At 41.0% G+C, this 144,179-nt stretch overlaps 3 protein-coding genes and 2 pseudogenes across 10 annotated transcripts; 3 read left to right on the top strand and 2 right to left on the bottom strand.

Annotated features, from left to right (window-relative positions):
- Positions 1-45,214: 45,214 nt before the first annotated feature.
- CBX3 (chromobox 3) lies at positions 45,215-54,848 on the bottom strand. 4 transcript variants are annotated; one of them, XM_061197849.1, is made up of 6 exons: positions 54,733-54,848; positions 53,225-53,276; positions 50,160-50,302; positions 48,571-48,733; positions 45,955-46,049; positions 45,215-45,599 (listed from the first exon to the last, which is right to left on the bottom strand). In XM_061197849.1, exons 2-6 carry the CDS (start codon positions 53,246-53,248, stop codon positions 45,473-45,475), a joined length of 552 nt encoding a protein of 183 aa, XP_061053832.1. In that variant the 5' UTR covers positions 53,249-53,276; positions 54,733-54,848; the 3' UTR covers positions 45,215-45,472. The 4 variants fall into 4 exon arrangements, with proteins under 4 accessions (XP_061053832.1, XP_061053831.1, XP_061053833.1 ...); XM_061197848.1 differs by lacking the exon at positions 54,733-54,848 and adding an exon at positions 54,456-54,581; XM_061197850.1 differs by lacking the exon at positions 54,733-54,848 and adding an exon at positions 53,779-53,846.
- Positions 54,849-55,479: 631 nt separating this feature from the next.
- On the top strand, positions 55,480-65,688 carry HNRNPA2B1 (heterogeneous nuclear ribonucleoprotein A2/B1). 5 transcript variants are annotated; one of them, XR_009701838.1, is made up of 14 exons: positions 55,482-55,713; positions 58,474-58,509; positions 58,607-58,717; positions 58,885-59,031; positions 59,345-59,555; positions 59,710-59,811; positions 59,886-59,966; positions 60,673-60,735; positions 62,014-62,133; positions 62,388-62,510; positions 63,190-63,272; positions 63,429-64,360; positions 64,655-64,790; positions 65,346-65,688. XR_009701838.1 is itself a non-coding variant. In XM_061198604.1 (12 exons), exons 1-11 carry the CDS (start codon positions 55,708-55,710, stop codon positions 63,249-63,251), a joined length of 1,062 nt encoding a protein of 353 aa, XP_061054587.1. In that variant the 5' UTR covers positions 55,480-55,707; the 3' UTR covers positions 63,252-63,272; positions 65,346-65,688. The 5 variants fall into 5 exon arrangements, 1 of the variants encoding a protein (XP_061054587.1); XR_009701839.1 differs by lacking the exon at positions 63,429-64,360 and having other exon boundaries at positions 55,480-55,713; XR_009701841.1 differs by lacking the exon at positions 62,014-62,133 and having other exon boundaries at positions 55,481-55,713.
- A 4,065-nt stretch (positions 65,689-69,753) lies between these two features.
- NFE2L3 (NFE2 like bZIP transcription factor 3) lies at positions 69,754-106,292 on the bottom strand. Its single transcript, XM_061197846.1, has 4 exons — positions 105,459-106,292; positions 77,292-77,459; positions 72,152-72,235; positions 69,754-71,424 (listed from the first exon to the last, which is right to left on the bottom strand). The coding sequence occupies exons 1-4, from the start codon at positions 106,032-106,034 to the stop codon at positions 70,162-70,164; spliced, it is 2,091 nt and encodes a 696-aa protein (XP_061053829.1). The 5' UTR covers positions 106,035-106,292; the 3' UTR covers positions 69,754-70,161.
- A 667-nt stretch (positions 106,293-106,959) lies between these two features.
- Positions 106,960-113,025, top strand: LOC133096619 (thymosin beta-4-like; annotated as a pseudogene).
- Positions 113,026-136,721: 23,696 nt separating this feature from the next.
- LOC133096300 (ribulose-phosphate 3-epimerase-like) lies at positions 136,722-137,372 on the top strand (annotated as a pseudogene).
- Positions 137,373-144,179: the final 6,807 nt, after the last annotated feature.

Below are 144,179 nucleotides of genomic sequence, written 5' to 3'. Positions count from 1 at the left end.
TTTATAAGTAACCCATATTAATGTCACTCTATAAATTCAGGTGTGCAAGAAACAGCTTGACTTTCTTTATATCAACCACCTGGCTCTGGTTCCCCATTTCACTTGACCTGTGAGAAATTCAGTCTTAGTTATTCTTGGGGCTACCTCTGCTGTGGTTGGGCAAATGTCTTGGGGTCTTACACAGTGCCAAGGGACCAAGGAGGCCTTGGGTCATCAGATAACAAGCTATGCTAGTTACCATCAAGTCACCCACAGTTTTAGAGCCCAGGCTCTGCCTCTTTCATGCCTGGCAGGAGGAAAGGATCTTCGGTAAAACCCAGAGGTCATTTGTCAGAGGTCAGACTTCTAAAGGTACCACCAAGCCCATAGGCCTCCCAGGGCCCTGGACCTGCCAGAAACTGAAATGCAGCTACCCAGTCCTTCCAGGCAGGTTTCAGAAAGAGGCATTGTGTGTAATTAAGACAAACTACCCAGCCTGCAGTCTGGAAGAGGGTCTAGGACCCAAATATAAACTCATGTAAAGATTTTAGGCTGGGGCACCCTTGCAGGAGGGCCTCCAGTTTTTTCTACCAGGCAGAACAAACTTTTGGTGGTCCTTCTTGGAGGACTCACATACCTTCCATCCAGGGAATCTTTCCATCACGTGACATCTCAAAGGCACCTCCTTCTTTCAATCTCTCTGGGACACCTTGAAAAACGTCTCCGTCAATGATCTCATAATGGGTAGACCAACACCTTGTCAGGGTGGTAGGGAGAGTAACATATGAGTAAATCTAGCTAAAGTTCTGACATGTTGTCATTCCCCTTCCCTTAAGATTCTGGAAGGGTGATAAGTTTGGGAAAAAAAAAAACCATGAAAAAAAATGTTCAAGACAGAACAATACACTGAAGATAGTATCTAGAAGGGTAGAAGGCAGTTATAAATCTGCCAGCCTCGGCTGAACACGGTGGCCATATGGACACAGTACTGTGGGACAGAACCACAAGAAGCAAGGGAATAGGATCCTGTTAAGGCTGAGGTTAATTTCTACCAGTCACTGAAGGAGCAGCTTTTAAAAGAGGAAGTTCAGGCACCGAATGCAGGCAACCGTAAGGTTAATCCTGAGAGAGAAACACAAGAGGCCAAGATAGTGTAAGGAAGAAGAGTAGGCTGTGTAATTTCTCCCCAGAAAGTATCACTCTCCTTGTGACTCTAAGTAGTCTCTTTCCACACTCCAATATCCGGTCAGATTTCTCTCCACATCAGTTTAAACCCAACATGTATGGTCAGGGAAACAAATTACCTACTTAGGTTGTTCTCAGACTTTTTCAGAATTGTTTTGAATTCTTGATGTTCTAGTCAGTTCTCAGGTCTCTACCTGAGAGTGGGACAGAGAACTGCAAGGGACAAGAGGACTACACACTGAGGTGAGAGCTGGGCCTGGGGTGTTAACCTAGATGCAGGCCTGGCCTCCACACACTAAGCTTTAGCCATCATGAACCACTGTGGCAGGATAATATTTTAAAGATATTATCTCATATTCTTCCTTCTCCTCTCCCCACCTCTTGCTCATCCACAGTGTTTTCCTTTTTTTTTTCTCTCCATTCAAGCAAAAACCAGAAATATCATTAAGTCTCCTGGCTGGTTTCCAAAATCCTAACCCCACTGAGATTAACCTAAGTGTCCCTGCGTGACACATCAAGAAAAATCAGTATGACTATTAAGAATGCATTTAATCCAACAAACAGTGGTTTAATAAAGAGGAGTTTCTTTTTTCCTTATACAACAGATAGTCCTGAGGTAGGGCTTTGCTCTTTGGGTTCAGAAACTCTTCCATACCAGAGTTCTGGGTCCGCATCTCTTGAGTTCTATCTACCTTCCCATCATGGCTGCAAGATGGCTGCAGTGGCTCTCACAACCATTTCAACAGGGCAAGCAAGGTGTGTGTAGCAGATGCGATCACCCCATATTCCTATGGCCTGCTCCATTTTCAGGGGTGCTGGCCCAGCTTCCAACTGCCAGCATCCCACCACCCTACTTCCAACTGCCAGCATCCCTCACCCTGCTGAGGTCTCTCTCTGGCCATCCAAACCTCCTTGAGCAGCACTCAAGCAATAGTTGATGAGAGTTGGTGAGTAAATCCTGCTCCTTCACCCCTGGAAGGGGGGATCACATTAAAGTTATGTTCTACATTGCTCCCTCCCAGGGGGAATATGTCTCAGTTAGCCACACTGGGTGACTTGCCTTGATAACTCATCTTTTATTGGCTTCTTGACCTTCCTGGTCTCTCTTCCCCACTTCCCTACCAATGTTTCCTGGCAACATCTTCCAAATAAACCACTGATGCTCAAATCCTTGCTTCAGAGTTTGCTTATAAGGGGACAGGAAGTGAGTGACAGCAGCGCCAGAAGCCCTATTGCCCTGGTGCTCTCCCCTCTGGGGGGAGGGGGAATTTCCCAGAAGCCCTCTGGGGACGCCTCTTACAGCCTATTGGTCAAACTGGGTCACGTGGGCTCCCTCAGCTGTTGAGAGGCTGGGAGAGCCGCTCTGGTGGAAGATGGAGGAGAGAGCAGGGTTTGGTCATGGCGCTTGAGTTGGCCAGTATATTAGTTAGGATAAAGCTCAGGGATAAGGGACGGAAAACCCCAAACAAGAGAGACTTAAACAAGATAGAAGTGTATTTCTAACATAAGAACTGAGAGGCCGGTACACATTGGTTAGGGAATACGCTTTTACTTTGTTGCTCCACAACGCCTGGCTTCGACCCCAAGTTCACCATGTGTTCTGGAAGTTTTCCTACGTGACAGGTACTGTTCTAAACCTCTCATATGCATTACTGCATGTAATCCTCTTAACTTTATGACGTAACTGCTATTATTACGGAGATACGGAGGGCTTAAGTAACTTGCCTGCTGCAAAGTGGCAAAGCCAAAGGCAATCTGCATCCAGAGTTTATGCTCTTGAGACGCGTTTTAAAGATAATATCTTCCTGTCCAGGAACATGGATATATCTGCGTTTAGCTGTTCTTTAATGTCTTGTATACTTTTACTAAATTTATTACCAAGTCCAGGACCTGGGTTCTTGGACTCTTTAATCAATAGAAATTGATAAGAGGCCGGATGAGGAATTCAGGCAAGGCTTTATTGGGACTGGTGGAGCAGGAGTGAGTGGGAGAGAGAACAAGTAACAGGTGCCCTTGCTTGTTCCCTGGAGGGGGAGGCGGGGGTGGGGAGCTGGTCCTTTAAATGCAAAGAGGGTTGGGGGCGGACCTGTGGGTTGGGCAGGAGGGGTGGCTTAGGTGGTCTGCCCACCCCCCTTGGTGGTGGTGTGTGCAGGGATCACGTGGTAGTACCTTGCTTTTGCTCCCTGCACCTCAGAAGTGGCAGTTGGGTTTTGGCCTTTGTGTATCTTTCATAATGTGCCCCAACTGTGCATGCCTGCAGTTATTTTTAGTCTCTTATAGTTTCTTTGTATTCTTCTGCTGGCGTGTGTCCAGGTGCAAGCATGGCACTAAAGGGCCCCAGGTCCCAGCCTGTCTCATTACTAGGGTCTTTATTTTAATATTGTTAATGGTATTTTGGAAATTATGTTATCTTTGTGGCTGGTGAATCTAAATATAACGGATTTTTTGTATATTGGCTTTATATCTGGCCATCTTACTAAATTTATTAATTTGTCTGAATAATCTTGGGTTTTCTGTGTAGATATTTATCATCTGTGAATAAAACCAATTTTGTTTCTTCATTTCTGACCCTAATGTTTGCCTGCCTTTCTTCCCTCCTTCCTTCCTACCTTCCCTTCCTCCCTCCTTCTTCCCTCTTTCCCTTCCTTCCTTAATGCACTGGCTAAAACTCTAGTACAGTGTAGAATAGAAGTGATAATAGTGAGCATCTTTTTCTTGTTCTTGGTTTTTAAGGAGAAAGTTTCTAATGTTTTATTACTAAGAATTATTTTGATTGTAGGTTTTTTGTAGATACTCTTTATCTGGCTAAAGAAATTTCACTCTATTTCCTGGTTTGCCAAGGTTTTTTCCACAAATGCTTTCTCAACAACTATTGAGAATATAGGGTTTTTCTTCTTTAATCTATTAATGCAATGAATTGCATTTACAAAGCTTTTAATGCTAGATTAGACTTGTATTCCAGGAATACAGTGAATTTGGTATAGGTGTATTATCTTTTCTGCACATTGCTGGGTTCAGTTTACTGATATTTTGTTTAGGGTTTCTCAACTATGTTCATGCATGAGATAGGTCTGTAATTTCCCCTTCTTCCAGAATGAATTAAGGAGTGTTTCTTCCTTTTGTTTTTTTGTTTTGGTTTGGTTTGGTTTGGTTTCTGGCCACACCTCTCAGCTTGTGGTATCTTAGTTCCCTGACCAGGTACCGAACCCGTGCCCCCTGCAGTAGAAGTGCAGATTCTTAACCACTGGACCGCTAGGAAAGTCCCCCTTTTGTATTCTTTGGAAGGCGTTTATTAAATTGGAAATGGTCTATTCCTTGAAAGCTCAGCAGAATTTTCTTGTAGGCATGGTGATTTGTTTTATTTTTCCAACATTGTCTTAATGTTTTGTTTTTAGATAATTTCAGCTTACTGAAAAGTTGCCAGTACACTACAAAGAATTCCCGTATATCCTTTACCCAGATTCCCCCAATTGTTAACATTTGATCATATTTGCCTTATTTTTATCTTTATGTTGCGTATGTATTTTTCTGAGAGATTTAAGAATAAGTTGCAGACATGAAGTTTTATTACCTCTTAATTCCTCAGGGTGTATTTCCTAAAAACAAAAATGCTCTTCTACATAACCGCATACAACCAACAAAATTAACATAGATATTATATGTCCATCTATCCACAGACCCTATTCAGATTTCACTGTTAGTTCCAATAATGTCCTTTAAGGTCTGAGATCCAGTCCAAGGTCAAAATTGCACTTATTGTTATGCTTCTGTAGTCTTTTCATTCTGGAACAGTTTGTCTTTTTTTTTTTTTTAATTTTTATTTATTTATTTATTTATTTATTTATCCTTGGCTGTGTTGGGTCTTCGTTTCTGTGCGAGGGCTTTCTCTAGTTGCGGCAAGCGGGGGCCACTCTTCATCGTGGTGCGGGGGTCTCTCACTATCGTGACCTCTCTTGTTGTGGAGCACAGGCTCCAGACGCGCAGGCTCAGTAGTTGTGGCTCACGGGCCTAGTTGCTCCGCGGCATGTGGGATCTTCCCAGACCAGGGCTCGAACCCTTGTCTCCTGCATTGGCAGGCAGATTCTCAACCACTGTGCCACCAGGGAAGCCCTGGAACAGTTTGTCTTTCATGTCTTTCATGACCTTCACATATTTTAAAAGAACAGTTCAGTTACTTTGTAGATCGCACTGAAATTTGGGTTTGCCCGATGATTCCTCGTGATTATGTTCAAGCTATGCACTGTTGGCAAAAAAACACACACAAGTGATGCTGTGTTCTTCTCAGTGTAACATATTAGAAGGCACATCATGTCTATTCCACTACTGGTGATGTTAACTCTTATCACTTGGTTAAGTTAATGTCTCCCATGTTTTCCCACTGTAAAGTTAATTAGTAAGTATTTTGTACTATTAATAAGTAATCAATGACTATTTCTGTAAAGAGATACTTTATATAAATATCCTGTTTCTCATCCAGCTTTCAACCATAAACTTTAGGATATATTGATGATTCTTTAGGATTTATTGATGATTCATTTATTACTATTACAGTGGTTGCCAATTGGTGTTTTTCTAATTTTGTCATTCCTTCTACATTTATTTGTTGGCATATTACTAAAAGGTAGAAATTTACTTTCTCCTCTTGTTTATCCATTCATTTATTTTTGTGACAACCGACTCAAGGATTCCTATTTTATTCAATAGGTTATAATCTGATGCAATGGCTATATTAATCAAAATTACTTTTATAGCACAAATTATTACATATTGCACAGTGGGAGCCCCTCAATACTGGTTTTATGTCCTTTTGACATGCCCCCATAATTCTTTGAGCACTTCCTTACATTTCAGCACAATAAGACGTTCCAGGACCATTTGTAGTTTCTCTGCCCTGGCCCTGAATCAGTCATTTCTCAAGGAACATTGATTCCTTTTCAGGGAGAATGATGTTTAGTTAATTTAGAAATGAAGACCTGGGTGCTCGGTGTGCTCATTGCTTCTGGTATGTCTTGCTTCTTGTCCCTCTCAATGGACAGCACTGGGGAATGTAAGTATGTATACACATATACACACTTATATCTATCTCAATTTCTAACATATGTATATGTATTCAAAATCATGAGATATATCAATGCCTCCAATTCGATACCACAAGGTTTATTCTTGTCTGCCTGCCTTTCCCAAGGGAAATCAGAGAGGTTTAAAATAACTCACAAGGTATTGGGCATCTGGGAGATTCCCAAGAGACTTACAACTCGAGGCTTGATTAGGACTATTAGGGCAATAAATAGTAAGTGCTCAATAGCATATATTCTACAACATATATAATACCTGCTCAAGCAGTGGTCATGGATATTAATATACGCAGGGTTGAGGATGGGATAGTAGGAATTTGTCTTCCATCTGTTATTAGTCCCAGTAGCATGGTCTAACTGTCTTATGCATTTCTTGTAGGTGAAATAGGCAATTCTGGCCCTAGTTCCAAACAGCTGGCTGATAAATGAACTATTAGAAAATAGCCTCTTCATAAGTTCAAGGCTGCTGGTGCTTTTTTACTTGTTATTGTCAATTTTGATTACCAGATACCTCAAATTTCAAGTGTATGTATAGTTCAGATTGGTGAGAAATTGGAATTTTCTCTTCATTTTATAGCCAGAAACAGAATATAATTGTTCCTTTGTTAGCTCACCAGCAAATAAGAATGACTGGAAGAGGACTTTGCTTCTCAATGACTGCCTACTCTTCAGAGCCGTGCTCCATAAGGTGCATCCCAGAACCAAAAGAAGCCAATAGTAATTAAGCAGAATTTCAAAGAGATTGTGTCTTTGCATGACCAAGATATCATTCCCTTTTCACTCTAAGGCAGGTGCAAATAAGACTTGTTACTGGGGCTTCCCTGGTGGCGCAGTGGTTGAGAATCTGCCTGCCAATGCAGGGGACACGGGTTCGAGCCCTGGTCTGGGAAGATCCCACATGCCGCGGAGCAACTAGGCCCGTGAGCCACAACTACTGAGCCTGCGCGTCTGGAGCCTGTGCTCCGCAACAAGAAAAAGGTCGCGATAGTGAGAGGCCCGCGCACCGCAATGAAGAGTGGCCCCCACTTGCCACAACTAGAGAAAGCCCTCGCACAGAAACGAAGACCCAACACAGCAAAAATAAATAAATAAATAAATAAATAAATAAATAAATAAATAAAGCGCCCCCCCCAAAAATTAAAAAAAAAAAAAAAAGACTTGTTACTGTAGATTGAGTTAAGCTGCCTTTAAATCCTCTGTACTGGATTTTAAATGACCTGAAGCCAGACTGGAGCTACCAACCTAAGCAGTGCTGTTTCTTCATAACAAAAACAACAATAATAAGTAATATGTAATATATAATATGTGATAAATCGCAACAATAGTGATATAATATGTATATTGTAAATGTAAAAGTAGTAAAATGTCATCTGTCAAGCCTTTTCACAGGTGCCCTAATACTCTTAAAATACAAACTAATTCTTCTGGACAGATTTTTAAAAAGACACCTCTCTGAGTTTCAGATGTCTCTTCTTTAAAATGGGAATCGGGGCTTCCCTGGTGGCGCAGTGGTTAAGAATCCGCCTGCCAATGCAGGGGACATGGGTTTGAGCCCTGGTCGGGGAAGATCCCACATGCCGTGGAGCAACTAAGCCCATGTGCCACGACTACTGAGCCTGTGCTCTAGAGCCCACGGGCCGCAACTACTGAGCCCACATGCCACAACTACTGAAGCCCGTGCGCCTAGAGCCCATGCTCCGCAACAAGAGAAGCCACCGCAATGAGAAGCCCGTGCACTGAAACGAAGAGTAGCCCCCTCTCGCAGCGACTAGAGAAAGCCCGCGCACGGCAACGAAGACCCAACGCAGCCAAAATTAAATAAATAAATTTATAAAAAATAATAAAAAATAAAATGGGAATCAGAAGTCCTTATCTGCCCATTGCAAAGGTTTGTTTAAAGAACCAAATGAAATCATGCATGCGGAAGAAGTTTGTGAATAGTAACAGTCGTACAGATATAAAGCTTTGGTTTTGACTTGAGAAATATTTCCAGATCCAACAGCATTCATCTCTATAGCCATGATGAGCTCCCACCAGCTATTTGTGTCGAGCCAAAAATTAATGTTTTGGTTATAATAAGAATTATAATGACTTAAATTGAGAATAATAACAACAACAAACACTACATACAGACATTATTTTGAGTGCTTTGTATATATTAACTTATTTAATTTTTATAAAACTTTATAAGGTAGTACCATTATTTTCCCCATTTTATTAATGAGAATTTTGAATCATAGAGTGTTTAAGTAACTTGCTCAAGGTGACACAGCTAGACCCTTGTGTAAACAGAATTAAAATAAGGGGATCTTCTGATGTGATGCAATCAGAAATACACAATATCACCTATGCAGTGTTCTTGCTAAAGGATTATGAACAAAGTATTGCCTTTCTTTATTTTCTCTAAATCAATCTAATTATTATCGAGTCTTCATCCCACCACACTGGTGAGAAATTCAATCTCAGTCATTATTGGGGCTTCCTTACCTTCCACACAAGAGACTGCAGGGCTCCAGGGCATCTAGAAAACAACAGAGGACCTCAGATTTCTAGGTCATATGCATTCCACCAGTCACCACTCATATAATCATTTCCAAGCCACATGGTCCCTGTTAAGTCTGGCCACCCTGCGAAGTGGGAGTGGGGGACCAGGAATCCCTGCAGAGGCTAGGATCCCTTTGTCTGGGTCTAGCTTGCCTGCCCCCTGCTGGGGACACTACCAAGTTTGGGGCCTGTTGCCCACCTCTCCCGGAATCTATTCCTGATCCATTGTCCTCCATGCCCACTCCTGGATTCCTAGCATAATCTCTTCACAAAAGGCAGGAATAGCCATTTTCAAGAAGTTTCTTTCTTCAAGTCCTGTAAAAAAGACATAAGAAGACAAGGACATTTAAAGAGCCTAACTACCTCCTTGGAGTGCAGAAATCAAGGAGAACAAAGCATAGAAAGTATCCAATCGTAAATCTAAGTGTTCCCACTGATATCTGAAGACCAGATCCTTGCTGGTCCTAACAGAACAGTGGTGAAATTCCCTGTAAGGTGATGCATCGTCCCTATCTGCTTATGTGGAGCAGATCCAGCCACAGCCACGCCATATAACGTAAGCACCAAATCTAAAAGATGATACTGCATATAAAATCTTGATTGATTTATTTTCTGACTTGAAAGAACAACTAAGTAGAGGGCTTCTAAATGTGACACCAACTAACCAAGTTCTCACAAAACCCCTTTGGAGGACCAGTGAGAAAAGGATAATTCTACTGCATTTTTTCCCCTTAAAGATCCTCCTCTGATGGCAATCCTTCTGATGGAAATCCTAGTTTCCCACTACAGAGTAAAAGCCAAAGTCCTTTCAGTGATCTACAAGGTTCTACATGTTCTACCCCCTCTACCCCCAGTAATGTTAACTTTAAAACTTATCATCAAGGGACTTCCTTGGTGGCACAGTGGTTAAGACTCCACGCTCCCAATGTAGGGGGTCCGGGTTCAGTCCCTGGTCCGGGAACTAGATCCTGTATGCATGCTGCAACTAAGAGTTTGCATGCTACAACTAAGGAGCTGGTGAGCCGCAACTAAGGAGCCTGCCTGCTGCAACTAAGACCCAATGCAACCAAATAAATAAATAAATATTTAAAAAAAAAGACAACTGGAGTCATATCTGACTTAAAACAAACAAACAAACAAACTTATCATCGAAAGCATAAGGCCCCACCTGTGATGACCAGTGCCTTAATGTTGTCACAGCATTTTGGGGTCTCATGCACAGATTTGTGGCTCTAGAAATTTGCTTTTGTCCATAAGCCAGAGTTAAGCAGACAGACTTAGGTTAACCATACCATGTCTATTTGTTAATTTTACAATGAAGAGCACAGAAGTATCCAGTGAAGGGAATAGGCATGTCCTCTATCAACTGTATTCCTCTTCTGCTCAGGGGGCAGAATTACTGACCAAAAGGCTCCCTGGAAGCACGGAATCAGTGTATGGATTTCTGGAGGTGAGGGTGGGGACGGTCAGACAGAGGTATATTTACCTGGAACCACAAGGGTTTGAACTGTGCTGTCTACTTATACCAGATTTTTTTTTCCACTAAATACCTACTATAGTTCTACATGATCCACATTTCTTTGAATCCCAGGATGCAGAACCACTTATATAGGGGGCCGACTGTAAAGTTATATGTGGATTTTGACTTCGTAGAAGTTGGCACCCCTAACCTCCGAGTTGTTCAAGAGTCAACTGTATTTAATCCACGAAGTGGATGCTCTCATACACTTTGATGGCAATGCAGATTGGTGTACCTTGGGGGGGCAATTAAGTACAATCTATTAAACTTTAAAATGCATATACCTTTTGGTATAATGATTTCACAACTAGGAATATAGTGTGGCTTTCACTTATGGAAAGGACTTCTACCCAAAGATATTCATTGCGGCATTGTTTAGAAACAATCTAAATATCTATTACCAGAGGATTGGTTAAATAAGGAAATGGAATATCAGCTGATAAAAAAGAATAAGGTAGTTATGGATTGAAAACTAATAATGTCCAAGGTGAATTTGTAACCACTTTGTTAAAAGTTATATAGAGACACTATCCCTATACTTATATAACCCAGGAAGGACAGATGAGAAATGGTAATAATGTGCAGCTATGGACAAACCACTTGGGTCCACCCCTACCAGTCAGGGGGCCACACCATCTCTGAAGTCAGGTAGATGAAATCTGCTTAGCATCCCTGTGATAGGAAATAATGTAAAGCCCTTTTAGTGGCCCTTGTCTCTTTGTGTCATTTCTGGACACAAATGTCCATCCCTCTATCTTGAAAAGAACTTTGGGCAGTGTGATTAGATTAAGCAAACAGGCTGTGAAGCCAGACCATCTGGATTTGAATTCCAGCTCCGCTGCTCATAAATCCTGCGACCTTGCTCAAGTTACTGAACTCTCTGTGATACAGTGTTCTCAGCTGAAAAATGAGATCATAAACTGAACATATTCTGAGAGTTGGGGGGGTGTTGAATGAGTTAATATATGTAGGAAGTTTAGTTTCTGGCACGTAGTAACCACTAAAAAAAATGTGAGCTATTATCATTACTATACCTAGAGAGGGAAGGAAAGCAGTGTCTAACTCTGGCAATCTGAAGACAAGGACACTTGCTTTTTGCTGTATAAATATTAGTAATGTTTGATTTTTTTTCCCTTGTGAGCATGATTTCCTTCAGGAGAAAAAAATTATTCTGCTAAATAGAAAAATAAATCCAGGTCATGGTAGGTTTGAATGAACTATCTAGCTCTACCCCCAGGATACACTGGGGCAGGTCATTTATTCATTCATGAGCATTAGGGTCAGGTTCCCTCTCCCCTCCATACAACTGGCTAAATGCACCCAAATTTGTCATGCATATCATCCTCTTTTTGTTAATTCTTTCTTAAAGGACAATATAAATGATTCAGTTTGATCTTTCTTAGTCATAACCACATCAGTCCACACTGTCCTGATATGTCATCCAGATGATTTTAATTGGATTTTGACTACCCTGAAGCGCCAATCCCACCTTCACAGCCAGCTTCACACCTCAGTACTTCACATCAGGTCTCCCTGCCTCTAGGCCTCCTCCTGAAACTCCAGCCCTCACATTGATGAGCAAAGTCCTTCCTTCCCTGCTCAGAAGTTTCATTGGCTCTCTCAACTGCATATAGAAATAAGTACTAATTAAAACCAAAATAGAATAGCAAGCTGAGGTTTTTATTTTGTTTGTTTGACTATCTGGTTGGCAAAAATTAAGAAGACAAGGAGTGCCCATTTTGGTAAAGATGTTGAGAAACAAGAATTCTCATACCCTATTGGTGAGGTTAACCATCTCTTGGGATAAATCTGGGAGTATGTATTAACATTTTTTTTAAAAAATATTTATTTATTTATTTATTTATTTTTGGCTGTGTTGGGTCTTCGTTTCTGTGCGAGGGCTTTCTCTAGTTGCGGCAAGTGGGGGCCACTCTTCATCACAGTGCGTGGGCCTCTCACTGTCGCGGCCTCTCTTATTGCGGAGCACAGGCTCCAGACGCGCAGGCTCAGTAGTTGTGGCTCACAGGCCCAGTTGCTCCGTGGCATGTGGGATCTTCCCAGACCAGGGCTCGAACCCGTGTCCCCTGCATTGGCAGACAGATTCTCAACCACTGCGCCACCAGGGAAGCCCTGTATTAACATTTTTAATGTGCATGTCCATTGCCTCTGCATTTCCCTTTCTGGAAATTTAATTTAAGAAAATAATCCAAAAATACAAAGGTGGTTGTACAAGAATTAAATGTAGCTTTAAATGATAATAGTAGAGAATTTGTTAATTACTTATGGTGTATTATAGCATGGAATATTATGTACCCATTGAAATGATTATACAGATTTATATTTATTGACATGGAAAAGTAGTATAGAAAACAATGTTTTATATACTATTGTAGATATTCAGTAATATTTATTAGATGAATCCATTTATAATATATTAGGTTTAAAAAGTTATAAAACAATATGTATGTTTCTATTTTTTGTTTTTTAAAAACATATATATCTCTGTGTTACATTATATTGTATATATTTTTTATGTCTCTGTCTCTCTGTCTCTGTCTCTCTGGCCCCCACCCCCTTTCTCTATCTATCATCTATCTATCTCTACCTTACTATCTGAAAAAATCCTGGAAAGATATTGATAAAGCAGTGGAGAGTAGAGTTGGGAGAAGCAGGGTTTTCACTTTCTGCTGATTGGTCTTTGGCACTGCTTAATTTTTTAAATTAACATATATTAATTTTATGATTTATTTCAGTTCTGAGAGATCAAAACCATATTGTGTGGAATGTACAAATAAATAGAAATTCATATTATGATGGAAGGGTAAATTCCTACAGTCAAGGATAATTTGACATTTTGTTTCAAAATCCTTAAACATTAGCATATCACATGATGCAGCAATCTCAGTTGAAGGAATTTGTGCTAAGGAAGCAAATAAAACTCCCCCTAAAATATCTAATAATAGAAGGTAGTTAAATAAATTATAATATCCATATGAGGGAATAAGTTGCAGTTGAACAAAATGTAATTATGTTTTGGGGAGATTAAGAAAGGATCCCCCACATTTCCTAGAACCATTTGCTCTCTCCCCGTTCAATATGTGGTAGTCATCATCTCAGTGGAAGAGATGAAGATTTTTAAGATTCAAAAGTTGAAGAAGCCAGTGTAGATAGATGAAAATGAGCTCAGACCTGGCATTAGCCTTCTCTTCCCTCCCCCCAACCTTGGGCGGAGAACGGGGAGGGATATTAAATCTACTGAGAGTCAATTTCTACTCCTAGATGGAAGGGGGCTTGAAAAAAATATTAAGTTCATTTATATAGAAGAGTTTCAAAAGTTACAGTCCTTGCACAGCTGAGTTTATATCTAATATGATTCTAAGATTTTTTAAAGTATGCATGAAAAAGATTGAAGAATATATATTAAAATACTCACATAGTGAATTTTTCTCAATTTTAGCATTTCTTTTTTAGAATGAATAAGAATTACCTTTGGAATTGAAAAATAAAACAATGCTATTAGAAATGCTTCTAAGCACAACTTCTCCTGCTTTGCCTTTAATAATATACTGTAAATACTCAGCTTCCACTTTGCTCTTACCATCAAGGTGTTTTACTAATAGTTCTTGCTTTGCCAAGCTTGCCTTTTTTACTTTGTATTAAATCCAGTTTTCTGGGGATTTCTCTCTCAATTATGCTTGTGTTTTTCCATGTTCCCATGGTGAAGGCAGAAGTAGGCACTGGAAGCTGTTGTCATGGATATAGATGACACCATGTTGGCTTAGAAGTATGTGATGACATGGAAGCAACGTAAATGCCCATCGACAGATGAATGGATAAAGAAGATGTGGTACATATATACAATGGATTATTAGTCAGCCATAAAAAGGAACAAAATTGAGTCATTTGTTGAGATGTGCATGGATCTAGAGACTGTCATACAGAGTGAAGTTAGAAATAGAAAAACAAATATCGTATGTTAATGCATATATGTGGAACCTAGAAAAATGGAACAGATGAACCGGTTTGCAGGGCAGAAATAGAGACAGATGTAGAGGACAAACGTATGGTCACCAAGGGGGGAAAGCCGCGGCGGGGTGGTGGTGTGATGAACTGGGAGATTGGGATTGACATGTATTCACTGATGTGTATAAAATGGATAACTAATAAAAACCTGCTGTATAAAAAAATAAATAAAATAAAATTCAAAAAAAAAAAAAGAAAAGATGGTGAGCGTAGAAAGTGATTGACTTTTAGGTAAATCCAAACAAATATTTCCTTACAAAAAGAATACTGTTTAGGGACAAGGGTACTACTTCTTCGTAGCTTTTTCAGTTTCATCACTGGAGATAAGAGATCAGGGAGCTGTATATATTTTCTGTCAACCACACCTCCCACACCAGAATGTATGCTCCATGAGAATAGGGTCTCTGTCTGGTTTGTTCACTGCTTATGTCCAGTGCCCAGAACAGTGCCTGGCACATAGAAGGACTCAATAAGCATGGATCAACTAGATGAATTAAAAAAAAAAAAAGTATGTGATGACAAGATAACAAAAAGTAATTATGTAGTCTCTGAGACAAAATAGTCCTCTTTTAAAAAAAATTGTCAGTGAAAGAAAATTTGACAGTGGTTTCCCTAGAGTATTTTATGCTTTCATTGTTCTTTTTAAATTATATGGCTATGAAGAGAGATGTCTGGTGGTGTGAAGGTCAAACCTGGACATGACACAAAGCTGATCTTACTTCCGTCACTAATCCACTGTATTCAAGGTCCTCTGAGCCCATTTCCAAAAGTGTTTAAAACAATGACCTGGGAAAGCCTCCCAGTGTTCAGAATAGTGCCCTAGCTCCAGCTTTCAAAATCTTTTTGCATGCAGATTCTTGTGCCTTTCTCTGCACATTATATATTCTGAAAACAATAAGGTATTTAATTTACAGATGATGAAATTGCGAAAGAGATAGATTAAAAGTTGACCGAGGTCGCTCGGCTGGGTTGGGAGACAACAGAGATCCAAACCCAGGACTTCAGCCCCTGGAACACTAATCACTACAGGAAAAATACACAAGCAACAAACGTTTGTGAAGTGCATCCCGTGAGCAGGCACCACAACAGGACTCACTCATGGTGCTTTAAATTTCCCCACAGCCACGAAGGCCGTGGGAGAATTATCATTCCCATTAAACAGATGAGGAATGGGAGGCACAAAAAGCACTTGTGACTTCCCCATAGGAAAGGGCAGATCTCAGGCATGAACCCAGGACTTCAGGTTCCATGTCAAATGACCTTGAATGGATTTTTGAATAACCTTTTCCCCGCGGCTTGTGGAATCTTAGTTCCCTGACCAGGGACTGAAACTGGACCCTCAGCAGTGAGAGCACAGAGTCCCTGGACTGCCAGGAAATTCCTGACCAGCCTTTAAACATTAACATTATGGTTAAAATGAAGGTCAGATTACCTCTGGGGTGGGGGTGAGGATTGACTGGAAATGACCGTGAATGAACTCTGTGGGAAGAAGGAAACGTTCTCTACCTTGATCTGGGTGATTGTCCAATAGTTGTATACCTATGAAAAAAGTCATTGAGCTGTGAACTTAAGATTTAGGCATTTTATTGTATGTAAATTATGTCTCAATAAAATACTGTAAAAATATTACTCACTGTTCTACTGCAACACCTGTTTTATATCAGTGTCATCAGTGTGTGCAAGGATGTGATGTTTTCTTTTTCACTTATTTTGAAAACATTTTCCCACGTTGTTTCATAATGTCCATATTTGTCATTTTGAAATGATGATGTTGACATGTTTAGAAATATTTTCCTATTCTTTCACTTGATTCTTAAAAGTGTTTTTTTTTTTTAACTTTTGGGTTTATTTATTTATTTATTTATTCATTTATGGCTGTGTTGGGTCTTCGTTTCTGTGCGAGGGCTTTCTCTAGTTGCGGCAAGTGGGGGCCACTCTTCATCTCGGTGCGCGGGCCTCTCACTGTCGTGGCCTCTCCTGTTGCGGAGCACAGGCTCCAGACGCGCAGGCTCAGTAAATTGTGGCTCACGGGCCCAGTAGCTCCGCGGCATGTGGGATCCTCCCAGACCAGGGCTGCATGTGGGATCCTCCCAGACCAGGGCTCGAACCCGTGTCCCCTGCATTGGCAGGCAGACTCTCAACCACTGCGCCACCAGGGAAGCCCTCACTTGATTCTTAAAGCCCCTCTGCAAGATAGGAGAGACCGGCATTATTTTCTCATTTGGTAAACAGAGAAATAAGACTCAGGGAATTTATTTTCAATCTGCTTTCAAAAAATATTAGAAGTGGCAGTTAAGGGACTTGACCAAAGCGCTGAAGAAGTAGGGGTAGAACTAAGACTAACTCTGGGATTGCTACTCATTCCCCTGGACCACAGGTTCCCATAGCTGCTCCCATCTGTGCATCTGACAGGGGTGTGTACTAGGGCTCAACGCAACTGTCCACATGCCACCTGGACATAAAACTGGCCTCTGATTGTTTCAGGCAAGAAGATAAGAAAGAATATGCAGCACAGTTGTATGCCTAAATTTCTCCCCCTTTTTAAAATTACATAAGCTGTACATTTTAATTGTAGAAGAATTGGAAATCCAGATTAGGCAAAAATTCAAATAATCACCGAAACAGCAATGCTCAGACATAGCCACTGTTAATATTTCGGCCTGCATCCTTTCAAACTTTGTGTTGGTATATGCATAGCTGTATTCTCTTTAGGTTAGCATCATATCAGCAACATTTATCCATATTTATAAACATAAATCTGCATCATCTCAATAACTAGACAGGTCTCAGGATGTAACCACACAGTTCTCTTGATGTAACTGACCCTATTTTTAGCAGCATAGGTTACTTCTAATATTTCTCTATTATAAATAATGCTTATTTTGAATAATCTTAAATGTATATTTTTTCTGTTTTATTTTTTTAGACTACATTTCTAGAAATAGAATTGCTGAGTCAAATTTCTAGGTTTAAAAATATGAATATATTTTAAAATTACTTACACAAGCATATTTTATCAATAAAGGCAATTCATGAAATAAAGTCATTTTAATTCTACCACCTGAACAAACTTTTCTGATTTTTTTGTTTTTCTTTTTATTTATTTATTTTTAACTTAAAAAAAAAATTATTTTATTTATTTATTTATTTTTGACAGCATTGGGTCTTCGTTGCTGTGCGCGGGCTTTCTCTAGTTGCTGCGAGCGGGGGCTACTCTTCATTTCGGTGCGCGGGCTTCTCATTGTGGTGGCTTATCTTGTTGCGGAGCATGAGCTCTAGGCGTGCGGGCTTCAGTAGTTGTGACGTGCGGGCTCAGTAGTTGTGGCTCGTGGGCTCTAGAGTGCAGGCTCAGTAGTTGTGGCATACGGGCTTAGTTGCTCTGCGGCATGTGGGATCTTCCCAGACCAGGGCTCAAACCCGTGTCCCCTGCATTGGCAGGTGGATTCTTAACCACTGAGCCACCAGGGAAACCCTGTTTTTCCTTTTAAGCCTTGTCCATAAGCATAAATGATTTATATAGTTACAGTTTACTTACTTTTCTGTCTTTTTTTTATTATAACTTTACTATAACTTATTAGCACCTACTCTTTCTAATTTTCATTTTTAATGACTGTATACTAGTTTATCAGCTTGAAACACTATCTTTATTTAACAGTCCCTTATTGTTGGACATTCAGATTGTTTTCAAACTTTCAATTTGATGCTACTTTCATTGCTGTGGATGCAGGCCTAATAACATTTTGGCTAGTTTTTGAAGTCCAGGATTAGCCTAAAAGGCATGTTCTTGGGTTAGTCCAGTGACCAACCACAGCTTCATGATGACATGGGACATAACAGATGACCTTGCAAAGCAGGGCCCTTAACATCTGGAGCTATAGCTAGTCCCAGTATCAGCACAATTAGGAGAGGCTAGCAAGGGCCTAGGTTGGGCTCACGCAGTCCCTGAATCTCTTGATTTACCTCTGCGTCAAGAAATGGTCTTAAAACCCACTGCCTCTAAGACCCTCTCTAAAGACTCCCCATCATGTAGAGATACCTATTAATATCACCAACCCCAGCCCTACCCCACCATGCTTGGTTGTACAGATTCTGCTCTGCACAACCCTAGGGGGTGCAATACAATGGGATACTCCCATTCTTACCACAAATCCAATCCCAAACTAAAATATATAGTTATGAACTCAACTGTTAAATTATCTGTGTGGCCCCTACCTTGCAAGGAAATTAAAATCACTTAGAAATTTTTTAAAATGCAGTCATGAGTAGGGGTTATGTAATAGGTGTTATGTATTTACTAATACAGACAGTCCCCGACTTAACGATGGTTTGACTTATAATTCTTCAAGATGGTGCAAAAGTGATACGATTCAGTAGAAACCATACTTTGAATTTTTTTTATTGAAGTTGATTTACAGTGTTGTGTTAATTACTGCTGTACAGCAAAGTGATTCAGTTATACATATACATATATATTATACATTCTATTTTTTTTAAGTTACTGAATTTTTTTTAAATTTATTTATTTAATTTATTTATTTTTGGCTGTGTTAGGTCTTTGTTGCTGTGTGTGGGCTTTCTCTAGTTGTGGCGAGCAGGGGCTACTCTTCATTGCGGTGCGCGGGCTTCTCATTGCAGTGGCTTCTCTTGTTGAAGAGCACGGGCTCTAGGTGCGCGGGCTTCAGTAGTTGTGGCACGTCGGGCTCTAGAGCGCAGGCTCAGTAGTTGTGGCGTGTGGACTTAGTTGCTCCGCGGCATGTGGGATCTTCCCGGACCAGGGCTCGAACCCGTGTCCCCTGCATTGGCAGGCAGATTCTTTACCACTGCACCACCAGGGAAGCCCTAAATGCATTTTTGACTTAAGATATTTTCAATTTATGATAGATTTATTAGGACATAACCCCATAAGTTGAAGATCGGTACTTTATATTATATCTTTGGTGTGTCACAGACATCTTTCTGTCAGTTATCTGTGGTTTGCCATGGTGATAGTTTAGTGGGCAAGGAAAGGTGTCTTATTTTTTATTTTGTTTCTTTTTATTATGAAAATGATATGTGTCATGCAGAAAACACAGCGAAGAGAATATGGTTGTTAACTTGTTGCTTGTTTAATATATAACATGCCCTTGTGCTAAATACATTACCTGTATTTTTTCATTTAATCTTCACATCAATCTTATGAAGTAGGCACTGACATTATTAACATTATCCCCATTTCATAGATTAGGAAACTGCAGCATAGAGAGGTAAAGATTAACTAGCAGGCCAAAAGTTATATAGTTGTTAAGTGGCACAGCTAGAATTTTTAACTCCCGACCTACTGGTTATGTTATCCTATGAGGAAACACCTCCTGCTCTACCTGCCCTACCAAAAAATTCTCCTATAATCTCACTCCCAGTGACAATCACAATTAAAATTTCATGCATACCCCTTTTCTTCTTTAATGTATATTGCTTAGTATAACATTATGTATTCTCTCTATATATAGTGTAATACTCTATAGGTATAGTTCTATATTAGCAGTATATCCATAACATTTCTCAATTTCAATGTTCTTCATCGAAATTCTTTCAAATGGTTCCATTAAAAGTCCATAATATATCTGTGTCATAATTTACCATTCCTCTGGTGTTTGACATTTTGCTCTTCATGTGCCATTTGAATTTCATTTTTATACCTCATTTAATAGTTTTATAGAAGTAGAAGTTCAATGTACAATTATTGAGTGAGTCGCCAACCCCCTGAAGACAAATGAGGGGAAGTACATAAGTGTTTTCTCTCTCCTTTGTCTCAGCAGACATGCTCAACCTAGCATAGTTTCATGGGTATAATGAAAATTTTTTGAAGATTATACAGGTGTTAATACTTCATTAATAAGGAATAAACACTATAGGAGCCATCTAATGAGGTACTATTCCTCCTTAAAGGATTATTCACTTGCTTGATTTTTTGTCCTAGGTTTATTTATTTTTTCCCATGCTGGTGTTCTGCTAGATTAGCAAAACTAACTTCATCCAGTTTTCTTAGAGTTCTCTCTGTGAAAGACAAGGAAGTCATCTGTATTAGTTATCTATTGCTGCATAACTTAGCAGTGTAAAACAGCAATCATTTACTATCTCATACTAGTTTCTGAGAGTCAAGGATCTGGGAGTGGCTTAGCACAGTGGATCTGAGAGTATCTCCAGAAGGTTGCAGTAAAGGTGTTGGCTGGAGCTGCGTTTACCTCCAGGCTCATCTGTCCAGTCAGAGAATCTGCTTCCAAGCTCACTCACGAGGTTGTTGGCAGCCCTCAATTCCTCACTGGCTGTCGGCTAGAAGCTTCAGCTCCTGGCCAGGAGGACCACTCCGTAGGACTGCTCACCACAGAGCAAGTGATCTGAGGTGTGGAGGGAGAGGGGTAATTTGAGAGCACCCAGACAGAAGCTGCAATCTTTTATAACCTAATCTTGGAGGTGGCATACCATCTTTGCTGTATGCTCTTGGTCGCACAGACCAAGGCTGGTACTGTTTGGGAGAGAACTACCTAAGGGTGTGAATGCCAGGAGGCAGAGTCCTTGGGGGCCATCTTGGAGGCTGGCTACCACAGCACCTAACCAACGCTTCCTGTCTCTGCAACCTGCCTATTCCTCATGAAGATCAGTAGAAACAGGGGAATATAATTTCACTTTTAAACAATGAGCTTCCTACTCAGTCACCCTGGGAATTGTAAGCTTACCCATGGTTCACCAAGCCCTTTCTGGTTTGTAGAGGCATATGTTGCTGGGAGTGGAAATTTCCTTGCTCTCTTGGTGGTATTTAATTGACATTTTGTGCTTATCTGACACCCGGACGTTGTATACAATGTACTGTTGGTATTTGTTATTTTATCGTAGGTCTCTATTTCCCTACTGAAGAAACTAGCTTTATATAACATTCTATCAGCTCTTTACTTATAAGATTACTGGTTTGTTGTTTTTTTTTTAACATTAAATGCTTTTTCTCCCAGAAGTTTTCCACCTTTATTTTAATAATTATGACATCTTTTCATAGAGTCTTTGTTTTACTGTGAGCTCAAATTCACATATTCCAGCATGTTTTAGAAAAGAAACACACATACCATTGTGGACATTGTGGGCATGCCGCTATATAATTTACTCTTAAAGTTTCCTATACCTAAATAAAAGCTTCTATTAGTTAATCTACAATTTAACTTAACAATCTGTGGATGAGGACTTCCCTGGTGGCGCAGTGGTTAAGAATCCGCCTGCCAATGCAGGGGACACGGGTTCGAGCCCTGGTCCGGGAAGATCCCACATGCCGCGGAGCAACTAAACCTGTGTGCCACAACTACTGAGCCTACGCTCTAGAGCCTGCGAGCCACAACTACTGAGCCCACATGCCCCAACTACTGAAGCCTGCGTGCCTAGAGCCCGTGCTCCACAACAAGAGAAGCCACTGCAATGAGAAGCCTGCGCACCGCAACAAAGAGTAGCCCCCGCTCACCGCAACTAGAGAAAGCCCGCACGCAGCAACGAAGACCCAACGCAGCCATAAATAAATTAATTAATTAATGTTTTAAAAAATCTGTGGATGAAAGGTATTTACAACTAATATTCTACAAAAAGGGATGAGAGATCATGGAAAAAATACTAATACTTTTGCTTTCTCCTTGTGTCATAGGGTAATAGGCATTCTGTTTCTCAATAAAGGATACAAATGCCCAATAAAGTATATTAACTGTGATGGTAATGGTGTAATCTTAGGTAAGTGCTCTTTACAGTTAAAAAGGAATTATAGATAGAAACCCACATTTTATTTGTTTTATGGCTTAGTTTTCTTTTGCTTACTAGATTTTTGCACAATTCAAGTATTTCTGCACACTGTTCAAGGAAGTACACCCACTGTTGCAGGACTGAGGGGATTCCTTTCTGGGCCGTTACGCAAATTGGAGAAATGACGACTTCTGACTTCTTTTCAAACAATCAGCTGTCCTCATTCCGGAGTTCTGTCTCACAGCTAGGAGTGTGCTGCTTTCTGCACTGGGGCGCCGAGTAAGGTAGTCCACTCCGCAGAAGCAGCCACACTCATCACTGACTTCTGGCCTTTCTGCCACTCTCCCATTCCTACTTTCCGCAATAACATTACCAACTTCATCGCCCCTCTGCTCCACCAAATCCTCCAGCTGGGGGTGCCTGCTTTGGTCTTTTGCTTTGGTCTCCTTCATCCTCCACGTCCAGTCTCAGCAGGCCCCACCATCCTAACCCACCTGAGTCTAACTCGGATCTTCATTCCCTCTTCCCAAAGCCTCCATTGAAATGCAACTGCCTGCAATAGTGTTCTCACCATATAACGTTCCTCTGACTCCAAACTCAGTCTGGCCCCTCATTATGGCACAGCTGACACAGTTCATGTCTGTCTTCCTGCCACCACAGCGCTCATGTCCTCACTTACTATGATGGACACACAGCTTGGTGCTGTGTTTCTTGTATGTCCTCTCCCGTAAACTAAACCAGTCTCTTCAAAGCAAGAAGCGTTAGGGAATAATGGTGGCCAGGGGCTGTGGCAGACACTTTATATAACACCAGTGATCCTCAACCAGGGGTTGTTTGCCCCCCCCTAGGGGAGAATTGACAACATCTGGAGACATTTTTGGCTGTCATAGCAGGAGGGGGTGTTACTGGCATCTAGTGGGTAGAGGCAAGGGATGTTATTTAACATCCTACAATGCATGAACAGCACCCACAAGAAGAATTATCCAGCCCCAAATGTCAGTAGTGGCAAGGTTGAGAAACCGTGCTATACACTGTCTCGTTTAGTCCTCACAGAAGCCCCGCAAGGATATTATCCTCTTCTTCCAGATAAGGAGGTTTTCCGTTCCTCAGTTTCCTTTTCCAAGAAACTGAGGCTGAGAAGTTTTTGCCCTAGTTTCACCCTGTGGTGGGAGGAGAATTTGCATTCACGTCTTAGAAAAGCTATGGTCTTTTTTCTACTACCTCCTGCCTGGAGCAGGGCTCTCCTGACTGCCAGTCAGGAACAGCTGGGCAGGACTGAGCATGATCTATGGCAGCGTTGTTCAAACTGCAGGTTCCCATCTATTAGTGGGTTGTACATGAAATTAGTGGTGGTCTGGGACCAGCAAAATAATAATTATCATAATAATAATAAAAATTAGAAAATGTAGTACTGTTTTGTGAAACTTTAATTTCAGGTATGTGTGTGGGTGGGTGTGTATACTTATGCTCATGTGAAATTTATATCTTACTAAGATTTACCATCAAAATGTTTGAGAAACCTGCTCCATATAGTTGCTGAGTTGTGGGTGTAACCCATTAAGGAATCCTTAGCTGTGATCCCTGAGGATCATGAAGCCAATTTGATCTAATCCATGGAGGATAGGAAGGGAAAGGTAAAGTTGGGTTAATTACATACTGGAGACGCTATCTCCCCAGTAATCATTTGTTCATCAAATATTTACTAAGCATCTGCTCTACGTGGGCTTATTCTAGGTGGTAAAGGTACAGTGGAGAACAAAACAGTTATGCTCTAACAGAGCTTACCTTCTGGCGGGGGAAGGCAGGCAACAGTCAGGTAGACAAAAAGTAGAAATGACCCACCTAGTACAGACTGCAGTCACTTTCAGAGCTGCTATCTTCCTGGGAACTTCCCCCCCAACTCTCCAGTCAGCCATTCCATTCACAAGCTCTACCCTGGTTTCTAGTGATTCCAGTTCCTATCTCCCTTCAGAATCAATGCAGTGATCAGCCTCAGCACACACAGAATTTAGAGACAGGAAAAATTAAAGAAAGAAAAGGGCTGAAAATGAGTGAGAGATCAGATAGTGTAATCCCCAAACCTTATTATTTACTATAGCTTTTAAAATACTGTTAGGATGCTTCAGAATTGCCATCAGGAGATGACAATAAATTGTAGAGCTTTTAGCCCTCTAGTTAAAAATATTATAAATTCAAGCAATTTGTCCTCCCTCCCAATTTGTTTTTTGAAAAGTGGATTTCTTTACAGCTTTTTGGGCATCTATTTCATGCTTATAGATAATGAACAATGGATTCTGTCATAGGAGCAAATGAGCTATGAATTATTGATATGGAGTCAATAAATAATCAGACTAGTGCTTCCTTTGTTGCTGTGATACAGTAACACTGTGTGATATAGATGTACTGTTACAATATGTTAGACGTATTTGGAATTTTACCAGATGTGTACATACATGAACTGCATCTGTCTAGGGCTGGAAGTGTCTGGTTTGTGAAGTGAGTTGAATTGTTTTGGTCAAAAGCCGGTAAGGACATTATGAAGAATAAACCTGTAAGTTTAGATGGAAATGGTCTTTAGACTCTGGGAACACGTGGGTGTGTGTGGTGCTTGAACAGGTAACTGGTTGAGATTTTATTCACATCTTTGTCAAATGGTTAATAAGAACCAGTTGTGTGTGTGCTAGACAGAGGCTCGAACAGTGACCAGGACATAGTCCCTGTCGCCTAGGAGCTTGTCATAGGAAAACAGGCAAATGAACTAGCAATTACAATACCATGAGAGGTAAGAGGTGTGATGGGGTAGAGACAGGAAGCTCATGGCAAGAAGTCTAACTCATAAATTTCTTTTTAGGGGAAAAATGTAAATTAGTAGGTAGAGGGTAACTGAAGGCAGAAAGAATTTGGTAAGAAATGGAGGAGGTTAGTAAAAGAAGGGAGAGATCACAGAATGGCAGGGCATGTCTAAGTCTACATGAGCATTCGAAGGGGCACTTTGAGTCCTCTAGCCTACCAGTAATTCCAACTTTGTGTTTGGGTATCGTTTTTATGACACTGTTAAAGTGCACACATATTTAAAGGATGAGGAAGGAGGGCCAAAGTGTTTCCTTAGTTTGCCTAAATACTGTGGAAAAACAGTATTTTTGGAGGAGGGGAGTGGGGAATATATAACTCTTTTTAACATAGTAATTAAATTCCACCACAGAAGACAGTGCAAGATTCTTTCCCTCTTTTCCATTTAACAAATACAATTGAATAAAAATACTTTCTTTTGCAAGGAGACTTCCTTTCTTCCTTCTACGGATTTCACGGAAGCCCCCTGCGGCCACTCTGATGTAGCTGCCACATCCACTGCTCCAGCTCCAGCTGTGTCCATATCCTCCCACACAAACCACCTTTCCCCTTTATGGAGAGGGCTGCATCTCATTTAACATGCCCTCAAATATTACTTAGATATGGTTCTGAAAGATAGGAAACAGGATCTGTGGGTTTGCAAAATGCTGCAGAAAAGAACTAAAACAGTAGTCTTGAACCAACTTTTGGTTGTAGAATTATTTGAGAATATGTTCCAATCATGGGCCATTTCCCCAGACACACACACGTGTGCACGCACCCACACACACACAGACACAGTTTTGCATTAAATTCATGGGGTCTCTGGCATCGGGTTAAAAAGGCCCAGCTTAAAGCACAGGTGTGGATAGTCCCCAGTGGAGGAGACCCGGGGCAGCTGTGGAGGAACCAGAGAAGGCAAGGGGGATCTTGGGAAGTGAGGAGGAGGGACTCAAATAGAAATCTCACGATTTTCCAGACATTGGCCCTGGAAGGTAATAGTGTACGATGATTAAAAAAAAGCTATGCCACGCTGATAATGTAGGGTAAAGATTCTTAACCATTCTTTTAGAGAGAAGGTTTATCCACACACTTAATGCTGTAGAACAGGCATTGGCAAACTACAGCCTTCAGGCCAAATCCGCCCATTTTTCTGTGACCCAAAAGCAAAGAATGGGTTTTACATTTTTAAATGGTTGGGAAAAGATCAACAAAAGTATTTTATGACTTGTGAAAAATATATGAAATTCAAATTTCAGTGTCAATAAAGCGTTTTATTGGAACACAGCCACCCTCGTTCATCTATGGCTGCTTTCCTGCTACAGTGGCAGAGTTGGTAGTTACCACAGAAATCATATGGCCCACAAAAGCCTGAACTATGTACTATGTGGTCCTTGATAGACAAAGTTTGCCATCCTCTGCTTTAAATAAAGCTAGTAGGCATCGGAAGACCTAAGCGATGATGTGAATTATTTGGGGCTAACATCAATGAAATAATTATTCTCATAAAAACAGATCATTGCATTTCTTATACACCAGTTGGACTAGAGAGATATTTTACAAAGATCTTTCTCATGTACTCACATTCATATTAATCCTTAGGGAACATATCACTAAAGCTAAGACAATTTAAAATATGCAATAAATCTACATATGAACTATTAATCTAGGGTGATTCCTTATTTAAAATATAGGGGAAAATCAAGGGATATAAAATCAAAGTATAATTTTAGAGTTAACTCACTTCACCTTCTACCCCCTTACTGGAATTGTCTGTTTACTGATTGGTATGGATAGCCATTCTGCCAGACTTCAGTGCAGTCATATTTATTTTAGCATCTCTAGCATCTTTCTATGCTACAAATACAAGTACTATGACAATCACAACTTAAAAAAAAATTCTTCTAAAATTTAGTTGACCACTTTAGTACGGGAATCCTTTCAATGAGCATGAAATGTGACTCCTCTCAGGAAAATTTCAGTCAAGGTCTAAGGACTCTTCTATGATTTGCAAACTTCTAGAGCCTTTATCCTAAAGAGATTTATTTCTTGTGTTTGAGAATTAAACTCCTGGCTTATTGCTGCATAGGAACAAATTGGTAATAATAGTTAACTTGACACATTAAGAGAAATTATTCCAAAAATTCACCAGCTTTTTTTAGTACTTTATTGTAGGGTTTTTCTTTGGGTTACTTTAGAAATTGTTTTGCATGTTGATTTTGGAATTTGGTTGGGGGGGGTGTCAAGGAGAAATCAGTAAAAATCAATCGGTAAACAAACAGTAAAAAATGGGTTATTTTTTAACTTTCTGTTGAAAACCTGCCAAAGTTCAAGAATTGTCAAGCCTACCTCAGCCTTTTCTTTAAAAAAAAAAAAAACTATTGAGATATAATTTATATACCATAAGGTTCACCTGCTTAAATTGTACAATTCAATGGCTTTGAATATATCCAACTGGAGGCGTGACTCTTAAATGTGGCATATTCTTTCTTTTGGCTGGCTGAACATGGTGTCACAATTGCATGTCTTTTATTCAATGCTTTATTTTCAGGCCAACCTGATTGGGTATTCTCACCAGTGTTCATCTTAAAATGTAAATGCCAGCAGGAAGAGAAGTATGTCTGTCTAAAATAGACCTGGGTCCAACACCTAGGACAGTACCAAGCAAGAACAGAGCAAATGGACAACACTTATTTCATAATAATTATACCATTTTTAACTGGAACCTGTTTGTTGGAAGGGATGATAGTGATTTCTGTGGTGTGCTCCAAGGACAAAGAACAAGATAAACTCAAAGGGCCGGAACAAAGAGTTACAGGACTCCTATCGCTCTGTCACAATGAGACCACTGCAATGTCCCAGAGCCCTCCCAAGCAGCATGCCTTGCTCCTTTCCCATCCCATATAAAGAAAGGTATTCATCCCACTGGAAACATGCAGACCCTACCCAATCGGCAGGTGACTCATAAGTCCCTTTGTTCCCTGGCTATAAAAACAGACAAGCAACCCATGCTCATCATCAACTTTCCCTGGCTACCAGGAAGGTGGCCCGCTGTTCTTGCAGCGACCGTTCTCTTTGATAAACTCTATCTTCCTTACATTCTGCCTTGTGTCTGGAAATTCTTTTCCAACCTGCGCTCAGACCACGACAGTTTCCACCATAGATTTAATTCATCCATGAAAATGAACATGTACTCACAATCTCTAAGTTCTTCTCACTTCTCCTCCTTCCTCTTACTTCTTTCAGGTCAAAATAGAAAAATAGGACGATTTGAGTCCACTTTTCTTGGAATATATATGCTGAATGGGGAATGCATATTTGCTACTGAAGACAAATACGCTTTAGTTAGACAAATGAGAAGTAATAGAAGGAGAAATTATCAACAGTTTAAAAACACTGATAAGCACAAGGGAGGCCATTACAAATTACGTGGGGGTAAATTAAAGTAGGCTTCATGATTCTGAAAAAAAAAAGAGTGAACATTCCCAGATGTATTTTATTAATTCAGGCACTTGACTCACCCAAACTACAGCACTTTAAATTTTAAAATATATAATTTTGCCCTTTCCAGCCTTCATATGAGGTCCGTGTACTGAGCTTGCTCTATTTTAGGGATTTACTTTTTTTTTGCCTTTTTAAAATTTATTTATTTTTGGCTGCGTTGGGTCTTCGTTGCTGCGTGCGGGCTTTCTCTAGTTGCGGCGAGCGGGGGCTACTCTTCGTTGCGGTGCGCGGGCTTCTCATTGCGGTGGCTTCTCCTGTTGAGGAGCACCGGCTCTAGGCACGCGGGCTTCAGTAGTTGTGGCGCATGGGCTTCAGCAGTTGTGGCTCGCGGGCTCTAGAGCGCGGGCTCAGAAGTTGTGGTGCACGGGCTTAGTTGCTCCGTGGTGTGTGGGATCTTCCCAGACCAGGGCTCGAACCTGTGTCCCCTGCATTGGCAGGTGGATTCTTTTTTTTTTTTTTTTTTTTTTGGCAGGTGGATTCTTAACCACTGCGCCACCAGGGAAGTCCCTGCCTTTTTAAAATTAAATTAAATTAAATTTTTTTACTGAAGTATAGTTGATTCACAATGTTGTGCTAATTTTTTGCTGTACAGCAAAGTGACTCAGTTATACACATACATACATTCTTTTTTTATATTCTTTTCCATTATGGTTTATCCCAGGAGATTGGGTATAGTTCCCTATGCTATACAGTAGGACCTTGTGGTTTATCCATTCTAAATGTAATAGTTTGCATCTCCTAACCCAAACTCCCAGTCCATCCCTCTCCCTCCCCTGCCTCCCACTTGGCAACCACAAGTCTGTTCTCTACATTTGTGAGTCTGTTTCTGTTTCATAGATAGGTTCATTTGTGCCATATTGTAGATTCCATATATAAGTGATATCATATGGTATTTGTCTTTCTCTTTCTGACTTCACTTAGTATGGTAATCTCTAGTTGCATCCATGCTGCTGCAAATGGCATTATTTCATTATTTTTTATGGCTGAGTAGTATTCCATTGTATATATGTACGGCATCTTCTTTATCCATTCATCTGTCAATGGACATTTAGGTTGCTTCCATGTCTTGGCTATTGTGAATAGTGCTGCTATGAACATAGGGGTGCATGTATCTTTTTGAATTATAATTTTGTCTGGGTATATGCCAGATTGCTGGATCATATGGTAGTTCTATTTTTAGTTTTCTGAGGAACCTCCATACTGTTTTCCATGCTGGCTGCACCAACTTACATTCCCACCAACAGTGTAGGAGGGTTCCTTTTTCTCCACACCTAGTTTAGGGGTTTACTCTTTTGGCAGATCCATTTTGAGTTTTTGAATGGTAGAAACACTATATTACAAGCCCAAATTTAAATCCAGGGCCCTCTCTCTCTCCATCACTCCCTTCCTCAAATTGATGCCAGGCCCTCTTGTAGGTACTAGGCACACTACAGTGAAAAAAAAAAACAAGTACTTGCTCCCATAGCACTTACATTCTAGAAGGGAGAAAGTAAAAGTTCAGAGTCCTCCTCTGCCCTCAGTTGCATAACACCCACCTGTAGAGAGATCAATATTCTATTTATCTATGATAATATGAGAGAAGTGTAATTTAAGAATCCTCTCCTATTAGGTGTAACGTTCTGGTGCTAGAAGGTTGCTGAGAGTGGCTTTCTCTGGAGAACAACTGAGATTTCAGAGTAAAACTGAGTTTTTCATTGTGTTGCCACTCTGTATAGCAAACTGCAAGAAAGCTACAGCATTCGCTCTGCAAAATTTACAAACACTTATCCCTTTCAGCACATCAGAGATAAGTTTCTAGTACTCCGAAAGTTTTCCTGGTGCAGAGGAATCAGATATCCATGAAAGCTAAATAAAGAGACCATAGGAGTGAGAAGGTGTAATAGGAGCCTCATTGTGACACTATTTGCTAGAAAGATGAATTCACTTTAAAGTGAGTCCACCTTGGGATCTATCCAAAGGTATTCAGTTTCTGAAATACCAAAAAAGCCTTGTTAAGTGCTAGCCTGGATCCTGAATGTAATATGAATCTTCTTTGGCTTACTAATCTCATTCTCAAACTTCTCCATGCCCATTCTCACCTAGATTTTTCCCTTGGATATCTGCCCCTCGTTTCTCTTCCCACTTGATTCTCTCCTACGGCTCATCAAAATGGCTAAGAGCTTTGAGATACTAAAAGTAACCTTGGAGCTCTAAAAATATAAGCTTAACTTATACAACAACCACTTCAGGACATTGTTTTAGGGTGTTATCAGTATCCAATAAAGGCATCAGGGGAAGAGGTAGGTAGGAGTTGGTGGATACCAATGAGCTTGATCTGTATAGTCACACTGAAATATCACGATAATGAAAAAGGTTGCTATGCAAGGTCACTTAATATTAGTTTCAGTGTCATTATTTTCTCCTTTAAGAAGGTGAAATGAAGGACTTCTGAATAAGGATAAAAGGTTGAATGTATGGTTTTATTTTTAAAAAGTGAGGAATGACGTCACCAAGATGGCAGAATAGGTCATTCCTGACTTTGGTCCCCTTCACGAGAAGAACGACTAACAACTATTCAAGACATCACGGAGAGAATCCTAGAACATAAGAGTGAGGCCCCTGCACCAGAGGGCCATGCTGAGAGGTCTCCCTTGAACCTCTAGTTCCTGCAGTGGAAAAAAAGAACCCAGGGAGCTAGTGGAGGGAGCTAACCCCTCTAGCCTTGGGTTGTTTTGTGGGACCCCCAACTCTGATTTCACTCCACGAGGAGTGCTCAACCACTGTGAAGCTCAACCACTGGGAATCTGTGATGGAGAAGAGGGAAGGGCTTGCAATAACCAGTGCACAGATCTTGGCAGACCAAGTTCAAACCTGCAGTGCCCAAGTAGTAATCCCAACCAGCAGCTTTGCTCATATGCAGAACCAAGTCTAGGGTGCACTCTGACCAGGGAACTCAGCAGGGTGCAGCTCTGCCTGATTTGGATCCTCAAATGAGGAGTTTTGCTGGCCATAGAGCCTGGTTTGCCCATGCCCAGGCAAAGAGCCTCACGCACTGTGAAGAGAGTCTTTCAGCTGCATCTGACCAGAGGGGCTGGTGACATTTCCCGGAAACTGTGTCCCAGTGCTGTTGGAGCTGAGAGGTGGGGGAGCACAGTCAATTGCCTCCAGAGCAAAAGCCAGTACAGGGAGGGTTCCCATGCTATGAGTAGGCAGGGAGATTAATCTATAGCCAAGGCTAAGGGTAGCTCCTGGCCCCTCCCAACCAGAGAGCTGGTTTGGGAAATTGAGAATAGCCTGGAGCAACCCCTCCCCCTCACACCCAGGAAAGGAAGCTGAGACATAGTCCCACTCGCTGTGGAGAGTGTCTTCTGGCCCCCTGACCAGAAGGGCTGGTGACAACTCCTGGAAGCTGTGTGACCCAGCAGTGCTTGAGCCCAGAGGAGGGCAGGCAGAACAGATAGTTTGCAAAGTAAAGCCAGTGGCCTTGTTCCGCCAGGGAACTTGGGATTTGGGTTGGCTTAAGTTAAGACAACAGACAAAACTCTTCCTCAGCTTTAGAGCTACTTCTCCTGTTGCACTGGGCAGGGAATCTAATTCACAGTCCCACTCATTGCTGAATACAGCCTTCAGCCTGTTTGACCAGGGAACCTAACACAGTTAGCTGCATAGGCCATTCAGCAGCCCTGTGTACTGTGGCACTTGAACAGAAAGCACAGCCTATGGCTTCCCTTGTCTGCAGAACAAAACCAGTGGCCTCACCCAACCAGGGAATTCAGTGCACACTTTGGCCTGATTGAGGTCCCCAAACAATGAGCTGGACCCTATCCTGTTGCCCTGCAAGGGCAAAGAAGCTAATTCATAGCCCATCTACTACTGAATATAGTGCCCAGTCCCAACCATGTAGTAAGCCTGACCAGAGAATCCAGGCAGCCACAGAGCTCATGCTGCAGCATCTCTTGGGTATGGAACCAAGCCAGCAGTCCTATTCAACTGTTCTCACCAGAGACACCCTGCCCCCATCCTCAGAGCTTGAACAGTTGCCTTGCCCCATAACAGACCATAATGGCAGGTCCCACCTGCCGAAGGACATTACCAGCAGGCGTACCCAGAAACCCATACTGAGCTGACTGGTGTAGAACAGTCTCTGCCAGAGCAAACTGGTAAAGTCTAAAAGAGGAGGCTGATCATGAAAAATTAGGTAAATAGGATACCTCCAAAGAAATCTAATGAAACTCCAATAACTGACCCTGAAGAAATGAAGATCTATGAACTGTAGGACAAATAATTCAGAATATTCCTCTTTTTTTTTTTAAATTATTTTCTTTTTTTAAAATTTTACTTATTTATTTATTTAATTTATTTATTCATGGGTCTTCATTGTTGCGCGCTGGCTTTCTCTAGTTGCAGCGAGCAGGGGCTACTCTCGTTGCGGTGCACAGGCTTCTCATTGCAGTGGCTTCTCTTGCTGTGGAGCACGGGCTCTAGGTGCGCGGGCTTCAGTAGTTGCGGCACGCGGGCTCAGTAGTTGTGGCTCGCGGGCTCTAGAGCGCAGGCTCAGTAGTTGTGGCACACGGGCTTCGTTGCTTCGCGGCATGTGGGATCTTCCCGGACCAGGGCTCGAACCCGTGTCCCCTGCATTGGCAGGTGGATTCTTAACCACTGCGCCACCAGGGAAGCCCCAGAATATTCCTCTTAAGAATGTTTAGTGGGGGCTTCCCTGGTGGCGCAGTAGTTAAGAATCTGCCTGCCAATGCAGGGGACACGGGTTCGAGCCCTGGTCCGGGAAGATCCCATATGCCACGGAGCAACGAAGCCCGTGCGCCACAGCTACTGAGCCTGCGCTCTAGAGCCCGCGGGCCACAACTACTGAGCCTGCGTGCCACAACTACTGAAGCCCGTTTGCCTAGGGCCCGTGCTCCTCAACAAGAGAAGCCACCGCAATGAGAAGCCTGCGCACCGCAACGAAGAGTAGCTCCTGCTCGCAGCAACTAGAGAAAGCCCACGCACAGCAACAAAGACCCAACGCAGCCAAAAATAAATAAATGAAATAAATAAATTTAAAAAAACTTAAAAAAAAAAGAGTTTAGTGAACTACAAGAAAATACAGACAACAACATTGGGAAAACAACGCATGAACAAAACAAGAAGGTAAACCAAGAAATAGCAACCATAAAACAAACAAAAACAGAAAACAAAAAAACAGAAGTCCTAGAGTTAAAAAATACAGTTACTAAACTGAAGAATTCAATAGAGAGTTTCAAAAGCAGACTCAATCAGGCAGAAGAAAGAATCAGTGACCTTGAGGATAGGACATTAGAACTCACTGAGTCAGAGGAGCAGAAAGAAAAAAGAATGAAAAAGAGTGAAGAAAGGGCTGTAGGGATTATGGAACACAATAAGAAGAAACAATATTCACATTATAGGAATTCCAGAAGGAGAAGAGAAAGAGAAGGGGACAGAAAGTATATTTGAAGCAATAATGGCTGCAAACTTCCCCAACCTAGGGAGAAATGGACATTCAGATCCATGAGGCCCAAAGAACCACAAGTAGGTTGAACCTGTATAGGGCTACACCAAGACAGATTGTAATTATCAATAAATTGCCCAAAGTCAGAGATAAAGAAGATGTCCTTCAGATACACAATATAAAAGACATGTGAATTGTAACAGCAATAACCTAAAATATGAGGGGAAGGAGAAGTAAGAGTGCAAAGCTTATGAATTCTAGTGAAGTTAAGTTTTTATCAGTTTAAAATAGGATGCTATCAGTTTAAGATGTTTTATGTAAGCCTCATGGTAACCACAGGGAAAATCCTGTAGTAATTATCCAAAAGAACACAATAAACAAGTCAAAGCATACTTATACCAAAAGAAATCAAAACACACAAAGAAAGACAACTGGATAAGAAACAAAGAACAGTGGATCTACAAAGTGACGATAAATCAATTAATAAAATGGCAATACAGGTTGTCCCTCAGTATCATGGGGGATTGGTTCCAGGACCTACTGCAGATATGAAAATCTGCAGATGCTTAAGTCCCTTTTAAAAATTGGCATGGTATTTGTATATAACCTACACGCATACTTCTGTATACTTTAAATCAGCTCTAGATTACTTAACACAATGTAAATGCTATGTCAGTAGTTGCAGTCCACTGTCAAGTTTTGCTTTTTGGAACTTTATGGAAAATTTTTTTCCAAATATTTTTGATCCACATTGGTTGAATCTGTGGATGTGGAACCCGTGGATATAGAAGGCTGACTGTAGTAAGTCCTTACATATCAATAATTACTTTAAACATAAATGGATTAAGTTCTCCAATTAAAAGACAGAGAATGGCTGATGTATATTAAAAACAAGATCCAACAATATGCTGCCTATAAGAGACTCACTTTAGCCTTGAAGACAGATGTAGTCTGGGAGTGAAGGGATGCAAAAAGACATTTCAAGCAAATGATAACAAAACAAACAGACAAACAAAAAAACACAGTTAGCTATACTTATATCAGAAAAAATAGACTTTAAACTAAAAACAGTAAAAAAAAACAAAGAAGGTCATTATATAATGATAAAGGTGTCAATCCATCAAGAAGATATAACAATAGTAAATATTTATGTGCCCAACGTTGGAACACATAAATATACGTAAAAACTAACAGAGCTAACAGGAGAAATAAACAGTAATACAATAATAATTGGGGACTTTAATCCCCACTCTCAACAATGGATAGATCAGAGTATCAATAAGGAAACAGAGGATTCAAATAACATTACAGACCAAATGGACCTAACAGACATATACAGAATGTTTTATCGAACAACAGCAGACTACACATTTTTCTCAAGTGCGCATGAAACATTTTCTAGGATAGACCATATGTTAGGCCACAAAACAAGTCTTACGTAGTAAATTCAAGAAGTTTGAAATCATACCAAGTATCTTCTCTGACCACAATGGCATTAAAATAGAAATCAACTACAAGAGGTAAACTAGAAAATTCACAAATACATAGAAATTAAATAACACTCTTCTGAACAACCAAAGGATCAAAGAAGAAATTAAAGGGGGAAATAAAAAGTTTAAGACAAAGAGAAATGGAAACAGCACATCAGAACAAAATGTGTTGAAGCAAAAGCAGTTCTAAGAGGGAAGTTCATAGCAATAAATGCCTACATTAAGCAGGAAGAAAGATCCCAAATAAACAACCCAACTCTACACCTTAAAGAACTAGAAAAAGAAGAACAAACTGAGTCCAAAGTTAGCAGAAGAAATGAAATTATAAAGATTAAAGCAGAAATAAATAAAATAGAGAACAGAAAAACAGTAAAAAAAGATTAACTAAGCTAAGAGTTGTTTCTTTGAAAAGGTAAACATTATTGACAAACCCTTAGCTAGACTAGCCAAGGGAAAAGGAGAAAGAACCCAAGTCAACAAAAGTATAAATGAAAAAGGAGACATTACAAATGATAACACAAAAATTCAAAGGATCATAAGAGGCTACCATAAACAGCTATATGCCAAAAAACTGGAAGACTACCAAGACTGAATCAGGAAGAAATAGAAAATCTGAAAAGACCAATTACTAGTAAGGAGACTGAATCAGTAATCAAAAATCTCTCAACAAAGAAAAGCCCAGGACCAGATGACTTCACTGGTGAATTTTACCAACCATTCAAAGAAGAAGTAACACCAATCCTTTTCAAACTCTTCCAAAAAATCTAAGGGGAGGGAGCACTCCCAAACTCATTTTATGAGACCAGCATTATCCTGATACCAAAATCAGAAAAGAACACTATAACACTATTAGAAAAGAAAACTAGAGGCCAATATGCCTGATGAATATTGATGTAAAAATTCTCAATAAAATACTAACAAACTGACTTCAGCAGTATATTAAAAGGATCATTCACCATGATCAAGTGGGATTTATCCCTGGGATGCAAGGATGGTTCAACATATGCAAATTAATTAATGTGATCCATCACAGTAATGGAGTGAAAGAAAAGAATGATATGATCATCTCAACTGATGCAGAAAAAACATCTGACAAAAATCCAACATTCATTCATGATGAAAACTCTTAACAAATTAGGCATAAAAGGAACATATCTCAAAATAATAAAGGTCATATATGACAAGCCTATAGCTAACATCATACTCAATGGTGCAAGGTGGAAAGAGTTTCCTCTAAGATCAGGAACAACACAAGGGTGCTCACTCTCACCACTCCTATTCAACATAGTACTGGAAGTCCTAGTTAGAGCAATCAGGCAAGAAAAAGGAAATGAAAGGTATCAGAATTAGAGAGGAAGAAGTAAAATTGTCTCTTATTTTTAAAAAAATAAATTTATTTATTTATTTATTTATTTTTGGCTGCACTGGGTCTTTGTTGCTACGCAAGGGCTTTCTCTAGTTGCGGTGAGCAGGGGCTACTCTTCGTTGCGGTGCGCCGGCTTCTCATTGCAGTGGCTTCTCTTGTTGCAGAGCACTGGCTCTAGGTGCGCGGGCTTCAGTAGTTGTGGCACGTGGGCCCAGAAGTTGTGGCTCGTGGGCTCTAGAGCTCAGGCTCAGTAGTTGTGGCGCATGGGCTTAGTTGCTCCGCGGCATGTGGGATCTTCCCGGACCAGGGCTCGAACCCGTGTCCCCTGCATTGGCAGGCGGATTCTTAACGACTGCGCCACCAAGGAAGCCCAAAATTGTCTCTGTTTGCAGATGACATGATTTCATGTATAGAAAATCTTACAGACTCGACCAAAAAACTTTAATCAATGAATTCAGTAAAGTTGCAGGATATAAAATTAACATAAAAAAATCAGTAGCATTTCTATACACTAACAATGAATTTTCTGAAAAAGAAAAATTGGTCCCATTTACAATAGCACCATAAACAATAAAATACCAGGAATAAATTTAACTAAGGAAGTGAAAGATCTCTACTCTGAAAACTACAGGACACTGATGAAAGAAATGGAAGAAGACACAAAGAAATGGAAAGGTATCCTGTGTTCATGAATGAGAGGGATTAATATTTTTTTTAATTTATTGAAGTAAAATTTATATGAAGTATAGTTGATTTACAACGTTGCATTAATTTCTATTGTACAGCAAAGTGATTCAGTTATACATATATATATTCTTTCTCATATTCTTTTCCATTATGGTTTATCACAGGATATTGAATATAGTTCACTGGGCTATACAGTAGAACCTTGTTGTTTATCCATTTTATATATAATAGTGTGCATCTGCTGATCCCAAACTCCCAATCTATCCTGTAATACCTGAAACCATAAAACTCCTAGAAGAAGACATAGGAGTAAAGCTCCTTGACATGGTGTTTGTAGTGATTTTTTGGATATAACATCTAAAGCACAAGCAACAAAATAAAAAATAAGTGAGGTTACCTAAAACTAAAACCTTTCTGCACAGCAAAAGAAACCATCAACAAAATGAAAAGACAACCTATGGAATGAATAAAAATATTTGCAAACTATATATCTGATAAGGGGTTAATATCCAAAATATATAAAGAACTCATAGAACTCAATAGCAAAACCCCACAAATAACCCAATTAAAAACTGGGCAAAGGACCTGAATAGACACTTCGCCAAAGAAGATATATGAAAGACCGACAGGTACATGAAAAGATGTTTAACATCACTAGTCATTAGGGAAATGCAAATTAAAACCACAATGACCTATCACCTCACACTTGTTAGAATGGCTATCATCAAAAAGACAAGCGATAACAAAAATACTGTTGTAGATGTGGAGAAAAGAGAACCCATGTGCACTGTTGGTGGGATTGTAAATAGGTGCAGCCACTATGGAAAACAATATGAAGGATCCTCAAAAAATTAAAAATAGAACTACAATATGATCCAGCAATTCCACTTCTGGGAATATATCCAAAGGAAACAAAAACACTACACTAACTCAAAAAGTAATCTGGGGGACTTCCCTGGTGGCACAGTGGTTAAGAATCCACCTGCCAATGCAGGGGACATGGGTTCGAGCCCTGGTCTGGGAAGATCCCACATGCCGTGGAGCAACTAAGCCCGTGTGCCACAACTACTGAAGCCCTCGCACCTAGAGCCCGTGCTCCGCAACAAGAGAAGCCACCACAATGAGAAGCCCGCGCACCGCAGTGAAGAGTAGCCCCCACTCACCGCAACTAGAGAAAGCCCGCACCCAGCAACGAAGACCCAACACAGCCAAAAAAAATAAAAAATAAAATAAAATAAATTTTTTAAAAAAGTAATCTGCATCCCCATAGCAGCATTATTTATAATAGCCAAGATATGGAAACAACTTGTGTCCATTGATGGATGAATGGATAAAGAAGTGGTGATATATATGTGATATCTATATCTATGTCTATCTACAGTACACACACAGGAATATTATTTAGCCATAAAAAATGCGGAAGTCCTACCATTTGCAACAATATGGATAGACCTTGAAGGCATTATGCTAAGTGAAATGTCAGATAGAGAAAGACAAATACTGTATGATCTTACGTAAATGTGGAATCTTAAAACACAAAAACAAAAAACTCATAGAAAAAGAAATCAGACTTGTGGTTACCAGAGGTGGAGGGTGGGTGAGGGGGAATTGGAGGAAGGGGGTCAAAAGGTACAAACTTCCAGTTATAAGATAAGTAAGTACTAGGGATGTAATGTACAACATGATGGCTATAGCTAACACTGCTGTAGGATATATAGGTTAGTTACTAAGAGAATAAATCTTAAAAATTTCTCATCACAAGGAGAAAAATTTTTTTTCTTCTTTCTTTTCTTTTTATTGTGTCTGTATGAGAAGATGGATTTTAGCTGAACCTATTGTGGTAATCATTTCACAATATATGTAAATCAAACCATCATGCTGTATGCCTTAAACAAGTAATGTATGTTAAGTACTTCTCAATAGAGCTGGAAAAAAAAAGTGAAAATTCTCTATGCACTCATAGAGCTACAAGAGCAGTTTTAAATATCAATGTTCTTGTCCTGCTCTCAGGTCAATTTTTCCCCCAATACTTAAATTTAAGTAAAAGGGCAGATTTCAACCTTCATTTGAAAAGTAGAGTTGGTAGGAAGTTCCAGGGTGTTCTAAGACACTGAAAATATTCACATTAGAAGTTTTCTGAAAGGCAAGGACAGAGGGTATTTTAAGAAGGTGTTTTCAAATTGGCTGAAATCCTTTGCATTAGTTATACATTTTGTTTATATAAAATATCCACCTTTTTGGGGCTTCCCTGGTGGCGCAGTGGTTGAGAATCCGCCTGCCAATGCAGGGGACACGGGTTCGAGCCCTGGTCTGGGAAGATCCCACATGCCGCGGAGCAACTAGGCCCGTGAGCCACAATTACTGAGCCTGCGCGTTTGGGGCCTGTGCTCCGCAACAAGAGAGGCCGCGATAGTGAGAGGCCCGCGCACCGCGATGAAGAGTGGCCCCCGCTTGCCGCAACTAGAGAAAGCCCTCGCACAGAAACGAAGACCCAAAACAGCCATAAATAAATAAATAAATAATTTAAAAAAAAAATCCACCTTTTTTCTGGAAAGCACTCTTCCAGTGATTGATCCAATTATATTTCTCCACACATTTGGTTATAGCTGATAGTTCCAGGGAGGGCATCTGACCCAAGCCCAACAGATCTCTTAAAGGATTTTTGAATTGAACGTCAAAGAAAAACTCATCGTTTCTTTAGAGGCAGATTTGGAGATCTGGGAGCTGTCAGCACTTCTGTTTTTGATTTGCAGAGATCAGTTCCAGAGAAGAGAGCCAATAACCAGAGATGGCAAGTCTTGGGGTTGTGCCAGTCCAGGGTTGCAGTCATCCTGAGGTTTACAGTGGAGATTGGTAATAATATTTATCTGGTCCTTATTAAGTACTGGAGATTCAGCTCTGGGTGTTTTTTATTTAACCTTGAAAATCCCATTAGATAAATACCATCAAGATCATCCTCCTAGTTTTATAGATGCGAATATTGAGGCATAGGGAAGTTAAGTAACTACAATAAATAGCTGAGCTGGGATGCAAACCCATGGGGTCAAACTCCAGAGCCCATGCTCTGAACCACTGTTATTATTATTTTTAAAATAAATTTATTTATTTATTTTTGGCTGCATTATGTCTTCATTGCTGTGCGCAGGCTTTCTCTAGTTGTGTCGAGCAGGGGCTACTCTTCGTTGCAGTGCGTGGGCTTCTCATTGCAGTGGCTTCTCTTGTTGTGGAGCACGGGCTCTAGGCACGCAGGCTTCAGTAGTTGTGGCGCACAGGCTTAGTTGCCCCGCGGCATGTGGGATCTTCCCGGACCAGGGCTCGAACCCGTGTCCCCTGCATTGGCAGGTGGATTCTTAACCACTGCGCTACCAGGGAAGTCCTGAACCACTGTTATTTTGTCTCTAGGCCAGCAGTAATTTCCATTATCAAAGCAGGTTTGAGTTGGGTGTCTCCTAGGTTTGGCCAAATTATGTAATGTGTTGTAAGCGTACTAAGTAATATACTAATCAAAGGAATACCTCAATATATGTCCAAAGCCACTTTAATATCCTCCCCTTCAAGGTTTCTCCTAGGTTCCCTTTCTCACTAAATGACATTTTCATCCATCCCAGAAAAAATGAAAACTTGGGAGTCATTCTGGATCCCTTTCTTCCTGACCTCCACATCACCTCATTTTATATCCAAAACCACTTCATTCTACAAGCACATATTGGGGACTTACTATGGACAAAACCCTATCCTCAAACCAGTCCCCTTCTCTTTATTCCCATAGTTAATGCTCTTGTTCATACAACTGACCTTGACCTTCTTCAGCCTTTTTGTGCCCTAGTTTCCTCACCTGTAAAATGGGGTCAATCATGCCTACTCCAGAAGGCTATTTTGAGGATTAAATGAGATAAAGTATAAAAAAGTATTCATCAACTGTTATTTATTCTAGGAATGAAACAATTCTTATGTGTGATCATGGAGATTTTCATACTGTTTGCTTTTACAGTAAAAACATGGGCTGTAATGGGAAAATAAAGATTCCAAATGAACAGTTTCATATTTTTGTATTTTCCAGGTGACATGATTGCCTGCAGAAATCCTTTAACGTAATATAAATTCTTAAAACACACATAAAACCCCACCAAAAAACCCAACAGCCCTAAATCGCCCCTCCTTTTTCGCTATTAGCAGATATGCTGATGATTGTCATGTATCTGAATAGTGCAACACATTTAGAGGAGATAACTACATCCATAAGAAGAATCAAGCTATGAAGATTGGCATCTACTACAATTTCCTTGATTATACCAAATCACCTACTGGAGCTTTAAGTTGTTAAAATTGCTCTCCTTGATCAGTGAACACTCAAAGGTACAAATTCATTTTTTCAACAAAAGATGAAAGGGTATATGTATCATATAGATAACATACAAATACACATACTATTCATATTCAGCTTCATGTTAGAGATTTTTATCTTTTGCTCGATGCCAATATTTGTCCAGGTATTTGAACACATTTCAGGCCTTTTATGAAAAAGAAAAACTTCAGTTTTATATGTTGGCCAAGTCTTTTTGTAGTGGCATAATGATTATCTTTGATCCATGAGATTAGGGAAACTGATACCTACACATCTACTTCTTCAGAGGCACTGATGTCCATCTTGGGAAACAAAAGTCAGAAACCTTCACAAAAATATTCAACAAAATCTCAGATTAAAGACCTGACTATAAAAATGAAATGAAGAAAATGAAAATAGAAGAAATTTTAAAAGCCTATCCATGTAACTTCAGAATGGGAGAGGTATTTTCAAACAAGACATGAAATCCAGAAGACACACTGACAAGGGTTGACCACATAAAATTTGGTACGACCAAATGGTTATCATAAATCATGTCAAAAAACATTGGCAGAAAATATTTGCAACACAAAAAATATTACGTCAGGAACTGCTACAAATTAAAAAATTTGTAAAATTGGCAATTCATTTATAGATGAGGAAATGCAAATAGGAGGCATGAAAAGAATGTTCAACAAAAATATCAGACATGCAAATTAAAACAAGATGCCATTGAACTGGCAACAAAATCAGTCTTAGTATTATTAATCTGCAGTACCACTGAGGATATGGGGTAATGACTACTGATGGAAGAGTCGTACACCAGTACAAGATTGACTTCATTAATTTCTGGAAATCCATCTATATCTACTTAAGTTTCACTATACATTATGTAAAAGAATGTTCACCACCTTGCTTCCCTGGAGTCCAGTGGTTAAGAGTCTGTGCTTGCAACGCAAGGGGCACCAGTTCGATCCCTGATCTAAGATCCTTGGAACTAAGATCCCACATGCCCCGTGGCACGGCCAAAAAAATAAAATACCTAGTAATAAATCTAACCAAGGAGATGAAAGACCTGTACTCTGAAAACTATAAGCCACTAGAGAAAGAAATGGAAAAGACACAAAGAAATGGATGTTCACCACATTAATCTAACAGCAAAAAACTACAAACAACCTAAGTGTTCATACCCAGCAACTGATTAAGTTGGGGAACCTCCATACAACAGCCTACGGTGTCCCTACTAAAAATAGGTAACACACATTTTTATTACCACATACAAGGCATTGTTTTAAGTGTCTCATATGCTTATATTTCATCTTGATTTACCTCTATTTTATAGATGAGGAAACTGAGGTACAGAGAGGTGAAGTAACTTGTTGAGAGACTGTGCTATACTCGTTTTGAAGATGGAAGGGGCCAGGAACCAAGGTATAGATGGCCTCTAGGAACCAGCCCTAATACCTTGACTTTTTTAATTTTTAGGCCATGCCGCATGGCATACAGGATCTTAGTTCCCCGACCAGGGACCAAACCTGCGTTCCCTGCAGTGGAAGTGTGGAGTCAACCACTGGACTGCCAGGGAAGCCCCAATACCTTGACTTTGTATTTTGGACTCCAGAAATAATAAATTTGTTGTTTTAAGCCGTTCAAATTTGTGACAACTTTTTATAGCACCAGTAAGAAACAGATACAACATAAGGGATATTAAAATACATGGACAAGAGTTTCCAGAAATGCTCTAAGCTAAAATTCAAGGTAGTCATTAATTTCTGATCTGAACAAAAGGTTCTGTATCATTTACAAACCCACTGTTGAGAGCAGTGCTAGGTCTACGAAAAGATTGATAAACAACTTAGTATAGATGATTTCCTTTTTTCTGTAGAGATTTTGGAAATTAGTAGAAATATATCACAACAGGATCAGTCCTATCAGAATACCTGTTTTTTTTTAGATGGCAGCTTCAACAAACTAGAGTCTGAGTACCAAAATTTCACTTTAATGAAACAAGTTCCTCTTAGGCATCACCTGAAACTTATTTTTTAAAATAATTTATTTTTGGCTGCGTTGGGTCTTCATTGCTGCACGTGGGCTTTCTCTAGTTGCAGTGAGCAGGGGCTACTCTTCGTACCAGTGCGTGGACTTCTCATTGCGGTGGCTTCTCTTGTTGAGGAGCACAGGCTCTAGGCACATGGGCTCAGTAGTTGTGGCTCCCGGTTCTACAGTGCAGGCTCAAAAGTTGTGGCACACGGGCTTATTTGCTCCGCAGCATGTGGGATCTTCCTGGACCAGGGCCCAAACCCGTGTCCCCTGCGTTGGCAGGCGGATTCTTAACCGCTGTGCCACCAGGGAAGTCCCCTGAAACTCATTTTAACAAGAAAACCTTTTTGTGTTAATACATATTCTACTTGAAATTCCTAAACTCAAAGGATCTAAAACAGGTACTCTAATGCCTTAGTGATATCACACTATTTACAAATATGAAGTACAGTGAATGTGTTTCTACTCCCACTATAAAGGTCATCAGATTAAAAAAAAAAGTCTAATCACATAAAGGAATATAAAACTATTTATTGACCACTGTTCACCAGTATTTACAATAAAGTAAACAATATACAGTTGAATAACATTCTGATTACTACAAAGTTATTGTTTTTCCTGGCTTGTGCTGAACCAGTAACCCAAAATACTGAGAAGACTGAGCCTACATATAAGGAGTGGGTTGGGGTAAAGTTTCAAAAAACATGCAGGTCAAGTTTAGATTAGAAAACTTTGTTCACTCATTTATTCCTGCAGATCCTAAACTGCCAACATCTCTAACCATCTGATTAGGTTTCCATTAACAAGTCTGAGACATTCCATGTATCACAGTCTTTCAGTAAATACAGCACACGGATTTCAACTTCTTATAAAGAATGGTTTGCCAAAAGGAAGCTTTAAATGTCCACTTAACTAAGTCTTGCTTGGCTAATTAAAACATACCAGAATTTTTCCATTTTTTTCATTTGGGTTGACAGAGATAAAATTTTCCTTTCAGGGGGGTTTTACATATAAAACTGCATTTATATGATGGTAGATATGGATGCAGATTCTGATAGGGCTGCTTTAAAAAATTATCCAATTTAAATTGTTTAATTTGTCTCATTAATTACAAAATTAATTTGAAAGGTTAAGACTTAAATTTTCAATTTAAGTTGAAGTGATTTCTTATATTGCTCAAAATGATAGAATCCCAGAAACATGGGCTCATCCATGGTTGTGAAAGGCTGTTTTTGTTTTGGTAAATGTGTTTAAACAATAACCAAAAAACCCCCAAACCATTTACATATGTATTTTATGTATACACATACAGAAAACCCAGAATGGTCCTTAGGCATATATGAGTTAAATGCAAATTCTAAATTCTGATCGAGTAATGACTATGGAGATTTTCCCCAACATTTAGAAAAGCTGTTCTCTAATGCAGAGGAAATAATATACCATAGTATCAAATGTTCTTTTCTGCTAAAGGAAGCAACTACAGAAAGCTTTTATTTGTTCAAAGTAACCAGTGCTACAGATGCAAAAAAAACAAAAACAAAACCCCCAAAAAACCCCCCAAACCCAACAACTTCCCCAATACTACTTCAAAACAAACATATCAAACATGATTTTCATTAGAATGTAGTTATTTCTTCACACTAATAAATCAAAAGACCAAGACCCAGATTTTATATATATATATAAATATATATAAAAAGCAATGCAAACAATTATTGAGCTTCATCTTCTGGACAAGAATGCCAAGTTAGTCTCTCTTCATAAAAAGCAATTACAATTTGAGGACACTTCATATTTGCCTCCTTTGCCAGCACCAAGTCCGCCTCATCTGAATCTTTCCTGTTGTGAGGAAAAAAAAATTCAATTAAAAAGTCTAAACTGTTTTTTGTCAACTGATAACCATTCACTTAAGGATCATAACTCAATCAAAAGGTATTCAAGTGCTTCAGGGTTATGTGGTTACTTGTGGCTGTGTTCCAATAAAACTTAATTTTCCAAAACAGGCCACAGTTTGCCACTCGTTGCTTTAGCAAAGTAACTAGAATCATCCTTTTAGCAGATAATTACTCTCTACCTAATGATGGTCAACTATTTGTAAAACCTAGGTAGATATGTTTTTTAAAAATTCACAAGTTTTTAAAAAACATTATCTATTCTTACTTTAAAATATAACAGAAATTACCCACACACTTACCATTTCATGAGAAACATTAATTCTCCACTGCTGTCTGTGGCACCAATTATTCGCTCTGGGTCAAGACCTCTGGCAAAACCTCTTGGTTTATCAGCCTGTTTAAAAGAGGTTAAATGATTATTTACATAAATGTTCCCACACATTTTTTTCAGAGAGCAATCTAACAATATTAACTTCCAATTTGTTTTCATGATATGTAACTTTTAAATAAAAACCTTCTGATGATGAAACAAATGACCAGAGCAAGAGCCCATATTTAGTACTAAAACACATATTAATTTCCATTAAACTTACAAGCAGAAAAAACAAATCTGTATGTCTAAAATATTCTGAATCATAAAATCAAGAAAACAAACAAAACTTTCTTCATTCAAAACACCAAAAGGCAGGAAAAAACCCCAATCACTTTTTTTCTGGTAATTCTAATCAATTAGTAATTATAAATTCTTGAAAGTCAGTATTTCAAATTACTTCTAGGAATCGTCTAAATTACCCACGTATTTTTTAAAGCACACAGAAACTATAAACAGCAAAATAATAAAAGCTTTAAAATGAGAATAATCAGTATTGTAATCAATCTGCATTACAGTAAACCTTATAAAATACTTAGTATAAACCAAAACTGTGGTCTGAGGGACTCCCGGGGATGCCTGAGACCTTCTGGAGTATCTGTTTATCTGCAAGATCTCCTCTTTTCATGTATCTGTGACTTTAGATTGTCTTTGTGTATCTCCACCAAACAACATAGCACAGCAAATCGAATACAGGACTAATGCCTTATTAAGACAGACATTGACAAGATTTGCAAAAATGTAAAATGTCACTCTTCTCATTTAAAGTTATTTTTCATGAAAACTTATGAATAACATGTAACAGTCTTCATCATTCTTAACTGAATATACAAAACTGTGTAAGTTTCTACTTTAATTTCTAATGCAGTTAGTACTGATCGTTATAATCCATATAAACAAGTTTTTTGGGATCCTCAATAATTTTCTAGAGTGTAAAGGGGACTTGAGACCAAAAAAGAGAAGTGCTTACATAACAAATCCTTTCTCCCCATGAGACGTTTTAGATCATTATCTCGAGCTCTGGAGTCAGACTGCCTAGGTTATAATAATGACTCTAACCTTCACTCGCTGTGTGGCTTTGGGCAAGTTAACCTGTTTGTGATTCAGGTTCATTTTCTATAAAATACATACAATTAATACTATGTTTCATAGAAATTTTAAAGTATATGGAAAGCAAATTAAGTCATTTAGAACACTGCTTGGCACATTAGGAGGGCTCAATGCAGGATACCTATTGTTATTAAACAGTGCTTCTGCTGAGCATGTGGTTGACTTCCAGTTTACTTACAACTGATTCTTAAGATTGTTACCTTTTTGCCTTGGCTGCTAAAGTGTTCAGAACCAAATTTGTAGCCCACCTCTGTTTCCCTTCTGTAAAAAATGAGGGTAATACCTATGATCTTGACACAATTGTCATTAAGAGTTAATGGACTGGGACTTCCCTGGTGGTGCAGTGGTTACGAATCTGCCTGCCGATGCAGGGGAAACGGGTTTGAGCCCTGGGCCAGGAAGATCCCACATGCCTCGGAGCAACTAAGCCCGTGCGCCACAACTACTGAGCCTGTGCTCTAGAGCCTATGTGCCACAACTACTGAGCCCGCGCACCACAACTACTGAAGCCCGCGCGCCTAGAGCCCGTGCTCCGCAACAAGAGAAGCCACCGCAATGAGAAGCCCACGCACTGCAATGAAGAATAGTCCCCACTCGCCGCAACTAGAGAAAAGCCCACATGCAGCAACGAAGACCCAACACAGCCAAAAAAAAAAAAAAAAAAGTTAATGGACTGTGAAGTACTTAGCATCTAGTTCAAATGATCAAATTTTAAATCCAAAGTCCTTATCAATAAATCTGTATTGTATGTTTAGTCCCCAAGCCTAGATATAATTCAGACCCAAGACCTTTTCCCAAATTGCCGTGTTAGGCCAAAAGGCAGGGCAAGTATGTTTTAAAGTTGAGGGTAGAAGCAAAGAGTTATATAATTTGCTCAAAGCCACAAAGAAATCAATGAAGCAAAGACTGGCTCAAAATACACATGCAGTGAATGAACCAATTATCTCATTTTATGCCAATAAAAATTAATAAAAAATTATCCAAGATTATATACTTCAAAATCAAAGTACTGTTTGGCAATACAAGGATCATGTGCCAAAGTTTTGGTCACTACCACTCACTAATGATCTATAATCAAAATGTGCTATGTAGATTGTTTTCACTGTATTGTAAGGGATTTTCAATGATCAATTTTGTATTGTTTTTACTTAAGACAGCTGGTCTAGATGAGAGGAAATCATCTGATCTGAAGTCAAATCCATCAATCTATCCAAAATAACACTAGCACAATTTTAAGTGGTGTAAGCACTTACTAGACATTTACACAATGTAGGGTAAACCATGCCTATCCTTTCTGTCCCAAATATTAAATATTAAGTATTTTAAAAAGGCCTTTTAATGATATTTTTAAAGTACTTGAGTTTTAAAAAGTATTTAAAAAATCAAGTCATCCTTTTACAAAAAGCCAGTTTGCTGGCTAATGTTTTATACGTACAGCATCTCTTTTCTTCTTTGATTTGCTATCATCAGATTCACTGTCAGATAAAGATTTTCTTTTTGTTCCATCTTTTTCTTTACCAGCTTTTTGAGAATTAAGAAATGCTTCAATTAACTCTGGACAATCTAAATTTTCTTCAGGTTCCCAAGTATTGTCTGCACTGTGTTCAGTTAAAAAAAAAAAAATTCATTCAATTAAACATGGTTCATCACCATCATCCAGATCCATTTAATACATACCTGACAAAAAGTCCTCTGTACTGCAGATATTAATCATTTCCCCCCTCCCCTCACATTCTTTTGAGGGAATCTATACTTCCTTTTGTGTCTACTTTCACAGTCCGTACTAAGTGGGCAATGTTATTACCTCCAAGGTAACTGAACCTGACTCTAGCAGAATAACTGGAACCAATATTTTTCCAAGTTATGCAGACAACTCACTTTAGAATTCCTCTGGAAGAGCCTTTAAAAAAGGTGGATTCCTGGTTCCCACCTCAAATTACTTTATCAGATTATGCCTAGGGTTGAGGCCTCTAATACTGTGTTTTAAAACACAGCAATTCAGAGGCGCTCTCAAATATGAGACAGTATTTTCAATTTCTGCTGGGTACTCAAATTGGGAAGTGATATAAAACAGGGGTTGGCAACTCACAAGTCAAATTCAGCCTTTTGTATGGCTGGCAAACTGTTTTTTACATTTTTAATCGGTTGGGAAAGAAATGTCACAATAAAAGTCATATGGAATTGAATTTTGGGGCCCATAAACAAAAGTATTATTAGAACACAGCCATGTTCATCTGTTTAATGTATTGCCTATTGCTGCTTTTGTACTACATTCTCAGAGTTGAATAGCTGTGACAGAAGCCCACAAGCCTAGATTATCTACTATGTGACTCTTAAAGTCTGCCAATCCCTGATATACGGCAGAGATGACCATTTCCATGTGTTTTTCAGAAGGGCTGGAAAGAAAATGAATATCAATTACCAAATGTGAAAGTAGGATCACCCTACACCACTAGTTACAAGATTGCTAACTTTGTGTGCTCTGATCCAAAAAGCCTTTACAGAACTAGACAGAATGAAAGTAATCATTTTAGAGATGCTAGGAAAGATGCTTTTAACCTCTAGTTACAACTTGATCTGTTGATGCCCGGACTCTACTTCTTAGAGATTAGGATACAGTAAACCTAGTGTAGGACCTGAATTATGATGAGCACTTCTGTTTAAGACCCACTAGTATACCTTACATAGCTTCACTATTTTTTAATGTCCTCTGTAGGAAAACCATGTAGATTAGGTATTCTAGGTAGTACAGTATCCAACTACATTAAAAAGCAAACTGTACTCTATATTATATAAATTTGACTCTCCAAGGTAATCAACTAGACTCAAATCTGCTAGGTTACCACTGTAGGCAAAAGACATGGCTCTTTTTAAACATACCTCAAACAAGATACCCTGGATTAAAGGTGCTTTTAAATTTAAAGAAACTTACAGAAAATGGATAAAAAGATCTTAGACTAAAAACAAATTTTAAATGTTACTTAAGTACAGTTAAACATATAATAAGGCACTGAGATTTCTTACTCTGTAAATCCCTTCCACTTCAGGAAATACTCCACCTTCCCATTCACTACACGTCGGTCCAGTACTTTTTCTACCACAAATTCTTCAGGTTCTGCCTCTTCGACTTTTTTACTCTTTCCATTCTGTTTCTTTCCCATTTTTTGCTAAAACAAAACAAAAGAGAGATTTAAGAAATGTCTTTTTTTGACTTTTTTAGTACATTTTAAAGGCTAGACTACTTATATTATCGTTCCATTTGACACCTAAATTTCCACTTCTATATCCCAGAGCAGATACCTTCTGAAAAGGTAAAAGTTAACAGATAATAAAATAAAGGAATTCTTGATTCTGTGGGTTTAGCTCAAAACTATCACCCACCACCCTTCACTGAAATAATACAATCAAAAACGTTCTTTGAAAACACTGTTTTATCTTTTCCTGGTCTTATTTCTATGTAGTCTACAAAACCAAATTTAGTAGAGTTTTCACTTATTTTAACCACAGGACAGCAACAAACAACTATTAGAAACTATTAGAGAATTATACAAAGGAGAATAACTAGTAGTGACAGGTCTTATTAGTGAACCATAGACCCATTAAAACTACAGCCCCCAAACACTAAGACCCCCTTTCCCAATTGAAACACCGATGTTAAAGGCCTCAACAATTTAAGAGAAAAGATAACTGCAGAACTAAAACATGGTTCAGAACCATGATATCAATTGCAGGGTCAACCAATGAGACCATAAATAGGTTAAAAAGGACAAGATCATTTCCCCATAATCTCTGTATATAATGTCACTCACCACTTGGAACAAACCTATAATGCTGTCACTTCAAGAGGCCAAAATGCTGGATCATTTTAATTATCTAATGTGAAAAAATCCTTTCTTCTTGGCTTCTCAAGAGAAAGACTCTAAACTGGTACCCAATGAAACTAACTTACAAGTTTTTAGGTTAGATTTTTTTCTTTTTTTTGGTATAACACTCTTTGAGAGAAGCAGGAGACCAAGCTCAACAGACCAATAACTCAAAACAGATTTGTTATTGAAAATGGATAAACTTTCAAAAAAACCCGGAAATGGTTATTAAGAGACTAAGGGGGGAAATCCCACATGTTATGTTCATCTTGGAATCATTTCACCTTAAAACAGGTGCTATTAAAAAAAAAAATTAATTGCTCAGTCACTAAAGTCATCCCTCCTAAAGCATGTAAGCAGAAAAATTAACAGCAACGCCTCAAGACTGCAAAGGACATTTAAAAATACGTAATCATTTAGAAGTGTACACACACATATAAGAAATAAAAATCCTCTGAAACTTAAATAATGCAGCAAACACCTGATTTTGTTGGATACCGTTCCCCATGTCAGGTCTTACAACTTTCATTAGTCAAGATACTTGGGTACTGCACCCAGTCAAATAGCCTTCTGCCTCCGTACAGTACAAGGAAGGTAATGATGGTGGTAGTGGAAAGAGTGAAGAAAAACTGGTATAGACCAAAGCTTATCAGACACTGATCCTAAATGAAAAACAAAAAAAGTATGTCCATGAAACTAAGAGGCTAACAGAGTAAACAGGAAAACAAAAACACAGAAAATGAAAGACAAAGAAAATTTGGCAAAAGAAATGAAGTATTTACTACTATGGCACCCATAAACTAGTTTCAAATGCTCATCCTTTTCTTTTTAAAAGAAAATCCACCCACTTTCCCATTTAAATTACAGCACACATTATCTCACAACACTAACAAAATTATTTTAAAATGCAAAATTAGGTAGATTCTGAAGACTATCAAACTGTATGCAAAGCGACTTAATTTTAATAGAAGCATCTATTTGCTTTCTGTATCTATACTCATCCTCACAGTCTCAGGGACAGCTATTTCGTTTCCCATCCAATACTTTTGATACTGGTGATTGTAAAGCCAATTTAATTATCTACATTTTGGTTTACTGATTATGAAATTTGAAGGACAGTTCAATCCTGAGGAAGCACAGATTATGCTTTGTGCTTTTTCCATTGATGGATTTGATGGGAATAAATTATGCCACCAGACAGGCTTTATATTTAAATGTTTCTCTGGATGTTTGACTTAAAAGTGCAATCTAATGATGAAACAAATGAAAAATCACCAACGTGCCCTTTATATTGCGAAAGCCAAGGGGAGAATACACAAACCAAAACCATTTTGCTTTATTTAGATGTTAACACTCACCTTTATATACTTCCAGTTGTTATTAACGCAATGTGTTGGAATTAAATACTGTGGGAACCATAACTTTGAATTTCGTGATTTTTATGTGAATATTCCAATGGCTATGTTAAAACTCCAAAGTTGACATGGCTGAATACATACATGTCTACAGGTTTACATAAGTTTTAATGAAGCCTAAGAATGCAAACTGTGGGTTTAAGAAACTGCTGGAGAGAAAAAACTTAATTGCTCAAAAGATCCAGAAAATCTAGTTTCCTCTCTTTCCTGGACGTATGTGTGATGTTTTTTCATGTCATGTATTAAAAAAACCACATTGCAATGATTTAAATTTAAACCCTTCTGTATTTTAGAATAAGCAAGTTTGAAATATGAGTGACCAAAACAATTCGAAATATTCAATGACTTTTGTCTCCATCTAAGTGTGCAAGGTAACCGTTCTTTAAACAGGGCAATGCTGAAAATACTTGCTTTCTCTAGAATTCAGTAGAGTGATTTAGAGAATAGTATGCCAATCAACAAGGGCTTTATTGCTTTGTCCGTGTATGCTTGTAACATTCTTCCAGGTCACATAAATTTTTGTATCTTTATTTCAAGATAAGAATACTTGGTAAAAATTTATTTCGTGTTACGCTCCCAAGATTAGGTTTCTCTAAACGAATCAACACACTATTAAGCCAAGTCAATAAATATCTCAATGTAGTAATTTCCTTTTTGCTCCTAACTCTCCCCATAATAACAGTGGGGTGAGAAGGGACTGGAAACTATATATGGATGTAAATTTCTCAACCACAGAGATGCAAAGTTATAATTTTTGGAGAAAAAAAGTTTGCGTTAGATCCTTAAATATTTTAGGTTGTCATTAACTTACCAATGTAGTTTTATTGGACGCCATTTTTTATTGCAGACTTGAAGAGCTATTACTAGAAAAATACATAACAGTTAAAAAAGTTTGCAAGACACAAAAAAGTAGCTAAACACAAGTTTTGTTTGGATTCCAACCCCCACCTAGGTAACTCACGTTATCAAACATGTATACAAATCCACAGAGAAGCAGTTTTGAGATTCTGCACAAACTAGTGATACATGCCTAAGAGTATATCAGTGTTGTAACCAAGTGTACCTAGATAACCTTACCGGGCACGTTAGTACCCGAGAAAGCTTTACAGAGTAAAAAATAGACAATTTTTTTTCCCCAATCCAAATCCCACTTATAACCATAGTCACAATTTTTTAAAAAATGGCCAAATAGTTTGGTTCAAAATCAAACGACTGCCCAAACGATCACAATAACCAATTACTGTGAATTTCTCCTCTACACTTAACAGTCCAAAGAGTCGCCTATGTAATGTAATCCCAACCTGGTTTCCTCTTAGCAACCCTCCCTTTCCAATCATTAGTTAAAAAACTAAAGGAAAAACACACCGAGATGTTCCAGTCCCATTTCGTGCCACTTCTGTAACCAAATCACCTCTTTCTGCACTTTCATCCGCTCCCCTTAAGCCCCTGCCCCACCCGGCTTAACAAGGCCTTAGCGCCCGGCCCCCGCCCCGCCCCCTCCCCCCCACGGGAGCGCGGGCCTCGTGGTCAGCGCATCCGCGGGGAGAAACAAAGGCCGCGGCGCGGGGGCTCAAGGGCACTGCGCCACGGGGCCCGCACCTCCCCCGACCAGGCGGCGGCCACGTAACGGAGCGCCCGCCGCAGCCTCCGGACATCGGGCCGCGCGGATACGGGAGAATGCACCGCCCTCCCTGGAGGCCCAAGTCGCCGACCGAGGCCGGGAGGGGAAGGAGAGCCCCTCTTCTTGATCCGGGATGGGGGAGGGGAGAAAGAAATGCGCTTTGTCTAGAAATAAGGCAGTTGTCGCCACAGCTTTCAACCTTGGGGAAGAGAGTCTCGTCCCCTAAACCAACTACAGACGCCGGCCCAGCGCCAGGCCCGCCGCGGGGTCTCTGTTCGCCTCTCCTTTCCCTCCCACCAGCTCCTGATTCAGGGTCGGGCGGGGAAGGGATGGGAAGCGGGGAACTGGGGGTCTTTGGGGCGCATGTGGTATCTTAAGCAACACCACCGAGTGAAAGCTAGAGAAAAAGAAAGACACCGACTTCACCGCCTCCGAGCTGCTCCGGGTCCCGGGTCTGCAGCGTCTCCGGCCCTGCGCGCCTCAAGCTCCAGCCACATCCGAAGGGGAGGGGGCTGGGGAGCTGCGCGCGGGGCCGCCGCCGGGGGGAGGGGAAAGTGGCACCGCCCACGCCCGGCGGCCGCGAGGGGCGGGGTGGGCGCGCGCCCCGCGGCGGGGAGGGGCCGTGCGCGGCGCAGTGCCCGCCGGGAGCCTCGAGCCCGGGAGAGCGAGGGGGAGGGGGCGGTGACAGTGGCGTTTACCGTTCGTGGCGTGGCGCCTGGTGGTCCCCGGAGGGGAGGGAGAGGGAAGGGGGGGTGAGGGCCGTGACCGAAGTCTCCTCGGCGGAGGTTTTTCCTGCTTTGCAGCAGTAGTGGCTGGCGCCAAAACAGGACTCCGCCCACTTCCTTGCCCCTGGGGTTGGGTGCCTCCGAACGCTGGGGGTGGGGGGGGGGGGGGGAATAAAAACGAGCGTCCCTTTCGACTACCCGCGAGGTCGACCCCAAAAGCGTTGGCCAGGGTTACGTTGGTGGAGCGTGAAGTGTAATTTTTTGACTAGAAGTCGCTTCGGGTGTTTCCGGAAGGGGCCGAGTCGGTCCTCCGCGCAGGGGAGGAAGGATGGGGGAGGGAAAACGCAGTAGAGAAGGCTACTAAGTTTTTTTAAGACGGGGGTAGGGGGAGATTATCAAAGCGTTGCTATAAGGACCACCTCCGGGGTTGAGGGGGCTGGACCTCTGGGCTGAAGATTAAGCTCCTCCCAACAGCGTTAATTTCAAAATGCGCGACCGTTTCTCACCTGCCCTGCGCTAAGGCGGGGGCTGGACCCAGTTCCGAGAGTCATATACGCAGAACTCGAGCCTTCCACAATTCACAGAGCCCTTTTACGCAACTGACGTCAAGCACCACTACTGGCCGCAGGGGGGGAGGGGCACGTACTTGGCGCAAGGAGGCCGTAGAGCGTTCCCGCCATTGGCGGCGGTTAGGGCGTTTACGCAACGGCCTGACGTAGGGGAGGACGCGTTAGTCGGGGGGAAGGTTCTAGAAAAGCGGCGGCAGCGGCTCTAGCGGCAGTAGCAGCAGCGCCGGGTCCAGAGTGGAGGTGCTCCTAGCGGTGTTGTTTCTCGAGCAGCGGCAGTTCTCACTACAGCGCCAGGACGAGTCCGGTTCGTGTTCGTCCGCGGAGAGCTCTCTCATCTCGCTCGGCTGCGGGAAATCGGGCTGAAGCGACTGAGTCCGCGATGGAGGTAACGGGTTTGAAATCAATGAGTTGTTGGAAAGGGCATGGCGAGGCCGTTGGCGCCTCATTGGAAGTCGGCTATCCGCCTCCGTGGGAGAGCGGCAGCGAAATTGGGCCACTTCAGAAGCGGCTGGCCTCAGGATATTTTTGAAGAGGGGTCGTTAGTGGAGGCCTGATTGTACAGCGCTTTCCCCACCCTCAGTCTCCCGGCGCCATTTCCCTTTGCTGGGGGTGGGGGATGGGGAGCTTCCACATGGCGGACGCAGCCCCACTTTAGTGAAAATGGGGCGCGGAGGCAGGAATTGTTACTCCCTTTTTACAGCACGCTGGTTTGGGGGCCCCGGCGTCTCCGCGCTTGAGCGTTTCGGCGGGCTTCGGGTCCTCGCGAGCGGGACTGCGGAGCTTCCCCTCCCCCCTCCCGGGAACCGGATTTGGCGGCCGCCATTTTCATTTCTCTCCTTCCTCGTAGTGTTTTCCTTTTAACTCTCGAAGTTCAACTAGTTTGACTCTTTTAACAAAGAATAGAAGTGGTTAACTATTTTTTTTTTCTGGGGCTGTTTTCATGCCGTTTCGAGGTGGACTCCGAGTGTCTTGTGAGCTTGGGTTTTTAAAGTCTTGCGCACCTCATTAGAGGCTCGCTCCCTTCCCCTCGATGAAATGGCGCCATTGCGTTCAGGAGCCGCACCGAAGGGCGGGGGAGGGGGCGGCGTTCTCCAGGGCGGGTTCGCACGGCTTAGGAGGAGGTAAAACCATCTAGGGTGTCGGGCCCGGTTTAAGGCGAGCGGTAGTATGAAGACCACATTTTGTTTTCCAGCCCTTGTTTATTTGAGTAACGGTTTTATCTGGGTCTGCGGTGATTAAAAAGGCAGTTGAATCGTAGGAAACTTTAGAAATGAAGAATCAGATTTAGAGCCATCAGCTTACTACCGACTATGTGGGAGGCCGTGGGGGAAGGAGGTCTGTGGGGGGCGGTATTCCGGGTCAGAATCCTTTAACTGAAGGATTCTCTTTGAAATGTAGTATTTGTATTTTAAATATTATTTTTACTGGGAAATTTAATCTTTACTGGGCAAGACCACAGGTACTTATTAGTGATAAGCTAGAAATCATGATGAAAATGAAATAAAAATGACTTTATAGTTGTACTCTGGTTAAAACATGGCTCAGTCTTTCAATGCGTGTATTGCTATATACAAAACTTTTAGGCTGGGCCGCTATGTTTTTGAACTTTGTCACTTGCTTTTCTCGTTTATGTTTGCAATCATGGTTGATGATTACATTGATAAACATAAGGTCTCAAGCGAAGGGGGTCTACCTGGGTATTTTCCTTGGCCCTAAGCACGCTTATAAAATAACTTTGTTTGTAATCAATAGTGGACAGCGGGTAAGTTTGGAAAATGAGGTAAGTAATGAGTTTTTGCCTTTGTTAGTGATTTGTAAAAGTTGTAGATGTATTTTTTTAATCTATTTAATTTATTTGGGTTTTAAAAGGCCTATTAACTGACAATATTTGGAGTAAGTAAAATTTGCTTAAGAGTCCAAATATCAGTATGCTAAGTAATCTCTATAATTGTTTTTTAAGTGTCTCAGGAGCTAGTTTGATAATTTGTTTTCAAAATTTTCAGAATCCTGAAAAGTTAACTATATAGGGAAAAAACTGAATTGCTTATTGCTGTATTTACTGAGACTGTCATGCATGGAGAGAGGAACTTCATAGAACTATGGGTTGAGAGTTGTAATGCTGTTTCATAACAGTTGGTCATGGACGTTGTGACTAACTTTCGTTTCTGAATATTCTTAGTTTTTTAACCTAGTCAATTGAAAACAATGACCCAGCCTTCCTTAACTGATAGCCCAAAATACAGAGCTGTTAATGCAACTTATTTGCTTGCTGGTTTGTAAGGATTGAGTTTTCAGCCCAGGCTCTTTTTCTTTTCACATGTGAAAGTTGTTTATGCTGTGTAATTTGCCAGAAGACCACTAAGTTCAACATGGTGAAGTGTAAATTGTAGTACTTTGTAGCTACGGGATAGTTACAGTGGTCATTTAAATATTTTTATGGTTTTGAAAAGTGAGATGATTACAGTGTCTTACTATGTTTCTGCTTTTACGCTCAGTAACGGTTCAGATTGTTTCTGTGTTGTCTACATGTCAAAAACTAGCTATGTTAAAACTTTTTTAAGTTTTAGACACCGTTAATTATGAAAGTTATTCTGCCTTGGTCAGAAGAGAGGTAAATTTTAAGGATATTTTGGTACATATATTGAATGCTTAAAATTTCCGGTAATGGAGAGTTGGTATATGGGGAGAGAACAATACTAGGTTTTTGAAAATTGCGTTACATTAGAATCACCACCAGAGGGAGCAATGAAGGGAAACTCACTTTTCAAATAACTGAATCCTGAAATAAATGGCAATTCTTGGTTATAAAAAGGCAACAGTTTTTATATTTTGAAAATTTATATTTAAACGGAATATTTAAAAGTTCTCTGTTTTGGGTTATAGGATTGAATGCAGATTTTGATAAGAATCTTAACTTTTCAGTCACCAGGGAGTAGATTTGCTGCTTTTTCTTCAGAAAGTTTTTTTTTAACTAAGTAATGCTAGATTTGTTTAAAATAATTTAATGTGAAGTAAATATAGATCAAGCATTAATGATTTTGAAATTTGTGTAGTTCAGCTGAGGCAATTTTTTTTGGTGTAACACAACTAATGCAGTTTAACATATGGTTTAAATTTGATGTAAGTTTTTTTTTTCCCCCCCCAGAAAACTTTAGAAACTGTTCCTTTGGAGAGGAAAAAGGTACTCTGCCAGCAGGTCACCTCATATTTAAGAATTTAATTTCCTGCACATAAAGAGAAAATGTAAATAAAAATTGAAATGATGTTTTCCTTTGCAGAGAGAAAAGGAACAATTCCGTAAACTCTTTATTGGTGGCTTGAGCTTTGAAACTACAGAAGAAAGTTTGAGGAACTACTACGAGCAATGGGGAAAACTTACAGATTGTGTGGTACGTTAAGTGTGGAAGTGCTTAGGGATAGTAGTCCTTCAAGTGTTGGGTTTCTTTGTTTAAAATGAATGAATCGTGGAGAAAATCACTTTTAAATTCATGTTCGTTATTTTAAAATGCTGTAAGTGATGAGATTAAATGGTAACATCACTCCTTTGGATTTAAAGGTAATGAGGGATCCTGCAAGCAAAAGATCAAGAGGATTTGGTTTTGTAACTTTTTCATCCATGGCTGAGGTTGATGCTGCCATGGCTGCAAGACCTCATTCAATTGATGGGAGAGTGGTTGAGCCAAAACGTGCTGTTGCAAGAGAGGTGAGCAAATACATAACTTGTTCAAACAGTTTTGAGGAAAATTGCATTTCGCTCTTGCTCAAGATTAGAAAGTGACTTTTAAAAGAACGAAGTTATCTGTATTTAGCCCAAAGTGTTTTTGTTTCTTTAATAGAGCTTCGTTGGGTTTCTGTGCTTTTAATTTCCTAGACTAAGTTATTTCAAAGACTAGGTTCTTATTCATAAGGTGCCTTAGTATTTGGTCATAGGATAGAAGCCATGTATGTTACTCAGATAGTGTGCTTTCGTTCATGTTTGTGGTTTCTTCAGTCAGGATGATTTTTTTCTGTTTCAGGAATCTGGAAAGCCAGGGGCTCATGTAACTGTGAAGAAGCTGTTTGTAGGTGGAATTAAAGAAGATACTGAGGAACATCATCTTAGAGATTACTTTGAGGAATATGGAAAAATTGATACCATTGAGATAATTACCGATAGGCAGTCTGGAAAGAAAAGAGGCTTTGGGTTTGTTACTTTTGATGACCATGATCCTGTGGATAAGATTGTGTGTAAGTGTCTATAAGTGCTAGGGGTGTGGCTCTTTCACATTTTAAGTTTTGGGTATGTTAACACCCAAAACTTTGTTAAAAAGTAAAGTTTAACTTGTAACTTAGCTAATATTATAGGATGCTGACTTAATGGACTCTGAACTTTTCATTCCAGTGCAGAAATACCATACTATCAATGGTCATAATGCAGAAGTAAGGAAGGCTTTATCTAGGCAAGAAATGCAGGAAGTCCAAAGTTCTAGAAGTGGAAGAGGAGGTAACTTCAATTCCATTTTTTTCTTAAGATTTATTTGTATAAGTGTTTGTTACTAACCAGGGTACTTATCATAGGCAACTTTGGTTTTGGAGATTCTCGCGGAGGTGGTGGAAATTTTGGACCAGGACCAGGAAGTAACTTCAGAGGAGGATCTGGTAAGTCCGCCTTCTAAGTTTAGAAGGGTGAATGTGCTTGAAAACTATGAGTGAGTTTTAATTAGAATCTAGGAAATCCAACCTAATTTTTAAAAAGTTATTCTTAAGATCTAATGTAGGTTCTGTCCTAATGGGATATTCTGATTTGGCTAGGCAAGAGGTAACATTTTAAAAGTCCTATAGTTATAGTTAAGGATAAATAATTGCGTAGATCCTTTATGGTTTTCAGTTTCTGGAAAAGTTAAGATAGTGCAGCCATCTTAAATTTATGAGGTATTCCTGAATAGTCGGTGGAAATACGTAGAGGCTTATACGTGTAGGTTTGAAGAGGTTTGTGTCTTTGTTTTTTGCTTTGGGCTTTATATGTAGGTTAATCTGAATAATGTATTGTGGTGCCAACAGAAAAACTGCCCCTGTCCATTGTCATTCCTTTTTATAAATGAATATCTTAAGTGGAGACTTGCCAAGTCAAGCCCCAAATCAGGCAGTTATCCTGATGATGAAATTGAATCACATACTTTAGTGTATTTTTAACACTAAAATACAGCATAAAATACACAGTAACAGCAGTGTACAGCACAAGGGGAAAGGGTTCCTAATAACTCTTATTTATAGATACTAATAGATAACGTGGAGGAAGGGAGGGTAAGGAATTGAGTGGCATGAACCACAGGAGAATAATCTTTTTTTTTTCTTCCCTTAACAGATGGATATGGAAGTGGTCGTGGATTTGGGGATGGCTATAATGGGTATGGAGGAGGACCTGGAGGTCAGTTTCTTCTACGCGTCTTAAGATTGAATCACACTGTGTGTTGTCCGTTTTTGAGTGTATACATGAAATTTTTCTTAATGTTTTACCTTTTGTAAAGGGATTAGGTGATGATGGTTCAGTTATTTGGATTTTTATTCTGATTTGCATTTTACCTGTTGTAAATTATAAAAGGAAAAATATAGTTGTAGGTGTTTGTGTACTTTTGCAAAATCAGTTGGGTAGATTTTAAATGAGAATTTAAAAATGCCATTTAAAGATGTCCTGTTGTTCTTCAAGCAAAAGAATTGGAGATAGATGAGATATTTTGTATACTGTTTTCCTGAAAAAGTATGGACAAGTGGTTATGAGCAAGATTAACATGTAAGGGGAATGTATATAAGAGCCCTGTGTTGTCTTAGCTCTTACCAAGATGAATCTAGGAGGATAATGTTCCAAAAGTCCCCAAAGGAACTTTTCCAAAACATACACAAGTGTGCTCCTGTATCCAGCTAAGGTGGTGAGCCACTGTTAAATATGAAGTGATATGTTTTGTTGAAATACAGGAAAGAGTGATACTTGCTGACAAATGTCTTAATAGAAAGGAACAAGACATTTAAAACTGATCTAAATAATAGGCCTTATTTCTGGTTTTGCCTTCATTAGGCATGACTTTGGAGTCACATAAGTTTATTTCCAATATTGCTTTGAAAACCAAATATTGATTTGGTTTGAGAAAGATGAGTTTTTGTACTTACTGCAAGCAATCTGAGACTACCAATTTAAGTTTAATTACATGCAAGTTTGCTGATTTCTGGTCCTCCCCCCCATTTCTACTCCGGAGAAGGGTGGTGGGTATTTTATTTAAGAGACATGGTAATTCACAAGGAAACATGAGTTGGGAACTTAATCTTTCGGACCAGCAGGAAGATGTGGCTCTTCTACTTTGTTCCATTAGTCTACACATCTCGGTCTGCCCCACCCCACCTACAACCTTGCACAAAATATAAATAGGATTTCAAGATATCTTCCAGAGAATCCATGATGTGTCTTTAGTTTTAGGGGAGACCTGTGGCATTACAGGTATTTCTAAAGGTTTTATCCAGTTGTTAGTGGGTAGGCATTCCCCACCCCTAACTGTTTACCAAGGATGGATATCAGAATCTGCCCTTGAGGATTTTAGAGATTTTGTAGAACGAATATCTTACTTAAAAAGTACGTGTTTTGGAAAGCTGGAAGTGGGTGTTCAAATGGCATTGAAAATATTAAGTAATTACTTAAAGGCTTATTTTATAATAGGTGGCAATTTTGGAGGTAGCCCTGGTTATGGAGGAGGAAGAGGAGGATATGGTGGTGGAGGACCTGGATATGGCAACCAGGGTGGGGGCTACGGAGGTGGTTATGACAACTATGGAGGAGGTAATAAATTCACCTGCATCTTTATGTGGGAATTTGAATTGGAATTAATGATTTTCAACACGTGAGATTTTTCATTTCATTGTTGTTGATGGTTGTCTTTTAAAAAAAAAATGTAGAATTGTAGATAGGTGTTGTGCATTTGTTCTGATTTGTTTTTGTGGGAATTTTGTCTTAAGTACTTAGCATGTATTACTGGTTTAATACTTGGTTGTGTTATGGGGTTTATTGTACAGAAATTTCCAAATTTTTTACAGGAAATTATGGAAGTGGAAATTATAATGATTTTGGAAATTATAACCAGCAACCTTCTAACTACGGTCCAATGAAGAGTGGAAACTTTGGTGGTAGCAGAAACATGGGGGGACCATATGGTGGAGGTAATTTATTAGATTTTTCAAATTTGTGATGAAAATATTAGTGTTTCATGACTCTGAAGAAAGATAACTTTCAAGTTTATGCTTGGGTAACACTTCCCATCAAATACACATTGTTACTGAGAGTAAAATTCTGGGAAAATAAAAATATCACTGGGGGGGGATTGTTGTGGTGGAGGTGGGATGTTCAGTGATACAGAATATTTTGGGGTTAGTGAAATGGATTAGATGTTTTCAGTGGAGTTTTTCCCTTTGGCTGATTAAGAAAAAGCTAAATAAAATTGCTGAGCATATTGCAAGTGGTATAAATTTTGTATGACTCTTAGAAAGCTAATTTAGTAAATCTGAACTTTTCGTTCAAATCATTGTTGAGTTGTTAGTGGGACAGAAACAGATTCCTTATGTTTCTTTCGCTGAGTATACTTTCTTAAAACTTCTAAATGATCATGGAAGAGAGCCCTCTAAAGAAGTAGCAGTAGTAAAATGTTTTCAGGTTTAGAGGGAAAAGTTGAAAAATCTGTGAATCTGGATAATTTAATCTTCTGAGTTAACGAGGCTAACTAGAAACAAGTAATGGTCTCTGATCTGCATGTTTTAAGGAGTGTATGGCTGTAAAATAAAATTAGCTGTAGAACTTGGGAAATCAAAATAAGTTTGCTTTCTCTTGTTCCAATAATTCTAGGAAACTATGGTCCAGGAGGCAGTGGAGGAAGTGGGGGTTATGGAGGGAGAAGCCGATATTGAGCTTCTTCCTATTTACCATGGGTAAGTAGCTTTTAAGTTTCACGTTATTAATGTCTTGGGAGACCTAGCTGCCAGGAGTTAAAAGCTTTTTAGGATCATGTTATCTTTCCTTAAAATCTGGTTAGATGGATAATTTCATAACCTATTTTTTTTTACTCTTTACTTCTGTTGAAACAGGCTTCACTGTATAAATAGGAGAGGATGAGAGCCCAGAGGTAACAGAACAGCTTCAGGTTATCGAAATAACAATGTTAAGGAAACTCTTATCTCAGTCATGCATAAATATGCAGTGATATGGCAGAAGACACCAGAGCAGATGCAGAGAGCCATTTTGTGAATGGATTGGATTATTTAATAACATTACCTTACTGTGGAGGAAGGATTGTAAAAAAAAAAAAAAAAAAAAAAATGCCTTTGAGACAGTTTCTTAGCTTTTTAATTGTTGTTTCTTTCTAGTGGTCTTTGTAAGAGTGTAGAAGCATTCCTTCTTTGATAATGTTAAATTTGTAAGTTTCAGGTGACATGTGAAACCTTTTTTAAGATTTTTCTCAAAGTTTTGAAAAGCTATTAGCCAGGATCATGGTGTAATAAGACATAACGTTTTTCCTTTAAAAAAAATTTAAGTGCGTGTGTAGAGTTAAGAAGCTGTTGTACATTTATGATTTAATAAAATAATTCTAAAGGAAATTGTGTAATTATAGACTTTTTATTTTAAATAAGTTAAGGAGTGGGTAGTATAATTAAGGTCCATTGCAAAGCTGTTGTTACATTTGTGTAAGATAAATGCTGGTCAGATATAAGTGTGTTGTTTGCAATTCATCAGGATTAAATTATGTAGATAACTTAAGGGATATCTCTGCAAGGAGAAACACCTTTTTAGATCTTTTAGATGCTGCTTCTTCAATGCAAGGAAAGGAAATAACCCCAGCGAGGTACTCTTCAGGGATACAGGTCTAGTACAAGAGAACTCTTGACGGCTACTAAGTTCAGCCAGTCTTAAGAAACTGTGCTGTTTCTACAAAGCTTTAACTACAGTAGTTTATAAGGATGCCAACGAAAGCTGAGGGTGTAGAGCAAAATAGTTCTAAGCTTCAGTTAAACTTCTTTAGGTAAGATCTCATTTACTTTTCCTTTCTTAATTTTCCTCCCCAAAAGATAAACTAATACTCTTCAATGGTCTTTCAGTATAGTGGTTCTCATGTAGTTTAACATAGCTATAAATTGAGTTTAACAATTTATAAACTCAAGAGAATAATTTTATAAACCCTGTTTTCCAATCTGTCATTTACTTAAATTATTTTGGTTGTTTTTTTCCCCCTTTTTTTCCTTCTTTCCCATCCCCTTCCCCCTCTATGAAGATTCAGGTGCTTAACATATCATTTTTTTCCCTGCTGGAATTTTAGCATTGATATGAACCATGGACAAGTATATTCTGCTGCCACAAAGACTGTAAAGTGCTTCATTTCAACAGCTGAGGCAAGCCAAGTGATCATTAATAAAGCTTTTCTTGGTTCCTTCAGTGGTGTTGGTAGTGAAATGGTAGGTAAAAGTTAGGCTGCAAGTTGAATAAATCATGAAATTTCCCATCGTTACACCCTTGTGTATTCACATTTCTTGGATCAAGCATTTTGAGTGAACTAGGGATTTTTTTTTTATTAAAAATAAAGACGTTTTGTTCTTCTGTTATTTTGATACGGTTCTAGCTTTACATGCTTATCAGGATCAGGCTAAGGAGACGGTAGGGCAAGATGGTTAAATCTACTTTCAGATAATTTATATTTATGAATAAAAGTGTCTACATTATAAATCTTGTATGTATCCAATTCTAAATACTTAGGTTTAAATGTGGTAATTCTTTCCCAATCCCTTAACCTATAGGAGAGACGTAGGTTGGCTGCTGAAGTTTCATTTCTTAGATGTCATCAGAGATTGATTGCCTGGCTTTATTGCCTTTTCAGGAATGTGATAATCAGGGCATATTCTACTGTATGCACCTGTGAGTCTTCTTTGATCCTAAGACCACCACTGAAATTATTTAGGTTCTTTGGACAAACATGATAAACTTCTTCAGATACTTTTTTTTTCCTTTGGCAGGAAGGTGTCTTGCTGCAGGTAACTAATGAAGAAGTGGTCAACCACAGAATCTTCAAGAAATAAGAAATTCTGTACCATCTGAAAGTAGTTCTTGTTGGTGCCTTCATTTTAAAAAGCACTCTTTAAGATTAAAGGGAAATGTTTTCTGATAAAATAACAGACTTCATTTAGTACAGGTTCTTAATATAAAACAATTACAAATTGAGTATTGTTTGTAACGGAGTAACATCAAATCAGCTAGAGAGAGAAATGTATCGTGTTTTGAATTAGGTTTTGTGAGTAGACAGATTAAAATTCTATTTTAAATATAAAGTTTATTAAAATAAATACTTTTGTATTCAAATACTTGGTGTAATGTTTACACATAAAATGTGAATCTTGTTCTATGAACATTAAGTTGTCTAAAGGATTGCCATCTGCTAGATTTCTAAAGCAGTTTCTCAAAGCAATGCATATTGCCATTTTCCTTTCAATACGGATAGACAAACGAGAAAAGCACTGTGGACATTATTGGCTGTCCCTAATAAAATGCCATTCTTTATACACTGTATATTCAGCGTTTGAATAATGCTACAGATTTCTGGCTTTGCCTTGTATGTTTAACATTGCTGGTGGTGGTTTTAAAGTCATTACAGATTCTAACCAGCTGAAGTGGTCCAACCAAGTTTAAGTGGCTATGCAAAGGCACTGAGACAAACTCTGTCATTAGTTTCTCAAATGTGAATTAGCTCTGTTTCGTTATACAGTTAGTATCAGGTGGTTGTCTTAAAGGGTTAAACATGGTGGATAAAATTTAATAGCAAGCAGTGAGTTTCTTACTTGGATGTTCACCTGAAATGAAAAACCAGAAAAATAGGGGACAAAGAGTAAAGTTGACTTGTTCTATTTCTTTTGGTTTTGATATGAGGTATCTCACAGGTAAGTCAAACTAATGATGGCTAACGGAAGATGAGCTTTGCGTCCATTTTCAGCTATAAATTTGTTTACATTTGGCCATGGATTTACTAGGAAAAAATAATTCTTAATGTCTTAAAAATGTCTAGCTCTACAAAGAAGTTAACTTTTGAAGAAGATAAATCAAGTTGGTATAATACAACCCTAAAATACCCAGCGTTTAACACCAGCACAAATAGGGGAAGACATCTGTATTACGTATTAACAGGGCGAAATGACCTAGCTTATTGAAACATGCAATAGGTAATGTTGAGTATTTTGTGTGTATGTTGTGTGTTGAGCTGCTAATTTTCTTTTAGAAATTGAGATTTAAGGACCTTTTTTTCTAAAAGGAAATATTTTAGAGTACTGTTATATTTTCACCTCACAGTGTGTTTGTAGGTCAGCAATTTGGAAGCAGCTTAGCTGTGCGATTTCTAGCTGAAGCTCAGGGTTGTATGTAAGTCAGGGAAAACATGACTGGGGCTGGAATATTTGAATCCAAAATGGCCTACTGACAGGACTGAAGGTTGGTACTGGCTATTTCCTTTACCCATAGTGAAGCAACAAAAGAATCCTCAATACAACCAGTGTTTTTGTAAGTTATCTTGTGATCACAATGTGGGAGGGGAGGGTTTTACTCACATGACCAAAAAGCAAGCGTTATTGGGAGCCATCTTGGGGGATGGCTCCCATACCTGGAGTGTTTTCCTCTTTGGTAAAAGCTTTTGAAACTGGATCTTCTGTGTGGTTTTCAATATTCCGATTAAGTGCATAAGTACGTTAAAAGTTGGTCTGAAGTGATTCTTAATATTTAAAAGTACTGAGAGGCAATTAAGGGAGGCTTTAAAAGAATCATGTCTTGGTTCCTTAGTAATGACAATTACTAGTTCAAACGTGTGTGCATATGTGGTGCCTTTGCAGAAGGTAGAAAACATCACTAATCTCAGTATACCCAAAGGGCGTGTGTACATTGTGGTTTAGTTATATTTTAAATCAGTCTAAAGTTTGGAACAAATATTCTCAGGTGGTATACCCAATGATTTTAATGCTCTGCTATTACTGCAACTAAAGTATTTAAGTGAAAAATATTTAAATTATTAAGCACTAATATGTACTCCATAGGATCACTTTGTTGTTCTGGCAGCTGGGCTGACTTCTAACTGCTCCTGTATTCTAAAGGTCAGTGCTGAACTGGAGCCAGCCTTGAAATGGAACCCATATATCCACATCTTATTGAGCACACGTTGCTTGAAGATTACACGCAATAGTTGTAATTTCCCTGTGAGGATTTCATCATGGCCTGTTGTTAGCTACCAAAAGGAAATAAGGTTTTAATAGGAAAAGGACAAATGAGATGCTGAGCGCCTGTTGGAACCAGATTTCACTATTAATTTTCAACTGATGTAATTCTATGACAAAGGGATGATTTCAGGAATAACAGTATTTTCTATAAGTAAGGAAGGTAAGACTACTTTTATGTTGGGAGCAGTTAAAAATGAAATGTAAGTTTGGGCCAGTCCACTGAAATCAGGAGGGAAAATGATGCCTAGCAAAAAACATGCTTCAAAGAGGCCGAAGGCCAATTATACAGACTACCAGATGTATGGGTGTAAAGATTGCTGATCTTACCTAGTTCTGTGGGTCCTCTTGCAGCTTGAGTCTGTATTTAAACCCCCAAACAAATACTTGGAGACACTTGGGAACTTAAGTTTATCATCCCCCTAACCTTGATTGATGGAACTGTTTCTCAATTCAAGTAAGTCTTGACTGTTTATCCATGTCTTGTTCAGATTAGCTAAAGACTGATTACACTATTTAAGGAATGGGTCAGATAGCTAACAGCTCTGTTCAGCAGTCACAGTAAAATTAAAATGCATATGGCTTCCATTAGAACTTGACATTTTGATCTGTTTATAAAAGCTTGAGAATCAAATTTTCTCAACACTCCACCTATTCCTTCCAACTCGATAAAGACTACTGAGCAGAATAGTCAATCTTGGTGTATCTTAATCTGTAAGTAGGGAGCTTAGGCTAAAATAGTGGTGTGAAATTTTCACTGCTGACATATCAGTGATGGAGAGGAAGCAGCTTCAGCACTGTACTGAAGAGCAGTGTGGTATTTGTACAAAGTGACCAGAAACTAGCCCATGGCAAATGAGATGAAACTGGCTGGTGAAAGCTGCATTCGTTGACCTTCGGTCACAATGCACCAAATACCTTATGGATCTCAAAATTTCAGTTGCTGTGAATGTTTTGAATCCCAGCTCTCTCCGCTGTGTGCCTCTTTTTTGCCCATTTGATGTTCCTGATATTTTCAGGGATTGGGGAGAATGCTGAGCCTGACAAGAGCAAGCACTGAAATTGAGCAAATCGGGATACCTGCAGTTTCAAAACAATTGGTCGTGGCATATTACATTGTATGTAGGCTTGAAAGAATGTGCCTTGAAGCTCTGTATTTAAGAAGCTAAGACATTTGAGGTGGGCTCCCTTGCAAAAAGCCAGCCTGTCACCATTGAAAAAGTGGTTATTGCACAAAACTGGTCAGAAGAGTGAAACTTGCATCTAGAAGCATTTTGCTACTATGTGGGGCTTGAAACAAATTCCTAGCTCCAATTTAAAGTATAAAGGTTTACTATAAAAACCCACACCCTACATTTCTGTAACCCAAAATAACTTTGACTTGTGACATTTATGTTATTAGGCAATTACTCTAACTGCAGAAAACATCTGACAACCTTGATTCTTCTAATTTTGAAATTAGACTAACAGTATTCTTGTTAATGTTCTAAAACCTTGACAGGGCAGTTGTCTACAGAAAATTCTTGAGGTTTCATTTCAAGTGCCATTATTTCTATTCTTTTTATCAAATGGCTATGTTTTTGCCTCTTTGAATATCTTTCATTTTGCTTCAGTATTTTCATTTCTTTGCAAAGTCTGTGCTTATCATCCCTTAGTGTGGTGGTCTGCGTTCTTGTATGGCCTCCTGTACATGCTTGCTTAAATCTTTCCATATTTAAGCAAGTTGGGTTTTTTTTGGTGTGAGCTGTCAGTGTTCCAGATGTGGAGCTATCCCTACAGGCTGGCTTTACTGCCAGGGAATTAGTCCTATTTATGAGAGGGAGGGAGGCTCTTTGTCCTCAGGTGTTAAAGCCTAATGCAGTAATATTTTAAAGCTCCAGTTTTTGTTTGGGCATCCTGGTGTAGAGCTTGGTCTATTTCATGTCATGTTTTATGTGTTAGGTCTAAGGGGGGGAATTTTGCTTGTTGGTTCGGTGTTCACTATATTTGGTTTGACTTGAGTGATCAATTTATGTAATTTTTAAAATTTAACACTATGCTGCCTGATTTGCTAGATAATCACCTGTGTTTTTAAATGAGGGTATTTTGGAAGAGAAGTTTGCTTAGGATTTCTGTATAAAAGGGGAAAGTTAGTACTTTATAAAATCAAGTACAAAATTTATTTCCACAGAAAAAGCTACATAAGTTTTCATCAAAAGTAAGCTAAAACAGTTCTTGAAAACTAAATGAAAATGTTAAGGCTACTTGTATTTTAAATCATAAAAACATGTTTTGAAATGATTACATCCAGTGTTTGCTCTCTTTGAAGGGACCATCTTACTAAGAAATGGCTAGTGAAGGACAGTTGTTACCAAGTTTTCACATCACCCTATTTCTACATACTATTAGGAGTTCATGAAACATTGTGGCTTAAGCCCCCAAGTCTGATACTGAAGTCCTAAACTGGTCCATATAAGCTTCAAAATGTAGCCTTAACTGAGTGAAGTAGCAGTAGATAACGAGCTAAACTTTGAAGCAGATTCAATGGTTTTTGATCAGTTTCTGAACGTTACGGCTTTATGCATATGGATGGAATCCATCTTCAATTTCTTCTCTCACTTTTTCGTTTTCCTTTTTGGTTTTCCTTTTTTTGGCCTGGGGTCACCAATTCCTTGGGTACAATCAAAACACTTCCATCAAGGCTGCACTGAAGAGCATACTGGTTTGGATTGACTGGCCTACCTTCATCATCTCTTAACCTACTAAAAACATCATGATAGAGATCATGCAGTTTCTGTTTCATTATGTTTATAGCTTTGTGACACTGGGATCGCTCTCTCTTAAGGGTTTCCTTCTTTGCTTGCAAGTTACATACATCATCTTCCAGATTCAAAATTACATCCAGTTTGCGCCTACGGCAGTTCTGAGCAGCAACTTTATTTTTCCCTCTTCGTCTAATATCACGGATGAGCGACACTTGAAAATCTGTGAGATAGTACCTGCTTAGCATGCTGTTGAAAGAATCTACAGGCATGTGGACAATTTCATCCACAGAAAAAGGGATGTGCAGAGCTTTAGCACGCCGTTCATCACGGCTTAAGTTTCTGTCTGTGTCATTGAGGTACCCACGCCTTATTTTCTGTGACTTCCCAGGCCATGAAAAAGATTCATAAGTGGATTTTAGTGCACTTGGCTTTAAGTGGTAAGTGTGGTTATGTAATACGGGTTGAAATGCAAGGTCCCCAGGAAAATGAGAGTCACTCCTATGATCCATGTGACAAAGTTTAGTGGGCTCTGGGTAGCAGCCTCCTACAGCCCCTTCTAAGTCACGGTGGAAAAGAGATCCAAGGTCACTGCTAGAACGTGAAGCACCTTCACATACAGAGCGCGAGGAGTTAGACTTGGTGACAGAGGTGCTATTGTGGCTTGAGTTTAAGGAAAGCCCAGAATCAGAATCTGGTTCTTCAAAAAGCTGAGAAACTTCCATTGGATCAAAACCACCTTCTGTGGCCAAAGACATTACATTTATCTCATCAAATATGTTTATATCAAGGTCATACAGAAGGTCTTGGTTTGTTAGATTCCTCATCTGATTGTCAAATGGAAGAAATCCTGTCAAATTAGTTCCAGAAAGGGTGTGTTCAGGATTGGTAAGAGGAGAATTTAACTGCAGAAATAGTTCTTGTGGCTGTGAAGTCCTTGCTACTGGATCCCTTCTAAATGTATTGTCAGGACACAACAACATGGCCTCATGGAGATTTACATCGTGACTTATAGCCTGGCTAAAATTTGCATTATAATGTGTAGGAGAATTCATGCCATCGTTGATGCTTCCTGGGAGAGGACTGTCTCCCAGTGAGATGCCCTGAAAAAGGAAAGGAAAACACTATAACATAAAACTTTTAATAGCAGTTCTAGTGCCTAATACAATACTTCTTATTCCTCTTGTGTTAATTCCTCTATGTAAGTAAGGATATGCTGTTGGCTACGAATAACTCCCTTAGTTAAATAATGCAATAGAATACATGATGTGAGCCCAGGTGAGAACATGCTATGTCAGGGAAAGATTTGTTCTTTGAACATCGTGGGAAATTAGAAAAATTATGTTAGTATGAAAGGTCTTGTTATTCAAAAATTGTAATATCTTTCTTACCCTAGCTGTTGGCAATCTAAGTCCACCTTGTGGACTGTCACGGATAATCACAGCAATAGTGAAAACAGTCTTACTGTGGGGGGAGATGTGTCTTAAAGCAAACTGGACCAGCATAAAGTGTAATGCTGCTAGAAAAACTAAGGTGTGCCTTACTTAGTCAAGTTATGTACTGCCGTTTTGATTCAATATGGATTTTATGAATTTGATTTTATCTTTGTGATTATTTGGAAGGGGGAACTATACATATTTGGCTAATTCTCCAAAGAAGTGTTTCTATAAAAAGTAAATCCTAAGTCTGTGCTTAAATAATGCACTAGAAACCGTTATCTAAGTATTAGTTTAAACTGCTGTGTATCCCAGGTAATAAGGTTGTGTTTATTCACAGAGAGGTCACTGCAGATATTTTTCCTGCAAGGATAAAAGCCAAGATTCCAATTACCTCCAGTGGATTTTCAGGCTGTGATGAAAGCAACTGAAATAAGTCTTCCAGAGAGAAAGATGTGTCTGTTCCATTTCGATGTCTCTAGAAAAAGAAGGTGCATCATTCATTTAAATTAAAAGACTGAAGTGGTTGGGGCTTTTAGGCTTAATCTGGAAAGGGTAAACCAGGTGTTGCATCCCTGGTGGATTTTTATCTCTAGTTTGAAATTTTTACGTTCTATTCCTTTTTTAGTACTCAGTATTTTAACATCTTGCTTTAAACCTTTAACTCGACAACTCCTCCATTCCTGCCCTAACCGTTCTTCATCTTATGTTTTTAGCTTATATTCTTAGTTCCACCTTATTTTGTTCCTCTCCAGCCAACTTTCCAAATTGATTACAAGATGTTGCACTTTTCAGTCAAATACATATTTGGAGTTACCAAAGTTCTATCAGCTTCTTGTTACTGCTTTGTCTCCTCCCTTGAGGGTTTAGTTTGTTGAAATAATTACTTTGATAGTTCTCTAGATCGGCTCCATGAACTCTTTAGTCTTTGTAACCTGGAATTATTTTGCTTTCATGCTTAAGTGTTAGTTTATCAAGCTTAATGTTTTTCCTCAGCCCTGTCTTACGGCATTTATTACTACTGACATGTTTGCTATCGGTCTGTCATTTTATAACAGCTAATCTTTTTTTCCCTTGGGTAGTTTTAAAGATTTTTTTCTTAAGTCTTTGTTGCCCTGCCATTTCACTGTGATATGTCTGGGATTTAACTTATTTACTCTGCTTGGGACTCTGTGTATTCCTTTAATCTGAGCCGTAAGATCATTTTAATTTTTGGATATATTCTGCCATAAACTTTTTGAATACTGCTTCTCCTTCATACTTCCCAGCCTCTCCTGGGACTCCTATTAGAAATAATTTAGATTTTTCTTATTCTATCACTGTCTTTTCTTTTTATATGTAAAGGTGAGCTCATCTTTGTTGAGAACAGTTTCTATAGGAATGACACATACCAAGGGTTTATGAACTAGGTTTTATACTTTTCTCTGCAAGGACCAGTTTTTGTATCATTTTCTAGACCTTTTCTTGACTCAGGATTCCTGATGGTGATGGTAGTCTGAATCCACACCACTTAGTGTTCTGATTTCTAAAGGTTGGATGGACAGCTTCCTTGCTCTGTCTCCTCGCTGGTGGCTAGAATTGTTCTATTCCTCATTTCCTGAACCAGAAGAGCCTTTAAACATTGAGCTTTAAAGCGGGGAACTCTTCAACTCCAGCCTCTGTCATGTGGCATCTGGATACAGTTCTTGGGGACTCCTCAGCCTTGGTGCCTGACTGTCTTAAATTCTGGATTTTGAGTTCCCTCTTTGCTGCTTGTATCTGTAGAGTTCTGTGTCTTGCTTTTGAGTTCAGTTATACATTTGAAGATATTATCCATTCTGTCTTACCCAGGATTTCTGTATCTGATGTGTCAAAGGGATGTCTTTACATGTTAGCAAGTTCACATTCCTGACTAATGTGCTGTGTATAACTCCCACCCCCAACTTTTTACTTTAGGGTTTTCTTTTTTGAAGATTCAGATCAGCTGGACTGATTTTGTATATGTGGGTATAAATACTTGGTTTCTTTTTCTAAAAAATACCTTGGGTTCTATGAAGCCATGTTTTCAAGGCTTTCTGTCTATTTCTGTGGATGCTATAGGACTTAAGGTAAACTGGTGAATAAGATTTCTTGTTTTTCTTTAACTGGCAAATGACACATTCTTAGTGGGTAGCAGACTTCTTCACCAGTTGGATCATTTTAAATGATTCCTAGTTAAGAAATTTCAGAAACTTGATTCATCAGTCCTGGCCAACCACTGACCAAAATCTGATGGTCACATGTGTGTGAGAATGAATAACATCAGCACAAATCTGCATTCCTGCAAAAACAATCCTTAACTGTGGGTAAATAACACTTTGCAGAAAAGAAACCCTTAATATGTAGAACATAGAAGTATTATGTTATGTATGAAGATCATTCTGCTTAAAATGAATTACGGACTGATCCTTCAGGCTAGTCAAAGATGTGTTTCATTAGATACCTGTTTCCTCTTCTTCAGTGCCCCCTGGAGATAGAGGTCTGAGGAGCTAGCTCCCTGGGTGATTCCACAAGAGACAGAGGCAAGAGATGGGCGGGTGCAAGGTGTGACACCTCATTGAGCTGCATTTCTCCCCAGGTTCCTTTGCTCTGAGGGTGGTGTTGGCTTCAGGTAGCTGCTAGTCCATGGGGGCGCCTCCCTCTTCCTTCGTGTTTCCCTTAAACCTGCCTTCACCTCTTAAAAAAAATCCCCTCATTCACTTCTATTCAGAACCTCATGGGCTGATGCCTTCTACTTGAGGGCTTTAACTATGGACAGCATTCTGTTTGCAGTCATCCTCCTTCCTAAATCTTCACATAAAATACAAACAGTTCTATTTTTCATCAAGAATTCACTGCATTTTGAACAGATCATTAGGAGTATTCAAAAAATATGGTGGACACATTTAATTTTATACCTTTTAAAAGATGAAACAATATATAAATTCAACTTGTCTTTAGTGAGAAGAAAGTATCTTCAGACCAGTATATATACACCTATATATACTGTGTATTTAGTCTTTATTAACAGCTAGCCAAGTCCAGGCTTGCAGTGGGGCTAGAAAGAACTTACTGTTAAAGAGTAAATTATGTCAGTGATTCACTTTGGTCACAGACAACTCCCTACTAAGTAACATATCTCAGTAAAAGAGCAGATGCATTGTTAGATGCTCCTACAAGAAATGTATAATTGTCGTGTCATGCTCTAAATAATTAATGTGTTTCTAGAAGGTTTTGTTCAAATTGATGTTTGTCTCAAGTCAAATTTTTAATTCTCCGAGGAAAGCTCCCTACTTCATCTATTGCTTCATTATTATTTAACGAGTGCCTGTTATCTAGCAGTGATAGTAACTACCTTAGTTACTATAGGTAATTCAAAAAAGTAGAAAACACAGTTGCTACTTTTCTGGGAAGTCTAGTGAAGGGGTGTAATGGCAAAGACATACCCAGGAGAAAAATGAACCAAGAGCATAAATCTATACACAATGAAGTGGTAAAAACATGTTTTGCCTCAAAAAAGATGACTTGGGAGGCATTCAGGAAAGTGAGCTGAAATGTCTCCTTCAAAACAAATATGGTTCTTTCAGTGTTCACTGGCACTGATGTGTGTGTGTGTAAGCAGGTGGTAAAGCCACAGCAAGGTACATGAATTACAAGGAAAACACAAGGCCTGGGGAGAACAACAGTGGGTAAGAGCAGAGGCAAGTGGAAACACCTGCATTTCACAGTGAAATGCCAGGCTGCGATGGGATCCTCAACTGCAGGTCATAAAAGTGTTGAACAGCCTGAGAGGTAAAGTGAAAATGGGAGGGTTCTTTGGGGTGAGCTCCCCACCATGAGACTAGCAAAAAGGGACTTAGAAACCACATAGAAACATGGTGTGTTTAGGGAACACAGCAGATGTGCATCCACAGCTTGCCTGAAAAATAAGGGCAAGAGGCCAAGCAAGGGCTGCAGTTAGAGAAGTGATTGGACTGACGAGGTGAGGTGCAGGTTTCCAGGACCAGCATGTGGTTGAGAGGCCACCTGGAGGTGGAGGTGCATGTGTCCTTGTGAAGAGGGGCAGGTGAAGGACTCCCAGCTGGGTGGTGGGGTCTCCAAAGAACCTGTGAAATGAAAGAGCCCATCCAACAGAGAAGCAGTTTTAAATAACATCCTACGGTCCAGGGAAAACAGTTTCAGGCTGGCACCAGTCAAGGAACACCTGTCCTGAGCTCTTACCACCCATCACACACCCTCAGCTCCAGAGAAGACGGCTGTCTGTACAAGCAAGGGAGGAAGAACTGGGGAAACCGAGAAGCTGGCCACACACACCCCTTTCCACTCAGCCAGGCTTTGAGGCTGCAGCAGGGATAGGAGGGGAAAAACTAAATTTCAGTTCAGTTTTTGAGAATTACACTGGCTATATTTATCAACTGTTGCACTGGGATGACCAGAGAGAAATTTTTGTCTGATTATCTAGAAGTCACAGGGTCTGTCCCAGATTTCACCCAGCATATAGGGAAGAACTAGTTCCCTAGAACAGGTTAGAATAGGCTGGAGGGGGTGGGGGCATGGTGGGTGGGCAAAGGGAGCAGAGCTGTTTTCTGACTTCACTCTGTTAATCATGTAATGTTCGGTGTGATGTTACATAGGTAAGGCTACAATGATGGTGGGCTGTCTGAGAAGGGACAAGGCATGGTACTCTCTCTACCCTCCCAGCTGTTCAAGGCACAGCTCCAAATGCCACCTGGGGCAATTCAGGGCTGAGAGATCCATCAGGGCAAGACCTGCAAGGGTGTGGCACCTTCCAGGGGAAGTGTCAAGTGGTTAAAGGTCTGTGGAACCTCCAGACCCGTCTGGAGCATTTGTTTGCCAGGCTTGTGGGCTAGGACCTCAGCAGGGCTGAGCAAAATTATGGTCCAGATTATGTTCCAAGTGAAAGAAGGGAGGAAGCACAGGCTACAGGAAAAATCCATCCCTTCAGCCTAGCTTCTGGAGTTCATCTTTCTACATACCCTTTTCACTGCTGATGAGTGTGGTTATACAGAGAGGAGCCGAGGAGGTTATCCTACTCGGCCTGGTCAAAGATGCAAAGTGGGCTCCTGGATTGCCCCTTCAGCGTGGCGTACCAGGAGACCGAGTAAGGACTTGAGCCCAAGTCCCAGCTGGATTGAGGGTGATATGCCTTCAGGGTCCTCTGGCTTGCCCTGCCAGACCTAGCCAACCTGGCTGCTTCTGCAAGTGGCTGGTTGATTGAGGATTCCTGGGTTCAGGATGCCAGCCATCTCTTTATCCCTTGCAGACACAACAAAACCTGCTAGCAAGTTCCTGGATGGGTGTCTGAGTTTAACCAGATACAATGTTCTGTGGGCTGATTCCTTTGTAAACCAAATAACCACATCCACAATTTTAAAAAAACATGTATTTTCATATATCAGATTTACTTAACGGTAAGGCACACATATACAAAATTCATTCTCAACACAAACCATCAAAAGCCATAAAATCTACCTTAAAGCCAAAATGGTACGGCCGGGATATTCTGACTGACTTACCTCGTTTCTAGGTTCAGTGGTCTTTTCTGCCTCCCAGGCAGGTTTATCTGCTACTTTATTTTCATCTTCATTCTTCTGCTGTAGTGATTTCTCCCTCTGGGTTGATGCTCTTTGCTCATTTTCCTCATGCTGGCAACTGTGATCCACAGCTCTTAGTACCTCATTCTCCTATAAAAGGACCCCAAGATGTGCTAAGTACAAATCCGCATTTCATCAAATAAGTCAAATCTTTAAAACTGTTTTGTACTTACTGCTCAGTGATCAGGAAAACCCACAAGTCAAAAGCTAAGACTGGCATTTCATTATCAAACATTTAATTCTGAAACAAAGGTCAGTTTTGTGTCCTGTCCTTTTTAAGAACTCACTGTGAGATGGGCTGTTCTGATCTGGATAATTTAAATTATATGCATTTATAAAGCCCCTGGACTTCAGGGTGGGTTAGAAGAGCTGACTTCACTTTATACATTTCTGTACTGTTTGAATATTTTACAACAAACATGTATTTCTTTTACAATCAGGAAAAAGGTAAATATATTTTTATTTTGAAAAAATAAAGTTAACAATAAAGCTTAAACTAACATCTCTGATATTTTCAACTATGCTTATTTACGCAGATGAGTCCTTCCACCTTTAACTGAGGAGACAAATAATTAAAAGGCAAGAGAATTTTTCTGAACATTCAAATAGTTATTTAGCATATACTGTATATTCTGATACTTTCAATTATGATATTAAAAGTTCTCTGTATAATGTTTCCCCTGTAACATAACATCAAGGCCTCTTAAATCCTTTCAAAGGATCTATTTTTAATTTCTTCCAGCAACAAAACACACTGGACTAACTGAAGGACAGCACCGCTGCCCCCCACTCTAAATCACAGAAACGTTCATCTTTTAAAAAAAAAAAAAAGTGAAGGTCAAAGAAATGGAAATCCACAGATGCCAGAAACGAGAGAAATCAAAGCAAGAGCAGAAAAGGAAGCTGATGTGCTGGTGGCCCACTTGGTTTTACTTGCTTCTCTGTTCACTGTACCAAACTATACAACAAACGCAGCTTCCCTCTTGACACTGTGGATGCTAGTCTTCTTCCTACCTCAAATGATCTCTCCGTTCAAGTACTTGATCACAAGGAGCTCGTGTGCTCAAGCGCATTGCTTCTGCTACCCTATCCTCTTTTCTGCGTCAACAATTGTTTCTTGTCTATCGGCTAATTCCCATCAGCCCACTAACACAATAACACCTCCCATCTTGAAAAATCCCTCCCTTGGTCCCACATTACTCTTTAGATCCCATCCCATTTTTCTGCTCCTCTGGAGAGCAAAATCCTCTCGAGAGTCATCCGGACTCAGTGCATTCTCTCTTGAACCTATTTCAATGAGGGTTTGTCTCCACCCCTCCACTGAAGCAGCACATCAGGGTCCCCCAAGGCTACAGTTCTCTATCTTCAACCTACTCGACCCATCAGCAACATTTCACCGAGTTTACTCCCTTTTTCTGGAAACAGGTTCTTCACCTGGCATCCAAGTACCTTCTCTCTCTACTCTCCTGCCTCACCGACTACTTGTCCTTTGCTGATGCTTCATCTTCACCATATAAACATGGCAATGCCCCAACGCTCAGCCTCACGCACAGCAAGCAGTCTCTGAACTTCCTCCCCCATTTCCCCGTTCCTGCTGCGTGTAAGGCGCTCCCTCTGCTCCCCACCCCCATCTCCACCCCTCCCAGCGCCCCCGCCCCCCTTCCTTCAGGTCCCTATTCAAATATCACCATCTCACTTTTCTTTCCTAAGTACTCTCTATAAAAAAGCACCCCCCTCCCATTAATATCAGTCTCTTTTATCTTGCTTTATTTTTTTTCCCCATAGCATTTAGCACCAGCTGATATACATAGTAGACCCTTAATAATAGTCGTTGAATAGATGAACTCCCAAACACAACACCCGAAGACTTTGGTAGGGATCCGATTTCTGATGGGTGAGATACCATAGTCTTGCTCTTTCCTGCAATTAAAACACTGATTCCTATCTAAATTCAGGGAAGAAAGGAAAAGGTAGACTGGTCATCACTCTTTTAACCTCAATCTTTTGCCAAGGGAAGGTTTCTTTTGTTAAACCTTAAGAGAATCTAATTCAAAATTCTAGATTCCTGAGGCAGCTAACTTTGTTTACAAATAAATTTGCTGTTGGTGGGCACTGGAGCTTCTTATCTCTAAATCACATATCTATTTTAGAACCATGAAGCAGGGTCCCCTTAATCTGTAATATTTGAGTTAACACAACACATGTGGAGACATACATGAACTTGCAAACATAAGAATGTTATTTATAACAATACATAAATAAACAATAACAGAGGGAACAGGTGGCTAATACACAACTAGATCAAGCCCATAAGGAAACCGATCAAACTTTTAGAGTGTATGAGAGTTTGGTAACAAAAGTATCTAAGATGGTCCTGCCTAAAACCTCGGGAAGAGGAGAACGGAAGGTAGAGAAATTCTGTACGACTACAAATCACGTGGCAAGAAGCAGAAAATAGGGTAAAGGACTTGCCTGGTGGCACAGTGGTAAAGAATCCGCCTGCCAATGCAGGGGACACGGGTTCGAGCCCTGGTCCAGGAAGATCCCACATGCCGCAGAACAACTAAGACCGTGCGCCACAACTACTGAGCCCGTGTGCCACAACTACTGAAGCCCGCACACCCTAGAGCCTGCACGCCACAACTAGTGAGCCCATGCACCACAACTGCTGAAGCCAACATGCCTAGAGCCCATGCTCCACAACAAGAGAAGCCACCGCAAAATGAGAAGCACCGCAATGAACAGTAGCAGCCCCCGCTCACCACAACTAGAGAGAAAAGCGGGCGTGCAGCAACGAACACCCAATGCAGCCAAAAAATAAATTAATTAAAAAAAAAAATCATAAATGAACGCTAAAACTAGGGAATAAAAATTTGATGAAAATAAGATAAACAGTCTCAAAGCGTCACTCCACAGATTACTTTTTAAACACAAAGAGAAAAATAATAACACTTTAGGAGAAACCTGGCAAACACCATCTAAACCAAGTGGTCAAATCTATCATCACAATATGGCAATAAACCAAGATGCCTCCTGATACGATATGAAGGATACAATACCACATCTGTGGTATTCATAATCTCAATGTAATGAGGAAACATCAAATATAATATATATATATATATATATATATATATATATATATATTTGATATATCAAAATTGGGGGCCACTTTACAAAATAACTGATTGATACTCTTCCAAAACTTAAAGGTCAAGAACTGAAATACCTTTTCCAAATTAAAGATGACTTATGAGATTTGAGAACTAAGCGCAATGTGTGATCCTGGGTTAGATGCAGACCCAGGAGAAAAAGTAGTTACACAGGATGTTACTGGGGCAATAGATAAAATCTGAATATGGACAACAGATTATAGTCTTAAACTTATGTTAAATTTTCCTGATTTTGATTAATTGGTTATAGAAAAAAAAATCATTTTGTAGGAAATGCTATACACAATAGTTTCAATTCATCCTTAAATGTTTCAGAATGAAAGAATTATAAGTGTATATAGATGTAATTATAAATAGGTAACTCAAACGGGGCAAAATGTAAACAATAGGTAAATCTAAGTAAGGGATATAAATTATTCTTGCAACTTTAAAGTTTGAAATTATATCTGATTAAAGCTATCCCCAAAATCCCTACATAGCAAAATCACTTTGGCCAGGGCAACAGCAAAAGGTAGACTCAGGAAAACTATTCTTCCATTATAATTTGTTAATCTGTATTTTTCCCCCTAAGTATATATATAGTCATATCAACTGCTTTACTAATTATTTTCACCTCTTCCTTCCCAACATTTAAATTTATTTCATTTTCTTGTCTAGTTGCTTTTTGATCATGCTTCCAGAATACTCTTCAATAACAATGGTGATACCTGACGTAAAAGAAAACACTCTGTCGCCCCTCTATTCTCAATAGTCTACTACTTCACTTCTGACACCGGATGTGTGGGTTTTCCATACATCTAGCAATTCTGTGACACCAGCTGGGTGTGCTATAATTTAACTCAGTTCTGACACCATCTAATTGGAGATAGTATCAGATCCCACAGCTTAAGGGCTTGGTCTCAAAGACGCCGCCTCCCCCTTCAGAGGCCAATTCCAAGTCCAGGTTGTCACCTGTGCCTCCCACCAAGTGCCTATAAATAGAAGGTCCCCACAATCCCTCCTCGTCCAGTTTAATTTGCTAGAGTGGCCCACAGATCTCAGGAAAACAGTTTACTTACTAGATTACCATCTTATTACAAAAGGACAAAACTCAGAAACAAACAGATGCCTAAGAGAAAGGATTGTGGGAAGGGGCACAGAGCCTCCATGCCTTGCACCACTCTTCCAGCACCTCCACGTGTTCCCCAACCTGAAAGATCTCCAAACCCCGCCCTTCTGGTTTTTTATGGAGGCTTCATTACACAGGCATGGTTGATCAAATCACTGGCTATTAGTGACTTAACTCAATCTTCAGTTGCTCTCGCTTCCCCAGAGGTCTGGGAGGTGGGGTTTAAAATTCCAACCCTCTCATCACTTGGTTGGTTCCCCTGGCAACCAGCCGGCTCTCCAAAAGTCACCTCATTAACATAAGTTAGGTGTGGTTAGAAGGGGCATGTTATGAATTGGAAGACACTCCTTTCACTCTTACGGCTCTGGAGCTATTTCAGGAACTGAGGACTGAAAGACCAAATATTGTAACAAAAGATGCTCCCATTGCTCTTAATGCTTAGGAAATACCAAGGTCTTTGGTAGCTCTGCCAAATGGGGATTGGGGGGGAGATGAGGACCAAATACACACTAAATCACATTACCACACCTGACATTCTTTATTTTTATTTTAATGTTTCACCAATAAGGATAACATGCAGTTTTATCTGAGATTCAACAGTCTTTTTTAAAGTCGTTCATTCAATCAATACATATTAAGTGCTAAATATTGGGATGGCCAAAAAGTTTGTTTGGGTTTTTCAACAAGATGTTATGGAAAAATCCAAACAAACTTTTTGGCCAACCCAATACTATGCTATTGATAGATGCTGGGGATACAATAGTGAAAAAGAATTCTAGACTGCCCCTTCAGAGCTTACATTCTAAAGGGAGAGGGAGCCCAAAATACAAGTGAACTAAGAAAATTACTGCAAGCTATGGCAAGTGAAAGAGAGAAGAGGGGGCCCTCCTTTAGAAAGACTGGTTAGGGAAGGCCTCTCAGGGGAGGTGATATTTTAGCTGAGATCTAAAAAAAGAGAAAGAGCTGTGTACAGAGGAGAGAAATGAATACATTCCTGTTACCATAACGTATTTGATTAGTTTCTTAATGATGGATATTTAGATGTTTCCAATCATTTCTTAAAAAAAAAAGATATTAAAGTGTCCTCACACATACTTCTTTGCACTCATGTGCAAGTAGAATAAATTCCTAGAATGTATGCTAGGTCAACAGATAACTTGTATTTTTCATTTGATGGATTCTACCCAATGGCCCTCCAAAAATGTTTGTGGTAATTTACAATAATCCTACCAACAAAAGTGCCAATGTGAGAGATGAAAACTGGCATCTCGTTGTAGTTTTAATTTCTATTTCTCTTATTATGAATGAGGTTGAACATCTTTCACAAGTTTGAAAGAATTTGTATTTCCTTTTCTGTGAACTATTTGTGGTCTTTGTCCATTTTTCTATCTGGGTCTTAGTCTTGATCAGTAGTAGCATAAAATTTTTACTCACCTTCTCCCATTCACTCTCCGATCGATGCACATATGAAACAAGTGGTGACTCTGAAGACAGTAGGGGAGAGAATGCCTGAGTACGCCTAAGGATGGAGGCAGGAGGAGCAAAAGGGCCAAGGGAGGAAAGTCACGGTCAGAGCAGGAATCTGAGCTTCCTCTGCAGCCACACAGCAAGGGGCAGAAGAGGTAGACGTGAGAGCTGGGGCAAGTCACCCCAGTGCTGAAAGCCTGGTTTCAGAAGAGGGCCCTTTCTGACACTCCAAGGGTCCATGAATAAGTGGCTATATGATATATTACCCAAACCAGTCCATTTCTGAGAAGGTAAGAGGGTGCTATTAACAATTAAGCTGGACAACAGGCATAAACCAAGACTGTCCCAATGGCCACCCTATCTACGAGGGCACAGGGGAAGGAGACCGCATGACTATCAAGAAGCTTGATGGCAGAATAAAAAGCACTGACTGAATGCCAAAGCCCTGGGGAAGACAGATACTTTACCTTGCACAGCCTTAGTTATTCAGTGAGTATTTTTTTTAGCTAGTCCTTCACTTATTCATTCAACGATCATTTACTGAGAGCCTACTATAAAGCTAACAGAAACAGGTGTAGTAAGAAGTGATGGATGAGAATTTCCCCAGGTCAGTGTAACGCACATGGTGCTGTGCAACCCAGACAGCCCTCGAGGATGGACTCTTGGTGGCTGCTGGGGACGTGCGGGCAGACAGCCTCCAGCTGGGCCTTTATGGAATGCCTCGCCTACCCAGGGCCGCCTCACCTAGGGCCACCCACATCCCAGGACCGAGCAGGGAGGGCCCAAAGGCCTGGCCACCTCGGCCCATCATGGGATAACTGTGACATGCCACTTTAGCCCCAGAGCTCCTGGCTTTGTCAGCCTGTTCCACAGCTTCACTTCTGCTTCTGTCCAACGTGCTTTCTTATACTTCCTTCCACAGCTGTAAATCCCAAAGGTATTCCCTTAGAAACATCCTGCCCACTAAACTTGGGCTCAGAGTCCCCTTCCCAGAGAACCCAATTTGTGACAGTTAGCAATCTGCAGGGGGGAGAGGGGTGCAGACACCAGGATCTCAAGGCAGGGAGGGGTGGAGGGTCCAACATTATAATATTTCTATTTAGAAAGTGAAAACGGCCTATTGCACTTATAGTATAATTTGCACAGTCTGCAAGGCCCCACGAAAGCCTTGTGGCTAGGAAGGCTCAGGTCCAAAACAGGTTGAGTAAAAGAGGCCCATCCTACTCCTACCAGCTATGTGACCTTGGGCCATTTTGACCCTCAGTTTCCTTGTCTGTGATGTGAAAGGGTAATATTTCTAATTCACATTTTAAGGAATTAGTTGAGAAAAAGCACTTTATACATTTTAAGATGCTGTATAGACATTAATCACTACTCCTTCCTACTGCCTTTTGATTCTGAAGAGTTGCAATTAATGACTAACTGGTGACAACTCAATCAAAACCCCAAGAGAAAGTGAGTCCAGCCCCCAATAGCAATTACTACCTCGTTGCTCTCTTTTCCTGTCTTCCTCAACTCAATGACATGGAGCTGAAATAGACAGTACATGTGTTTTATAAGCACTGTTGTACATACTGGAGATTTATGGCCCATGCCCTTAAAGAATGGGTTAGCTAAACCCATTATTACGTTACTTTTTATTTGTGTGTAGGTAGGTGATTTTTACTCTCGTGGGGCTGGGGCTCAATTAAAAAATAAAAGGAGAAGAAGAAAGTTTCCACGCTCACTGCAGGTAGCCATCGTAAACTTGTGAGCTGGGGTGCTTCATCACAACTAAACACCCAGGGACTTGTACTGAACTGGCAGCTGCTGGTAAGGCAGGCCCTGCCCACCACAGCCCTGGCTGATGGGAGCCGACCCCCCCCATCCTCTGCATGCATCCAGAACCTTCTCAGTTTGGGCCCCTTAGCTAAAACTGGGTTCTTCTGTCTCTAAAATCCCATGGCTTCTAGGGTTTCTCCTATGACATTTCTTCTGCTCTATGTAAAATTACAATTATTTGGGTCTCTTCTTTCCTACTGGGCTGTAAACAGCTTTAACAAAATTTTTTTTTATTTTATTGGGTTGGCCAAAAAGTTCATTTGGTTTTAGGTAAAAATAAAACACACTTCATTTTCACCAAGAACTTTATCGAACAACGTATTCATTAACCAAATGAACTTTTTGGCCAACCCAATGTATTATAGTTGATTAACAATGTTGTGTTCGTTTCAGGTGTACAGTAGAGTGATTCAGTTATACATATACATGTATCTATTCTTTTTCAAATTCTTTTCCCACTTAGGTTACTACAGAATATTAAGCAGAGTTCCCTGTGCTATACAGTAGGTCCTTGTTGGTCATCTATTTTAAATATAGCAGGGTGTACATATCAATCCCAAACTCCCTAACTATCCTTTCCCCCCACCCTTCCCCCTTGGTAACCAGGGCTGTAAACTTCTGACACCTGTCCTGCAGCTGTTAACTCACCTTTGCCACCAACATAGGGAGGAGAGCTGAGCCTGGCATGAAGGTTTTCTGAGACAATGAAGGTAGTGGGAAGGGGAAGAAAGAAGCAAAGCTGGGCTTTTCTGCTCTCTTTGCTAAGTCTCTGAAGCTCCTGATAACTGGCAACATGATTTCTGAGTCTGTACTTACTCTACTGTATTGGGACCTGAATAGTATGATGGAGAATTTGACCCTGAAAACACTCTTTGTGAACAGTCCCAGTTGGCTTAGCTGGGCCTTTCATTTAGTCATCTGGGGTAGGAAGGACTGAGACCTGCTGTGACCTTCAGGGCTGGATGAACCTTCAAAGACAAACAACAGTGCAGGGCCTATGAGAAGGATGACATCAGAGGGACAGGGGTGAAGGCCAAAGAATTCTCAGGCCCATCTCTAGGCTGGAGGCAAGCTGGAGTCATCAGGTCTAGAGAGAAACGAGGAGCCAGATAAAGAGAGACTGTGACCTGTTTGGCCTGGGTGGTTTTTAGCAGCAGTTTATAATAATTATAGCTCACATTTATTGAGCACTCACTGTGGGCCAGGCAACACATACATGATCTCACTTAAGTTGCTTGGCATCCCTGTAAGGTAGGTACTGTTGTTATCTCCTCTTACAAAGGAGGAAACTGAGGTACAGAGAGGTTAAGCAACTTGCTTTAAGTCACAGAGCTAGTAAGTGACAGGACCAGGGTTTGGCTGCAGGTGTTTTTACTTGATAGCCAGCTCTTGGACACTGCACTGATTCTTGTTTGCCCCTCCAGGTCCCCGCATGTACCCCAGAAACTGACCCCTGCAAACTCTGGGGCTCCCAGCAAGTTTCACCAGTGGGAGGCTGCAGCAGGACACTGGAGGGGGCTGGAGAGAGGGAGGAGAAGCCCGGGCATTTCTCCCCCTATGCCGGGCTCCGGTAGTCACTGGGTGTCCCAACATCCCGGTCCGCTCCTGTGAGAAGTCATTCACTGAAGACTCTTCATTTGAGCCACTGGGGTGAAGCGTGCCTTCGGCAGGGATGCCGACTGCACAAACACCCACGCTGGCTCCCACTTGCTTCACACAGCTGAGAACAGCAGAGGTGGGAAGAGCTCATGCCTCCCAAATAAAGCAAGTTCCTCTCTGTCTGAATAGCACCTTATCAGGCAGAACAGCTGGCTACGGTGCAAGGCGCTGATCTTATTTGGATTGCGAGTCCCACAAACCAACTGAGAAAAAACTTATCATGACAGAATTGCGGTTGAATACCGACTGGATATTTGGTGATAACAAATTTTTGTTGTCTTTTTTAGATGTGGTAATGGCATTGTGGTGATGTTTAGAAGAGTCCTTATATTTTAGGGATATATACTAAAATATTTATAGAAGATTTTGGGAGTTGATGAAGGTTGTGGGAAGAGTGAGAGAGGAACAAAACCAGGCTTTTCTCTTCTGTTGGCTAAGTGCTTGCAAAGAGCTGGTACAAGAATCACAAGAAATGATGTCTGGGACTTGTTTCAAAATAATGGGGGGAGGGGCAGGGGGTGTGACAGATGAGCTAAGACGGGCCCTGCACTGGTGACTGTTAAGCTGGTGACAGGGACGGGACTCCATTATCCAGTCTCCATTCTCTCCTCTTGTTATATGTGCTGGAAACTTTCCACCATAACATGTGATATAGACTAAACTCACTTCTGAAGGCCCCTGGAGAAGACAGGGAGGCAGCTAGAAAACTGGCAGGCATCCTCCACGTGGCCGAGACAGCCATGCAATGTGACTGCCCATCAGGAGAAGCTGGGCATGAAAAAAACCAGTGTTTCTAAACAGGAGCCTCAACACCTAGGATACAAGGGCATGAACGCCAACCTGCAGGCTTTGATTTTAAAAGGAGCTGCTTCTCCTGCAAGTCACGCCTGGTGCAGGCTGAGGGACCGGGAGAGGGTGGGGCAGGGGAGCAACAGACATTCATTTATGATTCATTTAATGCTAGATTACTCTAGCACGGGGGACAGGCCAACTGGCTTTCAAAATGCATGATGTTTTTGTATTTTCTTTATAATGGAAAATTTCAAGCACATAAAGTAAACAGAAAGCAGAATACAGTAAGCCCTCCAGGTACCCATCACACCCAGTTGCAACAATTACCTGCCATTCTTATATCCCTAATACTGCCACCCCCTCCCCATCACTCAATTATTCTTTCAGTTTTTAGGTAGGATTTACACCGGCCAGAAATGCATAAACTTTAGCTGTACAATTCTGACAAATGCAGGCACCCATTTAACTCCCACCTCAACTGTGAGGTAGAACATTTCTACCTCCCCAGAAAGTTCTCTGCTGTTCTCATATTTTTACCTTAGCATTGCCTGTTCTAGAACTTAAGCACGAGTTAATTTTAAACTGCACTTATTTGCAAGTTAGTTCTGCATTCATTATTAGTTTTGGGGGCAAGCTAGTTCCCCAACCCCAGCAAGGAACTAGAGAGATCTGGCTTTAACTTTAAAACAACAGCTGGCGTCCCGCAGTGAGAGACTGAGCGAGGAGGCTGGAGCTGCTGCTGGACTGTGCGCTTGAGGGATCTTGGTTCCCAGGCCGGAGGTCGGGCTCGAGCTCCTGTGGTGGGAGCTCCGAGTCCAAACCGCTGGACTAACAGAGAACCTCAGACCCCAGGGAATATCAGTCGGACTGAGGCCTCCCGGAGGTCCTCATCTCAGCACCAAGACCCAGCTCTGTCCAACTGCCTACAAACTCCAGTGCTGGACGTCTAAGGCCAAACAACCAGTAAGACAGGAATACAGCACCACCATCAAAAAAACAAAAAAAAAAAGAAATGACAAAAAAATTTGTCACAGATGAAAGAGCAAGGTAAAAACCTATAAGACCAAATAAATGAAGACAAAATAGGCAACCTACCTGAAAAAGAATTCAGAGTAATGATAGTAAAGATGACCCAAAATCTCGGAAACAGAATGGAGAAAATACAAGAAACATTTAACAAGGATCTAGAAGAACTAAAGAGCAAACGAACAGTGATGAACAACAGAATTACTGAAATTAAAAATACTCTAGAAGGAATCAATAACAGAATAACTGAGGCAGAAGAACGGAAAAGTGAGCTGGAAGATAAAATGGTGGAAATAACTGCCAGAGAGCAGAATAAAGAAAAAAGAATGAAAAGAATTGAGGACAGTCTCAGAGACCTCTGGGACAACATTAAATGCACCAACATTCCAATTATAGGGGTCCCAGAAGAAGAAGAGAAAAAGAAAGGGTCTGAGAAAATATTTGAAGAGATTATAGTTGAAAACTTTCCTAACATGGAAACGGAAATAGTCAATAAAGTCCAGGAAGCACAGAGAATACCATACAGGATAAACCCAAAGAGAAACACACTGAGACACATATTAATCAAACTATCAAAAATTAAATACAAAGAAAAAATATTGAAATCAGCAAGGGAAAAGCAACAAATAACATAAAAGGGAATCCCCATAAGGTTAACAGCTGATTTTTCAGCAGAATCTCTGTAAGCCAGAAGGGAGTGGCAGGACATATCTAAAGTGATGAAAGGGAAAAACCTACAACCAAGATTGCTCTACCCAGCAAGGATCTCATTCAGATTCCACAGAGAAATTAAAACCTTTACAGACAAGCAAAAGTTAAGAGAATTCAGCACCAACAAATCAGCTTTACAACAAATGCTAAGGAACTTCTCTAGGCAGGAGACACAAGAGAAGGAAAAGACTTACAATAACAAACCCAAAACAATTAAGAAAATGGTCACAGGAACATACATATCAATAACTACCTTAAATGTAAATGGATTACATGCTCCAACCAAAAGACATCGACTGGCTGAATGGATACAAAAACAAGACCCGTACATATGCTGTCTACAAGAGACCCACTTCAGACCTAGGGACACATACAGACTGAAAGTGAGGGGATGGAAAAAGATATTCCATGCAAATGGAAATCAAAAGATAGCTGGAGTAGCAATTCTCATATCAGACAAAATAGACGTTAAAATAAAGAATATTACAAGAGACAAAGAAGGACACTACACAATGATCAAGGGATCAATCCAAAAAGAAGATATGACAATTGTAAATATTTATGCACCCAACATAGGAGCACCTCAATACATAAGGCAAATGCTAACAGCCATAAAAGGGGAAATCGACAGTAACACAATCATAGCAGGGGACTTTAACACCCCACTTTCACCAATGGACAGATCATCCAAAATGAAAATAAATACGCAAACACCAGCTTTAAATGACACATTAAACAAGATGGACTTATCTGATATTTATAGGACATTCCATCCAAAAACAACAGGATACACTTTTTTCTCAAGTGCTCATGGAACATTCTCCAGGATAGACCATATCTTGGGTGACAAATCAAGTCTTGGTAAATTTAAGAAAATTGAAATCGTATCAAGCATCTTTTCCGACCACAAAGCTATGAGACTAGATATCAATTACAGGAAAAAAACTGTAAAAAAATACAAACACATGGAGGTTAAACAATACGCTACTAAATAACCAAGAGATCACTGAAGAAATCAAAGAGGAAATCAAAACATACCTAGAAACAAATGACAATGAAAACACGACGATCTAAAACCTATGGGATGCAGCAATCGCAGTTCTAAGAGGGAAGTTTAAAGCAATACAATCCTACCTCAAGAAACAAGAAAATCTCAAATAAACAACCTAACCGTACACCTAAAGCAATTAGAGAAAGGAGAACAAAAAAACCCCCAAAGTTAGCTGAAGGAAAGAAATCATAAAGATCAGATCGGAAATAAATGCAAAAGAAATGAAAGAAACAATAGCAAAGATCAATAAAACTAAAAGCTGTTCTTTGAGAAAATCAACAAAACTGATAAACCATTACCCAGACTCATCAAGAAAAAAAGGGAGAAGACTCAAATCAACAGAATTAGAAATGAAAAAAAAGTAACAACTGACACTGCAGAAATACAAAGGATGATGAGAGATTACTACAAGCAACTATATGCCAACAAAATGGACAACCTGGAAGAAATGGACAAATTCTTAGAAAAGCACAAGCTTCTGAGACTGAACCAGGAAGAAATAGAAAATATAAACAGACCAATCACAAGCACTGAAATTGAAACTGTGATTAAAAATCTTCCAACAAACAAAAGCCCAGGACCAGATGGCTTCACAGGCGAATACTATCAAACATTTAGAGAAGAGCTAACACCTGACCTTCTAAAACTCTTCCAAAATACAGCAGAGGGAGGAACACTCCCAAACTCATTCTACGAGGCCACCATCACCCTGACACCAAAACCAGACAAAGATGTTACAAAAAAAGAAAACTACAGGCCAATATCTCTGATGAACATAGATGCAAAAATCCTCAACAAAATACTAGCAAACAAAATCCAACAGCACATGAAAAGGATCATACACCATGATCAAGTGGGATTTATCCTAGGAATGCAAGGATTCTTCAATATTTGCAAATCAATGTGATACAGCATATTAACAAACTAAAGGATAAAAACCATATGATAATCTAAATAGATGCAGAAAAAGCTTTTGACAAAATTTAACACCCATTTATGATAAAAACTCTCCAGAAAGTAGGCATAGAGGGAACCTACCTCAACATAATAAAGGCCACATATGAAAAACCCACAGCCAACATCATTCTCAGTGGTGAAAAACTGAAACCATTTCCCCTACAATCAGGAACAAGAAAAGGTTGCCCACTCTCACCACTATTATTCAACATAGTTTTGGAAGTTTTAGCCACAGAAATCAGAGAAGAAAAAGAAGTAAAAGGAATCCAAATCAGAAAAGAAGAAGTAAAACTGTCACTGTTTGCAGATGACATGATACTATACATAGAGAATCCTAAAGATGCACCAGAAAACTAAAAGAGCCAATCAATGAATTTGGTAGAGTAGGAGGATACAAAATTAATGCACAGAAATCTCTTGCATTCCTATACACTAATGATAAAAAATCTGAAAGTGAAATTAAGAAAACACTCCCATTTACCATTGCAACAAAAAGAATAAAATATCTAGGAATAAACCTACCTAAAGAGACAAAAGACCTGTATGCAGAAAACTATAAGACACTGATGAAAGAAATTAAAGATGATACAAATAGATGGAGAGATATACCATGTTCTTGGATTGGAAGAATCAACCTTGTGAAAATGACTCTACTACCCAAAGCAATCTACAGATTTAATGCAATCCCTATCAAACTACCACCGGCATTTTTCACAGAACTAGAACAAAAAGTTTCACAATTTATATGGAAACACAAAAGACCCTGAATAGCCAAAGCAATCTTGAGAACGAAAAATGGAGCTGGAGGAATTAGGCGCCCTGACTTCAGACTATACTACAAACCTACAGTAATCAAGACAGTATGGTACTGGCACAAAAAGAGAGATATAGATCAATGGAACAGGATAGAAAGCCCAGAGATAAACCCACACACATATGGTCACCTTACCTTTCTTTTTTTTTTTTCTTGTTTTTTTTTGTATGTGTATGCTTCTTTGTGTGATTTTGCCTGTATAGCTTTTCTTTTACCATTTGTCCTAGGGTTCTGTCTGTCCGTTTTTTTTTTCTTTTTTTAAACTTTTTACTTTTCTTTATTTCTTTATTTATTTTTAATCAGTCATCAGTTTTATACACATCAGTGTATACATGTCAATCCCAATCGCCCAATTCAGCACACCACCATCCTCACCGCACCGCGGTTTTCCCCCCTTGCTGTCCATACGTTTGTTCTCTACATCTGTGTCTCAACTTCTGCCCTACAAACCGGTTCATCTGTACCATTTCTCTAGGTTCCACATACATGCGTTAATATACGATATTTGTTTTTCTCTATCTCACTTACTTCACTCTGTATGACAGTCTCTAGATCCATCCACGTCTCAACAAATGACTCAATTTCGTTTCTTTTTATGGCTGAGTAATATTCCATTGTATATATGTACCACTTCTTCTTTATCCATTCGTCTGTCGATGGGCATTTAGGTTGCTTCCATGACCTGGCCATTGCAAATAGTGCTGCAATGAACACTGGGGTGCATGTGTCTTTTTGAATTACGGTTTTCTCTGGGTATACGCCCAGTAGTGGGATTGCTGGATCATATGGTAATTCTATTTTTACTTTTTTAAGGAACCTCCATACTGTTCTCCATAGTGGCTGTATCAATTTACATTCCCACCAACAGTGCAAGAGGGTTCCCTTTTCTCCACACCCTCTCCAGCATCTGTTGTTTGTAGAATTTCTGATGATGCCCATTCTAACTGGTGTGAGGTGATACCTCATTGTACTTTTGATTTGCATTTCTCTAATAATTCGTGATGTTGAACATCTTTTCATGTGCTTCGTGGCCATCTGTATGTCTTCTGTGGAGAAAAGTCTATTTAGGTCTTCTACCCATTTTTGGATTGGGTTGTTTGTTTCTTTAATATTGAGCTGAATGAGCTGTTTATATATTTTGGAGATTAATCCTTTGTCCGTTGATTCGTTTGCAAATATTTTCTCCCATTCTGAGGGTTGGCTTTTCGTCTTGTTTATGGTTTCCTTTGCTGTGCAAAAGCTTTGAAGTTTCATTAGGTCCCATTTGTTTATTTTTGGTTTTATTTCCATTACTCTAGGAGGTAGATCAAAAAAGATCTTGCTGTGATTTATGTCAAAGAGTGTTCTTCCTATGTTTTCCTCTAAGGGTTTTATAGTGTCTTACATTTAGGTCTTGAATCCATTTTGAGTTTATTTTTGTGTATGGTGTTAGGGAGTATTCTAATTTCATTCTTTTACATGTAGCTTTCCAGTTTTCCCAGCACCAACTATTGAAGAGACTGTCTTTTCTCCATTGTAAATCTTTGCCTCCTTTGTCATAGATTAGTTGACCATAGGTGCGTGGGTTTATGTCTGGGCTATCTTGTTCCATTGATCTATGTTTCTGTTTTTGTGCCAGCACCATATTGTCTTGATTACTGTAGCTTTGTAGTATAGTCTGAAGTCAGGGAGTCTGATTCCTCCAGCTCCGTTTTTTTCCCTCAAGACTGCGTTGGTTATTCGGGGTCTTTTGTGTCTCCATACAAATTTTAAGATGACTTGTTCTAGTTCCGTAAAAAATGCCATTGGTAATTTGATAGGGATTGTATTGAATCTGTAGATTGCTTTGGGTAGTAGAGTCATTTTCACAATATTGATTTTTCCAATCCAAGAACATGGTATGTCTCTCCATCTGTTGGTATCATCTTTAATTTCTTTCATCAGTGTCTTATAGTTTTCTGCATACAGGTCTTTTGTCTCCCTAGGTAGGTTTATTCCTAGGTACTATATTCTTTTTGTTGCAATGGTAAATGGGAGTGTTTCCATAATTTCTCTTTCAGATTTTTCATCATTAGTGTATAGGAATGCAAGAGATTTCTGTGCATTAATTTTGTATCCTGCAACTTTACCAAATTCATTGATTGGCTCTTTTAGTTTTCTGGTGCATCTTTAGGATTCTCTATGTATAGTATCATGTCATCTGCAAACAGTGACAGTTTTACTTCTTCTTTTCCAATTTGTATTCCTTTTATTTCTTTTTCTTCTCTGATTGCCGTGGCTAGGACTTCCAAAACTATGTTGAATACTAGTGGTGAGAGTGGACATCCTTGTCTTGTTCCTGATCTTAGAGGAAATGCTTTCAGTTTTTCACCATTGAGAATGATGTTGGCTGTGGGTTTGTGGTATATGGCCTTTATTATGTTGAGGTAGGTTCCCTCTATGCCCACTTTCTGAAGAGTTTTTATCATAAATGGGTGTTGAATTTTGTCAAAAGCTTTTTCCGCATCTATTGAGATGATTACATGGTTTTTATTCTTCAATTTGTTAATATGGTGTATCACGTTGATTGATTTGCGTATATTGAAGAATCCTTGCATCCCTGGGATAAATCCCACTTGATCATGGTGGATGATCCTTTTAATGTGTTGTTGGATTCTGTTTGCCAGTATTTTGTTGAGGATTTCTGCATTTATATTCATCAGTGATATTGGTCTGTAATTTTCTTTTTTTATAGTATCTTTGTCTGGTTTTGGTATCAGGGTGATGGTGGCCTCATCGAATGAGTTTGGGAGTGTTCATTCCTCTGCAATTTTTTGGAAGAGTTTGAGAAGGATGGGTGTTAGCTCTTCTCTAAATGTTTGATAGAATTCACCTGTGAAGCCATCTGGTCCTGGACTTTTGTTTGTTGGAAGATTTTTAATCACAGTTTCAATTTCATTACTTGTGATTGGTCTGTTCATATTTTGTTTCTTCCTGGTTCAGTCTTGGAAGGTTATACCTTTCTAAGAATTTGTCCATTTCTTCCAGGTTGTCCATTTTATTGGCATAGAGTTGTTTGTAGTAGTCTCTTAGGATGCTTTGTATTTCTGCAGTGTCTGTTGTAACTTCTCCTTTTTCATTTCTGATTTTATTGATTTGAGTCCTCTCCTGTTTTTCTTGATGAGTCTGGCTAATGGCTTATCAATTTTGTTTATCTTCTCAAAGAACCAGCTTTTAGTTTTATTGATCTTTGCTATTGTTTTCTTTGTTTCTATTTCATTTATTTCTGCTCTGATCTTTATGATTTCTTTCCTTCTGCTAACTTTGGGTTTTGTTTGTTCTTCTCTAGTTTCTTTAGGTGTAAGGTTAGATTGTTTACTTGAGATTTTTCTTGTTTCTTTAGGTAGGCTTGTATAGCTATAAACTTCCCTCTTAGAACTGCTTTTGCTGCATCCCATAGGTTTTAGATCGTCGTGTTTTCATTGTCATTTGTCTCTAGGTATTTTTTGATTTCCTCTTTGATTTCTTCAGTGATCTCTTGGTTATTTAGTAATGTATTGTTTAGCTTCCATATGTTTGTGTTTTTTACGTTTTTTCCCCTGTAATTGATTTCTAATCTCATAGCGTTGTGGTCAGAAAAGATGTTTGATATGATTTCAATTTTCTTAAATTTACTGAGGCTTGATTTGTGACCCAAGATGTGATCTATCCTGGAGAATGTTCCATGTGCACTTGGGAAGAAAGTGTAATCTGCTGTTTTTGGATGGAATGTCCTGTAAATATCAATTAAATCTATCTGGTCTATTGTGTCATTTAAAGCTTCTGTTTCCTTATTTATTTTCATTTTGGATGATCTGTCCATTGGTGTAAGTGAGGTGTTAAAGTCCCCCACTATTATTGTGTTACTGTCAATTTCCTCTTTTATAGCTGTTAGCAGTTGCCTTATGTATTGAGGTGCTATGTTGGGTGCATATATATTTATAATTGTTATATCTTCTTCTTGGATTGATCCCTTGTTCATTATGTAGTGTCCTTCCTTATCTCTTGTAACATTCTTTATTTTAAAGTCTCTTTTATCTGATATGAGTATAGCTACTCCAGCTTTCTTTTGATTTCCATTTGCATGGAATATCTTTTTCCATCCCCTCACTTTCAGTCTGTATGTGTCCCTAGGTCTAAAGTGGGTCTCTTGTAGACAGCATATATATGGGTCTTGTTTTTGTATCCATTCAGCAAGCCTGTGTCTTTTGGTTGGAGCATTTAATCCATTCACGTTTAAGGTAATTATCCATATGTATGTTCCTATGACCATTTTCTTAATTGTTTTGGGTTTGGTTTTTGTAGGTCCTTTTCTTCTCTTGTGTTTCCCACTTAGAGAAGTTCCTTTAGCATTTGTTGTAGAGCTGGTTTGGTGGTGCTGAATTCTCTTAGCTTTTGCTTGTCTGTAAAGCTTTTGATTTCTCCATCAAATCTAAATGAGATCCTTGCCGGGTAGAGTAATCTTGGTTGTAGGTTCTTCCTTTTCATCACTTTAAGTATATCATGGCACTCCCTTCTGGCTTGTAGAGTTTCAGCTGAGAAATCAGCTGTTAACCTTATGGGAGTTCCCTTGTATGTTATTTGTCGTTTTTCCCTTGCTGCTTTCAATAATTTTTCTTTGTCTTTTATTTTTGCCAATTTGATTACTATGTGTCTCGGCGTGTTTCTCCTCGGGTTTATCCTGTATGGGACTTGCTGCGCTTCCTGGACTTGGGTGGCTATTTCCTTCCCCATGTTAGGGAAGTTTTCGACTATAATCTCTTCAAATATTTTCTCTGGTCCTTTCTCTCTCTCTTCTCCTTCTGGGACCCTTATGATGCGAATGTTGTTGCATTTAATGTTGTCCCAGAGGTCTCTTAGGCTGTCTTCATTTCTTTTCATTCTTTTTTCTTTAGTCTGTTCTGCAGCAGTGAATTCCACCATTCTGTCTTACAGGTCACTTATCCGTTCTTCTGCCTCAGTTATTCCGCTATTGATTCCTTCTAGTGTAGTTTTCATTTCAGTTATTGTATTGGTCATCTCTGTTTGTTTGTTCTTTAATTCTTCTAGGTCTTTGTTAATCATTCCTTGCATCTTCTCTATCTTTGCCTCCATTCTTATTCCGAGGTCCTGGATCATCTTCACTATCATTATTCTGAATTCTTTTTCTGGAAGGTTGCCTATCTCCACTTCATTTAGTTGTTTTTCTGGGGTTTTTTCTTGTCCCTTCATCTGGTATATAGCCCTCTGCCTTTTCATCTTGTCTCTCTTTCCGTGAATGTGGTTTTCGTTCCACAGGCTGCAGGATTGTAGTTTTTCTTGCTTCTGCTGTCTGCCCTCTGGTGGTTGAGGCTATCTAAGAGGCTTGATCTGGTCACCTTATCTTTGATAAAAGAGGTAAGAATATATAATGGAGAAAAGACAGCCTCTTCAATCAGTGGTGCTGGGCAAACTGGACAGGTACATGTAAAAGTATGAAATTAGAACACTCCTTAACACCATGCACAAAAATAAACTCAAAATGGATTAAAGACCTAAATGTAAGGCCAGACACTATCAAACTCTTAGAGGAAAACACAGGCAGAACACTCTATGACATAAATCACAGCAAGATCCTTTTTGACCCACCACCTAGAGAAATGGAAATAAAAACAAAAATAAACAAATGGGACCTAATGAAACGTAAAAGCTTTTGCACAGCAAAGGAAAACATAAACAAGACAAAAAGACAGCCCTCAGAATGGGAGAAAATATTTGCAAATGAAGCAACTGACAAAGGATTAATCTCCAAAATTTACAAGCAGCTCATGCAGCTCAATATCAAAAAAACAAACAACCCAATCCAAAAATGGGCAGAAGACCTAAATAGACATTTCTCCAATGAAGATATACAGATTGCCAACAAACACATGAAAGGATGCTCAACATGATTAATCATTAGAGAAATGCAAATCAAAACTACAATGAGATATCATCTCACACCGGTCAGAATGGCCATCATCAAAAAATCTACAAACAATAAATGCTGGAGAGGGTGTGGAGAAAAGGGAACCCTCTTGCACTGTTGGTGGGAATGTAAACTGATACAGCCACTATGGAGAACAGGATGGAGGTTCCTTAAAAAACTAAAAATAGAACTACCATACGACCCAGCAATCCCAGTACTGGGCATATACCCTGAGATAACCATAATTCAAAAAGAGTAATGTACCACAATGTTCATTGCAGCACTATTTACAATAGCCAGGACATAGAAGCAACCTAAGTGTCCATCAACAGATGAATGGACAAAGAAGATGTGGCACATATATACAATGGAATATTACTCAGCCATAAAAAGAAACGAAATTGAGTTGTTTGTAGTGAGGTGGATGGACCTAGAGTCTGTCATACAGAGTGAAATAAGTCAGAAAGAGAAAAACAAATACCGTATGCTAACACATATATATGGAATCTAAAAAAAAAAAAAAAGGTTCTGAAGAACCTAGGGGCAGGACAGGAATAAAGATGCAGACGCAGAGAATGGACTTGAGGACACGGGGAAGGGGAAGGGTAAGCTGGGACGAAGTGAGAGAGTGGCATGGACATATATACACTACCAAATGTAAAACAGATAGCTAGTGGGAAGGAGCTGCATGGCACAGGGAGATCAGCTCAGTGCTTTGCGACCACCTAGAGGAGTGGGATAGGGAGGGTGGGAGGGAGACGCAAGAGGGAGGGGATATGGGGATATATGTATACGTACAGCTGATTCACTTTGTTGTACAGCAGAAACTAACACAACACTGTAAAGCAATTATACTCCAATAAAGATGTTAAAAAAACAATTTAAAAAAAACAACAGCTGGCAAACCGGGGCACTAGGCCAGGTCCTGCTGCCCAAGCAGGTAACTCTGGCCCAGTCCATGAGCTCTTCTGGGCCTTCAATTCATAGAAAGGCAGTTTTCAGCCAGGCACCCCCTCCATTCACACGTTGCTCGGTAGTCAAAGGCCCTGGGGGAGGAACACCATGGCTGAGGTCAAGCTTGAATCACCTGGAGGTCTTCTAAACTGCAGAACCCATCCCAGGCCCCAGCTGAGAGGCTCTGATTCAGCCAGTCTGGGGTGGGCCCTGAAATCTACATTGTAACAAGCAACGAAGTAACTGATACAGTCACTGGGATGAGAAACTCAGCTCTAAAGAAAGGCTGAGAAGCTCTTCCTTCAGATGAGCCTTCAGGCTTCTGCCTCCCCAACACGCCCAAGGCCTACTTCATGACCTAGCAGTCTTCCGTTATGTCCTCTGGAAGACAGGACTTTCCTGGGGATTCAACCCCCAGCTCAGGGGCACTGAGAGCAAATCATCGGTTGAATATTTATTAACGTGCCAGGAATGGTCCTAGTCCTTTAACATACAGCATTATTTAATCCTCAAACTCTCCCAGAAAGAGGTTAATATTCTCCTTTTACAATTTGGATACCACGGCTCATGGAGGTTGCCCAGGAAGAGACGGAGCTGGGATGAGGTGACGACTAGTTTTAGGTGTCAGCGTGGCCAGGTTATCGTACCTAGAAGTCAATCAAACACTAACCTAGGTGTTGCTGTGAAGGTATTTTGTAGATGTGGCTAACTGCTGTGGCTAACCAACCAGGTGACCTTCAGTAGAAGAGATTAACTTCAGTAATCTGAGTGGGCCTTATCTCATCCAATCAGTTGAAAGAAAGCCTTTAAGGGCAAAAGTGAGTTTTCCCTGAGGAAGAAATTCTGCCTCAAGCCTGCAGCATTAGCTCCTGCTGGTGGTTTCCAGCTGCCCTAGAGTCTGGATGTGCCCAGCCTCCACAAACACGCTAGCCAATTCCTTGAAATAAGTCTCTTAAAACACACACACACACACACACACACACACAAACACGTCTCATACTGGCTGTGTTCTCTAGAGAACGCTGGCTGATGCCGATGGGAACCCGGGTGCATCCAATCTCAAAAGGCCGTGCCTTGCTTCTAGCCACTGCCCATACTCTGCCAACCACCACCTGCAACTCAACCAAAAACCACCCAGCTATGCACCTGAGCCTCAGTCTGCTCCAACTCTCCAGAAGTGTATTTGAATATTAATGCAGATCCTTAACTAGATTTTGAGAATAAATTATTCATATCGAAAGGCTGTCACAAATGGGAGAAGCTTGTTTTTACGTTTTAAGTTTTGTAGTGGGTGGGAGGGAGGTATGGTTTACTCAGTGCTTAAGAACAGTGACCTGTGTATTCTGGGCAAGGTCACTAACAAGGTCACTATCACTTTAGGCAATCCTGAGTTTCACCACCTGATTAACTATGATGCCAACCTGCAAGTCTGCTTGCCACTGCCCCATCCACTCAAATTGGCATTAAGTGGTCAGATGGCCCATCAGGATTTCAGATATGACCTACTTTCTGGTTGGGACTCTGGCCTTGAAGGTCCCAAGACATATTCAAGCTCACAGCATCTTGGAAGTTCTGCAGAGCCAACGTGGAGGATGGATGAGGAGCGCTGAACTGGCCTCTGCTCCCAACCCCGTCCCTGGGCGCCATTTGCAGGTTAAAAGCAAAGATCCAGTTTCCACACTCAAGACACTGTGGTTCAAAGTAGAGGATGCAAGTCCCACAGAAGAAATGTCACAAAGTGCAATAGGGCTCAAAGGAAAGAACAGGAAATGCTTGTAGATGAGGTGATAGTGGAGAGAAGTCAGAATTTAACAGTAAAAGACTTGAGAGGAATGAAAGGAGGCATTCTGGGCAAAGGCAACAAAGTAAAAGGCAGGAAAGCACTGGGCTGTCTGGGGAAAAGGAAAGGAGAAAGTTATAGTGGGAAAGTAGGCTACAGGTGGAGGACCAGAGGGAGATGAGCTCAGCTAGGGGAGCCACACTGGCCAAACGGGGAGCCTTGAATGACAAAATATCAAATTGGTAGGTAATGAGGAGCTAGTGGAAGCTCCCCAGAAGAAAATGGTAAGGACCAAGGCGTGCTTTGGAAACCTGCACGTGGCAACGGAACGCACGGGAATAAGTTGGGAAGGGGCATTAGAGAGGCCCCACTGAATTAACAGCAGCTGCTAACATTATCGAGGGCTTACCATGTACCAACCCTGCTGAACCTGCGTGATCTCTTTTAACCCTCACAACAGCTCCTGAAGGTACTCTTACTATCCCATTTTACAGATATGAAAACCAAGGCACGGGGAGGTCAAGAACTGTGCTCTGGGTCATATAACGAGTCAGCGGTGAGCTGAGACCTACAGCTACCCAAGCTGGTCTAACTCCAGGCCCGGCACACTGACCACTAGAACAGCCTGCCTGGGTCTGCTCGCCGGTGCAGATTCTGAGTTGAGCTGAGAAGTAGGGGGAGCGAAGAGGAGACTCATACACCGCAGAGATGACCTCTCTGTAACCTACCACTTCAGGTGAAGGGGGCTGACTGGAAGAAGTCTGAAATAAGGTTCCTGTGGGCTGTGGCACATCAAGCCAGGAAAAAACCCCGATTTGCTCATGAACTTATACCAAGTCCTTCTGCAAATGCCACTACGCATAGCCTAACTGCGTCCAGGACAGCTGACTTAGTTTTCAACAACTGGAGCATACTTGATAAGCAAGCTGAACACCCCAAGAGGTGCCAGGAAAGAGAGATGGTGTCTGCATAACAGATTGGATTGAGTCCCTTGAAATTCATATGTTGAAGTCATAGCCCTCAGTACCCCAGAATGTGACCTTATTTGGAAACTGGGTCGTTGCTGACGTGATTAGTTAGGATGAGTAGGGTGGGCCCCTAATCCTATATGACTGGTGTCCTATAAAGAGGGAAATCTGGCTACAGACATGCATACAGGGACAATGCCATGTGCAGAAGGCAGAGACTGGGGTGATGCAGTAGAAACCAAGGGTTGCCAAACATTGCCAGCAAACTACCAGAAGCTAGGAGCAAAGGAACCCTGCTGAGACCTTATCTCCAACTTTTTGCCCCCAGAACTGTGAGACAATATATTTCTGTTGTTTAAGCCACCTGGTTTGTGGTACTTTGTCGCAGCAGCCCTAGGACACTAATGCAGTGACGCATGCCATCCTTTCCAATAAGAAGACCATAGGTGCATCTTCACTGCATATTTTAGTAAGTAAAATAAAGTCTACTGTGAAACCTTGTACTGCAACGGATGTAATTACATATAAGACTATCTCTGTATCATGGTTGTGAGCTGAAAACTGGCAAGTGTTTGATATTTCATCTATCTCCAATTGCCCGGGCATCAGCGACTATCTTTGATTTTGAAACAAAAACCAACTTTTACTTTATCAATCAAGGACCTTCTTTCCCTTCCCTTTACTTTTAGAAGCAAATATTGACTGTATCAGATTCTTCCTGTGACCTGAAGAAACCAAGTCCAAAGGACAGTAAATCTGAGGTCCTGCTGTACCCCTCTCCCAGCAGAGGGTCCCCGTCTGTCCCAGGGCATGAAACCACATCAAGATGACCACAACCCCTCTCAGTTTTAAAGTGGCAACAGTTCTCTGAAATACGGATGCTGGCTTTTAGCAGTCACCCCATCTTCAAATATGCTCACACACACAATTCTGCAACAACTGTTCATTTCTTTGTTTAACCCATGCATGACTTTGAAGAACATGCGCTTCATGGGTTGGGAGTGAATGGCTGTGGTTACGAAGGGAAGCTTGTCTACCCTGGGGAATTCCACATACTGTTTGCAGCTAATGATTAGCCCCACTAAGAAGTGAAACCAAAGCAGTACTTCTTTTGATACTTGGAAAATCCCCTACTCCAAAATATTTTTGCACATGTACAAAAATTATGGAAAGTTACACTATAAAACTGGAATCTCCTACAACTCAAATGTAAGCCACCAGAATTATCTATTTTAAAACAAAACAAACCTATGATGTTCCTATGGGGCACAGCACTCACTCTCTTCGAAGTTAACATTTATTGAGCGTTTAAGACGGGACAGGCACAGTTCTAAGCCTGTTGCATGGAATGAATTGTTTAATTCTCACAACAACCCCCTGTGGTAGGCACCATTGTGCAGGTGCGAATGAAGCACAGACTGGTTAAGAAATGGCCCGAGGTCACAGAGCAATGCGTGGTAGAGCTGGGATCCCAAACCAGGCAGTCTGGCTCCAACACACCCCACCCCCTTAACAAACAAACAACCAAGCCAGACATATAGACAAACAAGACAAAAGGGAATAATGTGAGTGGGGACAGGTTAAGGAGGATGGGTTGAGGATGGGAGCAAAAGAAGAGAACAACAATTACATCCCAGGCACTGGGCTGGCACTTCACACGTGCTTTTCCTACTTAACTGGCACAACACCCTTGAGGGTAAGCATTACTTTCCCACTCAACAGATGAGACACTGAGACTTGGGGAGATTAAAGTAACCTATATGAGGGCAGATTATGTGATGCTCCAACATGCAGCTTTGCTGACTGCAAAAACCAGTGCTGTTTTTTCAGCTCATTTTCTCCAGAGTCATGGTTTCAAATCGTAACTTTGGCATTATGGATGGTACAATCTGCTTTTAAAAGTCAATCCAGCATTGGAGAGCAGTGGTGCTGGGGTCAGGAGTGGGGCGCATTGCCCCATTTCAGCTGCAAGCTTGCACAGAAAACCTGAGTACAGCGTAGATGCTTAATGTGCCAGCCTGGGAGCCAGGAAGCTCAGGGTCTAGACCCACTTCTGGCACTCATTAACTGTGTTGGTTTAGCCAAGCCCCCCAACCTCGCTGGGCTTCTATTTTCCTTAAATACGAATTGGATATAAGGATGCCTGGCCTGTGGACCTCACAAGGGCATGTAAAAGGTGTTACCCATAAAGGTGAATTGGCTGTGAGAACCGTAAGGTGCTCGACAGCTGATCATCGTCAGAATGAACAAAACCAGGTCATCCCAGCAGCTACCACGGTCCAGCAGGTCCACACATGCCAGCTGGGGAAGGCACCACCAGAAGAATGGCCCGGTGTGAACCTCACCCTCTCCCCTAGGAAATCTGGGCTCAAGGGTATCCACGGTCTGGCTGGGCCTAGGTCCTCAGAGCTGCCCCCAAGGCAGGCTTGCTGCTCTAACTAGGTATCAACCAGGAGAGGCTGGGCCGGGGAGGGAAGTCCTTGAAGAGCGAACAGCCTCGTCTCCCTCCCTGCACATTTTGCAGGCCGGCTGGCATTCAGCTGTGATAAGGGCAGGGTGCCATCTGGGCCGGCAGCCCGCACTGGCTTTCATCCATGTATGTCGCAGGATCGGGAAAGGTAGCAGTGCAGCGCGTACCACTCCTGCAGGGGCAGGGGATTCAGGGGAGACCACCCCACAGGGTAGAGAGACACTGGACGAGTGAGCTGAAAGAATCTTCCCCTCCTGGTGTTCTGAACAGACAGGAGCCCACCGAGACTCTCACCCACCCCCTCGCCATTAGTTCCGGCCCCAGGAAGAGGAAGGGATCAGATCTGCATAACACTGAATCACCCAGCACTTCGGCACAATGACCCCTCCAGGAGAGGGTGGAGAAGCTCGTCTGGCAACTGCCTACAAAAACAGGGCAATTCTGAAGAGCAGCAAACAAACCAGTCTGGCCCCAATTCCCATTTTGCATGAGATTGCAGTCCACAAAAAACAACGTCCAAGGAACTCTTGTTGATCACTACCGATTGTGAACACTAAGGTTTGGGCCAAGAGAGAATGAAAAAGGTCCCTTTGAGGGAACTTTGGATAAGGCCATTTTGTGGAAATTGCTGTGCTGCGTCTTTAGACTCCAACTCGCCATTGGGAGCCCCAGCTGCTTCGGTCAACAGATCTCGGTGAACTTTGTTTTAAAAGAAAGTTACACTGAAAGGTTTGAACCTACAAACCAAAGGGAACTTGTTAGTCACTAGGTGACTGTCAGGGTACCTGTTTTCTTTATGCTAAAAAGGGATTACACAAGTTCCGGGGGAAGGAGGATTGTTAGGCGTGGGGGATGGTTAAGTACGAGCAGGTCCGTTTGTGCGCTAGCCTCGGAGCTGACACTGACCACAGCTGCTTAATCCAGGGACGCATCAAAAAACGAACTGCAATGGGTTAAAATCCAGAGGGGGCCACCGCGTTGGGCCGGGTGCTTGGTTCTTAAGAGAAGCGTGCATCCTCCCGGAGGCCAAAGCTTCCTTCGGTTCCAGAAAAAGACATCTCAGCTTACACGAGGTACCGAACGAAGAGAGTGGGCCAGAAAATTTCCAGCATTCCGTCTCCCCTCCCCACCCCCGAACTACCCTTGATCACCGTCAAACACAGGAAAGGTATTCTCTAAAACCTAACGGATGATTTCACGCACTTCATTCCCAAAAGCGTTAAAAGCCACAGCGACAGCACTAGGAGGCTTCGTTCGGATTCACAAAAAAGAGGCGCACAGTCTTCCGCAAACCCGCAACCCCCCGGGGGCGGAGGGTGGAAGAACGCAGGTGTGCCCCCCCAGGTCCCTCGCTACCCTCCAGGGCTCCCGGCCAGGTCCCCCAGCACCCCGCTCGCGTCCCGCTCTCCTGTTACCTCGCTCGCGTGTCCGCCGGCGTCCGACACTTGAGCCGTCGGTTCCGCGGGAGCCTTCTCCTCCTCCCCGGCGGCCAAGGGGCTACTCGGAGCCGCTCTGGGATTCCCGCCGCTACCCGGCGCAGCCTGGCTAACGCCGTTCACGCCGGCGCCCACTCCTCCGGCCGAAGAGGCGGCGGCGGCGCCGAGCAGCGCGTGGGCCCCGTCGGCGTCCCCGGCAGCCACGCTGTGCACCAGCCACGCGTCCACTCGGGTGCAGGGGATGAAGGGGACCCCCAGCGCGCGTACCTCCCGGAGCAGCTGGCCCTCCGGCGGCGCCACGGGGTCCCACTCCCGGCCCTTGGGGTGCAGGAGCTCGGCGCGCCCCCACCCTCCCGAGGCCGGGAAGGGGCTGAGCGCGTAGGCAGGGCTCGTCGGGCCGCCCGGGAGCAGAAGCTCATCTCCGAGCAGGGTCCGCGCTGGGAGCAGCAGGTAGAGGTCCAGGTCCAAGTCCAGGCGAAGCCCCGCCAAGCTCAGCAGGATGGTGAGGTGCAGGAGGCTGCCGCCGTCCGACCACCACGGCTTCAGGTACTTCATCCCCCGCCGCGCGCCCGGGGACGCCCCTGCCGGCGCCAGCGGGTCCCTGAGCGCCGGCCGCCGCTTGGGCACGTGCGGCCCCTGCGCGCCGCCGGCACCTGCCCGGAAGAAACAGAAACAATGGACCCGGGCGTGCAGCGGCCGTCTCGGGCCCCCGGAGCCGGGCACAAAAACAGTCCCACCGCAACCGCCCAGGTGCCTGCGGCTCCGGAGAGGCGGAGGAGGAGCCACCTGCGCGCAGAGATCGCCGTCTTAGCCGCCCCGCTGCCCCGCAGCGCCGCGCTGCAACCAGGCCCCGCCCCGGGCCGCGGGCGCCGCCGCCGGGGACGCGCCCACTGCCGCCCCAGGCCCGCGCGGGGCGGGGCTCCCGGGCTCAAAGGCTCTTTATTCGGGGGGAACGCAAAGCTTTCTGGGAGCAGAAGTTGTTCTGGGCGCCAAGTGGCCCCCAACCCTGTGGCCGTGGGCTGGGCGGTTGTGGCTGAGTGCGCGGGTTGGGAGTAGGGGGTCCGGGGTAAAGGTGGGTGGGAATGGACAGGATGTGTAGACTTGGGGCGGGGGGAGGGAGGGGGGGAGTCGAGGCACTGGGCAGCACGCAAAGGGCTTCCACCCACACGAGAACACTGAGCTGGCACAGTGGGTTCACATCTCAGCGCCACTACCAGTCGTGTGACCTTGAATAAGTTACTTCTCTGTGCCTCAGTTCTCTTATCTGTAAAATGGGGATAGTAGTACCTGTCCAATAGGGATGTGGTGAAGTCAGAGGAAATATTATATGTAAAGCCCAGAGTTCGACATATAGATTCCACTGCTACCGTAAGGATCAAACAGCACTGCTCTCTGTTCCCTCCCGCCTCCCCCCACTCCCACCCTGTGCTCCAGCCTCACAGACTCTTCCCTGTGTCCTGGGCTACCCCTTCGCGAGGCTATGCCTTCCCTCATGGTCTCCTTTGCTCCTGAAGTGAGGGTTAAGAGCACCAGCGCTAAGAGTTATCATGCATGACTTCAAATCCCCCTCCATTTCTTACTAGCCTGGAACCTTGGACAAATTGGTCACTCTCTGTGCCTCAGTTTCCTCACTGTGAAATGGGACTAATAAGAGCACCCCCTCAGCACACCTGTTGTGAGCCTCAAATGAGCCGTGTGTATACCACCAACCACAGTACCTGGTAGGTAGGAAGCAGTCTCTGAGTGTTACCCATTATTTGTATTTCCTATCCTCCAAGGCTTAACCCAAAGATACATCCTCTGAATTTTCACCATTTGTGATCCTCTTCCCCCATCTGTTCTCCCACAGTGATTTCTCCATATGCCAACATTGCAACACTTGGCACTTTTCACTTTGCATTGTAGTTGAAATTGTTCTGATTTGCCCATTACGATTTCTTGAGGGCAAAAAACCTGTTTGGCTCACCTTTGTGCCCGCGTGGTACCCAGCACTGGGCCTTGCCATTGTAGGTTTTACTAACTCTCATTTCCTTCCGGGGCGGGGTGGGGAGGGCAGAGAGGGAGAAGGTGGTGATGCCTACCTGAGGGTTGGCAGTTGTGTAAGAAGTTGAGCAAGACTTGTTTTTAAAGGCCCCTTCCTCCACCTGGTTTTCTCCTCTGTCTTGGGCCTACTGTAATGAGAACTTCACACCAGATGTCAGTTTGCCCCGTGAGAACCAGGGGAGCAGAAGCAGACTTCTTAAAAGTCGCTTCCGCTTTAAGCCTTGGGGGTGGGTTTATGGGGTGGTGAAGAGGCTGGAAGAGAGACACTTGCAGGGTTAGTGAGATTTGGGACAGTAGCCCTGTTCACAGCATTTAGTCCCTGGACAGGGACTCAGGTTCTGGGCTTGGTTAACGTCTGAATTCAGATATTTACCTCAGTTTTTACTGAGGACCCACTGAACTGCCTGACACTGTGAAGGATAGGAAATGATTTCATTAGGGACGGAAAGAATGTTCTCAAATGCCTAAATATTTTGGAGATATAAAGGACTATACAGGAAGTGCCGTAAACCAGGTGAGAACAGAGATGGTACCTTCTTTCAGGTGGTATCTCCTAGAACCTCGCATGCAGTCGGAGCTCAAGACATATTTTTTTCAGTTGAATTGAGGCATTTACACTTGAGATGCGTTTTGAGGGATCCGAATAGACTAGGAACAGGAAGGACCGTCAAACTTCCTTCCTAATGTAGTTGGCGAAGAGGCTGACCCTCCACCTTTAAAATGTGAGCTGATAATCATAGTATCTGTCAGACTGCTCAATTCAAATGTGTGGATTATGGACTGGTGAAAAGGGGGCACAGAAAGGACCTTGAGGCCAAGTATGAAACAGGAGACTCATAATCAGTCCTACACACCTTTGACCTTCAGCATAACAAAAGGTCCCATTTTTAGGAAGGCAGAGAGAGTGGAGTGAGAATGCGTTTTTTTTGTTTGGTTGGGGTTTCTTTTTTGTTTTTCTTTTCTAGAATACATCCACCATTGCCTTGTAAAAGTCTTGAAAAGTCATCTATGTTTATTAAAATCCTTAAATCAGTGCTACTGAAAGGAGAGTCCAAAACTGGGATCAGTCCACAAACTGTTTGTTTCTGGTCCAGATGAGGAGAGTAATAGAATTGAGAGTGTTTAGAAATGTTTATAGTAATTTGACATTGTTGTAACAACCAAGCCATGATCAGTGGGTTTGCTTTTGTATACTTTTGTTACTTAATTTTTCTAGAAATGAATTTTTTTTTAAATTGTACAGAAGTACTGACCTATAACAAATTGGGGGAAAAAAGCTGGTCCTTCACCAGGATTAGTTTGAGAAGCACTGCCTTAAATGCATTCTTGTGAGGTGGGCAGGTTCCAAGATGACTTCTGGTCCTCCCCTTTCCTCGAGTGTGGGCTGAACCTGGTGACTTGCTTCTAACAAACAGAATATGGCAAAAGCGATGGGATGTCATTTCCAAGATTAGGTTACAAAAAGACTCAGTGTCTTCTGTCTTGCTTACTACCCTAGTCGGGCTGCTATAACAAAATACCATAAAACTGGGTGGCTTATAAACAGCAGAAATTTATTGCTTATAGTTCTGAAGGCTGGAAGTCCAAGGTCAGGGTGCCAGCACGGTTAGGTTCTGGTGAGAGCCCTTGTCTGGGTTGTAGACTGCTGGCTTCTGATTGTATCCTCACAGAGCGGAAGGGGCAAGGGAACTTTCTCAGCTGCTTTCTTAAGGGCACTTATCCCATTCATGATGGCTCTGTACTCATCACCTAATCACCTTCCAAAGACCCCACCTTGTAATACCATCACCTTGGAGGTTAGGTGTCAACACATGAATTTTGGGGGGATACAAGCATTCAGACCATAGCACTACCTTCTCTCTCCATCTCTTGCTCTCTCCCTCTTGGAGGGGGCTGCCATGTTGTGAGGATCCCTATATAGAAGCTCATGTGGCAAGGCACTGGTGTCTTCAGCCAACAGCCAGTGAGAACCTGAGGCCTGCCACAGCCATTTGAGCGAGCTTAAAGCAGATCCTTCCCTGGTTGAGGTTTGAGATGATGGTAGCCCTAGCCAACTCCTTGATCGCAGCCTTGTGAAAGACCCAAGCCAAAGGATGTATCTAAGCTGCACATGGATTCCTGACCCAGAAATGACTCTAAGGTAATAAATGTTGTTTCAAGCCACTAAGTTGTGGAGTTAATTTGTTACACGGCTTAGTTAACTAACACAACCTGTGTCAGAAGTGGCCATCAGACAAGTGGAAGGAAAAACTAAAAATGCAACTGCAGTTGTGTAGTATGGTTAGTGATATTCTCCATGAATAATTTATAACTGTGAAGTAACATTACAGCAGTACATTCTGGGCCCTTCATGCAATAATCTGGCTTACCCCTATAAATATAAGATTGTAACTCGGCATGAAAGATATCACTAAAACATTGGCACTGTCAGCTGGTGTGAGGCGAGCACAAGTATCAATATCTTCTCCCATGGCAATTTCTTTTATCTATCCAAAATAAGCAAGAAAGAAAACGGGTCCGAACATTGGCATCCTTCTTTTAGAAAGTTTCTGCTAATATTAGCTACAAGAAATTTAAATTCGTGGTAGAAATTCCACGGTTAAGCAAAAAAAAATTCCAGGATTAATAGCGTATTAAAAATCTAAGACATAAATTAAGATATAAGTCATATTATCTAGGAGGAAGAATTAAGCATAGCTAGTTTCAAAACAGGCATAGTCACTAGAATTTAAATGACTCTGCAACTGTTGAGACATTTTGCCAAAGGCTTCTGCAAAATAGGTTCATGAATGGCCTAATTTGCAATCTAATATCTACCAGTCTTGGTGATGATGAGTCAACTGATACTTCATGAAGAGGAAGAGTTTATCCTCATTCTCTTATTAGTCTATAATCTTCTGAAAGTTGCTCTGGACTTTGGGATGGTGATGATCACCATCTGTATGTTCACACATGGCATTCATTGGAGGAGCTGCGATGTACTGAACCCTGCTCTGTGCTGGGACCTTTCCAGGCATAATCTCACTTACTACTCACAGCAACTCTATGAAGTAGGTAATACCTCCATTTTGTATTGTCTAGATAAGGACACTGAGGTTCAGGGTCATGATACCCTGTGCCCACAGACATGCCAGAGGTAAATGGCAGAGTCAGAATTCAAATGCACAATCTCTCCACTTTCCACTGCAGTTCACACCTCCTCTGTGCTGTCTGGCTTGTTTATTCATGACTCAACCTCCTGCTCCTGCAGGAGAGAATGCCCTTCCTCAATCACTGCATTCTTCCCACAGCTTTTGAAAGTGTAAAATCTGCTCACAGTTTATCTTCTCTGCAGAGTTTCAGGGGAAATGAAGTATTGGTTTTGTCTCTCTGTACGATGCTCCACCTTCTTGATCTTTTACACAAAAATAACCATCTCTGTTTTTAGAGCACCCTGTGTGGTTTGGCTCTTTGGTGATCCCTGCACAGTTTTGACTCCTGTTGATCCATGTCAGCCTCAATTACCATCAGTGACAAAGCAGGCACCCATTTGGTGACAGTCATTGGGATACAAAGACATGTAAGACAAGAGCTTACAGTCTTTTTAGGGAAGCAGGATGTGCACAAGGTGAAATGCATGCCACTGATCTGGGGGCATAAGACTCCTCATGTGAGAAGTATATCTAAGGCCAGGCCTGTGCCAGGGAACTCACAGGCTAAATAGCCTTGCTGCCCCCCACCTAGTCTCTGTGGTGTGAATTCTTACATTCAGGTCAAGGTTCCAAAGTTTGCAGTCTCTGTGTGTGTGTGTGTGTGTGTGTGTGTGTGTAAGGGGATTGCAGGGACAGAAAGGAAATTAGGAGGAGAGGTCTAGGGGACATTGGAGTGAGGCCGGTCGGCAGGGAATGAGAAATCTACAACAAGTTTGCAGTAGAGACATTTGGGAGCAAAGGGGAACTGCCATTGCCAACCCTCGTCCTGTCTATCACATCCAGAATGCTGGACCCCTAAGCTATCCTGGGCCTGTTCCGTTTAACCACAAACCTAGTCAGGGTGGCGAACCACTATAATAAACAACTCCCAGACTCAGTGGCTTAACCCAGTGAAAGTTTACTTTCTTATTTCACAGTCCAGAAGAGGGTTTAGGATAAGGGGAGTCTGTGCTCTCTGGGGTCACTTGAGGACACAGGCCCTCTTCTTATGCGGCTCTGTCCTCCTCTGGGTCCTCAGCGTCCTCTCCATTCAGCTGGCATATGGAGAAAGAGAGAAAAGAGCAAGCACAGGAGGACTGTATGGGCCAAACCCAGAAATGGCCCCCATGACTTCCGCTCGCATGCCATTGGCCAGAACTTGGCCATGTGGCCTCACCTAAGTGCAACGGAGGCTTGGAAGGTGGGCCTAACTGTCCTCCCAAGACTAAAGGGAAAGGGTGGATACCTGTCTTTGGCACATCTGTCCCTTGGTCTTATTTTGCATTCTATTCATTCAGAAACCATTTATTCAGCACTACTGGGTATCTAGCTCTTTTTGACTAAAAATATTATTTTAGCCACTCATAGGCAATTAGCACACAAATGCAAAACTAGAATGGCTTGTTCAAGGTACAGCAGCACTTCACACTGACAGTCTGAGTGTTTAAGAAATGCTGACTGAAACAACATGGATGGACCTAGAGATTATCATACTAAGTGAAGTAAGTCAGACAGAGAAAGACAAATATTATATGATATCGCTTATATGTGGAACCTAAAATATGACACAAATGAACTTATCTACGAAACAGAAACAGACTCACAGACATAGAGAACAGACTTTTGGTTGCCAAGGGAGAGGGGGTTTGGGGTTAGCAGATGCAAACTATCAATATTATATATAGAATGGATAAACAACAAGGTCCTACTGTATAGCACAGGGAACTACATTCAATATCCTGTGACAAACCATCATGGAAAAGAATATGAAAAAGAATGTATATATATGTATGAATCACTTTGCCGTACAGCAGAAATTAACACAACATTGTAGATCAACTATACTTCAATAAAATTAAATTAAAAAGAAAACAGAAATGCTGCCTGATGAGAATGGTCAAAGCCGATGGTACATACGTGGCGAGAGCTTGGGATTCCACAGTCTAATCCCAGCTTGGCCCAAGCAAGTCATTTTGGGAAGGACACCTACATCTCTGGACGCTGCGCCTCTCACCTGCACAGTCAGAACTTGAACTGGACAGGTTTCTAAGTTCCCTTCTCACCTTGAGTGTCCCTGAAAGTCTTGGTGACCACTGAGGACTTATGTTAGATTACTACCAAATTCGGGCACTCGGCGGTGACCACTGCGCAGACCAGACTTCCGCTCGCTCGCAACTCACTCTCCTTCCTCTGCAACCGTGTCTGACAAACCCGATATAGGTGAGATTGATAAACTCAATAAGTCGAAGTTGAAGAAAACAGAAGCGCAAGAGAAAAATCCACTGCCTTCAAAAGAAACGATTGAACAGGAGAAGCAAGCAGGTGAGTCGTAAATGAGGCGTGCACTGCCAATACGCACTGTACATTCCACAGCATTGCCTCCTTATTTTACTTCTTTTAGCTGTTTAACTTTGTAAGATGCAAAGAGGTTGGATCAAGTTTAAATGACTGTGCTGCCCCTTTTCACATCAAAGAATGGAGAACTACTAACAACAAAGGCCGCGCCTGCCTCTCCCATCTGCCCGCCTGTCTGGCTGGCGGGGAAGGAAAAGAACTTGAATGTTGGTGAAGGAGGAGGCTGGGTGGGACGACAGTGAAATCTAGAGTAAAGAGCAAGCTGGTCCACAGTGTCCTGCGGGCTGTAAAATGCAGTTTAATCAGAGTGCCATTTGTTGTTGTTGTTCAAATGGTTTTAATTATTGGAATGCACAATTTTTTAAAATACGCAAATAAAAAGTTTTAAAACCTGAAAAATAAAAATTACTACCAGGTCTGTGTTCTCACTTAACTATGAGGCTATCAGACCTAAAGCACCACCGCACAACTTCAGAAAAGAAAGCAAAAGACAATACACTCCACTCTTAACCATCTCCAACTAGAAGAAGAATCTGAAAGGCATCTCTCTCTGACAAGTTTGCATCTTTGTGATGCATCTTCCTTACTTTTTTTGCACATGCCCCTGTCTGATGACATTTTGAAAGTCTAACACTCCCATTGATCTTCACTCTCCAACTTTACACTATTTGATGATAGGGAAGCAGCACATAAGTTGGGTTGTGGGGAAAGTCACTGATCATTCACAAAGTAGAAAACCCAAGCAACCACCATTGAGAATTAATATAAGTGCAGTTTACAGAGGACTGATGTATTGCTCCTTTGCTATAAGAAACTCGTTTTGAGGCCAGTGACCCTGATCATTATTTAATAAGGTTGACGGTTTTTTAAAATTATCTAACGGAGGTTTAGTTTAGCACCTGAACTCTCTGATTCGCTTAATCATCTCCCTTAAGCATATTTGTATTTTTGATAGCAGCTATAATGTTCTCTTTTTTTTTTTTTTTTAAATAATTAATTAATTAATTTATTTATGGCTGTGTTGGGTCTTCATTTCTGTGCGAGGGCTTTCTCTAGTTGCGGCAAGCGGGGGCCACTCTTCATCGCGGTGCGCGGGCCTCTCACCATCGCGGCCTCTCTTGTTGCGGAGCACAGGCTCCAGACGCGCAGGCTCAGTAGTTGTGGCTCACGGGCCCAGTTGCTCCGCGGCATGTGGGATCCTCCCAGACCAGGGCTCGAACCCGTGTCCCCTGCATTGGCAGGCAGATTCTCAACCACTGCGCCACCAGGGAAGCCCAATGTTCTCTTTACTAATTCATATCATTAACCAATTCCTGCCTAACTGTTTCTTTGTCCCTGCTGGTTTTCTCTAATTCCTAGTTTTATCTTCCTGAATTCTGGAATCTCTATCTGAACTTAACTCAGCAGCAGCTTTCTGATTGCCAAACTATTGATACAAGAACAGAAGGCAGGGCTTCCTGGGCCATCTAGATCTGCTTCTGAGCCCCTGCCAACCTCTGCCTGCCTTCACCCACCTTTTAAAAAGGTATATACTAGTCATAGTTTCTGCTTGCTGACCAAATGTTGTCTATGATATTGTAGTGAGTTGGATAGACCCCCCTGATTTCACGTCACCACACCAAACCTCAGACTGTGACCTTTTTTGGAAATAGGGTCTTTGCAGATGTAACTAAGGTAAGGATTGAGGTGACATCATACTGAATTAGGATGAGCCCTGCATCCAATGCGAGTGTCCTTTTAAGAGACAGACAAGGACACACACACCTATAGAGAAGGAGGTGATGTGAAGACAGAGGCAGAGATTGGAGTTAATGCTGAACAAGCCACCAGAAGCTGGAAGAAGCCAGGAAGGATTCTCCCCTTGAGCTTTCAGAGGGAGCACAGCCCCGCCCGCAGTTTGATTTCAGACTTTCTGGTCCCTGGAACTGTGAGAGAACACATTTCTGTTGTTTTAAGCCACCAAGTTTTTGTGTGGTAATTTGTTATGGCATTTCTAGGAATGTAATACACATATTTTACAATTTTCCTTCTCTTTTTGTTTTGTTCTTGTTAGTATAGAAGAACGATTTTTGTCCCTGCGTAAAGACTGGGATACTCTGGGTACTGCCATGTTCATGGCAACCTCAGAGGCAGGACAGAGGAAGGAGCGTCGCTGAAACAGGAGTTACGACATTAGCACTCAGGAGGCCTGTTCAGGGAAGGGCAGATGGGTGGGTGGCTCGTCTTGGAAACCACCTGAACCCTGGGCCTCGTCCTTGTGTCTAACGTTCAAGGCTCCATCTGCACTGACTCTTGTCCTGTCCCCCACCTCTCACCTGCTGGGAGACCCCAGCAAAACACTGTGTTGGGCTTTTGTAAGAGAAGTTGATAAAAACTTATCTGTGACTTCCTTCCTACAAACTTGAAATAATTTTCAGTTTTCCTCCTGATGATAGAAGTAATATGTGCTCCCTGTAAAACAACACCAACAGATAAGAGAGAAAGGAAATAGGAACTTGAAATCACCTAGAATTTCCCCACCCAAGATAACCACTTTTCTAACATAGTATACACACCTGTATTTATATTATTTTTATAAAAATAATTTTTATAATTTATATAATACCATATGTAAGTTATATAACAATTTTTATAAAAATAATTTGTTTTTGTAACAAATTATTTTTGTAACTGCTTTTTAAAAACCACTATAAGCAAATATAGTTCCACATTGTCATCTTTATAAGCTGCAAAATATCCCAGAACACAGATGTGCCTTGATTTAGTTAAAGAGTTTACTACTGATAAATGTTTAGGTCATTTTCATATATTTTCACTATTATAAACAACTTTACAATAAACTTCTTTTAGACATAATTTTGGGCACATATCTGATTATTTATATAGCATAAATTCCCCAAAATTTTTGAGTGAAAGAATATAAACTTTTGGAGGAGTTAGATGTAGTCTGCCAATTACTCTCCAGAAAGGACCATGTATGATGACTTTCAGTCCTTTTCATCAGTATATCCTAATTTTGAGTTACAGTAAATATTCCCTAATTTTCTGAATAAAACTATCATAACCTTGCTGTTACTAACATCTAGATTAGAAAGGATCTTAAAAACAAGAGTTTCATACAGTAATTGGAATTTTTTTGGAGCGCATTTTCCTTCAGTTGTCTCCTTTCTCCCTTTCTGTCTTATTTCTGTTTGAAAGTGCTTTGTGATCACAGTGTGTTATTTACTACTTTGTGACTCTTACAAGTCACAAAGACTCTTACAATTAACCATGAACATGACTCACCCTGATGTATGTCTTTCTTAATTCAGTGGTAAGTGCACTTTCCCAATTCCGTTGCACTACATATCTCCAAACCTTCAGGACTGCCAGAATGAGTTAGGAAGAAACAGTATCTGGATTTGTTTCCTACAGAAGTGTCAATATTTGCTAAAACAAAGAGCTGGGACTACCCCCAATGGAACGCCATCTGTCCTCGTCTTTGAGAGGCTGCAGGAAAATCCTTTCACAGCCAAGAGATGGTTATTTGGCATAACTGATACTGAAATTCAGCAAGGTGGCTTTCAGAGGTGAAACAGGCTGATGTAAAGAGAGACTTTGCTGTGTGAAAACGGGAAGTTTAGAAATGTGTTTCATTTTTGAATCTATAAACTAAGGATTATTTACTTTACCAAAATATTTCCCATAGGAATCTTTTAATCAGCAGGATCACCTAGCTGATTTAAACATTCCGATCATGAACATGGTATTTTCTTGTACAGCTTTTCAGGAAGTAAGCAGCTGGTAAGATGAGACACAGCTTCCTTCTCAGAGTCTCATTATTTCAACCATGCTGTTTCTTAAGCAGATAAGCTCCCTACTTTCTTCTACGACATATGGAAGCTCAGTTCTGTTGCAGTTTTAGGGTGGAGGCATAAGACACAGAGTCCAGTTTCTGAAGTATGGTTAGTTGCCTGACTTGGGTTCCAAAGGAAACCTGGTCACCTGGCTTCCTTTGGAGAAAACCCAGATTCCTTTAACAGCAACCTGAAGAGTAATTGAAGAGATCATCTCAGGTCGGAGTGAAATTCTTCAAAATACATTCGACGGCTTTCAGGGCCCAGTCCTCCTCCTCCAGAGTACGGCTCAGTGGGATGTTTGCCACTTAGAATTTCAGTCCATCTGTGTACTGTCAGCTCTCCCCTGAGAACACATTCATTTGGGAACCTCGAACATTCCATAACATTCTTATGATTCCCCACTTTATCCAGCTATGTCACTTCTTCCAAGTTTATTTCCAGCAGATGCTGCCAGCCCTCAGTGGGACCTTCACCTAATCTCATTCTTTTCAGGAAAAGAGCAGTCATCCCAGCCTCAAGAGGGCTGTAGGCCACCTCCTCTAGCTGTCCCTGCTGTAGGCCGGAATGAACCAGGAGGGCAGATCTTCCCACACTGCTCTGCATCTTGGACATCTTGGCCCAGGTTAACTAGATCCAGCTAAACCGGAGGGTCTTGGCCACTATGGAAACATGTATTTCAGCCCCCAAAGATACATGGGTACGTTTCTCTAATGGCTTTTTATATGCACTAAATTTATGCATTCATTCAATAAATACTCAGTGAACATTACTATGCGTCAGGCATTGTTCTGAGAACATGTTTCTGTGAATAAAACAAAGCCCCAGGTTTAATGGAGTCTGTAATCCACTGGGGGCAGACAGACAATAAATAATTTATCAAAGGGTGATACATGCTAAGAAAAATAAATAAATAAAGCAGGGAAAAAGGGTTGAAGGGGAGGAGAGTGACGGTGGGTGTATGGTGCACACACCCGTGTTACATAAGGAGGGAGACATGGAAAGTCTGACCTGCATGGGGTGAGGGAGAGCACCACGCAGTTCAGTGGGGAAAAGCATAACCCAGCTAGTGAGAATAGCAAGTTCAAAGGCCCTGAGGCAGAAGAGCACCAACTGTGTTCAAGGAATAAGGGGAGGCCATGCGGTAGAAGGGAGAGCAGTATCTGGTGCCAGCTCACGCTGGACATCATAGCATGGTGAAGATTCTGTATTTTACTCTGAGTGGGATGGGAAGCCAGCAGAAGATTGTGAACAAGAAATTAACACATGTAAGACACTTCAAACACTGTGCACAGTAAGTACTGAAAATTCTAGCTTTTGTTTTTACTTTTCTTGACTCTAAAGGTAACTAACCTCCATTCTGCGTTATGAGAATGATAATTTTTAGTCTAAAATATGGCACAAAGGATAAAAGTCCTGATCTGACAGATCAGATTTGTGGTTACCAGTGGCCAGGGGTGAGGGGAGGAGGAATTGGAGGAAGATGGTCAAAAGGTACAAACTTCCAGTTATAAGATAACTAAGCACCAGGGATGTAATATACCACATGATCAATATAATGAGCACTGCTGTGTGTTATAGATGAAAGTTGTTAAGAGAGTAAAGCCTAAGAGTTCTCATCACAAGGAAAAAATTTTTTTCTATTTCTTTAATTTTGTATCCATATGAGATGTTTACTAAACATATTGTGATAATCACTTCACCATGTAAGTAAATCAAATCATTATGCTATGTATCTTAAGCTTATCTGTATAAGTGCTGTATGTCACTTATATCTCAATAAAACTGGAAGAGAAAACCTCATTAATATTGAAAAATCCTGATCTTACAAACTTTAGGTCCAATTTTAACATCCTACATTTACAAAGAGGATTGATGATTAGAAAATTACCTCATGTCCAAGACTAGGTTCTTTTCAGTTGCTGCTTGGCAATTTATTTTCCTTCTTTCTTTCTTTCTTTATTTTTTAAAAATTTATTTATTTATTTATTTATGGCTGTGTTGGGTCTTCGTTTCTGTGTGAGGGCTTTCTCTAGTTGTGGCAAGTGGGGGCCACTCTTCATCGCGGTGCGCGGGCCTCTCACTATCGCGGCCTCTCTTGTTGCGAAGCACAGGCTCCAGACGCGCAGGCTCAGTAATTGTGGCTCACGGGCCTAGTTGCTCCGTGGCATGTGGGATCTTCCCAGACCAGGGCTCGAACCCGTGTCCCCTGCATTGGCAGGCGGATTCTCAACCACTGCGCCACCAGGGAAGCCCTCTTTCTTTTTTAAAATTAATTAATTAATTAATTTATTTTTGGCTGCATTGGGTCTTTGTTGCTGTGCACGGGCTTTCTCTAGTTGCGGAGAGCGGGGGCCACTCTTCGTGGCAGTGCATGGGCTTCTCATTGCAGTGGCTTCTCTTCTTGCGGAGCACGGGCTCTAGGGGTGTGGGCTTCAGTAGTTGTGGCATATGGGCTCAGTAGTTGTGGCTCGTGGGCTCTAGAGCACAGGCTCAGTGGTTGTGGTGCACGGGCTTAGTTGCTCCGCAGCATGTGGGATCTTCCCGGACCAGGGATTGAACCCGTGTCCCCTGCATTAGCAGGAGGATTCTTTTTTTTTTTTTTTTCAAAAAGCCGAAAAATCATTCTTATTTTTTATGCAAATGCAGCATATTATAACTCTCCGTTCTACACCTTATTTTTCTCACTTATTGATGTGTCTTAGAGTCCTTCCCTATTAGTACCTTTTTTTTTTTTAATACAGCAGGTTCTTATTAGTCATCCATTTTATACACATCAGTGTATACATGTCAATCCCAGTCGCCCAATTCATCACACCACCACCCCCGCCCCTGCCGCTTTCCCCCCTTGGTGTCCATACGTTTGTTCTCTACATCTGTGTCTCAATTTCTGCCCTGCAAACTGGTTCATCTGTACCATTTTTCTAGGTTCCACATATATGCGTTAATATACGATATTTGTTTTTCTCTTTCTGACTTACTTCACTCAGTATGACAGTCTCTAGATCCATCCACGTCTCAACAAATGACCCAATTTCATTCCTTTTTATGGCTGAGTAATATTCCATTGTATATATGTACCACATCTTCTTTATCCATTCGTCTGTTGATGGACACTTAGGTTGCTTCCATGTCCTGGCTATTGTAAATAGTGCTGCAGTGAACATTGGGGTGCATGTGTCTTTTTCAATTATGATTTTCTCTGGATACATGCCCAGTAGTGGGATTGCTGGATCATATGGTAATTCTATTTTTAGTTTTTTAAGGAACCTCCATACTGTTCTCCATAGTGGCTGTATCAGTTTACATTCCCACCAACAGTGCAAGAGGGTTCCCTTTTCTCCACACCCTCTCCAGCATTTATTGTTTGTAGATTTTTTGATGATGGCCATTCTGACTGGTGTGCGGTGATACTTCATTGTAGTTTTGATTTGCATTTCTCTAATGATTAGTGATGTTGAGCATCCTTTCATGTGTTTGTTGGCAATCTGTATATCTTCATTGGAGAAATGTCTATTTAGGTCTTCTGCCCATTTTTGGATTGGGTTGTTTGTTTTTTTGATATTGAGCTGCATGAGCTGCTTGTAAATTTTGGAGATTAATCCTTTGTCAGTTGCTTCATTTGCAAATATTTTCTCCCATTCTGAGGGCTGTCTTTTTGTCTTGTTTATGTTTTCCTTTGCTGTGCAAAAGCTTTGAAGTTTCATTAGGTCCCATTTGTTTATTTTTGCTTTTATTTCCATTACTCTAGGAGGTGGATCAAAAAAGATCTTGCTGTGATTTATGTCAAAGAGTGTTCTTCCTATGTTTTCCTCTAAGGGTTTTATGGTGTCTGGTCTTACATTTAGGTCTCTAATCCATTTTGAGTTTATTTTTGTGTATGGTGTTAGGGAGTGTTCTAATTTCATTCTTCTACATGTAGCTGTCCAGTTTTCCCATCACCACTTATTGAAAAGACTGTCTTTTCTCCATTGTATACCCTTGCCTCCTTTGTCATGGATTAGTTGACCATAGGTGCGTGGGTTTATCTCTGGGCTTTCTATCTTGTTTCATTGATCTATATTTCTGTTTTTGTGCCAGCACCATATTGTCTTGATTACTGTAGCTTTGTAGTATACTCTGAAGTCAGGGAGTCTGATTCCTCCAGCTCAGTTTTTTCCCCTCAAGACTGCTTTGGCTATTCGGGGTCTTTTGTGTCCCCATACAAATTTTAAGATTTTTTGTTCTAGTTCCATAAAAAATGCCATTGGTAATTTGATAGGGATTGCACTGAATCTGTAGATTGCTTTGGGTAGTAGAGTCATTTTCACAATATTGATTCTTCCAATCCAAGAACATGGTATATCTCTCCATCTGTTGGTATCATCTTTAATTTCTTTCATCAGTGTCTTATAGTTTTCTGCATACAGCTCTTTTGTCTCCTTAGGTAGGTTTATTCCTAGGTATTTTATTCTTTTTGTTGCAGTGGTAAATGGGAGTGTTTCCTTAATTTCTCTTTCAGATTTTTCATCATTAGTGTATAGGAATGCAAGAGATTTCTGTGCATTAATTTTGTATCCTACAACTTTACCAAATTCATTGATTAGCTCTAGTAGTTTTCTGGTGGCATCTTTAGGATTCTCTATGTATAGTATCATGTCATCTGCAAACAGTGACAGTTTTACTTCTTCTTTTCCAATTTGTATTCCTTTTATTTCTTTTTCTTCTCTGATTGCCATGGCTAGGACTTCCAAAACTATGTTGGATAATAGTGGTGAGAGTGGACATGCTTGTCTTGTTCCTGATCTTAGAGGAAATGCTTTCAGTTTTTCACCATTGAGAATGATGTTTGCTGTGGGTTTGTGGTATATGGCCTTTATTATGTTGAGGTAGTTTCCCTCTATGCCCACTTTCTGGAGAGTTTTTATCATAAATGGGTGTTGAATTTTGTGAAAGGTTTTTTCTGCATCTATTGAGATGATCATATGGTTTTTATTCTTCAATTTGTTAATATGGTGTATCACATTGATTGACTTGCATATATTGAAGAATCCTTGCATCCCTGAGATAAATCCCACTTGATCATGGTGTATGATCGTTGTAATATGTTGTTGGATTCTGTTTGCTAGTATTTTGCTGAGGATGTTTGCATCTATATTCATCAGTGATATTGGTCTGTAATTTTCTTTTTTTGTAGTATCTTTGTCTGGTTTTGCTATGAGGGTGATGGTGGCCTCATAGAATGAGTTTGGGAGTGTTTCTTCCTCTGCAATTTTTTGGAAGAGTTTGAGAAGGATGGGTGTTAGCTCTTCTCTAAATGTTTGATAGAATTCACCTGTGAAGCCATCTGGTCCTGGACTTTTGTTTGTTGGAAGATTTTTAATCACAGTTTCAATTTCAGTGCTTGTGATTGGTCTGTTCATATTTTCAATTTCATCCTGGTTCAGTCTTGGAAGGTTATACCTTTCTAAGAATTTGTCCATTGCTTCCAGGTTGTCCATTTTATTGGCATAGAGTTGCTTGTAGTAATCTCTTAGGATGCTTTGTATTTCTGCGGCGTCTGTTGTAACGTCTCCTTTTTCATTTCTAATTTTATTGATTTGAGTCCTCTCCCTCTTTTTCTTGATGTGTCTGGCTAATGCTTTATCAGTTTTGTTTATCTTCTCAGAGAACCAGCTTTTAGTTTTATTGATCTTTGCTATTGTTTTCTTTGTTTCTATTTCATTTATTTCTGCTCTGATCTTTATGATTTCTTTCCTTCTGCTAACTTTGGGTTTTGTTTGTTCTTCTTTCTCTAGTTCCTTTAGGTGTAAGGTTAGATTGTTTACTTGAGATTTTTCTTGTTTCTTTAGGTAGGCTTGTATAGCTATAAACTTCCCTCTTAGAACTGCTTTTGCTGCATCCCATAGGTTTTGGATCGTCGTGTTTTCATTGTCATTTGTCTCTAGGTATTTTTTAATTTCCTCTTTGATTTCTTCAGTGATTTCTTGGTTATTTAGTAACGTATTGTTTAGCTCCATGTGTTTGTGTTTTTTACGTTTTTTCCCCTGTAATTGATTTCTAATCTCATAGCGTTGTGGTCAGAAAATATGCTTGATGTGATTTCAATTTTCTTAAATTTACTGAGGCTTGATGTGTGACCCAAGATGTGATCTATCCTGGAGAATGTTCCGTGCGCACTTGAGAAGAAACTGTAATCTGCTGTTTTTGGATGGAATGTCCTATAAATATCAATTAAATCTATCTGGTCTATTGTGTCATTTAAAGTTTCTGTTTCCTTATTTATTTTCATTTTGGATGATCTGTCCATTGGTGTAAGTGAGGTGTTAAAAGTCCCACACTATTATTGTGTTACTGTCGATTTCCTCTTTTACAGCTGTTAGCAGTTGCCTTATGTATTGAGGTGCTCCTATGTTGGGTGCATATATATTTATAATTGTTATATCTTCTTCTTGGATTGATCCCTTGATCATTATGTAGTGTCTTTCCTTGTCTCTTGTAACATTCTTTATTTTAAAGTCTCTTTTATCTGATATGAGTATTGCTACTCCAGCTTTCTTTTGATTTCCATTTGCATGGAATATCTTTTTCCATCCCCTTTCAGTCTGTATGTGTCCCTAGGTCTGAAGTGGATCTCTTGTAGGCAGCATATATATGGGTCTTGTTTTTGTATCCATTCAGCAAGCCTGTGTCTTTTGGTTGGAGCATTTAATCCATTCACGTTTAAGGTAATTATCCATATGTATGTTCCTATGACCATTTTCTTAATTGTTTTGGGTTTGGTTTTTGTAGGTCCTTTTCTTCTCTTGTGTTTCCCACTTAGAGAAGTCCCTTTAGCATTTGTCGTAGAGCTGGTTTGGTGGTGCCGAATTCTCTTCGCTTTTGCTTGTTTGTAAAGCTTTTGATTTCTCCATCGAATCTGAATGAGATCCTTGCTGGGTAGAGTAATCTTGGTTGTAGTTTCTTCCCTTTCATCACTTTAAGTATATCATGCCACTCCCTTCTGGCTTGTAGAGTTTCTGCTGAGAAATCAGCTGTTAACCTTATGGGAGTTCCCTTGTATGTTATTTGTCGTTTTTCCCTTGCTGCTTTCAATAATTTTTCTTTGTCTTTAATTTTTGCCAATTTGATTACTATGTGTCTCAGCGTGTTTCTCCTTGGGTTTATCCTGTATGGGACTTGCTGCGCTTCCTGGACTTGGGTGGCTATTTCCTTCCCCATGTTAGGGAAGTTTTCGACTATAATCTCTTCAAATATTTTCTTGGTCCCTTCTCTCTCTCTTCTCCTTCTGGGACCCCTATAATGCGAATGTTGTTGCATTTAATGTTGTCCCAGAAGTCTCTTAGGCTGTCTTCATTTCTTTTCATTCTTTTTTCTTTATTCTGTTCCGCAGCAGTGAATTCCACCATTCTGTCTTACAGGTCACTTATCTGTTCTTCTGCCTCAGTTATTCTGCTATTGATTCCTTCTAGTGTAGTTTTCATTTCAGTTATTGTATTGGTCATCTCTGTTTGTTTGTTCTTTAATTCTTCTAGGTCTTTGTTAATCATTCCTTGCATCTTCTCGATCTTTGCCTCCATTTTTTCCGAGGTCCTGGATCATCTTCACTATCATTATTCTGAATTCTTTTTCTGGAAGGTTGCTTATCTCCACTTCATTTAGTTGTTTTTCTGGGGTTTTATCTTGTTCCTTCATCTGGTACATAGCCCTCTGCCTTTTCATCTTGTCTATCTTTCTGTGAATGTGGTTTTTGTTCCACAGGCTGCAGGATTGTAGTTCTTCTTGCTTCTGCTGTCTGCCCTCTGGTGGATGAGACTATCTAAGAGGCTTGTGCAGGTTTCCTGATGGGAGAGACTGGTGGTTGGTAGAGCTGGGTGTTGCTCTGGTGGGCAGAGCTTAGTAAAACTTTAATCCGCTTAACTACTGATGGGTGGGGCTGGGTTCCCACCCTGTTGGTTGTTTGGCTTGTGGCAACCCAACGCTGGAGCCTACCTTGGCTCTTTGGTGGAGCTAATGGCGGACTCTGGGAGGGCTCATGCCAAGGAGTACTTCCCAGAACTTCTGCTGCCAGTGACCTTGTCCCCACAGTGAGCCACAGCCACCCCCTACCTCTGCAGGAGACCCTCCAACACTAGCAGGTAGGTGTGGTTCAGTCTCCCCTGGGTTCACTGCTCCTTCCCCTGGGTCCACTGCTCCTTCCCCTGGGTCCCGATGGGCACACTACTTTGTGTGGGCAGGCGGATTCTTAAACACTGCACCACCAGGGAAGTCGCCTCAGCAATTTATTTTCCAAAAAACTTCTTATTATGGACATTTTCAAACTTAATACAAAATTAGATAGAATACCCAGTTTCAAGCAATTATCAATTAATGGCTAATGTTGTTTCTTCTGTATTACTATTTTCCTCCCCCTCTTCACACTGAATTACTTTACAGCAAATCCCAGACATATCTTTTCATCTGTGAATGCCTCAGTATATAGCTCTGAAAATAAAATCTTTCTGTTTTGCTTTACCATAAGACCCTTATCACACCTACAAATTTAACAGTAATTCCTTAAGATCATAAAAAATCCAGCCAGTCATCAGATTTTCCTGGTTGTCTCATTAATGCTTTTTAAAAATAGCTGATTTGTTTAAATTGGGATCCAAACAGGCACGTTGCATTTGGGTGTTAGGTCTTGTAAATCTTTCAAAATCGGACTATTCGTCCTTCCTGTTTGTTTTCTTGTCATTTATTTGTGAAGAAACTTGGTCTTTTGTTCCTTAGATGTCCCTCATTTTGGATTTTGCTGAATGCCTCCCCATGGAGTTGTGAATACGTTCCTCTTTCCCCTTGTTTTTCCTGTAAAGTGGTAGTTGGCTCTAGAGGCATAACCAAGTTGGATTTTTTGGCAAGACTACCTCATGGGAGGTGCTGTGAACTTCCTGTTACACACCATCAGGAGGTATGTCCTGCCTCGCTTTCTCTTTCTCTTATATTTGGTAAAATACACATAACATCAAATTTACCCTTTTAGCCACATTAAAGTGTACAATTCCGTGGTATTTAGTACATTCACCATGTTGTGCAACTACCACCACTATTTAATTCTGGAACTTTTCCATCACCTCAAAAAGAAACTCTGTACCCATTAAGTAGTCACTCCCCATCTCCCTCTCCCCAGCCCCTGGCAGCCATGAATCTGCTTTTTGTCTCTCTGAATTTTTCATATAAATGGAATCATGTAATACATGGCCTTTTGTATCTGGCTTCTTTCACTTAGTATAATGTTTTCAAGGTTCATGCATGTTTGTAGCATGTGTCAGTACTATATTCCTTTTTAAAAAAATTAATTAATTAATTAATTTTTGGCTGTGTTGGGTCTTCGTTGCTGCATGCAGGCTTTCTCTAGTTGTGGTGAGCGTGGACTCCTCCTTGTTATGGTGCGCGGGCTTCTCATTGCGGTGGCTTCTCTTGTTGCAGAGCATGGGCTCTAGGTGCGCGGGCTCCAGTAGCTGTGGCACACGGGCTCAGTAGTTGTGGCTCGTGGGCTCTAGAGCTCAGGCTCAGTAGTTGTGGCACACGGGCCTAGTTGCTCCGCGGCATGTGGGATCTTCCCAGACCAGGGCTTGAACCTGTGTCCCCTGCATTGGCAGGCAGATTCCTAACCACTGCGCCACCGGGGAAGTCTCCTACATTCCTTTTTATGGCTAAATAATATTCCATTGTGTGGAATTTTATTTATCTATTCCTCAGTTGATAGACATTTGGGTTGTTTCCACCTTTTGATTTCTGTGAATAGTGATGCTATGAACATTCATGTACCGTTTTGCTGGAACACCTGTTTTAATCCCTAGGAGTGCCTTTCTTTTTGTGGTGTTAGGACTCATTGGTGGGTTCAGTTGGCCTCAGGCTGATGCATATATGATAATGTTCCCTGTGGGCCTTTCATCTACTGATTTTAGCCACTATTGATGACCACTGCCTATTCCAATAGGGTTCCAACAGCACACTTCTCATAGAGGTCGAGGTGGTCTAACCATTTTACTTTCAGTTAACATTAAAGCAGCACTCTTCTGGGCAACCAAGTTCATGCATTCCTATGAGGGGAAGAAAATGGGAGGCAGGGGGGCTGGTGACCAAAAAGTGTGAGAAAAGCTGCATATGATGGATGCCCTTGCTGCAGACTGCAGTGCTCACTCACATGCTAAGGCCCCTGGGAAGCTGTATAGTCAAAAGGCCTGTTTAGCTTTAACTCTGTATTTCCCAAGTTTATTTGGCTACAAATATTTTTTTCTTTATACTTATTCTAATTATCCATTGGAACATGCTTTGGAGAATATTGTTTTAGTGTCTGGGTTACTTAAAATACTACTAATTAATTTATACCTATGTGTTTCTTAGCTGTTTGGAACTGACCTGACAGTCCCCAGAAGCTTCTATTATCACTTAGTGGCCATAAGTTAACCGTATTCATGCAAAATCCCTGGACAGCAGAGTTGGCAGTATTTCTGGCAAAGCTTCACCTGGAAACTCTGAATTGAGATTATGTCCTTGGGAATGAATGCTTGAGTCAAAGAAGCAAATATCAATTTCACCCATCACCTCAATCTTAAGTGTTTGATGGACACCTGCGATAAACCTTAGAGAAGCACCATACTGATGTGTAAGCCAGAGCTGCTTATCATTCCTCTCTGCTCTTCATTGCTTTACTCCGCACGGCCCCCAAACCATGCCGAGGTCCCCCTTCATGTTCCCCTGGGTCACACTGCTGGGGGCTCTGTCCCACCACCCACACGTCAGCGTGGTTAGATAATGCTAAACACAGAGGTCACGTGGAGAGAGGGTCTAGCAGACTCCTTGGTTGACTTTCTAAGGTCAGGGATTTGACAGAACTCCTTTCCCGTGGCCACTTTAATGCATTTCACTTACTAGTTTGCTTTTTAAAAGTTTTTAACCAGTCAACCAGCCATGCAAAATGCTGTGTGGTCTGCACCTTTGAGGACAGAAGCGTGGCACAAAGGTGGTGCCTGCCCTCATCATTTAGGTGGGCTCAGCAGGGTAGTAGGGGCTTGTGGGGAGTGGGAGGAGGCTGGTAGGAGGAAGAGTAGTGAGCAATCCAGTGTGGGGAAAGTGGAAACCCTGGGCCATTTCACTGTTAAAGAGAGGCCCCAGCTCTGTGAAGTGTGTGCTGTAACTGGGGCTTCTAGGTAGAGGCGGTAATGAAGGTCAGCTGGAGTATAGAGTGGTTCAAGGTCAGAGATTTGCTGGGGATACAGGGGACGGGGCCTGGCCAGAGTTGGGCAGGCTGCCAGGACCCTGGAAGTCATCTGCCTTGGTCCTGATGGGCTCAGGAGTTAAGCAGGGCCGAGTATGCTTGCGGGAGGCCTCACTGGCCTAACCTAAAAATTAACTTAGGGACTTCCCTGGTGGCGCAGTGGTTAAGACTCTGCTTGCCAATGCAGGGGCACGGGTTCGAGCCCTGGTCCGGGAAGATCCCACATGCCATGGAGCAACTAAGCCCGTGTGCCACAACCACTGAGCCTGCGCTCTAGAGCCGCGAGCCACAACTGCTGAGCCCACGTGCCACAACTACTGAAGCCCGCGGGCCTAGAGCCCGTGCTCCACAACAAGAGAAGCCACCGCAATGAGAAGCCCGCGCACCACAACAAAGAGTAGCCCCCGCGTGCCGCAACTAGAGAAAGCCCGTGTGAAGCAATGATGACCCAACGCAGCCAAAAATTAAATTAATTAATTAATTTAAAAAAATTAACTTATACAACCTAACATCCAGCATCCTAGGACAGGCTGGCATTGAGAGGCAGGATAATGGAGCAGTTGAGAGCACAGATGTTGGTGCCAGACTTCCAGCGTTCAAATGCTAGCTCTGCTGCTCACTAGCTGTGTGACCTTGGGCAAGTCACTCCACCTCTCTGTGCCCCTGTCTTCCCAGGAAGGGATAAAAGTAATACCTACCTTATAGGGTTGTTTATGAAGATTAAAGGAGTTAAGACATGCAAAAGCACTTAGAACCGTGCCTGGCACCTAGTAAAGTGTTGAGATTTACCTGTTATGATTAAATGGTGGGCTTAGAGGACAGATCCGTGAGCTGCTGTGCACTGAGAGCTGCTGGGGTGCTGGGTAAGCAGTGGGGAGGAGGGGAGCTCCAGGGCAGATGGGCAGGAGCAAAGGAGAGAGGGAAGGGACTCTGCCTGTGGGCAAGCCAGGGAAGGGAGAGCTGGATCTTGAACTCAACAGACACCACACCGTTTTTGGAATAGGGAAGGTTGCAGAGCCCGTTCCATGCCAATAGGCCCAGATCACAGTTTGCTCCTGTCTCCCTAGGAAAAAGGGGGTCATGGCCATGTTCACATCCCTGTCCCTAGGTTACCTGAGTCCCCCTCCTGGCCTCCTTCTCCAGTGGTTCCCATGTGTCTCTCATCTGTTCTCTTTAGAACAGTCACAAAAGTTTCAACTAAACTTAGTATCAGGTTATAATTCTTTTTCCTGACGACTCAGCTTGTTTTTCCTTTTTATTTTCTGCATGAGAAAAGGGAAAACCTTCCCTAGGATCATTGAACACAGCCTTCCTTTCTCTTGATAATAGCCTGGTGAAGGTGGGGAGCGGGTAGTGCCCGGAAACTGCCAGGCAAGTAGAGCTGACTGTCCACACGTCACAGTGTCCAGAGGCTTCCATGTCCCCGTGTCCCCTGCTACCTGGGCTGTCGGCACCGGCTCCAGGGGGCTCTGCGTGCTCACTGGCCCAGCTTTCAGAACCAGCCCCCCACCAGCCAGCCCGGTGGGGGTCTCCAGCTCCATCCCCCCATGGTGACGTGGGATCTGTTTCATCTCAGTATATAATTAGCTAAAACTAGACTAAGTCACTGCTTTTAACAGCCCTTTTGCCTCCTGATCCTACCCACTCCCATTTTTGTTTTGGAAGGATCTTCCTTTCCACTTCAGGGTCCAGAAATATATATTTGGTTTTGTTTAGAAATTGTCTTTTAAGAATGTCAATGCGACCGCCTTACTCTCTAACTCTGCCAGCGCCCTCCTGCCTCTTTTTCTTACCTGTGCCATTTCCTCTCTAGGTCGTGTCCTCAGCCCTGTGCTTGGGTATGAAAGCATCCTGGACGTTGGGCATCTAGGTCTTCCCACCTCTCACCTCCACTTGCATCCCTCTGTCTTCTCTCAGCACCACCTCTGGACCAGTTCGGTGGACCCCAGCCCTTGGTTCAGACCTTTCTGTTTTGGGGTCACACGGCAGCTTGGTGTGTTAAGGGCAAACCTCACTGGCATCTAGGTTCCCCACACACTGCTTTGATGTTCCCTCGTCAGCAGCAGCCTCAGTCCCTGTGTCACACTGAGAGCCAGCCCCTATTTCATAATCACTATTAACTTTAAAAAGTAGGTCCATATTTGGCACTGCCCACTCAGCACAAGGTGCTAAAGTCTGCACTCTTCACTGCTAAGTTCTTTGTGAGTCTGAGTCAGCTCCTTACTTTCCCTACTCCGTCTCTAAAGGTGGCCTCTGCTCCTTTTCCTGGCTTCACACTCTGGGTGAGGAGAAAGGTAGCGAGATGCTCTTAAGACCAAAGTCATGATTGCTCCCCTTTCCTGAGGGTCTCCAGACACAGGTTCAGGGGCATGTGTAGGTAGTGCATGTTTGTATGTTCTGAGGGGAGAAGTGATTCCACAACAGAAAGAAGTGGCCTCACAAGAATGAAAGGACAACTTCAAACATGCTGTCAGTAACGCATCAAATGACAGCGATGAAGTAACCCTTCAGGTCATGCCTGGCAGCCAACTGATCCTGGGCAGGGGAAACCAATGGCCAAAGAAAGGAGGAAGCACACCTGAGCCAACTTGCTCACGAGCTGCAATATGCAAATGTGGGTACAAAGCGGTGACTTAATTCCTGCTCCTGTTCTGACTCAGCACATGCTTGAACTATTTTTTTTATTTTTATTTATTTATTTATTTTAACATCTTTATTGGAGTATTATTGGTTTACAATGTTGTGTTAGTTTCTGCTGTATAACAAAGTGAATCAGCTATACGTATACACACTTGAAGTACTGGGCCAGGATTTGACAGGATGCCAGTGCTGGCAGCACACGCAGAAAATTTCATGGTGACACCACCCAGATGGTGCCAGGGAAGGGACACAGAGCCCAGTGGGCTCTGCCTGCAGCTCTGGAGGAGAAGCCTTCCTCCTGCCTGCAGGGAAGACTTGGGCTGATGTCTGGCTTCCCTGGAGTAGCCTGCAAAATAAACTAGCGTGGACCTGACATTGAAAAATTTGCCAGTTGTAGGTTTTCAAAGTGTACCAATGGGGTTTGGGTTTCATGATTGCTGCTAAAAAAATGTGAGCAACTCGCATGACTATATTCAATTTTCACTGATTTAATTACTGCTAAGAAAAGAAACTGCCAGATGGAAAAGACACCGGCATCACATTTCTCACGGTGTTCAAGTTGGCATCAGCATCGATCAAAACCTTGCAGTGGCCTCTCGTTTCCATCCATGGTTTTAAAGTGACTGTACTTAGCTGACTTATTTGTGATCTCCTCTTCATTACTGTGTCTTGGACAGTATCAGAAAAGACCTGCCTGTGGCTGTTTATATAAATCTTCAAGTTCAGTATCTTGTGAGCTTCCAGAACTTTTGTTGGCAGAATATGGTAGTGCTTTAAAAATGCATGTGGGAGAAAACCTTGAAAAGATGGTAGACTCGTTTATAGAAGAGGTAGCAAACTATGACCTTTCTGGAACATAGAAAAAAAAAATGTATGCATCTGCTTTAAGCAGCTTTTTATTAGTGAAATGCATGGCTTGCTTTATCAATAGTAAAACCCAAGCCTTGGCAGCAGTTTTAATTCTCTAGGGAGCACAGATTATGTTCAAAGGGCTAAGATGGTTCATGGTAAGATCAGAATGGGTTACGGAACAATTAGAGAGAAAACTCAACTCAAAATAAATGTCGACTGAGTGGTTCTAGGACTGAGCGCTGTTACTGGCGGGTGGGGTGTCCAACATTTGGATGCATTTGAATTATCGTCACAGAGTGAGAGAGGACCTTAGCCGTCATCTTCTCTCTTTTCCCCAGCCTCCAGTCCTGGAACCTCTGACAGCCTATATGGTTGACCTTGCCCAGGACCTCACAGGCAGCCTACCTCATGGATGCTTGCCCAGATCTAAGCTTACACGGTTTCCCCGTGGCCTCTAAATACCCAGCCTTCTCTCTGAAGGGCCCAGAGTGAATGCATGTCTATAAGACAGGTTTTCTAATACCTGAAGTTAGGTCTCATGTGTCTTCCAACTTGGCTTTTCCTTTTTCAGGCTGATTCTGTGGATCTGGATCCTTCTGAGGTGGCTCACTTAATCAAAGAGAATGAACTTCCTGGAGAGAAGAGAACAGTGCTTCAGACAAGCAAAGAGTAGTAGCTGTGCTTCTAAACTAGACTGTCCAAAAAGCCCATGAGCATTTTCTAGACCAGCATCCCATCTCATTCAGCCTTTCCTCCCTTTCAGAGTTTCCAGAACTTTCACCATCCTGGAGGTCCAGCACTAGCTGGCATCAATTAACCAATGGTCTTAAAAGGGATAATAATATTCCATTGTATATATACATATATACACACAGCATTTTGTCCATCTGTTCGTCCATTGATGCACGCTTGGATTGCTTCCACCTTTGACTCTTGTGAATAATGCTGCTATGAACATGGCTGTACAAATATTTGCTCAAGTCCCTGCTTTCATTTCCATGGGGTATATACCCAGAAGTGGAATTGCTGGATCATATGGTAATCCCATGTTTTGAGGAATTGTTATGCTGTTTTCCACAGGAACTGCACATGATCTTTTTTTTTTTTTTTTTTTTTACTGCATATGCTATAGTATAACTATAACAATTTATTAGATATTGCCAAACTTTTTTCTAAAATTATATATATACACACACACACACACCCCTACCAGCAGTGATCCAAATCTTTGCCAACACTATTACAAGATTTCTTAATTTTGGCAAATTTAGTGTTTTTAAAATGATTATTTTATCATGGTCTTAATTTTTATTTCCCTAATTACCACTGCAATTACTCATTTTATATGTTTGTAAGTTTTGTTTTTCATATGGAAGTCTTTAATCCATTAAGAATTAATTTTTGTGTATGGTGTATGATAGAAGCCTAATTTTACTCTTTTTTAAAAAATTAATTTATTTTTTTTGGCTGTATTGGGTCTTTGTTGCTGTGCACAGGCTTTCTCTAGTTGCGGTGAGCAGGGGCTACTCTTCATTGCGGCGTGCAGGCTTCTCATTGCAGTGGTTTCTCTTGTTGCGGAGCACGGGCTCTAGGCGTGCGGGCTTCAGTAGTTGTGGCTCACAGGCTCAGTAGTTGTGACGCATGGGCTTAGTTGCTCCGCGGCATGATCTTCCCAGACCAGGGCTTGAACCCGCGTCCCCTGCATTGGTAGGCGGATTCTTAACCACTGCGCCACCAGGGAAGCCCTTCACTCCTTTTTATGTGGATAACCAAGTGTCCTGGCTCCATCCTTTTCCCATAGCCACTATCTCATATGTCAAGTTTCCATATATGGTTGGTCTGCCTCTGAGCTATTTGTTCATTTAGTTACTTTGTCAACCTACGTTAATGGCATCTGTTCTCTTTATCAGGAGGGGACAATGAGGTATTGAGAGAGACTGATCCTGGGTTAATTGGGCACTTATTGTCTGGCATTGTAATTGCACCTGGGTATGGACGAGGTGGTTGGAATTGGTCTGCTGGTTGAATAAACTCCATGCACTCATGGAGCTCAAAGATACACATATTTAAATCCTGATGATGTAACGTGGTAAGTGTGGTAATAGAGGAATAGCTGACATGATATGAGAAAAAAACAGCAAAGAAACAACTAACTAGTATTTGGGTGTCCAAGAAGGTAACAGGGGGGTGACCATTTCAAATGAGCTGAGGTCTAGAGGTGCACAAATTTATTATCAAATCCCAGTGCTCCTACTCATTAGCTGTGTGACCCTGACAAATTCTCAAGACATCGTTGAGCCTCAACTTCCTATCTATTCAATAGAGGTAATAATAATACTTACCTCAGAAGGTTGCTGGGAAGATTAAAACAAACCATATATCAGGAACACTTAGCCCAGGGCCTGACACAGTGGAAGTACTCAATAAATGTACACCTATCAATTCATTCATCCAATAACATTAACTGAGTACCTACTATGTGCCAGACATGGTAATAGGCTATAAGTACAAGTGTGAGAAGGCAAATGGTCTTTGCTCTCATGTAGCTTTTGGTCAACCAGGATACACATATGCTTACAAAATATTCACACAAATATATCATTACAGATTTGATGAGTACTATAAAGGGAAATTATAGCATGCTAGGATAGAACAGAAGAGGGAAACCTGATTTATGATGATTGTTTTTATTATCACTACACATTTCTGAGCTGGGACTTGAAGGATGGATAGGAGTTTATGGGCACGGCAAGCGGGGATGGCCATTCCAGGCAGACTGAACTTCAGAGGAAAAGGCATGAGATGCGAAAGCTTTTCTCTAGGTCAGGGGCAAGTGCCTGGGCCCCCCTCACTGCCCAAAGACTTAGAGGGATTCCTCGTGTCCACCTTTCCCAGGGAACAGGCAGGAGAAGAAGTTGGGTGCCTGTGGCCCCCAAACATGTCTGGTGGCTCAGTGAACCCTGATCTTTTGTCAGTGTGATAAACTGTTCTCAATCCACTGACCAGCTCCTTGGTAATACTGGGCTGAAGACAAATGGTGAAAATGGCTTAGATGAGCTGGATTACAGTGAAGTCCTTTTGATGTTAGTGTTGGTCAAAAAAGTATTTAGGACTGACCTCAGTTTGGCACTCCAAAGCTCAAAGATAAAAAGAAGTGCTCAGAGAAAAGAAAGTAAAGTGATTAAAAGATTTTCCAAGACGTATGTGAAGTATTTTTACAAGCTAACGGTGAATACTGTTTGCCATTTAGAGCAGATGGGACAAAGAGTTATATTTGCAAGAAGGGAAATACAGATGCTTGTGAGGAGTTTTTCTGGAACAAGTACAATTCAATAGTTCTCAAACTGCAGTGTATATCAGAGTCCCTCCAGGAGCCTGTTAAAAATTTAGACTCCCTCTTCAGTGATGGCCATTGTCAGTGTGCTCAGGAGTCTGCATGGGTTCTCTCCCAGCCAGAGAGCCCTGGCTCTGCCCACTCCACACCGCAGCTTAGCGCTAGGTCTGGGGCAGACGTGTCCTGGGAGAAGTTTGCCACAGAGGCAGCCCAGATCCCAGGGGGCAGCACAGCCACCTCAGTTCCTGTAGCCACTACACCCTGACCCCCAGCCCCAGGCTACTCCACACCACAGCCTTGCACTAGATCTGGGACAAACACAACAGAGAAAGGGTTGTGACCTTGGGCAGCTTCTGAGCGGAACTGCAGCTGCCTGTGTAGGCAGTGCATAGGTCCTCACTTGCTTCAGCATCACCTCCTTTGAGGCAGGGCTCACACTCAAGGGCAATGGAGCCTGACTGAACCCAACCCTCAGGGCTTCTAATCCAGCAACTGGGGGGGGGGCAGACCCCACCCCTGCCAGGGTGGCAAGAGAGGAAGCCCCATCTCATATCCTGCACAGGCTCTAGATACTACAACACCTACCACACCCCCTGTCCAGGGGATAACAGCCAGCACACCCTGAGGAAAGACGTGACTGGTGTCCATACCAAAACCAGCCCTTGCATGAAAAACGCGGGACATACGTAGTCTACACAGGGATGTTCTCACATAAAAACACCCCTTCAAGACCACAGTAGATAACTGTTTCTCTTAAATTCATAGAGACAGAGAAAGTTAAGTAAAATGAAAAGGCAGAGGAACTACACCCAATCAAAAGAACAAGAGAAATCCTCTGAAAGAACAAATTATGAAACAGAGCTCACCTGTCTACTAGACCCCAAGTTCAAAAAGGTGGTAATAAAAATGCTAACTGAATTAAGAAAGATTATCAATAGAAACACAGATCACTGTAACAAGGAACTAGAAACTATAAACATGAACCAATAAAAAATAGACAATTCCATTGCTGAGATAAAAACCAATCTAGAAGCAATGAATAGCAGACTAAATGACACAGAAGAATGAATAAGTGATCTGGAAGAGAGGATAATGCAAATCACCCAATCAGAACAGCAGACAGAAAGACAAATTAAAAAAAAAAGAAAGAAAGCAACATATAAGATCTATGGGATAATATAAAACATGCCAACCTATGCATAATAGGGGTTCCAGAAGGAGAAGAGAGAGAGAAAGGGATCAAAAAATGTATTTGAAGAAATACTGAAAACTCCTCAAACCTAAAGAAGGAAACAGATATCCAGGTACAGGAAGCACAGAGGGTCCCAAACAAGATGAACCCAAAAAGACTATGACATATTATAATTAAAATAGCAAATGTTAAAGAGAGGATTCTAAAGACAGCAAGAGAAAAACAAAGAGTCAGTTACAAGGGAACCCCCATAAGGCTATCAGTTGATTTCTCTGCAGAAACTTTGCAGGCCAGAAGGGAGTGGCATGATATATTCAAAAAACCTGCAACCTAGGATATTCTACCCATCAAGATTAGCATTTAGAATAGAAGAAGAGGTTAAGAATTTCTCAGACAAGCAAAAACTAAAAGAATTCAGCAATACCAAATCTACACTGAAAGAAATATTGAAGGGTCTTCTCTAAATAGGAAAGAAGGGTGTCCGGCTGCAAGATTGGCCCATCCATCCTCAACAGCGACCTGGCCAGTTTAGGGGCTGAGTGCCTCCGGACGCTGGACTCTGGGGCCTATTATCTGCACCTGGATGCATTTTGTTCCCAACATCACCTTTGGTCACCCTGTGGTAGAAAGCCTCCGAAAGCAGCTAGGCCAGGACCCTTTCTTTGACATGCACATGATGGTGTCCAGGCCGGAACAGTGGGTAAAACCAATGGCTGTAGCAGGAGCCAATCAATATACTTTTCATCTCAAAGCTACTGAGAACCCAGGGGCTTTGATCAAAGACATTCGGGAGAATGGAATGAAGGTTGGCCTTGCTATCAAACCAGGAAATACAGTTGAGTATTTGGCACCATGGGATCATCAGATATGGCCTTGGTTATGACAGTGGAACCTGAGTTTGGAGGGCAGAAATTCATGGAAGATATGATGCCAAAGGTTCACTGGTTGAGGACCCAGTTCCCGTCTTTGGACATTGAGGTTGATGGTGGAGTAGGTCCTGACACCATCCATAAATGCGCAGAGGCAGGAGCTAACGTGATTGTATCTGGCAGTGCCATTACGAGGAGTGAGGACCCCAGATCTGTGATCAACCTGTTAAGAAATGTTTGCTCAGAAGTTGCTCAGAAACGTTCTCTCGATCGATGAAACCACAAGGAGTCCAGTGTTTCTGCTTATGAGATCTCCTTTTTACTGGAAAACAAGAATATTGCCTACCAAATCGTACCACAGTTGAGGCAGTGCTGCTTTTCTGAGCAATTATTCATTCCAGTGACTAAAATCCATTTTGTAGAATGTGCCAAGAGGTTAGAAATTGGTGTGTATTACATTTTCAGTGATGGAATTTAAAGATTAGTATGGTAAAATACCATTTTTACTGGGAGACTTGATTTTTATAAAGAGTAAAAATATGGCTATATCAAGGTTATGAACAGAAATGTGTCTTAATCCCTAAGGAAGGCATATTAGCTACTATGAAAAAATTTTTTTTTCTGAATTTCTAAAAAGAATTTTCTTTGCTTCTTGGATTTTCTGAAAGCAAAGGAAGTCTGGTTTTTCCTGTTTCATGTCATTTTTGATTTGTGTATGTGCGTGATAACTAAGTTTGGATCTGGCTGGGATGGCTCGTCTAGCTTTGAAAACATCTATTTTTTACTTTGCACATTATATTTGATACATAAAAAAACCAATGTATTATGAAGTCCAGGGATTTTCAGGTGGTCTGTCGTAAAACGCAAGCACAAGTTTTATCCGGGTGTTTTCTTTGTTAGCTTTGCTCTAGGGGCAGGTTATTCAGTGGTTCTTCCCCCACCTCCACCCACCCTCCACCAACCCCATTTCCCCTTTTCTTAATCACACCCGCTATTCTTAAGGACATAAGATGTTTTCCTAGCTCTATGCTAAAAGGAAAGGAAGGCCTCTATTTGGAAGTAATATTAAGTTGAATCCTGACTCTCTTCCCCTTTCTATTTGTTTGACCTTAGCAAACCAATCCAACCAACCTCTCTGAGCTGATTATTAACTGATTTATATATTGAATGTAATCATAACAACAGTGGGGGGTTGTGTTGAGGATTAAGAGATACTATTAATTATATATGTAAAGCTTCCACTACTATTCCTAGAATTGTAGGGTAGTAGAATTTGAAGATGCTCAATACAAAGTAGCTATCATTATATAAATTTATGCTTTGTAGATTATAAAGTATGTTGATATAATCTCATTAAACCTATAAATCAGTACTAAAAAAAAAAAAGGAAAGAAGCAAGACTCTATAAGAAAGGGAAAATCACAATAGAAAAGGCAATATATGAAAGGATTGAAGATCACTTAAATAAGCCAGTACCTAGATTAAAAAATAATTAAAATTATAAAGGAGGTTATAACCACAATAAACAGTAAAAGGATAAGCATGAAGATGTAAAATAGGATGTCAAAATCACAAAATGTAGGAGAGGGGAGTATAAAATGTAGATCTTTTAGAATGTGTCTGAACTTAAATGACTATCCGTTTAAAGCAAGTAGATATAGTTATGGGTCAACATACTTGAAATCTATGGTAAACACAAATGAAAAACATACAATATATTCACAAAAACCAAAAAAGAAAGGAACTCAAGTATACAAAAGAAAATCATCAAATCACAAAAAGAAAAACAAAAAGAAGAAGAAATGAACAAAGAAGAACTACAAAAACAACTGGAAAACAAGGATTAAAATGGCAGTAAGTATATACCTGTCAATAATTACTTTAAATGTCAATGGACTAAATACTCCAATCAAAAGACACAGAGTGGCAGACTGGATAAAAAAACAAGAACCTACAATATGCTGCCTATAAGAGACTCACTTCAGGGCAAAAGATACACACAGACTGAAAGGGCATAGAAAAACATATTTCATGCAAATGGAAATGACAAGAAGGTGGGAGTAGCAAAACTCATATCAGACAAAATAGACTTTAAAACAAAGGCCATAAAGAAAGACAAAGAAGGCATTATATAATGACAAAGCGATCAATATTAGAAGAGGATATTACACTCGTTAACATATATGCACCCAATATAGGGGCACCTAAATATATAAAACGAATACTAACAGACATAAAGGGAGAAATTGACAATGATACAATAACAATAGGAGACTTTAACACCCCACTAACATCAATGGACAGATCATCCATACAGAAAATCAACAAGGCAACAGAGGTCCTAAATGACACAATAAACCAGTTGGAATTAATTGATATCTACAAGACACTATATTCAAAAAACACAGAATACACATTCTTTTCAATTGCTCATGGAACATTCTCTAGGACAGACCACATACTAGGTCACAAAATAAGCCTCAACAAATTTAAGAGGGCAGAAATTATTTCAAGCATCTTTTCTGACCACAGTGGAATGAAACTGGAAATCAACCACAGAAAGAAAAATGGGAAAAGAACGAACATGTGGAGACTAAACAACATGCTACTAAAAGAAACCAATAGGTCAGCAGTGGAATCAAAGAAATCAGAAAATACCTCAAGACAAATGAAAATGAAAACACCACCTTACAAAATCTATGGTTTGCAGCAAAAGCAGTTCTAAGAGGGAAGTTCATAGTGATACAGACCTTCCTCAAGAAACAAGAAAAAGACCACAAAAGACCCAGAATTGCCAAAGCAATCCTGAGGAAAAAGAAGAAAGCTGGAGGTATAACTCTTCCAGACTTCGGACTATACTAGAAAGATACAGTAATCAAAACAGTGTGATATCGGCACAAAAACAGACATATGGATAAATGGAATAGAATAGAGAGCCCCAAATAAACCCACACATCTAGGATCAATTAATCTATGACAAAGGAGGCAAGAATATACAATGGGAAAGACAGTCTCTTCAGCAAGTGATGTTGGGAAAGCTGGACAGCCACATGTAAATCAATGAAATTAGAACATTCCCTCACACCACATTCAAGAATAAACTCAAAATGGCTTAAAGACCTAAATATAAGACATGACACTATAAAACTCCTAGAAGAGAACACAGGCAAAACATTCTCTGACATAAATTGTAGCAATATTTTCTTAGATCAGTCGCCCAAGGCAAAAGAAATAAAAGCAAAAATAATCAAATGGAATCTAATCAAAGTTAAAAGCTGGGCTTCCCTGGTGGCGCAGTGGTTGAGAATCTGCCTGCCAATGCAGGGGACACGGGTTCGTGCCCCGGTCCGGGAAGATCCCACATGCGGCGGAGCAACTAGGCCCGTGAGCCACAGTTACTGAGCCTGCGCGTCTGGAGCCTGTGCTCCGCAACGGGAGAGGCTGCGACAGTGAGAGGCCCGTGCACCGCAATGAAGAGTGGCCCCCGCTCGCCACAACTAGAGAAAGCCCTCGCACAGAAACGAAGACCCAACACAGCCAAAAATAAATAAATAAATAAATAAATTTATTAAAAAAAAAAAAAAAAAGTTAAAAGCTTTTGCATAGCAAAGGAAACCATCCAAAAACAAAAAGACAACCTACAGAATAGGAGAAAATATTTGCAAACAATGTGACTGACAAGGGGTTAATATCCAAAATATGCAAACAGCTCATACAACTCAATATCAAAAAAACCAAACAACCCAATCGAAAAATGGGCAGAAGACCTAAATAGACATTTTTCCAAAGACATACAGAAGGCCAATAGGCACATGAAAAGATGCTCAACATTGCTAATCATCAGAGAAATGCAAATCAAAACCACAATGAGGTATCACCCACACCAGTCAGAAAGGCTTTCATCAAAAAGTCTACAGATAATAAATGCTGGAGAGGATGTGGAGAAAAGGGAACCCTCATATACCATTGGTGAGAATGTAATTGATGCAGCCACTATGAAAAACAGCATGGAGGTTCTTTAAAAAACCAAAAATAGACCTACCATATGATCCAGCAATCCTACTCCTGGGTATACATCTGGAAAAAACAAAAACTCTAATTTGAAAAGATACATGCACCCCAGTGTTCATAGTAGCACTATTTACAATAGCCATGACATGGAAACAACCCAGTGTCTATCAACAGATGGTTGCTTTAGGAAGATGTGGTATATATATGTATATATGGACTATTACTCAGCCATAAAAAGAATGAAATATTGCCATTTGCAGCAACATGGATGGACCTAGAGAATATCATACAAAGTAGGTCAGACAGAGAAAGACAAATAATATATCACTTACATGTGGAATCTAAAAAATAATACAATGAATTTATATACAAAACAGAAACAGATTCATAGACGTAGAAAACAAACTTATGGCTACCAAAGGGGAGAGGGAAGGCGGGGGAGGGATAAATAAGGAGTATGGGATTAACAGATACACACTATTATATATAAAATAGATGAGCAACAAGGATTTACTGTATAACACAGAGAAGTACTCAATATCTTGTAATAACCTATAATGGAATATAATCAGAAAAAATAACTGAATCACTTTGCTGTACACCTGAAACCAACACAATATTATAAATCTACTATAATTCAATTAAAAAAAAAGGGGAGAGGATCAGCAGGTGGGAGGTCCATTTGTGACACAATCTATAAACACTTAATAACTGAATAAAAACACTTCTAATAAACTTCTCGGGCTGTAAAAAATAATTTGGACTCCCTGGCCATTCCCAAGGCTCAGTAGGTGTTCCCTGGGCTCCGTATTTTTAACAAGCTCCAGAGAAGATTCTGATGCTTGAGGACACCCTTTGAAAAACCTTGTAGATTTAGCATCTTAAACTTTTCCCCTTTTTTTGTCTTTGATTGCAAATTCTTCTTTAGAAGAGTCTCAAGAATTGCTCTTTCTTTTCCATTCCCCCTTCCCCTGCCTCATCGTCAGCTGCGGGTCCCGAGCACAATTCCCCGGGCAGGTCAGCTGTCATGTCCGTGTCACTGCCTCTCCGTGGCTCCACTCCGAGATAGAGCCTGCTCAGAGACCCTTCTCTTTCCACCCCAAAACAGAAGGACACTCTTTTCAAGCAACAGTGCTCTCAGCCAGCAGTGGACAGTCTGCACTGAACGTGATCACTGTTCCAAGGGGCTGGGCTGGGGGCAGCGGCAGGTAACACCACATGCAGGTGTCTTTCTCTTTCTCTTTTGTCTTGAAATAAAGCACACAGATTTCAAATTTCCTGTATCTTAGTTTTCTCTCTTCTGGAGACACTCTCTCCAAAAGAGTGGCTTTCAGGGGCTGAACCTCGGGTCTGGGGACTTGATCTTTGATCGCCAACACCCTTCCCTTTCCTCCCGGGAAGCCCAAGGTCTTTAATGCACTGCGCCCTCTAGAGGCCGGCTGTGGCATGCCAGTTAAATCCCGCGGAGGTTCTCACTACATCTTGACGCCAAATGAAAAACCCAGTGTAAGGAGCCCGTGGTGAAATGGGTCAGGGAAATGGGGAAAACGTTTTAAAGTCGCTGTTTCTCTTAGAAGAAAAATCTTGGCCTTAACTCTGACAAACAGTTTCTCTGGACAGCTCCCAGTTTCTTTAGTACATTTTCGCGTGAAGTTGGTCTGCCCTGTCCCGAAACTTTCTGAGACCCCCAAACGCCTAATTTTCAGTCTAGATTCCTTGTTTGTATGAATCTCTCCATAAGTTTGTCAAATCCAGGTTTTCTAGGCTGACTTGATTTTATCCTTTACAAAAAATCTTACTCAATTTAGGATGGGAGAAAAAAAAAAAACATGAAAAACATCCACACTGCATGGACGCGTTTTCATAAACTCACCTACCGTCTGCACATAGTTTTTGTTGTGGTCTTGATGAGTTGATGAAAGAAAGAGAAGAACCTGAGGTTTTGCAAGGTTTTCTGCAGGAGGAAATTGAGAAGGACCTGAACTCTGTCCTGCCTGCACCCGAGATCCACAGACGTGGCCTTTTCCGGAGAGCTGGACGTTTCACAGGACCAAGACTCAGCAAAAGAGACTCGCAGAACTGCGCATGGGAGCCAGATCCGGAAGACCACATGAAGTGGCCTACCCCGGGGAGAAAACGTGCCCTGGTGTTTTTAGTTAAGAGGTTGCTAATACTCACCTTGAGGGAGAAATTCACATCAGTTTAACCAACCTTGTATGCTTCCAATTCAATTCAAAAAACCTGATGTTGCCAAATAGGAACGTAGGCCCTTATTCATTTCTCAAGTAGAATGAAATAAAATTGATTGTCTATAAAATATTTATCAGATCTAGGCTACTGTTTGAATTATAATGTCTCCTGCAGGCTTTAAAATGTCCTCTCTCTGCTTATTTCATTATTGGTTAGGCAGACAAAATTTGTACTTAATGCAGTGACTGTAATGTGTTTACTGGGATTAATTTACTCACTCTTGAGGATTAATTTAATTCTTTTATGATGGCAATTTTTCCTGGGACTTTTTTTTCGCCCAAAGGGTCACATCCAAATTTATTAGACTGTTACACAGTTCACAATAATCTGGGTGTAACTGAATAATTTATGCCTGTGTTTGCCAAGCCTGGCTGCCCATCAGAATTATCTTGAGGAATATCTTTTTTTTTTTTTTGATATTTATTTTTATGTATTTATTTGGCTGTGCCGGGTCTTAGTTGCAGCATGTGGGATCTTTGTTGCTCCATGTGGGATCTTTACTTGTGGCAGGCGAATTCTTAGTTGCGGCATGTGGGATCTAGTTCCCTGACCAGGGATGGAACCGGGGCCCCCTGCATTGGGAGTGTGGAGTCTTAGTCACTGGACTACCAGGGAAGTCCCTCTTGGGGAGTATCTTATAACTTTTTTTTTTTATTTTTGGCTGCGTTGGGTCTTTGTTGCTGCGCGTGGGTTTTCTCTAGTTGCAGTGAGCGGGGGCTACTCTTCGTTGTGGTGTGCAGGCTTCTCACTGCAGTGGCTTCTCTTGTTGCAGAGCATGGGCTCTAGGTGTGCGGGCTTCAGTAGTTGTGGCTCACAGGCTCAGTAGTTGTGGCTCGCAGGCTCTAGAGCGCAGGCTCAGTAGTTGTGGTGCACGGGCTTAGTTGCTCTGCGGCATGTGGGATCTTCCCT

The sequence above is a fragment of the Eubalaena glacialis genome, chromosome 8 (assembly GCF_028564815.1).
Source record: "Eubalaena glacialis isolate mEubGla1 chromosome 8, mEubGla1.1.hap2.+ XY, whole genome shotgun sequence".
Classification (NCBI taxonomy): domain Eukaryota; kingdom Metazoa; phylum Chordata; class Mammalia; order Artiodactyla; family Balaenidae; genus Eubalaena; species Eubalaena glacialis.
Note: the sequence above shows the minus strand (reverse complement) of the source record. Positions and strands in the feature narration are given on the sequence as shown.

Excerpts from the sequence above, each read along its gene's own strand:
- HNRNPA2B1 (XM_061198604.1), top strand. Across the intron at positions 58,510-58,606 it reads TTCCTTTGGAGAGGAAAAAG|AGAGAAAAGGAACAATTCCG; the intron begins GTACTCTGCCAG and ends TTTCCTTTGCAG. Across the intron at positions 62,511-63,189 it reads GGGGGGACCATATGGTGGAG|GAAACTATGGTCCAGGAGGC; the intron begins GTAATTTATTAG and ends CAATAATTCTAG.
- CBX3 (XM_061197847.1), bottom strand. The coding sequence starts at position 51,527 with ATGAAAGTTGTAAGACCTGACATGGGGAACGGTATCCAACAAAATCAG. Across the intron at positions 48,734-50,159 it reads AAGTGGAAGGGATTTACAGA|TGCAGACAATACTTGGGAAC; the intron begins GTAAGAAATCTC and ends AACTGAACACAG. Across the intron at positions 45,600-45,954 it reads TTAATGTTTCTCATGAAATG|GAAAGATTCAGATGAGGCGG; the intron begins GTAAGTGTGTGG and ends TCCTCACAACAG.
- NFE2L3 (XM_061197846.1), bottom strand. The coding sequence starts at position 106,034 with ATGAAGTACCTGAAGCCGTGGTGGTCGGACGGCGGCAGCCTCCTGCAC. Across the intron at positions 77,460-105,458 it reads CCGGCGGACACGCGAGCGAG|GAGAATGAGGTACTAAGAGC; the intron begins GTAACAGGAGAG and ends GTCCTTTTATAG. Across the intron at positions 71,425-72,151 it reads AGCCTGAAAATCCACTGGAG|GGCATCTCACTGGGAGACAG; the intron begins GTAATTGGAATC and ends TTCCTTTTTCAG.